General features: G+C 41.1%; 7 protein-coding genes and 1 pseudogene across 10 annotated transcripts in view; 6 read left to right on the top strand and 2 right to left on the bottom strand.

Annotated features, from left to right (window-relative positions):
- Positions 1–7745: 7745 nt before the first annotated feature.
- On the top strand, positions 7746–18272 carry LOC105043949 (UV-B-induced protein At3g17800, chloroplastic). 4 transcript variants are annotated; one of them, XM_073255543.1, is made up of 4 exons: positions 7746–8066; positions 14537–14627; positions 14724–14817; positions 16828–18272. In XM_073255543.1, the coding sequence occupies exons 1-4, from the start codon at positions 7926–7928 to the stop codon at positions 17618–17620; spliced, it is 1119 nt and encodes a 372-aa protein (XP_073111644.1). In that variant the 5' UTR covers positions 7746–7925; the 3' UTR covers positions 17621–18272. The 4 variants fall into 4 exon arrangements, with proteins under 4 accessions (XP_073111644.1, XP_073111643.1, XP_073111646.1 ...); XM_073255545.1 differs by adding an exon at positions 13660–13725 and having other exon boundaries at positions 7927–8066; positions 14537–14817; XM_073255544.1 differs by adding an exon at positions 13654–13725 and having other exon boundaries at positions 7927–8066; positions 14537–14817.
- A 3832-nt stretch (positions 18273–22104) lies between these two features.
- Positions 22105–25145, top strand: LOC105043948 (probable xyloglucan endotransglucosylase/hydrolase protein 30). The gene is made up of 4 exons (XM_010921677.3): positions 22105–22386; positions 22461–22561; positions 23643–23851; positions 24513–25145. The coding sequence occupies exons 1-4, from the start codon at positions 22203–22205 to the stop codon at positions 25030–25032; spliced, it is 1014 nt and encodes a 337-aa protein (XP_010919979.2). The 5' UTR covers positions 22105–22202; the 3' UTR covers positions 25033–25145.
- Positions 25146–28144: 2999 nt separating this feature from the next.
- Positions 28145–30542, top strand: LOC105043947 (uncharacterized). Its single transcript, XM_010921676.4, has 4 exons — positions 28145–28457; positions 28582–28672; positions 28776–29200; positions 29772–30542. Exons 2-4 carry the CDS (start codon positions 28615–28617, stop codon positions 30318–30320), a joined length of 1032 nt encoding a protein of 343 aa, XP_010919978.2. The 5' UTR covers positions 28145–28457; positions 28582–28614; the 3' UTR covers positions 30321–30542.
- Positions 30543–36169: 5627 nt separating this feature from the next.
- Positions 36170–67667, bottom strand: LOC105044097 (dnaJ homolog subfamily C GRV2). The gene is given in 24 exon segments (XM_073255541.1): positions 36170–36592; positions 38282–38350; positions 39769–39892; positions 44135–44259; positions 45569–45981; positions 45984–46041; positions 46119–46462; positions 49340–49685; positions 49760–50215; positions 52053–52347; positions 52562–52906; positions 53032–53255; positions 54452–54943; positions 55090–55482; positions 55756–55896; positions 56417–56779; positions 59178–61421; positions 61591–61653; positions 61726–61766; positions 61769–61826; positions 62459–62667; positions 66083–66170; positions 66311–66544; positions 66974–67667. Coding segments are annotated over 24 exon segments (7821 nt in total). The 5' UTR covers positions 67457–67667; the 3' UTR covers positions 36170–36379.
- An 11443-nt stretch (positions 67668–79110) lies between these two features.
- LOC105044096 (uncharacterized) lies at positions 79111–82091 on the top strand. The gene is made up of 2 exons (XM_073255081.1): positions 79111–80813; positions 81807–82091. The coding sequence occupies exon 1, from the start codon at positions 79202–79204 to the stop codon at positions 80471–80473; it is 1272 nt and encodes a 423-aa protein (XP_073111182.1). The 5' UTR covers positions 79111–79201; the 3' UTR covers positions 80474–80813; positions 81807–82091.
- An 11042-nt stretch (positions 82092–93133) lies between these two features.
- Positions 93134–95197, bottom strand: LOC105044095 (uncharacterized). The gene is given in 2 exon segments (XM_010921893.3): positions 93134–94619; positions 94622–95197. Coding segments are annotated over 2 exon segments (1461 nt in total). The 5' UTR covers positions 94827–95197; the 3' UTR covers positions 93134–93363.
- Positions 95198–100152: 4955 nt separating this feature from the next.
- LOC105044094 (uncharacterized) lies at positions 100153–102029 on the top strand (annotated as a pseudogene).
- Positions 102030–125544: 23515 nt separating this feature from the next.
- The window catches only part of LOC105043946 (oligopeptide transporter 4), a 5330-nt gene continuing 1624 nt past the window's right edge, over positions 125545–129250 (top strand). The window contains exons 1-3 of the mRNA XM_073255540.1: positions 125545–126151; positions 126256–126353; positions 128081–128644. Coding sequence (XP_073111641.1) covers positions 125630–126151; positions 126256–126353; positions 128081–128644 — 1184 coding nt within the window. The 5' untranslated portion in view covers positions 125545–125629. The remainder of the gene's footprint in view (positions 126152–126255; positions 126354–128080; positions 128645–129250) is intronic.

Raw genomic sequence — 129250 nt, 5'->3', positions numbered from 1 at the left:
GCATATTAATTCCTTCATACATGAATAAATATCTTCTAAAATTTATTGCCTCAATTTTTTTCCTAACCTTTTTCTTATTCTTTTTTTTCTTTTTGTTGTTCAGAAAACAAAATAGAAATGCCACTTCACGGGTTCAAAGCAAGGACCTTCTGAGTGCATGGGTTGAGGTAAAGGACCTTCTAGGTCCCCCTCCAACCATCCAACCAGACATGATCAAATAGATGGAAAAGACATGCCTCATCATATGCCATGGTCATTGGACGATCTAAGTGGGTCCATCAACCATGTAATGTTCGAATGAGATACGAACCCAAAGACAATAGTCAAGCTCATGCAATTAAAATGAAAATTTATATAAAACCTTAGGATATGTTTGGATCACAACTAGAATCAGAATTAAAATATATTGGAATGGAAATAGAAATGGCTGTATCCTATGGTCTGTTTAGTTTGTGACTGAAATCGAAAAAAAAAAAATAAAACAAAATTTAGATACTAAGGAAGTATAGGGATTAGGTTTTAGGAGATTAGAATATTTCAATTCTTTTTCAAAATTAGAATAATAATAAAACTCCTCTTAACCTAATAACTTGAAATGGAATCTGCTCATTCCTATTTCAATTCCAACTCTCTTCAACCAAATATGCCTTAAATTTTAGTATGGCATTCTTGTGTTTATTTGTTCTACTAGAGCAATGGGCTTGCTTTAACTTGATTCGCAGTTTGGTTTCGAATAGAAAATAATAATAAGTGATTCATTTTCTTTTGCGAAGCAAACCATGCCAAAATGAAAATTTGCTCAAATAGATAATCTTTAAACAGTGCAAAATTCTGTTGCAGGATGTAAAATTGCATGTCTTTGGTAAAATTTATGAGAAATCTACATACCTTAGCAAGAAAGTCATGACATCTAGCCTCCAAAATTTAAGGAAGAAGCAAGAATGCATTTTAATTTCTTGACATGTGAGGGGGGTTTTATATCCAAACAAACCTAGAGCAGGACCTTTTTGCTTATCCTATATGACCACCTACCGCTTGTGAGAACAATGCCACACAAATAGCATGCCAGTACCTGTCCCTCAACCACATAGTCCCAGAGGCATCCTATGGTTGCCAAAAAGTGTTCCCTCAAGGTTGGCTGGAATAATGCCCATATTATAACTTGCTAGGCTCCTTAAAGATAAGTCCAGACCCATAGGCTGGCTCAGACATAAAGAGTAGACAATCAATTTAAATGCCTTAGTTGCTAACTTATGCTTCATTGCTTGCCATTAGACCCAATGTCAAGTGGGACCATATATATTGCAAGTGCTTTTAAAATGGATGACCAAGGTCTATAGCCCAGTCTTAACTATTCTTATTCAGGGTAAATCGTGATGGTGATAGCTTAGTTTCAAGGAGCGGAGCTGGCCAGTGTCTGCACGCAAACAGTATAAAGTGCACAAAAAGGGGAGCTCCCGAGAATTAAAGCAATGGTGACACTTGGCAATCTCTTAAATCGGTCGCTGGGTATATATGATTTGAAGTTTCTGTGACGTTACATTTTATTATTGGTTTTAGCTCACGCTACCATGCCCCCACCTGTATCTTTTTATGGACAAAGAGAATGATCTTTTGTATCAACTGTTCTGCAGATCCGGACATCAGCAATAAAGGTCGCATGCAACAAGTGGCTGGACTACGGTGTTTGTTCTCAGCATTCGTTCTCTTTGGTCCTTTCTTCGTCTGTGGATAAAGTAAAATGCCGGCAACTTGAGCACAGGCATCCCAGGGTTTCCCAAGATGGTTCGCTTGTGTACAAAAACATCAAGTGGAAAAAAAAAAAAAAAAATTAAAAAAAAAAAATGTTGTTTAACTTCAAGATTTCCATTTGAATTTGCATCAAACATGATAGCACTTTATTATTTATGAGATACAATTAAAATTAGAATGAATTGGAACGAGAATCTGAGTGGTCATATCCCGACGTGTTTATTTCATGGCTCAAATCGAAATCAAAATGAAATTTAAATTTAATAAAAAAAAATTGAATTTTAAAAGATTGAAATATTTTTATTTTTTTTAAATTAAAATAAAAATAAAATTTTTTCTAATCAAATAACTGAAATGAGAATCATTTATTCTAACTCCGATTCTAAAAACTATTCCTTCTAATTAAATATGACCCTATTCCAATCAGCAGTTGGATGTAAAATTTTATACACACATGCTTGGGAAAAAAATGAATATTGTGATATTGGTGCAATTTGTGTGTGGCCATTGGATGATTAACAGCCTAATTGCAGACTGTGCATAGTTTTTTTTTTGGTACACAGATTGTGCATAGTTCACAAGCAACTTTCATATATCTAGAGCTCAGTCCCATCATTGGATATGCTGTTTTCAATAGAGCCTAACCTAGCTGCTTAGGTTTGGCATGAATGTGATGGCTCATTCCTTGATATGTGTCCTAGATGTCCCTTTAGTTAGCTAGAGGTTCCATTCCCCATTTCCATTGTGGGTGCTCACGTGGCACACTGTAATTGATCCTACCCCATATATGTGATGCTCATCTCCTTTCATGCATTTGCACCAATTCCTAATCATCACATAGGACAAGAAATTAAACAGGAAATGGTGCAGTAATCAGTTGCAATACCCATATATAAATTGGCCATTGGCACGGGCGTGTTAGTTTTGGAAGAAGGCAAAAAGAATCAGGCTTTGTTCCACCCACAAAAGCTACTTGGTCTTTCAGCTTGATACAACATTTTGTCCTTGTATCTAGTCCAATTGAAGACTGCCTAACTCCATAGGAAGCTTCAAGAGTAACTATAATTGTAGATATGGTCTTGGTGGGGGAGACGTCTCATATCATTTCCACCACACATTCCCGTTCATCTGCAGTCCATAGCTCACCTCTTTTCTTCCCGAGGACCACAAGTCCATGCCCCACGTCAACTCACCGAAGGGCTCAGGAGAATCCACTGCAGGGTCAATTAATAAGATTGTCAGCATCTCTATCTCTTAATATCTCGTTGACATGTTCACGTTCTTGTTCTTCCAAAGCTTAAGGGGTCAAAAGACAAGCCTATCAAGACCAAAACATTTTGGGATCAATTTGAGGATTTTGCATAGCGATGTTGGATCAGGTCAAATATTTGTTTCAAATTGACGGTAAAACCATGAAAAAAAGATGCTACCGACATGGCGTTGGAGATATAGAACATATCCTTGTCGTGCCACACACTGTAGCATGGTGACAAGCCGAGATTTTGGACCATGACTTTGGAAAAGGCTGGTTCACCAAGCCAGAGCCAAGAAAGGAGGGAGCCAACTTCCAAACTCCCAAGGGTTTAGTAGCCACATCACACAAAGGTAAAAAGGAGGAAGCCCCACCTTTCACTTTGGTATACAGACTTTGTATGCCCATCCAATCCTCTTCCGGTCTTCTTTTCTCCTCCTGCGTGGAAGATTCTCTATTGGCAGTGGAATTTGGGATCACAGCCACAAGTTCATTGATGGCTATAATTTTTCTTCTCAAGTCTCAACCTTGGTCCTTTGTCTTATACGGTAGAGGTATCTTAATTAGAAGGAGCTCAGTTCATCACGTCACATTGGTAGGGAATTTTCAATATGATGGTTGAAATCATGCGCACCAGGATAAGGAACAAAGTGACAAGTGTGAAATATTATCATTTTTAGTCTGCCATGCTCTTGTAGAATGGAAACTTCCTTGCTCAGCAAAAGTTTGGTGAAAATGATGTGGTAGCTGTTGGATTTACTCCTATTGTCGAAGGGCGTATCATATCGCATTATTGCTCTCCAAAGGAATACTCATTTTACCCTTCTTTTACTTTTCCCTCGTTTGGTGAGGTAGGTCTAGATGGGAGCGGCTTAGCAATCTCCACTTATACAAGGTTTACTTTTATAAGCAAGCTTGTTATGTTGATATTAGTGAATATTGTATGGGTAGGTGAGCTATAAGTACACCATGTTGGCTCATATATGATCACTTTCTACATTTAAATATACATCTCTTTAGTCTTTTAAGGCTAAATATGTTTTTAGATAAGTTAATGCTGTTGCGGATTGGATTGCATTAGTTCTTGCTGCTCATACCGAATCTATATTATGGATGTCTATAATTATTATTTTTTAATTATTAAATATTTTATTTTCTAATTCTTCTGGATGCATCTACTCCAGAGTAGCTTAATGAATTATGGTTTATCCCCAAAAAAAAAAGGAAAAAAAAAGGCCTAACAAAGACAGCTTATTAGTGTTAAGATTTAATTTTATCGGCCCTTAAATAAATTCTCTTACATTTCAATGAGTGGGATGCATTTTGGGGCTACCATGTTCGGTTTCAAAACAGTGCTCTTTTCTGTACTGACACGAAATTATCAAGTAGTTCCGATACTCATCATTGATTTTTTTTTTTTTTCCTTAAAAAATGATAACTTAAATTGGCAATCTTTGATTGCTAGGTAAAAAGATTGCGGCTATTGGGTCAAGCCCAACTTATTTGTGACACGACAAAGATAACCTTGTCTACCCGGTCTTCTTAGAAAAAGTCTTGTATATAGACCAGCAACAAGTCACCACAAGCGTGAATGACCAGACTAGCTTGGCCATTGTTTTCTAACCAAACCAACTCACTTTCAGAGACTAAAGTCTAAATTTCGCAAGAACATGCTGATGATAAGCTTGATTTAGAATATGGAATCACGTCCTTGTACATTACGTCAGAACTGAAGAATTTAAAAGAAGAGACGTTATTTGAATCTGGACCTAAATAAGCAGGGGCAGTGCTTTCCCTGTGGGTTTTGACAGAGTCTTCAAGTCTAGCTAGCTCAAAATGACATGAGCCGGATTGAGTTCAGCTTGGTCATAAAATGAGCTGAGCTTGAGCTAAGCTTGACGTGTGAATGCATGCTTGTCTCATTTACATATTTAATTTCTAATGCAATTCTACATCGTCTGCTGTGGTCCTCTCACTTGCAGTCTTTCTGCACAAAACCGCACCATGTACCCTTCCAGCTGAAGGGTGCAGAAAGATCAGTCAAGTTGCGTCATATTGGAAATGGTCACCGTTTGAAGTGGTTTGGATCGTAGAAACTGGGTCAAGAGCTGTTTGAATTATTAGTCAACTGGTTCAAGTTAGACTGGGCCATAGCGTTGACTGGGTTTAGCAGAGTATATTTTGTCAGATACGGTATGTTTTTGATTGGGTACATTCGGACAGTGTCAAGAATCTCCCGTCCAAACCAGATCCATACAGGGGTAGGATTTTAGGATTCTATCATGGTCTTGGATCAACTTATATTATAGGTAAGACCGGTGCAAATTAAGATATTTAGTGCTTGATTTCATAGAGTGCTGATGGCCAGAGCTCAGCCAAGCTCGTCTTGGGCTCACAAAGCCGGTCCGGTTAGCCATATAAGCAGGCTGACTTCATGTTCATAAAGGCTTCCTTCATGACAGGATCTTGTTTTGCCACATATTTTATTAGGAGTCATGAAACTGATATGAAAAGCACCTGCTCACAAAAGAGAAGGATTTGAAAAATACAATGGTGAAACGGATTAATGGAAAGGAGTATTTGCATCATCCGGCCTTGAGAAACATGAAGATTGTATGCACCACTCTGTCCAACTTTGCTTGTTTCATGTTTTTCGAGGAGCAAATTGGATGATTGATTGTTTGGCAAACATAGCATGTATCGAACAATGTATGAAGTATGGTGAGAGAGCTTTCCTCTAATCCTCGCTCAATTCATTAGTGCATATGTTTCCTTCATACATTTGTAACAAATGCCTTCACCCTCCACCCCCACAAAGGGGGAAAAAGAAAAAAAGGGAAGGATTCGTGTCGCGCATGAATAATGGGCCACTATTTTGCAGGCTGGCCTTTAACAATAGACCGAGGCCCATAAAGGTGGCCAGCGGGCCATTTATATTTGAGGGCTGATTCATGTGGAATGCAACAGAAAGGAAGTCATTTCAAGTTTCAACACTAGCCGTGAAGGTGGAATTGTGGAAATATAAAGTTCTCCATAGGACATTGTGATAGATCTTTTAAGACAGGCTTCCTGCAAATTTTACACGTGTTTATATATTGTACTATATATATTGTACTATGATCAAGCTATTCCGATCATGCAGACTGCATGTGTTTACGCATTGAGAGATATGCATACACATGCATGATGAAAAATTCTTTATACCACATAACTACCACTTTCCAATGCGAATTTAATGCCTATAATTTTATTTTTTTATTTGAAATTTTGAATGATAAAAATATTTCTCTTTCTTTAAAAAGATGATGACATCTTGTGACGATATTATGATATCCTATGGTGAAATTATGACTTTCTGCACAAGATGTCATAATTTTTTAGAAGAAAAAGAATATTTTTATCATTTAAAATTTTAAATAAAGAAATAGAATTATGGACATTAAATATGTATTGGAAAGTGATGATTATGTAGCCCAATTGGATAGGATGATGTATTTTTTCTATATCGCATATGGTGTACAAAGAATGTCCCATGTGTGATATGGATTTGCTGGGGCTGGAATGGGCTAATAAATCAACCCAAGGCCAGACCAAGTCATGTCGGGAGCTCCGAACAGTCCATAAAGACATGGCCCAACCAACTTAACTTGGAAGTTGTGTCAACTGGGCCGTGGGCTGCCAGCCCAATGTCCTTGCACACCAAAGCATTATATCACTATCGTAAAACATGTCCAAACATGACCAAAACATTGTTGGTTAGGAATTCCGATGAAGCTTTTCCTAAATCCTGGCATTGAGGATGTCACAGGTCTCAAATACTTCAAAAGAAGATGTCTTATAAATCATAATATGTTTTATCATTATTTGTAACCCTAACATATTCAGGCTCATCTCTCCCACCAAAGCCACTACTTGTTTGCATCTAGATGTTCGTGTTAGATTGTTTTGGCAAAAAACTCGATTTATTTATGGGTTACATTCTGGAAAAAAAATTTAAGCACTCCTATAAATGGTCCTATCATACTTTCATATATAAGTTCTGCGTTCTTAAAATGCTCCATACCAGCATTGCATTGAAATTTGAGATTTGGGAAGGATTTGGAATGGTTATATATTATTTATATGTTACATTCTGGGTAACAACATTTAAGCACTCCTATAAATGGTCCCATCATACTTCCATATGCGCATTCTGGTCATTGCATTGAAATTTGAGATTTGGAAAGGGTTTGAAATGGTTAAACCCACACACACACACAAAGAGAGGGGTGAGGAGACTCCAATTCTAAATTCAAAGGACATCTGATTTCTACCATAAATTATTATTTTTCATTTCAGATATTATTTATTATATTATTAATTTTTATTTAATATAAGTTATATTTAGATTCATAATCTGATTCAAATAATGATTAATCGAATAGGTTTGGATACCTGACGGATTTACATTTTTTTATTTTTTCGAATGAGTTTGAAATTTTTAGATAAATTTTAAATAATATTTGGACGGATTCACATATGGGTTCGCATAAGGATAAGATTTTTAATAGGGCATAGTCATCCGGAACCCTTGTTGAGAGTAATTAGTATTAAATTGGTAATTTTCCACGCCTGCTTAACCACGGACTCTGGTAAAGGGAGGCGACAGAACACTATCGGAGGTTGTTTTTTTTTTCATAAACTTTTAAATATATTTCTTGACTCCTCGTAAATATAGATAAGGTAAAGTTTTTAAATTTAATTTCAACGAAATAGTTCGCTTTGGAAAAGAAAAGTCTCGAAGAAAAAAATCTGGCTGCTATTCGTTCCCGACAGCTTCTGTTCTTCTTCGCCCCGATTTGGAGAGCTTCTCTTTGGTTTCTATTGCTCTGGTAAAAAGAAAAAAAAAAAAAAAAAGGAAGAATAAGAAGATCGAAAAAAAATGCAGGTTTGGGGCGTCTCGACGGATACTTTAATGGTTCTGCCGTGCTCCTCGTACTCCGTCGCCGGATTCCGGCCGCCTTCTGTGGACTTGAAGCTCTTCCCCTCCTCCTCCGACTCTAGGCCTGGCTTCTCGAACAAGGTATGCCTCGTCTAGAAACCCCTATCTTTCTTCCGCTTTGTGTCTTTAGAGCAAACCTCCTGAAAAAAAAAAAAATGATGGAGATCTTGTCCCGTCGTCCCATCGTCTAAATTTTTAGGGTTTTCCTCGAGGAGCTCTGGAAAGAATCCAGTATTGGTTATTCTTTATAGTTAATTGTATTAGATACTCGATCTTAGCTGTCCAATTGGTTTGGTTTGAAAAGCCCTCGTTTTCTTGGATTTTTCTTGAATTCTGACATTTTTTTTGCTACCAGAGTTGCGGTTTGTGTTGTATTCTTGATATCGACATTCTCTTACACGACGAACTCGGTTCATTTTGGTCCAAATTAATTTATTTTTCTTGGATTTTTTCTAAAAAAGCACGACTTGCAGTGTTTTGGTTTTCTGGGCCTAGAAAGTTGAACTGGAGAATTGTTTAATCTTCATCCGAGCATTATTGTGCTGGAAGACGTGGTTTTGAATTGAAAGACTTTGATTTCATTAGAATATTCTAAGGTAGCCTCTGTTGATGGCTGTTACTGGTTGGGACTAAGTAAATGCAGGGAGTAAACAGACTAGATTTCTCAACAAATTATGCAGGACAATTTAGAGTGATTTACTAGTATTGCCAAGAAGCAGGGTAAGCCAGGAGCGTCCTCGTTGCTACTTAATTGATGGACGCTAATAGAATCTTGTATTGTCACAAACAAAAATGACATATGAGAAACCTGAAAAATCAATAAAACAGAGTACATTAATCAGATATCCTTGTATTGAGAAATCGCTGTTCAATTACAAATTTGTTCAAAAATTACAATTGTCCTCAGCAAGCTCTCATGCTTCGTAATTATTTCATGATTGTCTCATTATGAATATCAGATGCACAAAATTGTTTCTTGAGTGACTGATAGGATGCAGAATAAAGTCACCATTTTTATATAGTTTCTCAGAGTATAAGTGGATCTTCTTTTCTGGTGCCTAGACTAACACGTTCACCTCTTAAAATAACAAGACTTGATATCAGGATACAAACTACAAAGAGCCAAGTATTTCTATAAGAAAGTATAATATTAGGCATTTGATGCCTAGTTGTCTTTTAACCATAAGCATAAACCACCTTAATTTGTAAGAATTTTCAAATTGGTGTTTTCTATGGACCATTAGAAGAAAGACATGGGGAATGAGAGAGAGGAGCTTCTTTTTTCCCTTTTTTGTGAGATTTGGAGGGGCTAATCCCTACCTTCTACTCTATGCCTACCTCCACACCTTTAAGGAATGAGTCCAACCAGCGTCGAAACCTGCCCCCTTGCCTAAATGCAAAGGAGTGATACCTGTTAGATGTATGCCCTAAAAGCCAATCGAACTGACACATTAATTCTTTTAGGATATAATTTCGTACTTGATCTAATTATTTAAGGTAGTTAATTATCATTCATATAGTATATGTATCCATAAATCGTCCAATAAATTAGTAAGATGATGACACATATTTTCAAAAGTTGAGAATTTGAGACATGTGTCATTGGTGGTTAATTATAAACTGCTCCCGATCGTACGATCATTACAGGAATGGTGATCGATCCAGATAGGATGGTGCACGGATCACTTCCTTATGGATAGACGAGTCTCGAGTCTACAGTGTAGGGATACTGGAGCGAGAGTACATGTATTTGTTAAAAAATAAAGGTATCGAGTATGACCAACACGAGAAGTCACGTGGATGTCTACTCACTCGTCAGTGACATTCTCGATACTATAGTAGTTGAATGATTTTTGACCTACGGTGCCTCGACTGTAGGTTCATTCGATCTCATAATCATATGGAGTCTTGAGGTATATGTTGGCTGCAATAGGTTCATTGTAGAAATAGAATATGCACCTACATGGGATCTATCGATTTTAGTAAAAAAACGAGAAGTTCTATACGATTCACGAGATCGAATTCAGAAAGTCTTTGGCCAAAGCAAGTGTGAATACTGAAAAAAAATTTTCATGAGAATTCACAAGTGAGCTCGAGTCGAGCTATTCTTGCATATGACAGACAATGGATTTAACGAGTTTTTATAACCTCCATTTAGTTGGGATTCATGATAAAAGAATCGAATCACACAATAACTACACTTATAGATTCATCACTTTCATTCTATTGGGTTATCACTACATACTGCTAGATGTCACTGATGGATCATGAGATTCGTCGAGCATCATCTTGATGATCGATGACCCTTAATGAGCAGAGTTGGAATTGTTTCAATCCATTGAAAGGAGTTTTAATGATATTTTGATGGAGATCAAAATATATCTCACTACCAGACAGACTACAGAGTCACACACAAAAGAAGTCCTGACTGATTGGGATGTCGAATAGCGATTTTGAATTGCAAAATGATTCAATTATCAATGTGATTGATGATTGGACTAACATGTAAAAGTTACACGAAGGACTTACTAAGAGTTAGTAAGTTATAGGAGGACTTAATTGCAAATGTTACTAATTATTTGATTTGATCAAATATGGGTTGAATTAAATCAGATCTAATCTGATTGGATTTGATTTAATTTGGGTTTCCTAGTCCAAATAGGATTTGAACTTAATTTTTAATTAGGTTTGACTCAATTTAGATTCGAATTGGATTCGAATCGGAGTGGAACTAAGATAGAAAATCAGAGTTCCATTGGACTGGGATTCCCTTCTGTTATCCACCTCTATATGGAACGCCCAATCTATTTTTACCATGGAGAAAAGAGGCGCTAAAAAGGGTTGGAGCATAAGGGAAGGGAGGCGGCACCAAGAGTCCTCTTGGTGGGCTCTTAACCAACCACTAACAAACCCTAGAATTTGGGTATAAAAGGGTGCCTCCTTAGGAGATTACACAGTTGAGTTTGTGGCGTGAAAAAGAAAGGAAAAAAGGAGACGCACAAAGTGTTTGGTGTGAGGTTGTTGGGGCCTCTCCTTTCTTTCTTACAACCAAGAGTTGGTTGTAAGGAAGGCTCTTCTTCATCTCTCTCTTTTGTCCAAGAGTTGGACATGGCCCTTTTTCTCTTTCTCCTCCATAGATGTCCAAAGTTGGACATGTATTTCATCTCCATAGATGTCCAAGAGATGGACATGATTTCTCCTCCATGATTAGTCCAAGAGTCAGACGGAAAAAAAGAAAAGAGATTGGATCTCTTGTTCTTTTTCTTCAGATCTTTTTCTTTTTCTTGAGAAGAGAAAGGAAAAAGAAATTATATTAGATTTGATTTCTTGATCCTCCTATAGATCTCTTTGATTTCTTTGAGAAGAGAATCAAAAGAGATAAAAGATTCGACAATCCAAAGAGCGATCTCTGTAGGAGAGATAGCACTCCGGTGAGATCGGGATCTCCTGATCATATCAGCCTCATATGGATACCTGTAGAGGTCAGACACTTGTGTGGTTTTAAAAAGACCTTAAAGACATCCACAGATCATCGGATCGCAGTTTAAACGGACTATGAAGATATCCACGGATCATCGGATCGCTATGAAGATCTATCCATGTAAAGATAAAAATCATATTTTTATTTTTGCTTGAATCTTAATCTTGTACATATAATGATGCCTGGCTTTATGTTGAGATATGATCTCTATATGCATGCTTGATTAGATTAGATCTAATTAGAGATTTGTTTTAATATCGTTCTGATATAAGATTGCCTTAGCATAAACTGGTACGTTATGTTGCATGGTTGTCCTAAAATGATGTTGAAAAACTTTTAAATTCCTTTCCACTGCGTATTGAAAAAAATTTTGGAATCTCTACATGCATAACGAATCGCCATACGATGGTGTTTCCTAACAATACCATCACCGCAAGTGGTTAAGGATTAAAGATATTAATGTGATCGTGGTCGTTTATTGACTTGTGGTAATCACCTTTGGTGACCATATATGTGAGCTTGTGTGTATGCGCACGCGTGCGCATGTGTGTGCTAGAGAAAGTGAGAGAAGTGGGGTTGGGAGTAGCATTGTAGTTGAGAAAGAAAGATTGTGGGTGATGATTAGAGAGAGATTGTGGGTCATGGGATATTCTTCAATAATAGAGAGAGTTGGAAAGGATGGGTTCCATGGATCATAAAAAATCCCATATCAGAAATGAGAAGACTGTGCTCAGATTATTTCAAGATCCAAAATCAATAGAGCATTTCTCCTTTTTTGTCTTCTATATTCAAGAGGCCAAGAAAAAAATGCTTTGGTATAGGTTGTCTAATCTGGTGGGAATGGGGCCTTGTGGGTCTGGATTGTGCAATGGACTTAGGTGGCTATACATGCCTTCTACTAGTCTAGGGGCATGTGTTCCTTTGGGCTTCTTTAGCTATGCCCTTGCTAAGAAGTCATGGCTAGACTTTAATTGGGAGTGCTTGCATCTGGAAATGTTTGAATTACAAATGCAATGCAGGTTTCTTAGGTTTTTGTTGCTCAGCTTACCCCCTTTCATGGCATGTATTTATTAATTGTATTTAGATGTTAATTCCAACATTCTTGGAATTATCCAAGTATATAGCCATGTACTGTTAGCTCAATCTATGTGCAAATGCATGTCAACAATCTGACGGTTCCTTGTTTTCACATCAGAGTTGCTAGGTTGTCTTGACAATGAAATCATAGTTTGCATTGATGAGATGTCCCCTTTGCTCTCGGCAAGCATGCCACTACTAAGTTGTTTCAGTTGGTCAGGCTTCTTTTGCTTTTATTATCCTTGAAAGTATCCTTCCTTTTGGTGATAACAAATTAAATTTCCTCTACAATTTTGAGATCTATCTTGTTTGTTTTTTCCCCTCTCCTTGCTTGCCTCTAAGAAAACTCCTTACAGAGTCTCATGCAAGGATTTGAGTCCTGTTGGAATGGACAGCACCATTGGTGCTCTACTGTTTTGATGTGAAACTGGAATGCAGGACCATTGCGAGACAATATGAGACAATGGCTCTCTATTGAATTGGGATGTCTCAGTTGTCTCGATTATCCCGAACTTGCGACATGGGGATAGTCAGGATGGAGCGGACCAAGGCAAACCAGGATGATTTTTCTTTTTCTTTTCCTTTTTTTTTTTTGTTTTGTTGTTGTGGGGTTGGGGGGGGGGGGGGGGGTTAAATGCTTATCTCTGTCCATCCTGACTATACCATTCTGTCACCATATGTACTGTCCCAAGAGCAAACCAAGATAGAGTCCAGTGCCGAGATTTAAACCCTTGTCTCGTGCAAGCTTCTTCATGACTGCGATAAGTTATATACCTTCTTGCCAAGTCCTCTCCTTTTAGACGACATCTAAATGACACAATGCTTCGAACTTGAGCAGCTCACTAATTTCAGTAGCATGTATTGAATGTCTTGCACACGCTGCCCATCTCTTTAAATCGTTATAACAGTTTCTGCTATCATATCTGTTACCTCTTGCCTCTTTTTTTCCTACATAACACATTAAGAACATATCTGTTTTCCTGCAAAGTACGACATTTCTGGGCATAGTAATTTAAACAAACATTGAACTTACAGTCAGGGAATTTATTGATGATGGTGGCAGTTATTTCTTCATCTTCTAACATCTGATTTTATCTTCTGTCTCATAAGCCACAGAGCTGATGCCAATTGAAGGACATAAGTGGTCTTCAGATAAGAAGTAGCACGGCTTTGTCATGACTTGTGAGTAATAATGTCTCAAAAGTCACGTGCAAGAATGATGTCTGATCTTTGACTCTTTAGAAAACTTAATTTCATCTTCCTTTGCATTTGTAAGTGACTGTTCTTCACATTTTTCTGATCCTTAAAGCATATTGTGATGCTGCATTGTCCAGTGGAGATAAATGCTCCTTCTTGTGATTATTTTGTTTGTGAATTCTTAGCTTGAGTTCTTTGTTGACATGAAATTTTAGATATATGCACCCTCATAGTTCAAAATTTGAGAAATATAGCCTTAAGGTAGATTTCTCAGTACTTGCTTGTTGGATCCTTATTTTGATGTTAAATCATCAACTTAAATTTTTTTGGTAGTTGGTGCAATTATAAATGAATTTTCAGGATACATAGAACATTCCTTAGTTTCCCTCTTTGTGCTGCACAAGTTTCAAAATTCTTTTAAAGACATGTATATAAGCGGACAGGTTCGCAACTTTCGTTCACTTGTAAAAGTTTCTTCCTACTAGCTGGCAAAAGAATCGAGAGGATGATTGCTTGGGATAAATATCTACTAACTTTTGATAGCAGGCAATGCTATATTTTTTTTCCTAGTTGACTTGATTGCAAATGCAAGGTATTCTGTTTGTCATCTTCCTTGTTTATGTGTTTTCTGCTACTTTTTTGTTTTTCTTCATCTATCTTTTTTATAAAGAACTTGATTTATAAATTTGTCTACCAATAGTCTCTTTCCCCTTTCATTTTGATTACTGATGGTTTACCATGCAAAAACAAAAGAAAAGGTTCTCTATTTCTCACCTCATATTGTTATATTTTTCAGTGCTACTCTTCTATTGGATGGCCCAATATTGGATTTCAGTTGGAGAAATACAGAGCAAGAAGATTAAAAGTGAAAGCATTGGAGAATTCTGGTGAGAACCAGATACCAATAGCTCCTCTTCAATTTGAATCTCCAATAGGTCAGCTTCTGTCACAAATTATGCAAACACATCCACATCTACTTCCAGCAGCCATTGATCAGCAGCTTGAGAGACTTCAATCGGACAGAGATGCTGAAAAGGAGGAAACTCCACCTGCTACTCAAGATCTTCTCCTTTACAGGTTACTCTCTAAATTTTGGCATCACTTTATTTTTCCATTTTTGAGAATTAGGATTGGATAAAGCAAATACGCTATTCTCACATTGAATACATGAAAAGCAATCCCAATTTTATAGAAGTGAATTGATGATGGATTCTCATGTATAAGGAGATTTTGATTGTAGTTTAGCAATCGAAGCAGAGTTTATTTTACTTAATTTGCTGTGGTCCTACTCAGTGAATGCACATTCTCAAGCATTGCTTTTAACTTGGAGATGAGTTTTCATATCCTTATTTAGATGTACTTTCACTTATTAATTTTATAGCATGTTTGTTTTTCTCTTTGGTGAACAAGAAAGATAAACTTGTTTTCAAGCATAATTCCTGGCATGCGCAACACAATTTGTTTTTCTTGCCAGTGTCCTAATAAACTTTTTCGCTGTTAAGTAAGAATGATGAAGGCTAATTACCATGGCTATTTAACTGTATCTAGATTAGCTAGATTCATATCATTAAACTACCTTAAATATCAGATGCTTGTTAACTATTTATTAATAATTCAGATGCTTACTGCCTATCGGTCAGTTGAATGCTCATATAGAACACGTGTGACATTTGACCATCCACATGTTAATGCATTGAGTTATTAAATGAACAGAACTCTTGAAACCCATTAATAGCTCAACATGCAAATTAATCATAGTGACATGAACATTCTGAATCTTGCTCTGATTTTAAACGTCCTCATTGATGTTTTCAGGTCCCTCTCAAATAAATCATTGTCAATTTCTACCTTATCACTTTCAAAAGCAATTAGTTCAATTAAATTTGTCTTGTATAATGATGCTTATTTCTTAGTTATTTGTTAAATATTTAGTGCAGTTGCTATATAAGCATTACTGTGGAATGTCATCATAGCTATGTAATTTTAGCTCCATTGGTAATACCACTTTGTTTTACCAAAGAACCATTTCCGTGCTTCATAGCCAAATCCGATTCTTCACTCCCTCTGTTGCTTCATGGCACAGAGATATAATAAAGAAGGAAAAGAAAAAAGGAACACAGAGGAGGTGATTTAGGGCTTGCCCCTGTGGCCACACCCCTTTGATTGGTGACAAGAGGTTCTGAGTTCATGTCTTGTGTGGTGTCTTCCCAGATATTTCAGCTTTGGGGTAATTATACTGCAGGTAGGTTACCCTCCCTTTGTGGAAAAAATTACAAATAGGAGAAAGTGGAAAAAAGAAAATATGGAAAAGAGAGAGAGGCACATAGGGTGAAGGACTTAAGCCAGGTTCAGCTCTTTTATTCAAAAAGTGGAGGCTGAGTGATCAAAATACTGATCTAGTAGTTTATGATGTTGTTAATAATTATGAATTTTGGGCCTAAAATTTTCTTGAATACAACCCAAATGTGGAGATATTGCCCATATAACTGACAACTTGAGAATGCAAACTGCAAGTTATCTTAATCACATATTTTAAACTCTGGATTTTTTCCCTCCCTTTGCTTAGATAGTATTCTCTTTCTGTGATGGACAACGCATAGTGTACTTAGATGTGCTTAAAGTGGCTGTCAAGCATTGTAGCATGTCAAGTATTCGTTACCGACTTCCTGGAGATGCTGACAGAACTCTTTGAAAACATGGTAAAAGCATTTACAAAATAAAAGCTATAGGCCTTTTGTTAGTTTTTTAATATGAATTAGAAATATCATTCAATTTTAGTTTATATTGTTTTATTCCACGGTCGCACTAATATTTAATATATTAATATTAATATACTGTTATTGTATATAGATTGGATATATTATTGTCCATCATCATGAGATAGCACTCTCTGGGCACGTGAGAGTGTCAGTCGATGATGGACAATAATAAACCAAATCTATATGCCATAATATTGTATTAATATTAATCTATTAAATATTACTGCTATCTTGTATAATGATTTTGCAGAGTTTTTATTCCCTTAAACATAAATTTTCATGGTCGTTGCTGACATTGCACTGGCCAAATCTACTTGTTAATCTATAGGAGAATTGCAGAAGTGAAAGCTAAGGAGAGGCAGAAGGCATTGGAGGAGATTATCTACTGTTTGATTGTGCAGAAATTCATGGACAATGATATTTCAATGATTCCTGCAATATCACCATCTTCGGATCCTAACAGTGAGGTGCACTATTGGCCCAACCAAGAACACAAGCTAGAAGCAATTCATTCCCCCGATGCTTTGGAGATGATCCAAAGCCATCTCACTCTTATTCTTGGAGAGAGGGCAGTTGGTCCTCTGAATGCTATTGTCCAAATTAGCAAGCTGAAGCTGGGTAAGCTTTATGCTGCTTCCATCATGTACGGCTACTTCCTCAAAAGAGTGGATCAGAGGTTCCAACTTGAGAGAACTATGAAAACCCTTCCCACAGACACTAGGCAACAAAGAGTATTTGATGATTTGAAACCTAACCCGCTCTGGGACCTGGAATCCATGGTGCAAATTTCATCAGATGATGATGGTTCTGATGGTGAAGATTCCAAATCTTATAGACTAAGATCGTATGTTATGTACTTGGATGCAGAGGCACTGCAAAGGTATGCAACTATAAGATCCAAGGAATCTATTTCATTGATTGAAAAACAGACACAGGCTTTATTTGGAAGGCCAGACATAAGGATTGCCGAAGATGGATCACTTGATACTTCGAATGATGAATTGGTGGGCATAACATTCTCTGGCCTGACAATGTTGGTTTTGGAGGCAGTCGCTTTTGGATCATTTCTATGGGAGGCTGAGAGCTATGTTGAATCCAAGTATCACTTTGTTACAAACTGAATGGACATTATTGATGTTCTTAATTCTCATCGGTATATATTTGATCACATTCTGGACAAGTTATCTTCAGCCAAGTCCTGGAAATCAATGTAGCCTAAAAAAGCAAGTCTTAATGGGATGGAGAGAATGCCATTATTTATGGTGGCATCCGGATACCAACTCAATGCAATCTTCTGTCTTCTCTTCATCTCTCAAACTGTCCAATGCAAGTCCTCTGAATTGAGATCTTTTCACAAGCCAGCATTTGCAGTGAGCATGCTAGTAAAGACAGCTGTTGGTCATGCTATAAAATTTTGATTTTGTTAAACTAAAGGAGTTTAGGTCAGCAAAGAGGGAAGAATATGATGGAGCAAATCATGATGGGCATCTTGACAATTTTGAATACTGCAGTGTACAGAAGATTATGTAATAATGGAATTTTATACTTTAATGATCTTATGCATACTCTTGTAACTATTTTGTTTGTCTGTACATCATATTAAGGTTAAACTTGGTTACCGTGTGCTTGCTGTGTTTCTTAGTATGGTCAACAGATTGAAGTGGGTGTAGTTTATAAAACAGTCGAAGAAATATGTTACCAGATGCTATTTCTTGTGAAGCTGGAACATGTTCATTCGGTTATCCACAATGCATGGATTCCTTCTTGTTTCCACTCCTTGTTTTCTTATTCATTTCTTGAGGTGGCAGCCATGTTGGGGAGTAAGAGTATGTAACTTGCAACCTTTTTTTTTTTCTCCTCTTCTAAATTGCGAAGGCAATCATTCTTGATAATTTTTTAGGTGGTGAGGACACAAAATGATTTGTTTATCCGCAAAATAAGATATTATATACATTTCCTAGTACTGTTACTTGTGGGGAGCTGAGACAGATACATTTCAGTTCCCAAACTGGAAGCTTTGTTTCAATTAGCTTCCCTGCATCACGTTTGTTGGGCTTGGAGCAGTGGATACTTTCTCTTCGATTGTCTGTTTTAGTTTTGTTTGAAATTATGGTTCACGAATGTCAGGCTAAAATAGAGTGCTAAAACCAGTAAGATCCACAGACGCTACCCTGGGTTTCATGTGGTTTTGTGTTAGTCACACCCTGATCTGGCCGGGCTTAAACAAGAATTTTGGTTCATAGATCATGATTTGTGTCCAAAATTTGATATCCAGTATGTTCCAGTTGAACCAGTTTGCCACTTGGTTGCATTATGTGACTTAAATCATCCAAAACCATATTATAAAGCAAAATTCCAACAAGTCACCATTGCCACTGTTACTAACGTCTGATCATGCATATAACATGACATTAATTAAATATATATTCATTTTTTTTTTTGGGGGGTGACAAATATAATAACTTTAGCTTAGAGGGAGAGTTCTCTCTTTGTTTAAGAGAGATTAGGTAGGTGCAGAAATTAAAAGTGACAAATTTATAACCTCTAAAACGAATTCTTAAAAGATCTCGACATCACAATTATCCATCCCTCTTCTTATCAATGAAACGCACATGTACAGTGCTCGACCAATTTGAGTCCAACTTGGCGATCCAATCAAACCATCCAGTCAATGAACCTAACAGATGCGGTCCAAGTCTTCCATCCATGAACCAACCATTTGCAGTAAAACCAGGGCCCATTCTTAATTTATTTAGAAAACAACAGGAAGAACAGGTCAAGGTTCCCGTGAGCCCACAGGAAGGTGGGTTTGAAGAAAGAAAGCAACACCCCCCTCCCATTTGACCACTTGGTACAGCTCGATGCTCTTTACGTTCTCTCCAGGGCTTCTCCACCGTGCCCAGCTTAAGGGCCCACCGGACCCTTCCTACCCGCCTTATTCTCACCCTCGCATGTGGACAGCTGTCGAGTTGCCAAGCCACTCACGGCTCCAGCGAAGACAAGGTGCTCGCGTTCGCGTCCTATCCAGAATAGAATCGAACCAAAGCCTATCTCGTGGTCGTTGGGACGTCCGTGCCCTGGGTTGGGCGGCCCGGCCACCATGGCCCCACCTGGAGAGCTCCAATCAGTGCGAGACACGTATCCATATCATTAGGTTACATCGTCGGGTTCGTTCGGGAGTCGGGGTCGACGCGTCCCACCAGGCGTCTGGAGAACAAGTGGCACATGGAAGGTGGCGAGCCGCATCAGCAGGTGGATGCTGGTGGGACCCTATTGGTGGGTCCAAAGATGCTGGTACATCCACATAGTTATAAAATGGAAAATTTAGTGAAAAAGAAAACTTTGTTTGCTTCCCGGTGGATTCTATCAAAAAATTCGATGCTGATAATGAGTTCTTTTATACGTGTACAGCTTCCTGAGAAAAAAAGGAAAAATTCTAATCCAATTGTTGAGTTGGTAAAGTAATTAGATGTCACTTTTTTCTTGGATGAAATAAAACCAAACTCAGGCAAACAAAATATTTAACAATGGAATACATAGAAATATTTTAAAATTCTATAATATTGATCCCATGCGACTGACTGGATGTCAGTCTTTGGCGATCTTAATTTAATATCACCTTGCCCTCTCATTTTTGCTCCAGTTCTATCCAACTACATAATTATAAAGAAAAAAATATTAATCAATCTACATATTAGATTTTATTGAAGAATCTAACTATTCGGAAGGACGTGATAACGACAGAGAGTGGGTCAAGAGGCGGCGAATTCTGTTCAAGGGATTGGTTTGATTGGGGTGGGTGGTTGGCTTTCGGCTAATAATAATAATATTCAATGAATATATAAATTATTGATGTTTTTAATATAACGACGTAGACGAGTGCAGAAATTTTGTCCATTATTTTAGAAATATCCACCGTTGTTAGGGCCCACCGAAACGCCTCCTCGTCAAGAAACCAAGATGTCGTCAGTGACACGAAACGATTCTATGAGGAGAGGAAAAAAAAAAAAAATCCAAACCGGGAATCCGTGACGGCTGTTTTGACGACATCTTTGACAGCACGTCAGACATTCCTTGTGAGATTCGTCACATATCAGCCATCAGATGGACCTTGGCATAAACAAATAATGAGATGAGAACCATTGATCGGATGTTCCCTAGGTACAACATTTGTTCCCTAGTTGGAATCATTCAATATTTTGGTAAAATTACAAAGAGACCCTGCAATTAGAAGTTATTAACTAATAGTTGGTTCCAGAAGCTGGATGCCATCGCGTGTCCTTTGAATTCAACCTCTTTACGTTGTTGAAGGGGAGGTGAACGGTGGCGTATCCCCACACGCTTTGGGGTTCCCCAAGATGGAGGCCAGTTGAATACATCCAACCGAAGATCTGTACCCAATGATGCTTGGAGTCCTCGACTGTGCTGGTGTATGATCGTTACACTGTAATTGAGGTTGCTACCTTTTTCTTATTTTAAATAATGTATGATAAGAGATCTTATTGTTATTAACATTAAATTTTATAGTCTTTTATGACAATTTTTCTTTCCTAATATGAATGCCCACAGTTGTTACTTTCTAATTTTAATTATTGCAAATCTAAATAAATCTTGACCATCTCGATAGTATTTTTCAAACAAGGATAAATATGATGGATAAAAATATAAGAAGATAATTATCAACTAAAATAACTTAATAATAATCAATAGAATTAAAATGAGCCACATAATTCCAAATCTAAATATAGTCTTAACTAGAATAAATATTGATCACCTTTAGTACTCTAATTAAATAAGAAATAAATACAAGATATTATTGGCTTATCGTTTGGGATGAGAGATTGAGAAATAAGAAATTTTTTTGAGAGTAAAATTAGAAAAGTAATCATCAATTTAAATAATATAATAATCAATAAAATAACTGTGAGCCGCCCATTATTAACATTTTCTCATATGCAATATGATAAGAAATTTTGCGAGAAAGATTATTCATCGTAAAAATTAAGAAAAACCTAAATGGTTGGTGGGAAATAGAAATATATAAAAAAATAATTTCCATAATAATAAAGTGGTGGAAGGTAGGTTTCATGTCTTAATCGAAATCTAATTATTATCCCACTGATGCGAATAAGATCATAAAACGATAAATAAACGGAAAATCCAGCGTGGCATTCGCGTGCCGCCGTTGGCGGCGGACGCGGTCTCGGAAATAAACCTCCCCGCTTCCACTGTTATTAGTACCCCTCAAAATGACCACAATACCCTCTTTAGGGATCCCGCGCGATGGTTCGAATCCCATCGACCGGTCATAGACCGATAGGGGCAAATTAGTCAAAAAAATTGTCAAAGCTGGACACCAGGCAAGTCCGCGTCATTTTTTCAAGCACGTAACGAGGAGACTTCCACCGAAATTCTCCAAAAAGCCCTCCAACTTCCCCATTTTTCTTAAAAAAAAATCTATTGATCCAACGGTCAAAATGGACGCATGGTTGTATCTAGGTGGCAATTTCGTTAATTTCTGGAAAGAATCCATCTCTCCCAGAAGGGTGGTAGCCAGATAAGGCGGTCCAGCTTCTACTCTGCGATCACAAAATATTGCATCCCAAATACCTTATAAAACCGTGAGACGCGAGTCGAAGAGCGATCAAATAGAACGAAATTAAAAGAGGAAAAAAAAAGAAAAGGAAAGGAAAGATAACGGCGATGGCGATTTCAAGGTTCTTGACGGCGCTGGTCTTCTTTCTTGGCGCGACGACGGTGACGGTATCCGGCTTCAACGTGACGACGCGCGCCTTCGACGAGGGGTATTCCCACCTGTTCGGGGAGGGCAACCTCGTCCGTTCCCCTGACGGCAGGACCGTCCGCCTTGTCCTCAACCGTTATTCCGGTAACTATTCTTCTTCTTTCTCCTCCTCCTCCTCTCCGTTGCCGTTTAATTTACGTCTCCGTTACTGGGATTAGGTGCGGGTTTTATATCGTCCGACCTGTATTACCACGGCTTCTTTAGCGCCTCGATCAAGCTGCCGTCAGATTACACAGCGGGAATCGTCGTCGCCTTCTACGTGAGTAACGCCGTCCGTTTATCCCTTCTTGTTTCATTTTATTCGTCTGTTTGTAAGTTCGCCGGAATAAGTTTTCCAGCGGCCGTCGTCAATGTAAAATGACCGAAATGCCCCTCTCTTTAGACATGAACTCGGTATGGTCTCTCTTTTATTATTATTATTATTATTATTATTATTATTATTATTATTATTATTATTATTATTATATATATATATTTTTTTTTTACAAATTCGCTCTTAAAATATTTTTGGTCTAGAGGTAAAGTCGGCGTTTCACACAAGTTTCCCGTCTCATCGTCTAAATCGAAATTAGAAGTGTTAAGGTTATCTTGATCATGTGGCATGCAGAGGTTTGCAGGGTTTTGATATCTTCAAACCCTCTCTCTATTACTCAAATGCTCATGGTCTATCTAGGGGTTGTCTAGAAACTGGATGGCATGCAGGTGGAATTATCTGTCTTCAATCATAGGCATGTAGTTAAGTTGAATTCTGCTCCATAAAAAATATTCAATAACACGGTCATGTTGTGAAGTTTGTGATGTTGGTTGACATAATTTACACCCATCTTTTCTGAACGTTCCCGAGCGTACTAACTGGGGCTTGAACCTTTCCAAAAGGCAGCAGTTAGAAATATTATTCCTGTCATTATTATAAGTTATTGTCTTGTACCTTGCCCAAACCCATGTGTTCGCATAGTAGCCCCATCCAGCTTTACAATGCGAATCGGTAGAACCAGCAAGCAATATATGTGGCTGGAAGAATCCATTTGCAACTTTAAAAACAACACTTTGTCTGTCCACTTGATAATAGAGAGAGTATATTACTTAAAGAATTAGTTCATCAACTTTTAGCATATATAGAGAAGCGAAACTAGACAAGCACATGAAGTAATAGTAGTGCACGTAAAGGAAGTAACAGTTTATAGAACTTTCGGGTACTATGAAGTGATTGGTTCGAAAATCCACATGGCTTTGCTAATGCAGTACTAGTTTATTGATTCGCGTCAATGCTTAAAATATTGGTTAAGTGATTGATGATTTTGATTAATGGGATGTTTTTCTGTGCTTTGGAGCTGATGCAGACATCTAATGGGGATATTTTTCCAAAGACACACGACGAGCTGGACTTTGAGTTTTTAGGAAGCGTTAGAGGCGAGAGGTGGAGAATCCAAACCAATGTCTATGGCAATGGCAGCACCAACCGAGGCCGAGAGGAACGCTACATTCTCCCCTTTGACCCCACCAAGGACGCCCACCGCTACTCCATCCTTTGGACCGCCACCCACATCATGTATGTCTTTGATCCCACCCTTCTATGATGCATGTCCTAGAATTCTTGTTGCTACAATAACTGGGAACGTTTACTTTTGGCAAGGCTATTTTTCATCATTTGAGCGTGAGTCTTTATGCATGGTTTGTGATTGTAGTGCGAGTTGCAGTCAATTGCAACCCCCATTCCCTTCTTCTGCATTGCTCATCTCCATTATGCTGCTGCTTAAACGTGCTAAGTTACTGCTTATCTTTTATTAGGGCACTATTAGGACCACTATATCATTCATCCTTTTGAGCTAATTATGATGAACTTTTTTTTTTTTTTTTGAGAATAATCATCCTGATGAACTTTATTCTTTGGAAATGGTCAAAGAGTTCTTCTTCTTCTTTAACCAAAAAACGACCGAAGACTCAGGCTACAATGTTGTTTTAATTGTTGCATTACAGTGTCCTGAGTACGAATTAAATATATAGTGACAATGAAACACCCATGTATGTTTGTCAAGCAATAGTATTTTGATCTTTCTTGACCAGATGCTCTCATGCAAAATTTACGTTGACTAACATTGAAACGTAGTTGCATAATAAATTATCCTTTCTCCATTCTTGATTGTTTTATAAATCAGAAGGATCTATATAGAATCATTAACGATGGCTAATTTGATTTTGGCATTGTGTAGCTTCTACATTGACAACACACCTATAAGAGAGGTTGCCCGCAGCGACGCCATGGGTGGCGATTTCCCATCCAAGCCCATGTCCCTCTATGCCACCATATGGGACGGCTCTACATGGGCCACCTCCGGTGGCAAGTACAAAGTCAAGTACAAATACGCCCCCTTCATAGCAGAATTCTCCGACCTGGTCCTCCATGGCTGCCGCGTCGATCCCATCCAACAAGTGCCGTCCACCGAGCATTGCATGGAGGCCAACGATGAGCTCATGGCCGCCGATTTCGCCATCATGACACCGCGAAAGCGTGCGGCCATGCGCCGGTTTCGTGAGCGTTACATGACCTATTCAGTCTGCTACGACACACTTCGGTATTCCGACACCTTACCGGACTGCAACATCATCCCCTCGGAGCAGGGGAGGTTTTCGGAATCCGGCCACACCAAGTCCCCACCCCGCAGACGCCGGTCCAGGCGCCAGAACCGGATGCCAAGTGCTGCTGACACCATGAGTCAGCCAATTGTCTAAATTTAGCATTGGTTGTATTGTTAGGTGGTCAATGGAACACTAGTTTCGTTCCTTTTTCCTCCTATGATTCTCTCTGTCATCCGAATAAGATCCAGATAGGAAGTGGTGGATTCTTTTTGTTGTTTTGGTTTGTCTGGTAACCCTAGTATAGGTTTTACCATTTGTTGATTTGTTTCCATTTTTTGTAGGTTTTTTTTTTTTTTTTTTCACGTTCAGTCCATTTAAGGGTAGATGTGGCCTTAGATATTTGTCAAGTGGACTTGTAATTATAAATTTAAAAAAGGGTTAAGTCACGTACTTTATAGTTCATTCATCTGTACAGAATGTGGTGAATGGTTTTAAGGGATTCGTGAGTTGCCATTAATTTGTTAGGTGATTTGCTGTCTTTTAGCTGGATAGTAGTTTTGGAGCTCGATGGGCAGGAAAGAAATATTAAATGCATGGTGGTTTTGTATCTACTTCAGCAAATGTGAAGAGTAAAGGAGGTGCTTATTTAGGTCCAATAGCTTGCACCACTTTTGGTTCGAAGGCCGATAAGGCATTGACGAGCGTCTGTAACCAATAGAAGGCCAGTAATGGCTTGCTCAACAATTTTGACATGGGGCGGTTTGCATTTAACTTGGACGGACAACCCTCGAAGCTAGCTTAAACCTTACCCCATCTCATTAAAAGCAAAATTTTTAGTTGGATCAGATCCACCGTTAAGCCGATGGACCAGTGCGACCGTGAACCAACATTGCACAAATGCATGTGTTCATCCATTAATGCATGTTGGTTCATGGTTGGATTGATCCACCATGGTGAATCTAGTCCAATCAATAATTTTCACATTAAAAGTTAGGCAAAGGCACATGATGTAGGCTATTGATGTTATTCTCACATTGTTAAAGGAGAGATAAGATATGGACATGAGTGTCCCTTAATTTAAAGGGTCAGATGATAGGGTGGAAGCTGCGGGCTGGGGTTTGGCTAATCATTTACATGGAGGGGGAGTTTGGTTGGGAGTTGAAAGTTGAGCTGCTGCCAACTAATTAAATGGGGAACACTAATTGGGATCCGTATGCAATATCTTTAATAATTATTCCAAAGAGGAGGTATCAAACGTTTTGCAAAGGTTGATGGGAGTGAAAGGTTCGTGGTTTGGCGGCTGGTTGTGGACGGTCTTTATTATGACCAGTGCATTTCAACGTTTGGTTTCAGCCATAAATGCTTGACATTTCATCGGTTTGCACTCTAGATTTTTAGGATCTTAAGAAATTCAAGGGTGGATTATGGTTTTTATAAATTGAGACATCCACCAATCTTTGTGGTTCAGCTGAACTAAGACTATGAAATCATGATTTGTAGTCTTATTGAGAGAAATTATTGATTAGAATAGTTCTACTGTATATACCTTGCACCATCTAATAACAAACCAGTATATCATCTAAAAAAATAAAAAGATGCATTGTTATCCATGCTTGATTCAAAATTTTAAATAAAAAAATTTATTTTTATTATTTTAAATGAAAAAAAGATTATTTTTTTGGATGATATGTTAGTTTGTTATTGGATGATAAGATACATATGGTAAAACTGTTTTAACCAATAATTTTTTCTTGTTAAGATATTTAATTTGATATTATTAATTAAAAAATTTATTTAATAAAGTAAAAAGTCGACTAAAAAATATTGACTGATGTATTGGTATCATTTAACATCTCGAAATTATTGTATTGTATTGGCCAATAATGAGAGCTTAGACTTTATACATATATCGTATTAGATCAATGCTTGGTGCTAAAATGAGTTGAGATGAAAACTTAGAGAAAGTTCACCTTGAGTTTTTTAATCTTATTTGTAATGCAGCTAAGATCGCATTATGATCTCGGCGGGAGCCATAGTGGTGGAACAAACTTTAATAAGCCTTGCGTACATAAACAAATATATACATGCATATATATATATACATGTACATATAGCATATACGTGTACATACATACATATGTATGTATGTATGTATATACATGTATATGTGTATGTATTCATATACATACATACATACATAATAGGTGCAATTGAGCATCTGATCCATTTTTCACTTATTGATTCAAGAGATTCATGTAACTCACTAGAACCAAATTGACTACTTTGAATAGATCTAGATGAAATTTGGGAGTAAGATTCCCCACATCCAGAACTTAATAGAGTAGTGAAACTTCAAGAAATCATAACTTGTAATGCAAGAACAATTTGGTGATGCAACTGAAAAAAAAAATTAACATTGGAGACAATATCTAGCTTCTACTCAAATTTTTAAAAAAAATTGAGATATTTTTATTATTTTTATAATTTATATTTTCTTTTAATTAGGAGATAAATCTAATGTGATCTAAGAAGAATTTTACTAGCATAAAAAAGAAAATTTATATCATCTTTTAAATAGAAGAGGAATCCGGCAAATAAAAAGAGAGGACCTTTATACAATAGTAGAAAACTTGCATCTCCTTCTTTTTTAGATAGAAGAAGAATTCAATTAAAATAAAGATATCACCGGTCTAATAGAAGGCTTATACTATGATTAAAAAATAATAATAATAGAAGAAGAGAAAGAGCATAGATTCCACATTCTACCACTAGAATCCCAATAGAGGGAATAAAAGCAAAAATTATAGACTTTATTTTCAATCCATAGTAGATACTATAACTTGTGAATCATGAAAACTAATAAAATTTAGGGGTTTATAGTGTTGCTTTCAAAAATTTTATTATTTATTATTTTATTTGAAAGATTCGTATTTAGTAGACCGAAGGAATTCCCCCATTCTTCCTTTTGGATCACATTCACTTTGGACCTCTAGTATCCATGGAGGCACTTGCAATAAAAATAATTTTTTTCTTAATAAATGGCTCTCATTATTTTATAAAATTCTTGTTACGATAAATTACATGCTATAGAGTGTGATATGATTTAGGTCTTATCCTAGAATCTGATCTGATTCACCAAACGTGTTAGCACCCTAACCAATAGGTTTAAACTTTAACAATCACAAACCGGTCCGACCCATACCGCGTCAGGTTCAGAGCACTTTCACAGCCCAACCCATCAAGAAGGGCTAAAAGGAAACCTCCGCGTGCATCCCCCCTCAACGGCTAGTTTTTAGTAAGAAAATCCTTCCCCAATCCGAATATTGGGAAAAGCCACATCCAGATACGCGTCCTCCGCCTCCAACGGTCATATTACCGTTAGGGGACCCCAATTCAAATCTTTTAAAATCCCCCGCACCTTTTCTTCCCACCCCTCACCTATTCCTTCTTCGTTCCTTCCTCCTCCTCTATCTCCCTCCCCCCCCGATCTCCATCAGGCCCGAAGTCTCCTTCCCTTCTAAAGCCCCCGATCACCGGCGAGACTCCGGCCAAACTCTTCAGAATTCCTGCGCTTTCTGGTGAGGAATAATCCATTATATCGCTCGTTTGCTTAGCTCTTTTGCTCCAATATCCTCTTTTCTCTCCAAGAAACTGAAATATTCTGCTTTTCTGATGCCTTTTGTCTTCTTTTGCATCAAATAGTTTTGTTTTTCAGGTTCCCTCTTTCTCCCGGCAATGGAAACCCCATCATCCACGAGAAGGATCACAAGATCTCAGGCCTCTGCTGCCTCTCGTAAGCAAAATTCTTTTATTGTAGGAGAGACCGGTCTCATTATCTCATCCTTCTGTTATATGACTGACTGGATTCTTGTTGGTTCCGTCTCTTCTAAATGCAGAGAAGAAAAAGGAAGAAGATGCCCTTTCAAGATCAAGAAACGGTGAGCGTCCGGCGCTGCTTGATATCACGAACGATTCTCCTATCGTAGGACTTGCAACGGGAAGCCTGGTCGAGAAGACTCCTTCGTCTTCGGCGGTCAAGAACCGCGTTCGAGCCAAACGGACTCCTGGATCAGGCGAGGCGTTGCTCAGGGGCCAGGTGAAGACGCTCCTGCAGAAGGTGGAGGAAGAAGCTGTGCTTGTCAATAAGCTTCCTTCGGGGCATTCGACATTCCTCTTAGGCCTTCCGAATTCACCAGCGCTGCTTCTTGCTCCCACGCCAGCCAACACACCTTACATCCCTAACATGTCAGCGTTGGAAGAAGGTGCTCTGATCGATGCTAAGATGCCTTGTGTTACTGAAGATATTACAAATCCTCAGCAGGTCTGAATGACGTTTTCTTTTTCTTTTTCCCTTCCCGCCTCTGTTTTCATAATTTTCCTGTCCCGTCCAAGCTTCCCTGGGGCATTTCTTTTCTTATTTATTTGTTATTTTGAAGATTACTGTTCTGAGAATGATTGTATTGCTTTCCTTCATGTTTCATTTTTTATTAAGTACATGACTTGGTTTTCAGTAATTCAAGCCCTCTCCTTTAGTTGCTTCCCTTTGTGCCTAGATGGGTAACTCAAATCCTAACAAAATTCTAGATGATTGTTATTTTCCAAATTTTCCTTGAACTTTATTCTTCCAGTGTCTCGTTTCAGATACTCGTGGATGTTCTTTCTCTGTTATGCTCTCAAACTAATCGCTTATGTCTATCGTTCATCTTCATCAGATCTTAAATATGCTTTAAAATTTACTCAGGTTGTTGCACATCTCAAACCAATTGCAACTATTGTTTATCATTTCATCCATATCAAATTTTATCTAGGCTTTAATGTTCCTTCAATATATATTTTTGGGTGAACCCTTTCATCATATTACTCGACTGTTTATATGTTTTTAAATTTCTCAGGCTGCTGCATCTCTGAAACAAGACAAATCTCTCCATGCTCAAGAATGTCTGATAAACCGAGCACTGCTATTTGATGACTCTCCTGGGAAATCAGAAATGTCTTCTGATGCCTCAACAATCTCTTCATCTCTGACTTACCAAGGGAGTGAAAGCGGCTACGTAGAGAAATCCCCTGAAGATGACAACTCCTCTATCTGGTCCCTTCAAGTCAATGCAAGTATCCAAGAGGATGATGAAGATGTTGCTGAAGATGTAGAAGAATTCTATCATGAGGAAGCTGAAGATGAAGTGGACGAAGAAGAAGATGAGCTTTTGAACGATTTGTGTGCAGGTCTGAGCAAGATGTCAGTACAGGATAAGGTGGGATTGCCCGAGTTCACCGGGAAGCGCACGCGTTTCATCTACAACAGCGATGACGAGATTGTAGGTGAAGAGGTAGTTGCTCATGAGAAGAAGGCTGTTTCACCAAGCGCGTTGGTATTGAAGGGACTGCCCGCACCTGAGGGGAAGCACCTGCGCTTCCCAGAGGAAGAAGAAGATGAAGTTTGAAAGAGACCCATGGCGGCTGCTGCTGGAAATTGATATCTTGGAGTTGTTAGTGTGGTCGTCTTTCCCTGACACCATTTGACTACCTATCTTTTTGTTTTATTGCTTACTGTTTCATATTCCAATTTCATTTTTATTTTTAGTATTCATTTTTCATCAAAAACTGGTGCGAAACAAATGCAATTCATCTGTTCTAATAAAGGAGCATTTTGACTTGACGGTTCATATTTTGGTTTGGAAACATATTTCTCTGTCTACCAGTAGATATGCACGATTTTTGATAGGAAGAAAAGAAAGCTTAAGACAACATGAAGCCACGTTGAATGACGGTGACAGTTGCATAACATGACTTCACAAGAGATGTGATCCTTACTGATCTTTGCGTTGCAGTTTTCTTGATCAGTAGTCTCAGGTAGTAATGTATGTTATTTCAGTAGTCACAGATAGTAATGTATGTTATTTCAGTAGTCAAAGGTAGTAATGTATGTGTTACTGTTCAAATCGGTTGAGGCCAGAAGATAGATGCTTGAGATCAAAAATCAGATATCTGGTCCTAGTGCAGGAATACTGGTGCTGCAGAGAGGGATACGGGTGCTGGAGAGACCTGCAAAATAAATCAGTCTTTAATCGGAGGTTATGGCTCCGACGAGGACCGTCCGATGCTCAAGTCAGAAAAGCAGAGAACAAAAGAGCAACAACTGGTTCTCTAAGAGGATTCGATTTGACTTATCTGCATCCTCGGAGATCTGGTTGTTTATATAGAAAGATATCGGACAGCTGATTGTATAACTGTGTGATCGTGCGATCCTGAGATTGTCGAATCGTTGAAATTGCCATAGTGGATGAGATAATTCAGCCCTTGATGGCTCCTGCAAGATCAAGGGAGACTGTTACACCGTATTTTTATCTGTTTAAGAAGGACAACTGTCGACAGCTGTCACACACAATGAAGGAATAAGTCGGATGAGGCAGCTTATACACAGATCAGATTTCGCAGACACCTCAGCTCAGCAAGGAGACTGGCTCCTCAGCTCGTATGATAATTAGCGGTTGTGTTGACGATCCGAGAGCTTGAAATGTCTTGTGATGCAATGTCGATCCGAGATGCTCACGGTATCCTCCGTAACACTACCCCCTACTCCCGAGTCTGAGAATCAGATGAAGGGAGTACTCCAAAAGTATCTCAAATCCGGTGTCGGGTATTCTCGCCTTCACACCTATCTTCCACATTTAAGGCTCATGATGTCAACTTGATACGGTCGATGCGGACGGACATAACTGATGGGACCACTCAGATGATGGTTCTCTCGAGGCTTTAATTGTTTTGTAGTGGCTTTTCATTTTCTTCCTTCTTTAAATTCGCACTTTTGAAGAATGGATATCCACAGATTTTCTTGTGTTGATTTTTTGTCACTTCCTTAGGGCAGGATGGATCAACAGTGCGTGAAGAAGCTAGAGTGGATTCTGACTCGAAGGAGATAGGTTGTGGTTTCAGTTGTTGAAGCAGAGCCTACGGTCAGAGAAGAAGATCATGCCGCTCCTACCATCGAGCCCATGTCCCCATCATCGGAAGCTGTGGTGCAGAATTCGTCAAAGAAAATTTCGATCGATGGGGCGCCTTTGGAGACTACATCGAATATTAGCGTCGTGGGACGCATCAAAGAGGATCTGACTGAGATATCGCGGATGGAGAAGACGATTGACAATCCTGAGAAGGATCTGATGATGGTGATGGAAGCTGGGAGATCTCTAGATACAACGATTACTGCTTGGCGCCTTCCTACAGCCACTTCTCCTACGGGTCCTTCAGATCCGACGCTTCATATTTCATCTGTAGGATAGAAACTCCAATCCACGATTGAGTGCTCGAGAAATCTCCTACCGCTAGTCGAGAGGCTGTTCCTCGATGATCAAAGGGGGGAGAAGTGATTTGTCGATGTTTTAAGGTCTCTTGTACATGTAGGCCGATATTTGGTGAGTTTTGTGAGTTTTAATCTCGATGTTCCAGTAATGGAAAAGGAAGACATCGAATTGCTAAAATACCGAACAGAGTAGCTAGAGAGGAACAATGCCGAGCTGGTCAAGAAACTCAATTTTACTGAGGCTCTCCAAAAGGCCCAGGAGTCAATCTTCCGTCGGGACAAAGAACTGGAGCAGCCAAAAGAAAGATGGCCTTCGAGCGACTGAAATCCAAGGATGATGAGAAGATTGAAGGTCTCGAGGAGCGTATTAGAAGTCTCAAGAAACAAAAGTCTGAGATTGAGAGAGACTATCGTCAGGCTTGTGATGACTTGGAGCGTCTGAGGAGGGCACCTGAAGGGAGAAGAGGCTCTCCTCGTCTTAAAACTCACCCTTGAAGAAGCCCCAATGGGGTCCATCCAAGAGGGCCAGGACTTCCAAGGGAACGAGCTGTAGAGAGAGGGTTCCTCGAGGAGATGGGTATTCTACTTCCAAAGGAGTTCGACCTCTCCAAAACTGCTCTCGAGAATCCAAGAGGCTGGATCAGAGGTGGAGCACCTGAAGAAAAAACTGGAAGAGAAAAAGAAAAATCACAAGCTTTTCTAAGATAAATTTATAGATTAGAAGATTTTACTTAAACATGCTGAAAACAGGAGAAAGCAGTTGGAGAAAGAAGGAGCTAAAGTTATAGCCCAAGCTTGCAGAGTAGTATTCTTCGTGGGCTTTGAGAGGTGCAAGTCCATTACCCAACTGCATCTTTTTCCTGACTTCATTCAGCAGCTTCGAACTGATTGTCTGGACGAAAAATTGAAGGTGGTGTTGTTTGATAACTTATCAAGGTTCATGATGACATCTTACTTTTCAGATGAGACGGACAAGACCGATGTAGCTGTCCAGGTCGAAGGCATCGTCTACGTCGAGGAATACTATCTTACAGATGACTGTCCTGGCAATCCCCTTGAGAATGATTTATGCTCTCCTCTTCTTTAGTTGTTTGTTTTTTTTTTGTGTGATCCGAGGTTCCAGATCTTGTAATAAAATCTTCACAGGAACAAACGTAATCCTCCTCTATTGATAAATATGAATCATATTTTTTTTAAAATATATCAAAAAATTTAATTGGTGCTTTTAGCAAGGCACGAGCCGAGTTGAAGGTAGGGTTAAAATTCGAACCGACACGAGTTGTGATAAGAATTGCAAGAGATTATAATTCCATTATGATCTAGGGCGAATTTTCATACCTGTCAAAGGTTGGAATTCGAATTGCCTCTATGTGGGAATAGCTGCGCATATCTGTATGCACCCCTTCGAAAGTGGCATAAAGTGCGATTCACTTGCTACTGGCATTAATTATCATATCGATGGCAGCAATCATGTCCATTCACAGTCTCCATGCGTCGCACGTACGCTAGTCCTCCAATGTGTCATCACCTATAATTAATGCGCAGACGGAGTGCGACTTTTGGTGGTCCCATTCAGTCTGAGATTATTCAAAATCCTCAAACAGGAGAGACATGGACCTTACAGAGCTGCAGTTACCTTCTCCTTCCATTGCGAATTCCTCTCTTCTCCATCTTTTTGCAGCTTTCCTGCACGAAAAAGAGAAATTTGACCACCACGGAGCCTAACTTTGCACCGCTGAGCTTTCAGTCAGAAATGACAAAGCAAGACATAATTATGCTGCATGAGTAGTACCAAATACCTCCTACGTTTCAGCTTGAAGTTTCAGGACCAAATGATCGAGTTTACCATCCGCCTCTGAGACGTATGGGCTTCTATGAGGAGTTCTTCCAGACTGGCTGAGGCTTCCTCTCCACTCTTTTTTGTGGCGCTCCTCCAATACCTCGAAATATCGCCATGCACAATGGTCCCGAATGCATGGCGGCATATTTGCGGATTCACCGCAATATGTGTGCTGGCTGGGGTCGTACCGAATGTCACATTCTTCTGCTTTCTCTTCAGCCTCAAGCGCATCCTGACTCGCATGGGTAGTAGTATGTGACTCCGTAGAGAAAAAAAGTCGATTTTCGCTTGATGTTTTTGGGTATGCCATCCACTTTGCATGGCTGGAAGCCAAGGTTTTCTTGTCTTGCAAACGTCAGGCGAAGACTGAAACTTTACTGCCTGAAGCGAACCCCAAGAGTCTTCGTTAAAGGAACCTTCAATGAACAAGACTCTAGAGCAGGAGATAGTAGTTCTGTGGGATTTCAAGATTCCAGAGTTGGAGTTGCTGTCGGCTCGGACATTGTTTAATATTGTATCAGCCAAGTTGCTCCTCAAGGTTTGTGAGTAAGCTATTCTGGTTTTAATTCTTCTGACTTTGTTCGTCTTACAATTGGATCCCCATGATGGTTGCAGAACTAGAAGCCGGAAAGATGTCCGTCTTGGAGTCATGAATGCGAATGTATACCCTTCCTCTATCTGTTATTACTCAAATCGATCGAGGTCAGAAGACAAACTCTTGAGGTCGAAAATAAGATGTTGGTCCTAGTGCAGGGATGCCAGTGCTGGAGAGACCTGCAAAATAAGTCCCAAACTGGAGGTTGTGGCTCCGACGAAGATCCTTAGACACTCAAGTCAGAAAAGCAGAGAACAAAGGAGCAGCAATTGGTTCTCTGAGAGGGATTCGATTTGACTTACTTGGATCCTCAGGGCTCTGATTGTTTATATAGAAGGATATCGGATAGCTAATTGCATAGCTGTATGATCGTACGATTTCAAGATTGTCGGACCGTTGAAATTGTCACAGTGGAGACTGTTACGCGTATTTTTATCTGTTCAGATAGACAGCTGTCGCACACAATAAAGAGATAAATCGAGTGAGCAGCTTATACACAGATCAGACTTCACAAATGCCTCAACTCAACAAAGAGACTGACTCCTCAACTCATACGAAAATCAACAATCATATTGACGATCCGAGAGTCTGAAATATCTTGCAATGCAATACCGATATGAAATGCTCACGATATCCTCCATGACAGTATGTTATTTCAATTTGCCATTTTTCTTTTGAATGTGAGGTGAGTTCACAGGTGGTAATCTCCTGTTTCAGAATCCGGTAGCCATTTCTCTAACACGACTGTAATTCCTAGGCCGCTAACCGACGAGATGACATGTAACAATTGGGAGGCTTCTAACTACAACAGAATCTGCTTGCCGTGTTTATATGATCGCACATCTTTCAGTCAGACCGATGACTTGATACGGTTGGAATGTTTGGTTGATTAATATAATTTGAGAAGTAATTTTATAATTTCAAATAATACAAGCACGTCATATGGTACCACCGTTGCTGGTTCCAAGCCTGAATAAGAAAGATGAAGGGTTGGAGTGACTTCCATGGACGTGTCAAGCCATGACAAGTTTAATAAAGTTGAACCAAGCTGGGATAAGACTCGATGATTAGTTTAATAAAAGACCCATCAGAAACCAAAAAGACGTGGTAGACTTCCAAGTTTCAGCGGTTCAGGGGAGCTGTTTATCTGCTTCCATCAAAAAGACGTCCATACAAGTTCTAAGGTATGGTCAATAGACCAAGGCATCTATATCATTTTTACCAATCTCCTGCTGATAAATGAGATTATATTCTCCAACTCTAAATCCGGCAAGCTTCTTTTTCCAAGTTGGACACGAGTATGCATTCAATGTACCTACTAACAGGATCTACAGACCTCTTCATCATAACTACCAAAATACTAAACCAAATCATACATCAGAGCGGAAGGGAATTGTCTGTGGAAATGCCCGTTCTGCTTAACAATTAATGGTTTTTTGGAACTTCAAGGTTCAAGCAATGTAACAACCAATCAGTACGTCTACAAATTGGCTTTCCCTGGGATAATCTTATGCGGAAAACAAAAGAATCAAACATTTAAACAGAAACTCGATGATTACAAAAACGCACTCATTCAAAAACCCTCACTTATTTTGCAAGATATGAACAGATATCATACAAAAGCTTGAACAAGTTCAGGCTTTACAAGTAAATGAATGGACCTCAGTTTCACAAAAATCTGTACATTATGTACGGTATGACAAAGCAACTATATGGTGTATGATGTTGATTGGTTTTGGTAGTATCAGAAATAGCATGGATCCCTCTATGTCGGCCCATGGTTCCGCTTTCCATTAGGATTTGTACCAGAAACATTAGAAGGGAGCCTCACCAGAGCAGGCTGTGATGGTGGAGCAGTAAGAGCATATGTGAGTCTTGATGATGAGCTTTCAATGAGTCCAGCAACCCCAGCAGCAGCAGATTGAGCATTTGAAGGAAGAAAAAGGTCATGCTTCTGATCTTTATAAGCACTCCATACCTATCAAAGATGACAAACATTTTTTCAGCAATGCAATTGCACAATAAGCATGACAATTTCTGTTTTTAATAACAAAGACATGCTTTCCCTAGAGCGGGTTGGAAGCATAGAACAACTCTCGAGATGACTTTGAGGAGCAAGCTGCACTGTCTCACTGGCTGTTAACATTAACCATTCAGTAGATTATGCCAACTTGCCAATTTTTGTAGCTTACAAAAGTTGGCGAGCTGGAAAGTTAACCCATGCAGAAACAAAGGTTTAGAGTCTGCTAGCATGCCCGATTAAGATTTTCCTTGGTTAAACCCATCAGACAATGGAAACTGGAAGGATGAGTAGAGGGTGGGAAAGATCAGATTAGTTCGAGTGGGAAGCCTAGCAGACAAACCATAATTTTAGGATAACAAATTCAAGCTATGTCCTACTCCAATAGAAACATGGATTTACAGTTTCGTTGGGGCTTATTTGGATATTCCTTCAGGATTAGGCTGAAAATTCTGCAAGAACTGGGTCTGGCCCATCTAGCATATATCTTCTAAACTATGTGCATAGATTACATCTAGTATTATATAATATGAGGCTTGGCCCAGCTCACATCAATGGACGACTTTCAGTCCATTCCTGTAAGATAGAAAAAAGATCTGGTAAGGTCATTTTATCCTATGGGATTCAGGCCAGCCTACTCTGAAAAAATTATTACGGATACTGTGAATATGGGTCTGGACTGGCCTATGTTCTAATGAATCCTATTGGATTGCACAGGATTATCCAAACAGGCCCTTAATCAGGAAAAATTCCTTTTCCCCACTGATAAGATCTTCTGGGCACCACCACCCAAGTAAAGAACATTCCCTGGATAACCTCTAAAGGAATCTAAACAGGCCCAGATTGTCATAGTTCATGTGCATACTCTATTTTACCATCAGAAAGTTAAATGACATAATACACATTAAACATGAATATTAAACATTTCACCTAAAAAATAATTTTCACTGTTGGAGAATCTTTGGTTCTCTCAGATATTGATTTTATTTGGAATAATATTCTTCATACATGCACCCATTAAACTTGGCCTTTAATGCATTGACTAATATTTTTGCCTCCTTGAAACCACCCACCATGGACCAACTTGGTTCCCCCCATACTTGTAACTCAGCAAAAAGAGTGATCAGACACAAATAAAGCACACTAAGGAGCCCTATCCCAAATTCAGAAATTGAATTCAAATTAAAACAAATAATTCCAAAGAGGAAATATTTGCAAATAAGACATTCAATTGACTGGATACGTTAGAGAGAACATTACATTATCAAAAGGTTAAAGAGACAAATTTAAGAGTATCAATATGAATTCTGTTGCATTATGGCCTTATAAGGAAGTACTATGAATTACAACCTTGAATTCTTAGCAATCTAAAAGAGTTTGCATCAACACATACTCAACTAATCGAAACTACTGCTCTTTTCTTTGCAAAACTGGAGGAACCTATTCTGTCACTGCCTGTTGTACAGGACTATAATTTTTTTTTAAAAAAAACCTACTTGAACGCTTTCAGAATTAAGAGAATCAAAATATTCATTAGAAAGATATGAAAATCCTCCTCAGCAAAGGAAGTAGGCAGCTTGGCATAAATGCAATTATAAAAATCCACTAAAAAAATTAAATTTAGTGGAAATAAATTGACAAACTTACATCAGAAGAATTCAATATGTCGCGAACTTTAGCACAATGGGCACCTTCGGTTGCAAATGCATGCAACACCTGGATCAAAATAATAAAAATTGTACCTTATTGAAGAATTAATTATCATATCACATGTAATATCTCACAAATAATAAAAGACATTTAATCATGCAAGATTCAGATGTATCCGCACAAGAAAGACTCAAATGATGCAGAAGAAGGCAAAGCATCATCCAGAAAGATACATGCACCCAAAAAAGGTGTTCTGCTTCAATATCTCATACGTATGTCCCAAATTTACAAGAAAGAAATGCAATTTATAAACACCCATCACCCAAAGTCGTTTTTAGATTAGTAGTTCTACGATTACTCTGTAATAGATAAAAAAGAAATAATTCCACGAAACCAAATTTAGACTCTGAAACAGATGAATATAAACAGGCAATAGTGCTCATGCTACTAAATCAAGTATTCACCCTACATATGAATACAGACAAGAAGAAATGTTGACCTTCTCTTCAGTAGTTTCAGACAACCTTTTGTCGACAACTTCCTGACAAGTTGGGATGTCTTTTTTTTTTTCCAAAGCTGGTGAAATGCTGAACTTAAGTAGATCTCTGTCACGCTTTCAACTTCTCTGCTACTTCAGATATCTTATATTAAATAAGCACTGAACTTACTGTTGAATTAGAGAAATCCAAGAAATCTGTATTTTGATTATTCTTAGCTTCCATTCGTGAATAAAAATTGGAATAGTCTTGCATAATTTTGACTTATTTACAGGACATATTATTCAACTTTCTGCACATGATACCCTACCATGGTGCATATATTCAGCCATTATCACAGAAAATAATCTAGAAGTTTTTGAACCAGCACAAGAAGTTGTCCATTAAAATCTCTGATAATAAAACATGATCCAGCATTATGTCTATTAATCAGAGTTTACTAACAAATATGGTCACCGAACTTTTTCCATACTCTTGGTAATACAGCACCACCCTTCCAGCTCACGTGAGACTATCATACTTCAATCTCTGCTATTCTCCACATGAATCTGAACTTCCATTCATTGTTAAGGATTAAAATATTTATCGCTAGGGAGCTTGCATGTTTTATACCCCATCTTCTTGTGAATATATCTCAAGGACCATGGCATTGCTCGAAATTCCTATCAAATATATTAATAAGTCTGCCCTCTTCTATCATTTTTCGTCTCAACTTTACCTGTGATTCATGTCTAAACTTTCATTGGTTGTCATCATCCACTCATTTTAAACATACTTCGTATAAGTGCATATGTCCTTTCAATTCTACACGTCTGCAAATATGATCAAAGAAACTTAAACTTCAAAGAACCAATTTCAGACATAACTGGTTTAGACAAAGGATACAACTTCACTTGCTTGAGATCTAATAACACTTGAAAGCTTCTTTAGAGAAAAGGGTTTTTTTTTTTTTTTTTGGGGGGGGGGGTGGGGGAAGAAAACCCTTACCTCTACTGCAAGCACGCGCCCGATTGAAGCTTCAGACTCATTCCACTTCATTTGTGTGCAAAGTCCATACCTTCCTCCAGCCCTCCAATCAAGAAGGCCAAGAAGTATTTCAACCAGACCAACCCTATAAAGTTCATGTTTGTCATTCATGGGGAAAAGGATCAACATGGCATGTAAGTCAGGTTTTTAAGATAACTATTAAGCAAAAAGGTATGAATTTGTACTTTCCTACTGAAAGTTTTTGACAGAAATATGCACGACTGCATAAAAGATTAAATATGAAAAAAGTCGATCAATAAGTTTTTATATGTGATAAGGATTCATCCACTGGAGGAATTAGTAGTCCCTAAAAGAACGTTGACTTAGATATCAAGACAGTCATGTTGCTGGGTGAGGTAACAAGACATTGCCTAAGCAGGTTGTACAAATCTCCAGGTCAATAAAAGTACATTACGCATCACCGTTAAGACATGCTGAAATTCCCAAAGATGGGCTAATACTGCTAAAAGTGATGGAGAGACAGCTGCAAGTAAATACTAACTTCTTATGTTTAACTTTCATACAGACTGGATGTGGATCTTGTGACCAATAATCACAGAAATAAAGCACAACCGTATTTGATCATATGCATACATACATACATATAATCTAATAATTTGGTTATTTTCAACTATTGTAGCTAACTTTTTAATACAATGACAGCTCAAAATATATACAATGAAGAAGATGAAACTCCTTAGATAAGTTTTAGAATGTCAAATTTGGCAAATACCTTCAATTAATTATCAAATAAAGTGTCATAAAAATTACAAATTATTTCTCACGTTCACGTATTGTCACAACTTAGAACCAGAAATTCCTGAAGCATCCTTAGTTTTGGTGGCTCTTTTGAATTTCCATGTATATGGCAACAAGGAACAAGGTTTTAAATAAAGCATATTTTTGAAGATCACATAGCGAGACCATATGGGTGCTCTTACTGAAGCGAGACTTGCCAATTGTAAGGATTGCCCTCCTTAAAAGGCACAAAAAAGAAAAAAAATGTCATAACTACAACCTCAGTGACATATGCATGGAATGCATCATAGGAAGTGGGAGGCAATCACATATGGAGCAAGGATAAACAGAAAGAAATGTAGCACTATGAAACTCTGAAGATAATAAATAAGCAATATGAAATTAACTAGGCAACATTCAATGAAAAAACTATTCAAATATTTTCTTCGATAACATTCTTTAGTAACACATTCAATTTGCTCCTTGCGGCCTCATTTTGGAAGAAAATGGTATAAGTTCTCATTTTTCTCTTGTTCATCTAGTAAATTTAAATGTTCTGAACTGTACAACAGTTTCAATCTTTTAAACCTGCAGTTTTGTTTCTTAGTTCCATCCATTCAACTTATAAGCTGCATCAATAGATACTAAAGTGCTGAATCATGCACATTTGCAATAATACCAAAACAGGGCCTGTTATTTAGAGCTACTCAGGTCTGGGTTAATGGATTGAAAAATAGGAAAGGTTTAAGACAACTAGGATGGCAGCCATTAAGGATCTGCAAAGCCTAAAGTTACAAAGGATTAGCCTTTGATAAGATTACTTGCTTAAAATTTGTTGCTATTTTAATGCTTTTCACTTTAGCAAACTTATACATTTAATTGATCTCTATATTGCAAGTATAATTTATCAGCTCACACTTCACACCAATCTAGCATTCCTTTAATAAAAAAAACTCCTTTGACTTAAAGAAAAGGCACAAAGAAGAAAAAAAATGTCATAACTACAACCTCAGTGACATACGCATGGAATGCATCATAGGAAGTGGGAGGCAATCACATATGGAGCAAGGATAAACAGAAAGAAACGTAGCACTATGAAACTCTGAAGATAATAAATAAGCAATGCAAATTAACTAGGCAACATTCAATGAAAAAACTATTCAAATATTTTCTTCGATAACATTCTTTAGTAACACATTCAATTTGCTCCTTGTGGCCTCATTTTGGAAGAAAATGGTATAAGTTCTCATTTTTCTCTTGTTCATCTAGTAAATTTAAATGTTCTGAACTGTACAACAGTTTCAATCTTTTAAACCTGCAATTTTATTTCTTAGTTCCACCCATTCAACTTACAAGCTGCATCAATAGATACTAAAGTGCTAAGTCATGCACATTTGCAATAATACCAAAACAGGGCCTGTTATTTAGAGCTACTCAGGTCTGGGTTAATGGATTGAAAAATAGGAAAGGTTTAAGACAACTAGGATGGCAGCTATAAGGATCTGCAAAGCCTAAAGTTACAATGGATTAGCCTTTGATAAGATTATTTGCTTAAAATTTGTTGCTATTTTAATGCTTTTCACTTTAGCAAACTTATACATTTAATTGATCTCTATATTGCAAGTATAATTTATCAGCTCACACTTCACACCAATCTAGCATTCCTTTAATAAAAAAAACTCCTTTGACTTAAAGAAAAGGCACAAAGAAGAAAAAAAATGTCATAACTACAACCTCAGTGACATACGCATGGAATGCATCATAGGAAGTGGGAGGCAATCACATATGGAGCAAGGATAAACAGAAAGAAACGTAGCACTATGAAACTCTGAAGATAATAAATAAGCAATGCAAAATTAACTAGGCAACATTCAATGAAAAAACTATTCAAATATTTTCTTCGATAACATTCTTTAGTAACACATTCAATTTGCTCCTTGTGGCCTCATTTTGGAAGAAAATGGTATAAGTTCTCATTTTTCTCTTGTTCATCTAGTAAATTTAAATGTTCTGAACTGTACAACAGTTTCAATCTTTTAAACCTGCAATTTTATTTCTTAGTTCCACCCATTCAACTTACAAGCTGCATCAATAGATACTAAAGTGCTAAGTCATGCACATTTGCAATAATACCAAAACAGGGCCTGTTATTTAGAGCTACTCAGGTCTGGGTTAATGGATTGAAAAATAGGAAAGGTTTAAGACAACTAGGATGGCAGCTATAAGGATCTGCAAAGCCTAAAGTTACAATGGATTAGCCTTTGATAAGATTATTTGCTTAAAATTTGTTGCTATTTTAATGCTTTTCACTTTAGCAAACTTATACATTTAATTGATCTCTATATTGCAAGTATAATTTATCAGCTCACACTTCACACCAATCTAGCATTCCTTTAATAAAAAAAACTCCTTTGACTTAAAGAAAAGGCACAAAGAAGAAAAAAAATGTCATAACTACAACCTCAGTGACATACGCATGGAATGCATCATAGGAAGTGGGAGGCAATCACATATGGAGCAAGGATAAACAGAAAGAAACGTAGCACTATGAAACTCTGAAGATAATAAATAAGCAATGCAAAATTAACTAGGCAACATTCAATGAAAAAACTATTCAAATATTTTCTTCGATAACATTCTTTAGTAACACATTCAATTTGCTCCTTGTGGCCTCATTTTGGAAGAAAATGGTATAAGTTCTCATTTTTCTCTTGTTCATCTAGTAAATTTAAATGTTCTGAACTGTACAACAGTTTCAATCTTTTAAACCTGCAATTTTATTTCTTAGTTCCACCCATTCAACTTACAAGCTGCATCAATAGATACTAAAGTGCTAAGTCATGCACATTTGCAATAATACCAAAACAGGGCCTGTTATTTAGAGCTACTCAGGTCTGGGTTAATGGATTGAAAAATAGGAAAGGTTTAAGACAACTAGGATGGCAGCTATAAGGATCTGCAAAGCCTAAAGTTACAATGGATTAGCCTTTGATAAGATTATTTGCTTAAAATTTGTTGCTATTTTAATGCTTTTCACTTTAGCAAACTTATACATTTAATTGATCTCTATATTGCAAGTATAATTTATCAGCTCACACTTCACACCAATCTAATCATTCCTTTAATAAAAAAACTCCTTTGACTTAAAGTGGGGAGGAGGATAAGACAAGTAGATCCTAACTATGGTTATGTGTCTGAAAGAAATAACAAATTTATCCTTCAAAAAGGTCATTTTATAGAAAAAAATTCAAGCATTTTATTGATTTTTGTTAATTCAGTGAATCTTAGCCACTTTTTTGTGGAGTTTCATCATTAAAATATTTGTAAAGGATCAATGAACCATATGAGCCATCTTAGGATGCATTATAGCTGAAATGACAAGGTTGTCCGATTGAAAAATTAACCTATGAAAATTATTGGATCATTGAATCAAAGATCACATTGATCGAAAGACAAATTACATTCAGATTTACAAAAGAAAATCATTTTTTCAAAAAGAATGTACAAGATAGCATTTCTTAAATTATTGAATATTTACATGATGCAAAATAAAGCAAATACTAATGATTAAAACTTGTTTGCAACTCACTTCAATCCTTGTGCAACAAGTGCATCTCTAGCACGATTCCCAGCAACAACAACACGTTTTAGCGTCTCCAAGGCTAGTATACTGCCACCTTGCCATCCAATTGCTTTCATGAGCAAAGGCACAACCTGGAATAAGATCAGAAAGAACAGCCACATGACGTAACTGACAAAAGGAATGTGCTTTTATGCAGTTTTGTTTAAATGAGCAAATATGTGATGCATGAAAACCTTTTCCCACTCTCTACTTAAAAAGATTAAAACCAATCTTTAAAATAGGAGGAAAAAAAATTAAACCTGGCAGAGATAGTGCCCCTTCAACATAAAATACAGGATAGATTTAATTACGAATCTAAAGGATATTCAATGAGAAAAAAGAAGAAAAATACATTTGCATTTCACATTGCAATCTCAATAAAATAGAAATTATCCTTCTTTCCTTTCTTGCATGCATCCTATGAGTGACCATGCACGTTTAAAATATCTTGCAATGACTTTGATAATATTATCACAAAAAGAAAAGAACTCAAAACTGCAGATATATTTAAAGTAAGCAATTAGTAAAGAAAGGGAGGGAAGCATACAGAAAATGGGCAAACAGTCACTTATCAGATGATTAAGAGACCATACGTTCTAATGAATGGATCTACAGAGTCTTAGTGATAATATAAGTACCTACAGTAAATAGTCAACTTCAACAAAGCTGCCATAGTAGATGGAAGATGGAAATGAGAATAATAATAGTTGCAAAATGCAATATCGCTACTTCTAGTTGCCTAATAATAGTCTCTTGATAAAGCTTGTTATGCAGCTCTCCTACAAAAGGATACGTCTCCTATATGGAAGGATAATGTGTTTGGGCACCAAGAAAGTCACCGAGCACTAAGTTTTGATTTAAGAACACAATGTAGCAGTAGCATCATGTATAACATTAACCAGACCAAGGAGGTGCTTGTTTCAGATTGCCGGTACCATTAACCAATTTAAGGATTCCAATGGAACATCAAGCAGAGGATAAGATGTAATCATCACTTAGAAGATGTATTATACACCTACATCAAGCCTTTTAATTAATTTCTAAGAGATAAAGAGGTACAAGATCAGATTTCAAGGTTTGATAGTAAAGAAAAATAAAGGCATTTTGTCATTTTCTCTTCTTAGAGCTTCGACACACATGGAACAACTGCACATCATATATAATAAAGCTTTATCTGAACAGATGAGTACAAAACTTTCAGCCACAAAATTTTTTAGCTCAATCTTCAACGCTACATTCTCAGGCAAATAGCAGTTAAACAGAACCTTGTTTTCCATGTTCATGGCATGGTCTATACAGAATCTCCAAATCAGAAAACCAAGTAATCATAGATTTAATCAACAGAAAGAATTCAAAGTATTGCCCAACTGGAAAAACATCTATATTGACATCTTTCAATACCTGAGGAGTCCCTACACTTGTAGTTGCCATAGCTTCTGCACAAGTTGTACTAGATGCCAATTGGTGTAGAACTCGCAAACAACTAAGACGCACACGTTCCTGTGGGGTCTGCCCACTGGGCTCTGATTGTCCATCCTCAATTTCTTTAAACTCATTAGAATGGAGCCCGTTTCCACTTTTCACCTCTCCAGATGCCATTGTTTCTCGTCTTCCTTCATAGGCCATAGCAGCAACAAGTTTTGGAACATACCCAAGATAACCAACATGGTCTGCTAGTGCAGGATGTACCCGTAGCAAGGACACAAGTGCAGCAGACAGCAGCAATGGAAGCTCAGAATCAGCAGCTTCAGTGTCATAATGTGTAGCAGCAATAGATGTAACATACTGATCCAGAAGTCCTTCCAAAAATCTTTAGGATTTCTCAGTGGAAACTTAGGGTCCTTTAGGAAAAGCCTCACATAAATTCCCCCAACCTGCACAGACATACAACTTAGAATATTCTACAAACAACCCAAAAATTCAATAAATGTGGTAAGATGACCAAACAAACCTGTGGTTCATCTCTCATAGCATGTTGGCCAGATGCCTGTTCAGGTATATCCCAATCAACAACACGTCCTTTCATCTGTTCCTGGTAGAGGTCTGATGCCATTGTTGACAATTGTGCAGAGAGAGAAGCTGCCATTGCAGGCGTCCAAACAAGTTCTGGTGTTTCTGTTGTCTGTTCAAGAGATGAAACCACCGTTTCACCCGGCCCATCCCTGATAGCTGCTACCAAACCATCTGGTAGAAACCTTGCTAACGTAATAGCCACTCTAGGGCCATGCATTGGTTGTCCCACAAGCTTGCCCAACAAGGATGCAGCTGCCGCTCTTTGTTGCAATGGGATTTCTTCTGCAAAGTAGAACTTTAATCAGCAAGACATCCAATTATAACAGCTTTCAGAAGATATTTTATACAGTTAACATGCAATATAAATAAAAAGAACATTGCAACTGGAAAGTAAGAAAAATAAATAACGATATTCCAGAATGCAGAAATATCATATCTACAGATGAAATTTGTTTCTGAGAATAAATTCAACAATGAGTTGCAAACTGCATTACCTTTCGAAAACAACCATCTTGTAAGGGGAAAAAAAGATGAATATTTAATAACCTAAATTGAGAAAAGATGGATATCCCTAGGGAGGGAAGGGGGGAGAGAGAGAGGAGATAAGCTATGCCCTGGTAATTCGAGAAGCCTATGATAAATACATAATCTCAACTTTGATAAGAATTAAGTACTATCTCAAAACCACAACACAATACCCCCATTTTCTTAAGAAAAATGATAAACCATACTTTGTTAAAAGAGAGTATGTTCATTAATTATGCCCTAGATTTTATGGGAGTTCTTGGACTGGCTCATTATGTAATCACATTTAATTGAGTAGTATGTTAGGACAGAAAAAAGGACTTGGAAAATGTTTACAACGATGTGATCAAGTGGCTCATAGCTTACATCTCATGCATTTAATTTTCAATAAATCCTACAAGATGACTTGTCAAGTGTGATTAAGGGTGTATCAATGGGAAAGGCCTCCAGGGTAATGGTGAATGAGAAGCTCAAAGATGCAAGCATTCAGACTGTTAAATTTATCGCACATATCTTGTTCATGACTGTCATAATGGCCTGAACACCAAGTCCAGCATCAACACAAGTCAACATATTAAGAGATGGAGAACGATAAGGTTCTTTTTTTTCCTTTCTTGACCTGGGTAGGGTAAACCTCGGTACAAGACCCATAGGCCGAATGGTAACCAAGATACATAGGCCAGCATTAAACAAAGTACAAGGCATGAGGCCCACAAACAAAACCATCTAAAATTGAAACATGTCACTAGTTGAAAGTTTTGAATTTTTTTTTTTCTTTTCCTTCTCTCTTTGGAAGAGGGGGAGAGGGTCTGGTTGGGTTAGGTTGACAAATATGGCCAGGCAGGTGGATGCAAAGCAAAAGAATGTTCCTTTCAGCTTCTCTATAAGAAATATTTGATAAAGAAACTGGGCAAACCAATAGAGGCTGAAAGAAATTGGAATACAGAAAATAAGAATTACCATTCTATGGAGAGTTTTCAGTCAACCTGACACACATTTAATCTGTTTCCAAGCAGAGTGCAACCCTGATTTTCAATTTTAGTCAATGTACACATCCCAAGCAGAAACGAGTTGGACACTTTCAATGCAAGACTGCCATATGTGTAAAACCCTTTTTTAAACAAAATCACACCTCATCACTTTTACTCAATGAGGTTCTTGAGACTAAAATAAAAACAACAAGCAGAAAAATGCTTTGTAGCTAAAAGACAGATAGTTGGAGCATGTGAAAAAAATCATAATTTATGGATGTTTGATAGAGATTAGTAACTCTGCGAATTTGGCAATTTGTAAAATTTTCAAAGACATCAGAATAAGATTTTAAACCCATGGGATGGAGGTGTCCCAGTTTCTCCATAGAATAGGATACCCTACTATCCTACCTCGGAGGCTATCCGGTCAAGCATCCCGATAAGTACCCTCTATCTCTCTCCCCTTCTTCCTTTATTTCTTTCTTTGTTTGCTTGTTTCATTTACTTGTTTCTTTCATTTCTTTCTTCTTTCCTTCATATCTTTCTTCACTTTTTCTTCTTCTTTCTTTCCCTTATTTTCTTTCTTTTTTTCCTTCTCCCTTTATTTCCTTTTCTTCTTCTTTCCTTCTTTCTTTTGTCCCCTCTTTTTTTTTTTTGCTTAGCTTTTTCTTCTTACTTCCTACCCCTCTCTTTCTTTTTCTTCTTCTATTCTTCCTTTCTTTTATTCCTCTTCTTCTTCTTCAAACAACCACGATGCCCCTTGTCTGCCAGGACTTAAAATCTTGCATTAGAACATCAATTTCTACAAAAGCATAATTAATTTTTCCAAAAACTATGCAAAAAAATGAACATGGTTTTGCAATAAAAGCATGTGCACCTATAACTCAAAGATCTTAATACATGAAAACAATGAACCATTTGTACATGCTAAAAAACAAAGGATATACTTGAAGATAACTAGAAATAAAAATCAGTTAATTCACCCTTACATGTATAAACTTCTATTTTCACCAATTTTCTGTTCGTTAATGAGAGATCTTCTATATAAGCAAGTCTCTATATCTTACATTTTTGCACTATTGCAAAATTTTAAGTCTCAAAAAACAAAGAATTTCCACTACAATATATTTGCTAACCTTGAGCCACCATCGCTTACCAATGAATAGGAAGTGAAGAGAGAGATCAAAAAAAGAACATAGTGAGATGTGTATTATAGTGGGGCATTTGTCGTTAGAGCTGATCACGGGCTAGGTTTGGTCATAAAAATATAAAATTTTCAAATAGGCCTGGCCGGAAGCCCGACTGAATGAATATTATTTACATGTCGCTTTGCATGTAAATCTGACTGAAGGTGACCAAGTCGATGAAAACCTACAAATAGTAAAATTAAGCCTTGCAGATGCAACAGAAGCATGCATTATGCTGAATTATTAACTCATGAAGGTTGCATTTATATGAGAAGAATATTTTTGTTTGTGGCACCTTGCTCTCTAATTCAACAGATAAATGGGAAGGCTATTGTTAATTCTTAAACTTCTTTTATTAATTTAGTTTTCCTTTAAACCTCATCTTATTCACACCTGCTAGGACAATTTACTGTTTTGTGTTATTCGAAAAGAGAGAAAAATGGAAAAGCTTCATGAGCATAGAAATGAGGATTTACCTTGCAATGGCAAAATAAGCTCAAGAATGTATACAACTCCACCATGCTTGGCCGCAGCCCAAGCAAGCTCAGGGGTGCCTGCCAAGGCATAAAGGACAGCAAGAGCCCCTTCCCTGAAAGCTGGATTCTTGTGAAGCAACTGCAATAGAAGGATGAGGTTGGCCCTTTCTGCAACCATGGCCTCCAAGCAAGGAGCATATTTTGTTAAGAGTGAAAGAACACTAAGACAAATTTGAGGAATGTTGCTTTCTGCTGGGATGGGTACAGTAAGGCATTCAAAAAGGGGTACAAGCTGTTCTTTAGCAGAGAACACAGAAGCCAGACTGGGATTGCTTGTCAATAGATTCTGAAGCAAAAATGGAGTCAATATACAAGACATCATACTATAAACATAAAAACTTCAAAAAGTTACTAACATACCTGAAGAGATGTCAACCCAGTTTGCAGGTTTTTAACCACTTCAGATTCTTCTGTTTTTGTTTCTTCTCTACTAGTGATATCTAATGAATCATCAACTTTATCACCATTATTTGACCCATTGACTAAACCATTTTCAATTTCGGAGGACTCCACAAATGTACCATCATTATCAGCCCCATAAATAGTTTCCACACTTGCAGTACCCAAATTATGCACCAGCTCTGCTATAAATTTAAGAAGAGCAACACAAAATGCCTCTGGTTCACTTATCTCATAGTCGGGTTGATTATTGTAAACCCTCAAGTACACATTACCAACATGTAGCTCTTTAGATAATGCTTCATAAGCAAATGAATGTGATTCTGTCAAATCATATGAACCATCAGGGCCTTGGCTGGCATGCTGCTGGTCCACAAATTTGAGCAATTCTGCTCGGGTGGAAGAATTCCAAATAATCTGCACCCCAGAAGCAATGAAAAGCATGAAAAAATTGTAATGATCAAGGAGTTGAATTTGGTCATGGAACACAAAAATAAAGTATTAGCCCAAAAAGAAAACAAGAGCCATACTAAAACTGATAGTGAAAAGCCAAAGATGCAGAATATGCATGTCCTGTTTGATGCTTGGGCTTCTACTACCCTCTGAATTTGCGTATGCATGGCGCAAGTTATAAGAGTTTATACATGTTTGAGCAAATGATTGCCAATAAAAATCAATGATAGCCATCACAAAATGAAAATCTACACTCAATCACGATCTACAATGTCTAATTGGGTGCAAATAAAAAATTCTTGTATTTTTGTGGTTTTTACCCTACATCAGTGGAGAAATTGGGCAATTTTAGTGGTACGATTCCATGTTTTGATATAGTCCAGAAGCATCCAAATCAGCTGAAGTTTGATATGTAAATGTTTTAAAACATTTAGATGAAGATGTACAGTTTGGATTTTCAAATTAGGTATCTTTGTTCACTAACCATTTGTACATACTTGATGCATACTTAGAAGACCTCGAAAAAAAAAATGCTGTCTTAGGTACCAGGCATTTTAGACATGGTGGATTACAATAATCATATATAACCATGCCAAGATGGGTGCCAATATTTATTAGAGCAATGAAAGGGAGCTAATTCACTGGGAAAGCTACACAATTATTAGTTGCTTCAATAATAACACTATAAAGTGTAAATTGAATGTCTACTAAATGTCTTTTCTCATGATGAGGAAAATTGCTCTATCAATTGATTGTCTCTTCTCCTAAGGAGGAATATTGCAAATTGTCCTTTATCAGGTTTCAAGGGAGATATATGAAACTTAGCATGATGCAGTGTAGGCAAATTAGGCATCCCTACCTTTTAATTTCCTCAATTAGATGCTTGTGCAATAGATTATCTTAATGGTGTTATTGTTTGATCACTACAGCAGTTTTCATCATGATGAGTGGATATAGTTGATCTCCTTGATACTTTGTAGAACATGCATCACCTAGAGAATGTCTAATGCTTGGACGTGGAGAAGGATAATTAGAAGCAATCCTATAATTGAGCCAAGTAGTTGAAATCCCAGATTTTTCTTTCCATGCAATTTTGGGGCAATCTAAGAGCTACCCAATGTAGTTACCAAAAAAAGAGCAACCCAACAAACACTCTGATAATTACAAGCATGAAGAAGTGAAAATGGACCACCAACTTCTATAATGCACTCATTCTACTGCCGTCCGGAACTTTTTGGTATACCTATAGTGTTCAGCCAATCCTATACTGAATTTGAATCTAGCCCTTGCTCCATCATGCAAATTTTGGCTTGCATGAGACTAGCTTTTGAAGCATGATGTTGTAATGAATCTTGGTTACATCAAAGAAAGAGACTGAGTATGATGTTATTAGATGTCAGAATTTTACTGTCTACAAAGCTTACTCTCTGGACATTTCTGTGCAAACTAGGAACTGTAATGATTCTTTTTCTCTTTCCCAACAAATTTGGTCTAGTATTGCACTTTCTTCTCTCTGTATTCTTTGTATATTTCACCTTGCCATTTTTTTCACCCTCTAAGATCTCATTTCTTGCTCATATACAAGAAATGCAGTGAGCATTATTTCTCAGTTATTGCACACCCATGCAACAGCATATCTCATGCATTGAGGAGATACCCAGCCAGCAGGCATCATCAGAAGCATTTTGATTATTGACAATAACAATGCCACAAACAATTCTAGGAAGCACAACTGCCAATATTAGTTCTAAAAAAGGAAAATCATAAAGCTTGTTTTGGAAAAGAAAAAGAAAAAATTTACCTCTGGGGACTCCAAATTTGCATTTAAATTTGTCAAAAGATCCTTAGGCACCTGACTTTTAAGCATATTAGCTAGCTTTGGAGTAAGCAACGCTCTGAGTGCACTGGCAGCTGAATGGTTGTAAGGTGTTGAAAATCCATCATCACAAAGACCGCATACCCTTGATAGAGCCCGAGTTGAATGCACAGCATGCATATTTTTAGCAATCTGCACACTAGCACCAACACCATGCGCCTCATTCACATCATTCTCCTCAGCTGTAGAATCATACTGAAGCAATAGAGGTAATAGGTACCTGGAAAAAGAATAAGTAAAAATTTCAGCTATAGACTCAAAATTAGTTACTTCATAGTTCATACTGTTTTCTTTTTCAGATTTCTTTTTCTTCTCCCATTAATCTTCAATCAAATGTTTATCATGCATATAATCTTTGCATTTAATACTCACGAATCCAATTTATGTGCAAATCTAGAAGAAAACACAAGCAAAATATTGAATAAAAGAAATACCACAACAAGCCAGCCCCAAGTAAAGCATCCTGTAGCTCAGATGATACAGAAACATGAGCTGCAGTTTGGAGCGCAGCATCAACAGCTGCTGGAGCAAGCTCTAATTCAGTACAGTGCACAATATCCTCAATAAGGCCCCCAAATTTGAGAATTTCAGCCCTTGCTGTGTCAAACTGACTTAAGACTGAAAATGTAAGCATCACATTTGTAACAATGATGGCAGCAGGTTCATTTGCAGGTGTTGTAGGTTGAACCACACACATGCAACGGGAGAGAAGGGTTGCCAAGAGAGGTATCCCACCATCCCTGATAAGTTCTTCACCATTCAATGAAGATGATGCACACCTGAGAGAGGATGAGAAACATATTACAGTCTAAAAGTGCATCCTCCATTCTCATACTAGAAGAAAACAAATCTAAAGAAAAAACAAAAAAAAAAAATCAGGAAGAATTAAAAGTGAACTAATTACGTCAGCCAAACTAATTCTGAAGCTGCAATGAGTAGTGGGGCCCTATCAGATGAAAGGAAATTGTTATCATCGTTGTCTACGGTAACAGCATTAAGCAACATAGGATAGCCAGCATATTTGAAAGGTTCCAGGACGTCTCCATGTCGCCTGTACAAGATACACTGTCCCTTCAATAGAAGCAATAGCCTCCAAACCTGTGGACCTTGCAATCCTTGCATGCTTGCCTGCAAAAGAGTAATATGGTTACAAAACCAACAACTTTTTACTACGACAGAAAAAACAATTAACTGTAGCAGATTGATAGTAAATATATTGCCCTTGTGATATTACTTATTTCTAGCATAAACTTTTCTTCTTGGTATCAATTTATAACTAGCAATTGCACATTAGTATAAGCAAATGTATACTCAAAAGAATGTTTTTTTTTTTCCCTTTATACGTGTGCTATGCACGTATTCATGGATCTGTTTTATACAGGTATCAGAGACTCATATAATGAATTCACAATATTAACAAGAACAATGTAAAATTTCTCCAACCATGTGTGTTCAGTTTTCAAGATCAAAATGAACTTTCCCAGGAAAAATATGCAAATTACATCCACTACCTACCTGCAGTCAGAATACTATTTAGGTTTTTATATGTTCCATTGAGTTATTTAAAGCCCATGCACGTGGGTCAATAGTTAAGATGCAGAAGATTGATTAACTACTCATGAAAGCTACTGGCAATAATGATAAGACCCTAGGTAATGTTTTGGACGAGAATGAAGACAATAATAGGAGGATGGAAGAGATCAGAACATGAATTGCCAGAAATCAGCATCCTTTATGAATAAAGAATTAAAGATGATACAATGCTACAAGTATGGTTAAAAAGCATCAGGAGAGCTTTAGTGACCTGCATAGTGCCATTCCTTATCATTGACACATGTGAACTTTAACTGCAGTCAAGTCCATATTAGACTGCCCAGACTCCAACGTTTTGCATGACTTCAGTGCATCTTTCACTAATATGCACCACCAATTCTTAACAGAATCATAGTCTGATCATCACGGATTCAAATACCAAAGCTTACAGGAATTTTTTGTCATAAAGGTAGAAATCATTTCCAGGGCACATTACATATATTGACATCAATAGGGGGCACTAAAGTATTACAATATAATATGAATTGTGACAATGATAATATGCAAGAGAACAACTACAAGCCAAATGTCATGAATTTTATCATACAGTCCATCAGCAACAGAGCATATACCAGAAAAAGCTTGCATTATTCATGTACTTCCACCAGTTTTTTCAAGGGTTAAAGTCCAATTTTGTTTAAAAAACATGGCTATGAACTTATGACAGCATATCTGATGCCTCAGTTAGATAATATAATATTAGAACAAAGACTACAGCAGCTACAGAATACCTGCAATCGCTCATAAGCCTTCTGAACAGCAACAAACTTCTCCCTGCCTTCAGGATTTTTGTCAGGATGATATCTTATTGCCAGTTTCCTGTATTGGCGTTTAAGTTTTTCTTCATCAATGTTTTCAATCTTCTTGGATGTGCTACATTCATCCGTCTCTGAAGGTTGCCTGTTACCAGTATTCTCACCCATTACAATGTCATCCAAAGAGATCTCCAATATCTTGCAAGCTTCTTCCTCAGAAAGATCCATTGGCCGTCGAGTTAATTCTTCACGCCACATTGACAACAATGACTGCAAAAACTCTACATGCTCAACAATGGGCCAATTGGGAAACCTTATCTCATCACATAAATTTTGGAGGTAGTAACGATGACACCACATTTCATCTTTTAACTCTGGATAAGTTACTGGAGGCATTGGAGCATATTCATACAAGGAATGGCAGTGCTGTGATAACTTCTGTGGGAAATCACCCAGATGCTGCAAAATCTGACAGAAATAGAATAGCAACATATGATATGTCCAGGGTGCATGATAACTATAAACATAGATTCAAAGTAAACAAACAATGAAAAATGATGTCAAGGAAAAAGAAAGAAATAAATTTGAAGATGCAATGGCTTAAGATGAGAAACCTGACGAATCAGATGTTCTGCTCGCATCTTATGTGTCCAGATTATTTCTGGGGTATCAGAATCAGATACCATTGCTGCAGCAAATGCAACAGGTCCACTACGCTCCAACACGTACAACAAGGATTCTGGAAGAAGTCCACCCAGTACACTACGCTTTGCCAAGGGTAATGATGAAGACACTGCTGCCTCTTCACCACCATGAAATGCTTGATGTACATGTGTCACAGAGAAGAGTTGTGCAATTGAAAGAAGATTAGATCCAGGATACGCTAGAGCAAAGTAAAAGGCACCCGTGCTGTATAGTCGAACCATTGCCTTGGGATTTCTAGTCACAATTGCCTTCAGCAGAGCTGCAGCACTCTCAACGATACTCGGTTCCCCAGTAAGCAAAGCCTGATTTTTTTTTTTTTTAGTAAATAAAAAATAGATATAGGTATCAGACCTGTCTAAGTTTTAGAAGCTTCCCAAATTCATTTTTCTTTAGTAATAACATACAGCATGTGCTTCTACCAAAAAAGAACATGCAGAAAATGAAGTTATTTTACCAGTATTCCAAGTTTTCTCATTATCATGGGTTCATTTCAATTAAAAAAAAACTGCTCACTATAATAGAACCAGGGTCATATGTCCAATATATAATAATCATACCAGGAGCTCAGAAACTACCTGAGCAACATGCGGAAGGCATCGTGGGCTTGACAGGATTCGTTTAACCCTGGGTGTTGGAGTGACAACCTCTCCAGCATCATCAAGATCAGAATGTGCAGACACCATGCTATGTAATATAGACAATGCAGCCTCTCCCACCTAAAATCAGGATATTTAATTGCACCAACACAAGCATTAAGGCATGATAAAATCGGTAGAAGTTGTACAGAGAGATTATTGTATTTATATCACACAACAATCAAGTTAACTTAGTATACAATAGAACATACACATAATTAGATATTGAGTGCTAAAGTAAGTATAAATACATTAGCCAACTCGTATCACATGAATAAAATAATGCATGGTGCAAGTGACATAACAAACAGCAGCACAAGCTGATGAACTCAAAACATATGCACATAAACTAGACTTTACATGTGAGTGAAATAGTAGAAATAACAACAGAAACAGTAACTCATTTGTATTATATTATGCAATTATAGTGCTATAGAGCATTGGCATCTCAAAGTGTATAAAGAAACAATATAATCATTTCATCATGAACAAAGCAACCAAAATTACTGTTGCCAATACTGTTAGACATTAATTAATCCATAAATTTCTATACATTTCAACAAGATTCAGTTGCCAGTTGTTAAATGTAGCATCAAGATACCTGAATTGGAGTTAGAACAGGAATTCGAACTGCCAGTGCCCAGCGCAGTTCACGGATATCCCGCAATCGTTTCCAGTCAGACATGCCAGAAGCCCAACATCTTGTTGTCCAATCAATGGTTTTCTTTGACCAAAACCTTCTAATTGCATCTTTCTCTAGTGGGCCAACTTTTGAACCATCCTTGTCAATGAACATCCATTCCTTTAGAGGCTCCATAAAAGCAGTAGCTGCTATCAGATTAGATTGCAGAGGTATGGAAGTCCTCTCAGAAGCCTCATGAGCTACAGCTAAGAGATCAACAGCTAAAACACACCCACCGACCAAAACACAAGCTTCAACATTTGAAAGATCTTTCATCAAGACCTGCAAAATAGGAATATAAGAACTGAACATTCATTACTAGAATAAGGGATAAACAAACTTAGCAAAAATACAGAGTCTCAAATTTAGGAGCAAAAGAACAAGTTTTTCACAGCGTAAAAGTTTAACACTCCCATGATCTCGTTAAAACACAAAACAAGGGAATAAGAACTTCACAATGCTAATAGAAACAAATCTAATAACAACGGAAGTGCAGAAGCCAAAAAGCATGATAAATGATAACTGTGATAGAGTTTCCCGAAAACAAGCAGTCCCTTCCCACCTGCTCTCATTTAAGTGATCCGGAAGATCATTAGCAATCCCAAAGCATGGAAAATGTTTTTGCCATGCCTGTCTATTAACACTTCATAGGTACATGTTAGCCTCTAAGATATCAATTATGAAGATCAATTTATAAAAAGAATCAACGAGAAAGGATCTTGGATCAATAAATCATCTCTTCAAATGTGTCATCTTCAAGGTTTTAGATCCCCTGAGATGGGCTGTCCTAGTTTTCCTATGAGATGGGACGCGCCGCCATCCGACACTTAGGATAGGGGATGTTCCAAGATATCTCGATCGGGATGCTGGGACATTGGCGAGACAGTTCTGTCCCGACAAATGGGATGGTATCCATCCCGATATCCTAAGGACATCCCGCTAGGATCTGAATCCTCGGTCATCTTATTCTTTTCTTTGCAATTTATCACCATAAGTAATCATAAGTCACCAAAAACTCTTTCCTATTTCATCTTTTAGACTTTAAAGATATCCCAAACTTCAAAAGGAAACATAGTCCTACACAAGATATAAATAAGTTAACTCAACTTCAGACTTTTCCATATAAGCAACACCACAGAGAGGTTTAGGAGTTGCACATTCAGTCAACAATTACGTACTTGCAAAGTCCATCTTATTTCACTAAGAGGATAAAAACTGATGAAATGTTATTCTGACTTCCTATTCAAGCATAAAATTTCATCCTCAGAATTACTTTGATGAGACTTCATCTTATCATCAGCAACCAATGTTTCAGCCAATCTGATCAAGAAACTCTAACAATTGATGACTACGGATTCTAGTAAAAGAAAAAAAATCTTCAATAAAATCCACCTGAATTCATGGGGATCACTGGGCTGCTTACCTACACATTAGACAATCATGTTAGATGCTCCTAATATATAGTTGTACTGTTTCTTGCGAATAGCTACATATTAGCCTTGCATGTACAATGTTTATAATTTGGTCCTCTGACTGGCACACATATGTCTGTTTCTTTCATGCATCAAAGAGTTGCATCTATAAACTGCCTTAGGGTGATTCCATTCCTTCCATGTTTCATGGACCGGAGAGGCATACAGTTGCCTCAAGGAGTTATTCGATCTCTCTTTACAACCATCATCACACTGAATCCCAGAGAATTCTAATAGATCTAGCAACCCACTTAAATAATTAAAGATAAATCTATTCTTCTTTCCCAAGACTAGCAGAATGCACAAGAACCACAAGATCAGCTTTGATTAGTCATCAAGAGCAGCCACGATAATGAATGCATTACAAAAAAATAAAATAGATAAAATAAAACAACCTGATCTAGATGACATTACATGCTTACAGAATGAAAAATAACTTTCTGCCATAATCATCACCTTTAATTGCCACCAATACCATCATTAAACAAAAAGGAAAAAGAAAAAAACTTTTAATTATCAGGTATGCAAACTAGAAAGGGGGTCATGCTCACCAGCCACCCAGGCAACAATAATCCAACACTGCTTGCACATGCAACCATACAAAAGTATTGGAAAAACATCCCTTCACATTTTACTCCAAAACCTAGACTTTGGTCCCTTTAACCAATTATAGGAGCTCGTTTTCACAGATGCTTGATTTGCACATATCTGAACACCAGATTGTAAAAATCATCCCTTTAGACTCCCATTCTATATCCAAGGATTCAGGTTTTTATTCACTGTTAACAACATCACGACATTTTAATTTCTCAATCCCAAGAACCTTTTAAAGCAAAGGTTTCCGGACTAAATTAGCTCAATGTTTTCATCCACAAGGTTGGCATGTTAGAGATGCTTGTTTTAACTTGCTTGTTTTAACTTGATGTGGAATATTACATTCTCATGACATTTGTCTTCTTGCAAGCAGAACATGCTTATCTATCCATATATGTGATCCTGTCCTAGCATGCTCCTATATGAGCTTCCGAGAATGCAATACCTTCAACTGGTGTTGGTTATTAGTATTATCCTCTAACATAACTTACTCTAGCCTACCAAATTAATGCTTTTGGAATTGTTTAAACATCTTCACATTACAAAGGCAAGCAAAGGATGCATCAGGAAAGTATCTACATACTCCCCATAAATTCTAGGGTTAACAGAGCTACCTTTAAAAGAAGAAGTAGGCGGTGCCTTAATGCTCGATCATTTGTTCGGTCCAACAGAACTGTAATATGAGCAGTACCATCAAAAGGGCCAACAGTCTTATAATGCTGTTCATACACAATAGTCATTGCCCTTGCACAAAGTTCTCTTACCAAAGAGCCACCACCTCCACCAAAGCCATCCAATCTTCCCATATCACACCAGTCATCAGATGAACCCAGTTCATCAGGAACAGCACCATCTACAGTAAGCCCTGTGTCTGCATCACACAAGAAACGATGATATAATGCCCTAAAAAATGCAACTGGGTCTCGTAGCGGAAAATCCTGTGCCCGGCCACTGCTCCCACTGTCAAGCAGCAAACGAAGATAATACTGCCCCACACAAACTTCTTTCGATAAGCTGGGGTAGCTCACTGAAAATTCAGCATAGTTCCAAGATATTTGGGGTGCATTATCATGTCCACTCTTAACTTCAACCATTGCACCTCCCGGAACAATGTCCTCTGTTCGTTCCTTTTCAACATCTAGATTATGAACTTCTGCTTGTAAAGCCTCCCTCAGCTCTTGCCTGGTACGTTCATTCCATATTAAATCAGCTCTGTTGTGATCCAGTCCAAATGCTCGCCAAAACTCATACCAATTACACAGTAATCTTCCAGATCCCACAGGAGTGTTTTCTACAAAAACCTGAGCAGGGGCGGGCAGGTCAGAATTCAAGGAACCAACAACACTAGCTTCAGTGTCAACTGAATATGAAGCATTTGAATCCAATATGTGTGATACACTAGTTTGGTGGACATCATCAGCAACAACAGCCCCTGGGCCAACGTTAAGTGGAACAACATGGGATGATTCAGCAGTCTGATTTACAGCTGGGAGATAAGAGGCAGATACTGGAAACTGCTCAATATTTGACTCTTGGGCAGATTTTTTATAGTTTTCTGGTCCTGCTGAAGCACCCACACCTATCTGCTTTGATAAATCACCATCTTCAACATTATTGGACGGAGATATTCCATGTTCTTGAGATGTTATGCCTCTTCCAAAGCGACCTCTTCTCTGCTTCAGCATGTGCCTATGCCTCCTAGTGAGAGGCGCTTCCTCATTTTGAGAATCTTCAAAACTTCCATCAGAACGTGTATGCAAATAAGCAACAAGCCCAGGAGGTAGAACTCTTGACAGCAAATCAAGGGCAGGTTGATAAGAATCAGCCCAAAGAGCTACAAGCTGCCGACTAACGTCACGGCGCTCACCAGCAAGAAGGAAAAAAGCATGCAGCAAGTGCCTCAAGAGAGCACCATCTCTCAAAGCAGCATCTCGCATGGATTCTGCTGCAATTGCATCCTCCTCTGCAATAGTACGCATTATGACGGCTACTGTCTCTCTTACACTTCCAGCAGGGTGTCCAAACAATGCAAACAACCGACGCCGCAAACCAGCAACTTCACGTAGTAATTCAACAAATATAGTATGTTGAGTCGTTTCACCATGAGGTTCACAAAGCATAGCTTCAAGAACTTCTACGACTGACATTGACAATAATGGAGACACAGATGTGGGTTTCAATCTGTTGACAAGGATAGTAACATAATTCTGATGCGCAAAAAGTACAGATTTGGTATGCATGTAAGTTGCATGCTGCTCTCCCTTCGAGTCCATCAATATATTAGCATCACCAGGACCACCACCAATGAGCATAGCAACAAGTCCTGCTGCCTCAGCTGCTACTCCCTCTGACCCATTCCTAAGTAAACCCATAATTCTCCCAACAGCAGCAGGAAATGACATCACATGTGATGCCGCATTTCTTGATGCAAGTAACCTACGTAGACATGCAATGAACCCCATAATCGTTGCCGCTGCTTTTGGTGATGGAGGTGGAGGGGGTGGAGCTTCTGGAGGAAGGTTCGGTGTTGCCGGAAGCATTGTAATTAAAGCCATCAGGACTACCTCAGGCACTTCAATATTAGGAGGTACTCCAGTATAGGGTATACATGCATTAAATTCCCTTATTCTACGCCATAACTTTGCTCTTGAACCAGGGACCGAACCGCCTTCAGCTACAGCATCTTTGGCAGCAGCAGCTAGATGTTTTAGATGCATTGTTGCAGTTTCCACATCAGCAACTGAACGCTGCTGACTAAGAGGAAATTGCTGCGACTGAAGATAGGCCCTTGAACAAGGAGGATCTATGCGGTGACCAGGCATGGTCAACCTTGGAAGCACAGGAACAGGACATTGGCCCTGTTAGGATTGAAATAAAGGAGCATGTAAAACATAACATAAATGATCCAGTTCCATAGAGTGAAAACAAAAAATAGCTAGAGAAAGAAAAATAAATAGAATAGAAAAATGCTGCACAAATGGTATGATACATGTACTTACTGCATGGATGAGAGACAAATGAACCTACCTCAGTTTGCAAAACATCTCGAACTGCTGCAAGCAAGTTATCACGGGACGTACTTGCATACACCTGGGATTGCAGTCACAAACATATTTAGAAAGTTCCCTGCATGATGGGCATTATGAGGTAGCAGATACTTACATGAATAGGACATCCATCATTGAATTCAACTGCAAACATTGTGGCTCTTCCGCAAACCGAACAAGAGAACTTACTGCAGATAACGGTCGAACAATAACAGCCTGGATGGCCCAACAGAAATTTCAGTCAGTGTGAGTGATAAGAATCATTATAAGTAAAAGAAAAACTACAGCAACGGTGTAATGAATAGCCTTCGGGGACAAGAAAATCATGCTGTACAATAAAGCTGCCTACATGATAGCATTTAAGTTATTAACAATAAGAGCACAGTGCCCTGAGTGATCAAGATCTCCTTAGTTACCAAAAGAAGATTACTACATACTCAAATTTTTAAAAAGTTAACCCATTAATCCACACTAACGAGGGCTTTAAGCAAGCTAATTTGTATTTGAAGCACATTCAAATAGCAAGATTTAAATCATTAACAGTTTCCTAGTAGAATCTGGAGAAAATAAGCTGATGCTCCAAATACAAAAGTTACATAGTCAATTGTTCTAAATTAAATTGACAAATAAAATATAGGAAACAAAATATATCATTAACAATGTTATAAGAGCATAAAAGCATGGAAGCCAAACATAATAGCCTGGGCATATGTATCACTACATCTCTGTCTGCGCCCCCCCCCCCCCCCCTCTTCCTTCTCTCTCTGTGCATGTGTGTGTCTGTAACTACCTCCATGCCTCAAGCAGCTATACCAATTTAAACTTAAAGCAGCAAAACCTGGGGGTACCTCATAGTTATCAGGCCGCCTTTCAACAAGTGAAACCTTTGTAAGAATAAGTTGGCGCGATACAGAATCACCTTGCTCTCCAAGTCCTCCCTTGGGTCCAATTCCCAAACTTAAGCTCTCAACATTAGCAGTTCCATTAGCAGCAGAACGTAACCTTGTCACAGACCATCCTCCATATGGGGTTTCATCTGCTCCAACTGCCTCCTTGGCTGCAAAATACAATGAACTATTGAAGAAATTAAACTACGAATATCATGGTTACCAGTACTTAAGAAAGCAAGGAATCAGAGTGTTATAATTTAATAGCATCATAAGAAGTCACTATAGTTGTATAAACAATAATGGCATTGCATTTCTTAGGAAAAAATTGTCATTCATAGGTCATTCCCCTACTAGTTATTTATGATTTCTAGAAAAAAAATACAAAATCCAGTATTAAAAAGAATCAAACTCAAGGCTATTTTCAGGAAAAAGTGTCTGCTTCAATAAAAAATATACAAGTTATTCATTTTTTCAGATCATGGGAACTTACATAGAAGAAGTTTAAGTCTACAGTGATGGAAAATTCCCAACTGTCTGAATATCCGAACTCATTAGTTTACCCCCATCTGCCTGAATAATTGGCCTCAACTCAAGAGGAAGAACTGATAATAAGCACAAAACCATCCATTGTAGTTCTACATTTGTTCGAATAAAATATTTAGCTAATTCCATGCGTCTAACCAAAAAATCCTTTCTTTTTCTTCTAATTTTTCTATCTTCCTATTCATTTCCAGTGGACCCCTCATCTTCAAATTCCTTCCATTCTACTGAATTAGATAAGATCAACCAAAAAACCAAACAGATTGATGCAAACAATAATAGCAGTTAAATATCATTTTCATTATTTAAACACCATTGATCTACCAAATATGAAGTCTAGTCTTGGATGAAGAGCTGAATAAGTTGTCTGCTTTGCAGATTAAGATGTCCTATTAATTTCAGGTTTTATGATTTTCTTTACACACAGAAACTAGGTATAAATTACAAATCTAAAAAAGGAAGGCCCAAAAATAGCAAAAACGAAGATACAGAAACAGATTGGGAAGGGATAACATGTAGGCTGGCACAACTTTAGTTAACAACACCCAACCAACAAATTATGACACACTCATGTCAATCATTTTTAATGAGCCTAACAGATTTATTGTGTCAATGCACAAAAACCTTGTACTCTACTAATCCACAAATTTCATTTTAGTATTTGATTGAAAGAAGCAATGCAGGAACTGAGGTACCAGGTATGCTATGATATCAACTTGTATTGAGAGTTGTCAAAGAATGAGAGAAGCAGTTTGGGCTATGACAACTTCAATTTTATAAAGGATGACTAAATGAACATGCCAAGGCTGATAGTCTCGTGCCCACATAACAAACTGAGAAGTGGAGCACCAATGACTATTTTGTTTGATTGATGGACTGTGATCAAACTTGAAACCTACAATTTGAATTAATGTTTGATACCTGCATCTAGTACAGTAATACTTATCTTGAGAACATGTGCTGGCTGCTAAGGAGCCATTATTAGTACTATCAAAATGGGCTGGCCCGGCCCGGCCTGACCCACAAGGGCCTAAAATTTGATGGGCCAAGCTGGGCTAGGCCCAGCCAAAAAATGAGACACAATATAGCTGGCCCAGCCCAGCCCTTTAAGGACTGTGGGCCAGATCGGACCAGCCCATGGACCTTGAACCTCAAACGATTGAAGAGTGAAGAGTGAAAAAAAGAGAAGTAGAGAGCCCGAGAAGGGGAGAGCCTCAAGCGATCGAGCCTGAAGAGTGAAGAAAGATCGAGAGAGCCTGAGGGATGCTGGAGGTGGCATGGATCTGGCTCAAGAGTGGAGAGACCGAAAGAGCCTAAGGAGGAGCCGCGGCTGGATTTGATTCGGAGGTGGCGGCACCTCAAGCGGTCGATCCTGGAGAGTGAAGAGAACTGAGAGAGCTCGAGGGGAGATAGCACGGATCTAACTCGAAGAGTGGAGAGACCGAAGAGCTCAGGAGGAAAAGGAGCTGCGGTCGAATTTGACTAAGAGGTGGTGGCACCGACGACGAGGAGGAGGGGGTTCGTCCGGAGGTTGGATGGAGGGGCATCCGTCGGCGGAAGGGAGGAGGGGCCCGAGGAGGAGGGGATCGCCTGGAGGTTAGATGAAGGAGCGTCCGTCACAGAAGGAGAAGGGGGCCGGCGTATCTTGATTCGTGATCGGACTCAAAGGCCGGAGGCGGCGGCACTGGCGATGAGGAGGAGGGGGATCTGTAAAGCTGGGAGGCAAAAGGGAGAGGAACCGCAGAGGTGGTCATCCTGCTGGTCTACAGCAGTGGCCGCAATGTGGGGCAACAGGGCTCAGGAGTCAGGGATTAAAAAACAAATAAGATTTTTTTTTTAAGTTTTCATGGCCCATCTGGACTAGCCCGACCCAACCCATATTGGCCCTTGGGCTAATGTGGGGCGAGCCAAACAGGCCCAGTTGTTATTTGAGCTATTCATATGGCAGCCCAGCCCATCCCATTTACAGGATTGGACCGGGCCGGTCCTGTGGGCCAAACCCATTTTGACAGCCCTAGCCATTATCCCAGTGAAAGAACTGAGAAATTTCATCTCAATGCAAGTAATTTAATTATAAATATATGATAATTTCATGCAAAGGTTCATATATGAATATACGTTACAAAGAAATTAAAAAGGAGCGGAGGATACTAAACTTTCTAGGAAAAATCATGTCTCTGGCACATCTAGCAATAGTCAGTAATAACATATCAATTACTAAGTGATACGGGATAGAAATGTGCTTTACAAGTTTTGAGATCCTTAGTTCTACAATTCTGCTTCATACATGTACTGCTCTGTTTTGCTTTACAATACATATCATTCAACTTTTTAAAAAAATAATTGAAAATATTTTTTTCGTTTTTAATACATGATACCACTACCTTACACCCAAAGGCCATGCCTGTTTCCAACCTCATGATGGCAGCTAACTCAGTGCTAGATGGGTGATAGATGGATTACAGCATGAAAAGCACCTAGAACTTATGTGTATTGCAATATTATCTCAAAATGATTTTAGTCCTGGTCATGATTCTCTCTCTCTCTCCTCTCCTCCTCTCTCCTCTGTGTGTGTGTGTGGTGTGTGTGTAGGTGGTGGTGTGAAACACTTGATTATCCAACAAGTAACACAATTTTGACAAACAAAACAACTGCATCATCCAGCAATAAATATGCTTCTTTCATAACCTAGAAACCTGTTTGACACATTGAATAAATTGTTTTTCAGCTGAAGTAAAAATTGTATTTACACTAAGGAACGTAATTGATATACCAGCAACTGATGGGAATAAGGCTGGTCAGCAAAATGTGGTGACAGAAGAGGAGTACAAGGGACATGACTCCACTGACTCATCATAAGAACACTTATAGGTGCATCCCAATGCATATAGAATATATAAATAACCAACAGAAAATATTTGGTTGATGCAGATCAAACTGAAAAGATCATATGCCAAAAAGATTATAACATAAGTATTCATATCAATACAGTTTCTAAAATAGAATGTAGAAGCATGTTTCAGGCTTCTTCCACAAACATACCCCTTTTTTTAATAAAATCTGTTACTGTCATCGACTGAGAATTGTCGACCGATAATAACAAGCCAGCAGTAGATTTTGCAGTTTTAGTCTGCACGAAACAGATACAACATGATGGTTATATAACACAAAAAGGAAAAAGCAAAACACTTTCTGGAGCCATCAACAAGCTAAATCAGATAAATAGAAAGCGATACTTTTTGTAAAGCACTGAGAAGGCTCCAACCGTACCAAAGTGGATATAATTGCAGTGTTAGATGATCCAGAGGCAGCTTTAAAGGCTTTACTTTTTCTTCCATATAATGGACAAAGAACAAATCCTCCAGGTTCACTACTTCTCTTTCCATATATGTCTGCCAAAAGTATGATGGCAGGAGAATCCATGTCTCTGAAATCCAAGCACCACCGTGGATCTCCAGATTGTCCTTCAAAAAGCTCAACACCAATAGCTGTAACTTTTAACTTCTGCACAAGGTGGTTTAAAATCATTCTAACAGTCAACAACTCAGAGTCCACTGATCAAGGAAATTGTTTGACAAAGAGCGTCATCTAACACCAAAGAAAATTTGAATGCTTGTTAGTTATTTCTTCTACTTAGATGTCATGAAGGAGAGAATTATAAAATATTGTGGTCCTAGAGAACAGCTTGTTATTGAAGGTATTGCAATGGAGATTAAAGGAGTGCGGATGGTTCCAATTCGCTCATTTTAACCAAAAGAATCTCGACCGAATCTATCAAAACCAAGGAAGTAGTTTCACAAAAACCATGATCGCAAAGGAAACACTCAACCCAGGCTAGTGACGATATTCAGAAAATCAAGTAAAACAACAAATTCACAGCATATAGCAGGAGAGGGAAAATTCGAAGAAGGGAGCAGAAGGCGAGTAACTCACAAAAGAAGCCCACTCCGAGGTCCTCCGCTTGAGGTGAAGAACCGGGAATTCCATGACCGGCCCCAGCTTCCCCCACCTCAGCCGGTGCAGCTCCGTCAGGATGCTCACCCGGAACCTCGACGAGAACTTGATCGCCTTAAACTTCCCCCGCCCATCGGTCCGCACGCTCACCGTGAACTCCTGCGAGCCGACATCGTCCCCCCTCCCCAGCACCGGCGCCGCGCCCTCGAAATCATTCGACACATCGTACGAATTCGTCACGGCAAGGGTGGAAGGATCGAGGGTGATGATCGCGGAGCTGGAGATGCACAGGATCCGTTTGTACCTCCCCCGCCACGAGTGTTTGACCACCATGTACCGGGCGAGGTATTCGGGCTCCTCGGCGACGGCGGGGGGCGGCGGGGCGGCGGGCGACGTGGGTTCCGCCGGCGGGGGGTGGTGGTCGGCGGAGGCAGAGGCGGCGTGCCGGCTGACGAAATCCATCGAGGAGAGGTGCTCTAGGTAGCGGGTCCGGCGGGCATTAGGGTTCCAGAAGGAGAAGAGCCCTAAGCCCCAGTTCGCCGCGAACGGGCTGTGGCCGCGGGACTGATTCGCCCCCAGCGCTTCCGATCTCGCGAGAATTCGCACGGATTCCTCTGAGCTCCTCCTCTCCCCGAGATCAAACACCTAGGGTTTCAATTGATCGCCCCTTTTGCTGCGCGCTCTCCACTTCTCTCTCTCGTCTGGATCAAGACTAGTTTCCTGGAAGCGAGAAAGGGCTTCATTTTTCACCCCTTCCTCTCTTCTTTTTTTTTTATTATTTCATCAGAGTTCGGGGGATTGTCGGGGCCGGGAGGTCGGCAAGTGAGTGCGCGGCCTTTCCAGCGCCCTGTTAGGGGCTTTTTAGGGTGGAAGAGGCCGTCCAATGATGGATGGACGGCTCAGATCTGGTGGAGAGCGGTTTCGCCGGGCCGGTGACCGTCGCAGGGCGGGCCCCCCGTGGACTCTCGGCACACGATTGGAGAGGGAGAATGGGGTAGATTAAATTGGTGTTTCTATGGTAATTCTGTTTGTTGAACAGGGGTGGGTTGTGTTCCCTAGGGGCGTAATCGAATAGTCTTATATACCTGTATAATGGGAGCATGTTGTGTATTGCTAAATTCTTCATGTAGAAGTGTTGATACATTACCGGACAGCATGAACAGAGTTTTATCGAGTAGCAATCACTGGTTTAGGTGAGAAAAACCATGATTTGCAAAACTAGATCGGGAAAAAAACCATGATATATTACACTTTTTTTTTTTTGGTGAAGTTATACATACATGTAAAAAAGATACATACATGACGAAAATACATGTCCATCTTAAACATTTCTATTCAATGTTGCCAAAAGAAAATCCTTTATCTTCTGAATTTTGGGATAAAGCACAGACTTTGATCCCTAATACATGTTACCCGGCAACAAAGACTTCCCATTAGTGATTATTTATTTTCCTGGATCAAGGATTCCTCTATGGAATGGGTATATGCTAAAAGTTTTATGATTTATAAGGAAATACTTGAATTGAATTCAGAAAACTATGTTTCTTATAATTATTGTGTGGAGAGAGAGAGAGAGAGAGAGAGATTGAAATCACAAGCATGACAAGGTATTATAGATCTAATGGCATTATATACTGAGGGTAAAATTAAAAAAAAAGGAAAAGATTTTGCATCTCTTGGAAATTTGTTTTGATAACATTAGCCTTTAAATTTGGAGGAAAAAAATAAACTTTCAAGATAAAGGATAGAGGATGTGGAATTACTCGCGATTAATTTGTTTTGTATATAGTAAAAACACCACATATGTGGTTTTAAGATAGATGGATCAAATTTAAATTTTACCCATGGATGGACTAACTAATCTATTTTTAAGTATAATTGGTTTTTAACCTGGGATCATATTAAGTTGGTTTTGTCCAACATACCTAATTAGGATTTCCAATTAGAGTCCTGTGAAATTTATAATTGAGTAAACAAATGGACAAAATTGGAATGGCTGAATTAGTGGTAAATACCACATTGATATATATTCAAAGAGATAGAGTTCAAGAATAAATGCATACATACATTATGAATGGTTGATTCCAATACAATTAGAACCCTATGTTGTCATTATTCCAAATAAATACTCACAATCAAGATATAAAGCCACTTTAAATTATATTTTTAGGAGATAGAAGTAATCATTTATGGGCATGATGTACTCACAAACCATATCCATCCCTTTTATTCAATATTAAATTTAAAAGGTCCAATAATTTTCTTATGTTAAAATAATATCTAAAACAAGGGGGAAAAAAGTGATATTATTATATTAAAACAATATCATAAAAAAGGAAAGAAATTGTTGATTTCTCTACTCCTAACAATCTTTGAATGATAAAGCTCCTAAGAAGGAAGGCATGCTAATAGTTGGAGGTGATGATTGTAGTTGTTTTGCTTTATATAGTAGGTCATTGCAGTCTTTGTTGGTAATGAAGATTAAAATGAAAAATTAAGAAAGCTAAAACACTATATACATAATGTCTATCCTCTTAAAATTTGGAGTTTTAGAAATATAGTTTAAACCTAGTGATAGGAAGATGATGATTTAGGAAAAAAAATACCTATCAGCAGCATGCTTCGAAAATCTAGACTCTACGTAATAAATGTGAAATAGATAATGAAAAAAGATAGTAATTTAGTGAAAAAATCATTGAGCTTATTCACTTGGTGCAGAAAGAAGTTGCCATGGAGTTATTTTCCTCTTAGATATAAGCTGCCACCCTAATTAAGATAAGATTATAATGACAATTAAAGTATGTACTAAAATCTTTTTTCTTTGATAGTTGTCTAAATTTATTGTATTACATCATTACAGTTACCTCATACAACCGGCTATCCAATAATCATTACAATGAAGATAAGGTTGTTATTAACATTAAGCTTTTGAATGGTTCTTCCAAAATCAGCCTCAAGATTTTGACCATATAATTCTAAAAAATAGATTTTTTTATTTAGACAATGGCAATTAAATAATCAATAAAAATACTAAAATTATATTATTTAGTATTACTATTCAAAAATAGTAATTTATTTAAATTGATAAGAAATTGATATTTGAGATTATTATTTTAATTGGTTTGGAATTTATATTTACTTTATAATTGACGATTACGATGAGCAAATAGCTAAATAACTTAGGTATCGTGATAACAATGATCGATATGCTACCGTAATATGTGGTTTTGATTTCAAGATCTACTAGGTCTTCATGTATGTGTGGGTGAAGTTTGTCCGATTATACTATGATCAACATATCCCCCTCTTAGTATTGACAAGCTTTCAAATCAATGCAAACAAGGCAACCATTCTCCAACCTCCAAAATTCAAATAATGCTATTGGAATGATTTAAAAAAACTAATTTTTATTCCATATTCTTTATATTTCTAGCTACCTAACCAAGTTGCCATGCCTATTTGAACTTTGGATGGCCAGAGACATCTTGCACTGAAAATGAATTCCTAAGGTTCAACAGTCAAGATGTAATTATACATGAAAATATTAAAACAACAAACATTGAATGATGATTCTTTTTATATGAATCTCTCCCAAATAGAAGAAGAATTGTTAGAAATATAAATACTAGAACTATGCAAATAAAATCTACTATTTTTCTCGTTTCTTAAAGCACTCAAGATGCAACCTTTAACAAATATTCTGCCCATATTATAGCGCACATTTGATCATTTGACAATTAGAATCACATGCTTGCTAAAAACAAAAATTATATGGCCTGTTGTTTTGAATGACTACGCATGCTGAATATGCTTGCAGTATGATTATGTGTTTGCTCATGACACTGAATTATGTGCAATTGTTCATCTTATGCAATGAAAGTACAATACCTCTAAATATCCTACCAGAGCAAAAGGAGATATGCTTTTGATTTTTTTTTTTTTTTTTTTTTGAAAAATAATATGGATAACTCATTTTAGATATATGTTCTCTCTCTCTCTCATACACACACACACACAAAAGAACACCTTGTTTCAGAAATCCTAATTGCTGACTACAAACACTATGCTATTGCAAAAGTTAATATTAGGCCATTTTCAATAAGAAACGCTTGACATTTTGAGGAATGTGGAGTTTTTATAATTTGTTTCATTGAAGAATGACATGAAAGGCATTTCGGGCAACTTCTAAAATCTCGTTCATCACAATAATTTTTTGTCATGATTAATTAAGTCAACCAGCTTTATCTTATCTGGTTAATATCTACATTTGGAAGAGAAAAGAGGACATCGTTTGAACCTTGGCAGCGACCAAAGACCAATTAACCCACCGCTCCCCACCTGGAGGAGTTCCTGGATTTGTCCATTGGTGATTCATCTCCAAAATACCTTGACAACCAAATTTTTTTTTTTTCAAAATCGTGAAAACTTCAGCTCAAGTCTTGCCCGGGTCGGGGTTGTCATCTTTCGCGCGAATCCGCCGTTGGATCGCCCACTGATCACTTTACACTCTGTGCAGTTGCTTTGAGATCTATGCGATGGGCAATCTAACGGTCGAATCTCGCGAAGGAAGACGAATCTTTTTTTCGCGCGAAAGACACAACCACGGGCCCGGACGAGATTCGAACAATCCTGCCCGTTCCCTTTGTTGACCCCGGGTAGACCGTGGTCAACCGATCACTAGGCCTGCAATCAAGAAAGAAAAAACTAAAAAAGAACGAACCGTTTTTGGTGTTCTCCGCTCACCCTCCCCCTTCAGCCTTCTGCGAGAAACCCCGCTACCGCTCAAAGGATATCTTAAAATCCCAACGAGATGTTTAACGGTCGATTTTTCAGTCTCTTATACCCTCTTCGTCCCCAACCCCGAACCAAAGCCGAGAGAGTCGAGGCAGCGGCCGAGACGAAGAGGAGAACGAGAAGAGAGAGAGGCCGAAGGAGAGATGGAGCGAGGAGGAGGACGCGGACTGGGGGATGGCCTTCCATCATGGAAAGGAAAGCAAAAGCGGAGCTCCATGAATCCGAAGACAGAGAGGTAGACGTCGGCTTCTTCTTCAATATTTCAAGAACTGTTCCAGAACTCAACCTCTGTTTCTTTTTCTTTTTCTTTTTTTTGGTTCTATACGTTTGTCTTAATCTTTCTTTGTTTTTCTTTATCTTCTTGGTTTCTTTCACTGCATCAGACCAGCGGCGTCGTCGCCGGAACCCTTTGTTCGTGCCTTCGGAGAGTCTATTGGAATCGGAGATGGAGCACCGGAATACTATCCGTGGGCAGCACCGAGCTCGGATTTTTCTTTTGAACGGCCGGGTGAATCCTTTTCTCCCTTCTCCTTTTTAGTTCTTTCCCACCAATTGTGCTTCTAGCCACATCGTAATTACTAAAGAATTCGATTTATTATTAGAAACCTTTTTGTTTGGTTGAAATTTGAATAGGGTCTCTCCTCTCTCTCTATAATATATATATATGCTTCCAACTATGTCATTAATACAAAAGAATTCTGTATCTGACGTGAAAATAAGAATAAGCGTTTCATTTAATATGCTTCTATCGATGCCTCTTTTATCAAGGAAATTAGGAGACAATGCGAGAAAAGGGAAGAAAAGTTTCATTTGGTTGAATCTTGAATAAGAAAGATTTCTCCTACTCTCTCTGTCGATATGCTTGTTTCCACATTGTAGTTACAAAAGTGTTAGGGAAACAATGCAAGAAACGAGAATAAACATGGTGTTTGGTCGAATTCTAACTGTGTGTATGAATCAGAAAAACATGGTCTTCATAATAGTTGGAAAAAGGGTCTAGAATGACCTACAGAATCTAATCACCCAAATTTTTAAGCTGGGTGCAAGAAGCCGCATCATAGTCGCAAGAAAAAAGAAACAAGTGAGTCGAAAAGCGGAACTTCGAAAAAAATTTGATTACTAGTTGTATTTCAGGTTAAAAATTGTGTGATTTGGGACTTTTTTTCCCTTAATTGTTGAAAATATCACGTATGTATTCGTAATATGTAAAGGGAACCTCCTTTACAAGTGTTTAATACGTGCAAATCGAATTATTAGAAAGCTAACCATACGATGGCACAAACTTGGGAGATCTTTCCGTGGTGAGGTGTAAACTTGTGAAATTGGAAAGAAAAACTGATGAATGGTGATGTTATTAGAGCCAAAGGAGCAATTATTTTTTCTTCCTCACTCAAGTGGAAACATGTCAACAATCAGGGTTTTTTCTTCAAACAATCATTTGTTACAGCAAGTCTAATCCTTAAAAGAAAGACTACAATTTTTCATTCCTGTTGAGTTTCTGAAATTAAAGCTTGCTTACCCTGCTTAGATATGCTGCTTAATGCCAATTTTGGCAAAATGAGCACAAAGCAGTATAACGTATCTGCTTTTGATGTTATCAGCTGAGAAGGTGTCCAATTGTTAGATTACATTTTGATTTTCTGTGATATTGGTCGAAGGTCTTATAATTGCAGATAAGTGCTTAGTGTCACCAATATGTGTATGACATTTGATCTTCTATCATCACCATTTTAGGTATGATACTTGGATCTTTTATGAGAATTTCTGCACTTAGGACTGAGGAGAAGTGCCATATATGATCAGCAAAGTTAAGTGAAAGAAATAAATAAAATAATACCTTTTTACATATGCTTTTCATGAGGCCCATGCACATATGTATTTAGTCCCACATCGATTATTCATTGGAAAGATTTTGGGTACTTATATAGGACCAAGGAATCAAATAATACATTTTGACCAGCCTTTTTGAATGAGGTCTTGAGTTGTTACAAGTGATATCAGAGCCGATCTAGCTTGTAGCCTATATGGATTAGGGGATATTGTAGTATGAGTTCATTAGGCTGACCACGGGCCGATAATGGTGTTAATGAATGGATGATGGATTTGGACTCTTAGCCTGGCAAGGATACCAGAGCTTAAACGGAGGAAGTATGTGAGGGTCTATGCATGCATGTATTTAGTCCCACATCGACTATTCATTGAAAGATCTTAGATAATTATATACAGATAAGGAATTCAAATAATACCTTCTGGCTAGTCTTTTTAGATGAGGTACTGGGTCGTAGATATTCAGAATTAATTGTGCAACTCTTTTCTAAAAAATTAAAAGAGCAAGCAGTTTTATAGTATATTAATCCATTGAAGATGAAAGAGTAATTACAGAGAAACAAATTTATTGAGTGGGATGAAGAAGGCGAGTGGTTGACCAAATACTTATGCAATAGAAATTTATCCTAGAAGAAAAACTCAAGGTAGAGAGGAAAATCAAAGGAAACCAAATGACAAATCCGTAGGAAACCTTGGAGAGAGAGAGAGATACAATATTTAGGGAGGCACCGGTGTTAAAAACTATAAAAGCGGCATGCTTTCTTTTTTTTTTTTTTATAATTTTTTTCCAAAAAAATTGGCATCAGCTGATGATATGTAGTATTAGGTGCAATATAAGAATATATTCACCAGCTCATAGAAAATGATGGAATTGAATGACTTGAAATCTTTAGTGCTAATATATTTTTCGTTAAAAGTTAAACTACATTTTTGTTTCTTACCATTAATATCTCTTTCATATTCTCCCTTTCTAAACAATAATAAGTAATTATACAAAGTTAGTTGCATGAAGTCATATATCTCTTATGAAATACACTTACAAATTACATGAACATCCTAAATTGATTATTTCTGTCTTTTCCTGTTATCAAATTTTGGCCTATGATTTTAATCATTAGTAACTTTAAGATAACCAGGTTTTGGTGAACTAGCTAGCGACATTGATGATATCTCTTGTGATACCAAATCTACATATGCCTCTCCTTTGCCTAATATACTGACTGCATTCTTTGCGAGATACATAACACTAGTTGCTCTGAAGGATGCTACATTGAGTCCACTGATTGAACACAAACCAAGTAGCCTCTTTCTTGCTTTAGTTGTTGTCTCATAGCCATTGTAATGTGTACTTTTAACTACTGGGTCCTTCAACTAAGATTAACCTATATCATGTATATATCTTCTCTGCAACACATGCAGAGCTGGAATCTTCATGTTATATCTAATGTATGATGCATCCTCTTTTCATGCAAATGGCAGTGGCAGCTATCCTTCATGCAATAAAGTATCTACTTGTTTTTTAGTGACTCTTAAAAGAATTTACTGTAAAATGGCTACAAGCAGATAGCATGTGAATTATGCAAGCTATGTAAATCATCAGAATTGTTCATGTGAACTTTAAACATGCAAGTTCTTCTCCCTTAAAGATCATTGGACACAACTGACTGCTCCAAGGACAGTTGAAGTTTTGAGTCAGTGTAGTTTCCATCTCCAAATTTGATTTCAATGTTCCTATTCTTTGCTCATGACTACAGACTTTTTTCATATCGGTGGCTAGACTTCTGTTAGCATTGTTAGATCTTTCATGTCAAACTTTGGCTCAATATTGACTTCAAAATTTTCTTCTTCTGTGCCTTTCATGTCATAGTTCTGTTTGCTACTAACATGCCAATTTAACAAAAATGATAGCAAAGCAATATAACATTCATTGATCATGTGGCTATAAAATCTGCTGATTGTACTTGCTCTAACTGCAACATTTCCAACTAATGTAACCATGGGAGTACTTTTATGCATCCTTGGTGTGTATGGTAAGCCAAATATTGATTTCTTAAGTTCATTTACCAACCATTGTTTTCCTAACCATTTGTCTATCCAGGACTATTTGTTTTCTCCGATTGACCATGAAAGACTGAAACTTTTCACATCACAATGTTAAAACTAACAAAGATAATTAAGAGTAAGCTTACAAAACCATGCTTTGTCACCATTTGAGATTTGATCAAAATGTACTTCTTGCACATTTCCTGTGCACTTTTTGATCCCTAACTTTCTCTCCCCTTTTATATATAAAGCTGGTGCCCCTTTTAACATATGTAGCTGAACTAAATTCTGAGGTTGCCTTTCTTTATCTAGCACCAAGCTACCCATCCTTGTTTAAGAAATTATATTTTCATTATCAAAAAAAAAGAAAGAAAGATATTAGAGATAATTGGTAGACATCTTCTAACCAATATTAAGCTTTCAACTTTGCATGTGTCTCGTTAATTATAAGAATCTTATTCTTCATGATTCTGCTCTCTCTAGGAACAGTAAATATTCCTACAAGGTTCACATAGCCAACTTAATAACACATGATCATTCTTGGTTAGTTCCTGATATTGTTGGGCTGCAGAGTTGTGTGTACCTCCCATTCTTTGCAAAACAATATAAGAAGCATGTATGCAGATTGGCATATGCTATAAGGACATTATAGCATGTTTCTACATTTTAGTTCTAAGCTTTATAACCAAAATTAATTGCTCAAGTATTTACTTTATATTCCTTATAGATCCAATCAGCATATAACTTACCAAAAAACATATGACCACTTCTTGACTACATAAACATTATTATGAACATTTCTTAGCTGCTTTGAGCCATTGCTGTTATGTAAAGAGGCTTTCACTGTCTCTGCACCCATTTGCACTTCTTGCAACTGAGTCTTATTACTATTTTGGTAAGATACTCTGGCATATTAATAAAACTAACTTGTGACATCACCATGAAGCTGATTACGCCCTCAGCAAGTGTCCTTGACAGCTAGAGTTTTAACTGGCATTTTGATTACCAAATGTTTAAATGTTTGACTGTCACTACCATAAAAGCATTATCTGTTGTACAGAGGGCCACAAAGGAATACACAATATACACCAGTGACCTAAATCTTTCCTTGCAACTGAGACCAAAAGCAACTGTTAATCTCATAGATTGACCAATTGATGGATTTAAGCCGTGCTCTTGAGGTCTGTTTGAGACTTGTAATCTCACATTTGAGTGGTCATGTTTACTGGTGTTGGATCTGAGCCAGGTGGTGAATGAAATGAGCATGGGATGAATAACTGGTGGCTTAACCACTGATCTTGATGCTTCCATAGTCATGGATCTGCATTTGGTCTACCTCTATCAAAGAATGGATAGCTTTAATTCCTCCTAACAGTCATCTGCTTTTGAATTTCCTGATGGCTAGACAATAATAACGAGTCATGTTGGTTTCTATTTTATATTTCCAACAGTAGGATGAAGATTGCTTATTAAATTACCATAAAGCTTCTGAAGCTCTTGTTTCCATTGCCGCTAGTTGCCTTAGGCATTTCAGTTCTGATTTTGTTGACCTTGGTTCAGAGCTTTCTTCACCTTTTGTATATTGAGAACCTTGTAAACATTTGTTATTACATCAAGGATGAAACATTGGATTTCTCTGCTTCAATTGGTGATAGCTGCTCACCTTGATGCTGGTTCAAACTACTTGAAGGAGCTCAAAGGAACTTGCTTGGGTTGAGTGGAAGAAGGGGGAACTGGGGTTTCTGGTGGATAGACGAAGAACATAAGGAAGCTAATTTTAAAAGAAAAAAGTTACACACTCTCTCTCTTTCACACACATTCCAACTCCACCTTAGCTTTTATAGTGTTTTCTAGAACTGATGTACATGAAAACTTGCTTTAGTTTTAGAGATTAGTTATATTGGAAGTCAAATTCTTTGCAGGTTGGATGGAGATGAGGGACAGTGATCCTGAAGCAACACACAGGGCAGATCTGAAAAGGAGCGAAGAGGCCCTACAGCGAATGAAAAGTAAAGTGATCGCCGCTGAATATGCGAGGTTGCTTCTGCAGGAACATGGGCAGCAGAGTTCAGAACGTACATTGGGCGGGTCATGCTCGCAGCCTAATCAACAGCAGCACTCTACGTTCCAACCATACTTGCAACCTGGCGAGCAGCAGCAGTCTGCAGACTTGACTGATGAGCTTGACCGGACTCTGGTAAGCAGTTTCACTTGGAAAGCTTGATTCTTTTTTTGTCTTTCATGTCATTTGAGATTACAACACAACAGCTGAGTGATTTTTTGAGTTTCATATTTGAGTTGCTAAAGCATTTTTTTTAGATAAAATATAAGCATAGATTGCTAAAGCATGTGGCAATAAATGCAGCTTCATTATGTGTTCTACCTTAACCCTGTCAATGCATGCATCCACCGAACTACATGTTTATTGTAAACTTGCCATACCTCCTTTATTTTCCTAAGCACTTGTAGGTTCATGAATTATGAGACGTTCTTTTCTACCAATTGGCCATGAAGCAATGCTGTGTCTCGCATTAAATTATTGAAGTCAACAGCCATAAATATATAAGAGTAACCTTCCAAAAGCTGCCTCTACAACTCTCAGAGGCTTGATCAAATTATCAAAATATACTTCTTGCTTCGCAACCATTCGAACCATGCACTTGTTCTGTGTTGATATCTCCCTTTTCTAAGCAACCTCTTGCTCCTCTTACCATATGTAGCTGAACCATGTATGCAAATTAGTTCTTATAGAGACTTCATCTTCTTTCTTATAGCTCCATCCTAGCTTTCATCATGTTGTTGGAATAATTTGCATCACCAAGAGGCTCATGAGTTAGTATGTTGACAGCCAGAGTTTATAGATGATCTTTCAATTTGCCGAACAGCCAGTCTCTTCTGTCATTTTCATTACCTTATATATCTTTAAACAGCACTATGCCACTATCTGTTAGTGCAAGGTTATGACTTTTTTTTTTTTTTTTGAGAGAGAGAGAGAGATAGAATTTTGTTTTCTTAATGTTAAAAGGCACACTACAACACCTATATATATATATATATATATAAGTGTAAGTGTGTGTGTGTGTGTCATAAGGTTGAGAGAGAGAGAGAGAGAACTTTGTTTTCTTAATGTTAAAAGGCACGCTACAACACCTAGAAATTATTAGTCACCCAAATTTTAATTGCATACTCAGACTCAAAGCAACCAATAAAGTCATAGATAGATCTTGAAGAATAGTAGCAAGCCAATTTCACATACATTGCAAGTAAAGACAGGATATAAGTGTTAAAGACATCAAGCCATGCTCTCAAGGCCAGCTAAAGACCTTTAATTGGACATTTGGGTGGTTGTAGATTAAAGTTTTCAGAAATTGAACCAAGTTGAAGTTGTTGACGGAACAACTTGTTACTGACTAATTTTTCACATAAAGTATGGTTTCAGATCCTCCATAATTGTCTGTCTCTTGTAACTTTGCCAACAAATATAGATGGAAACTCGATCTACTTTGAAGGGAACCTAATGGGAAATTGAATTCTTCTGCAGAAATGATACAGATGGAAAATTTCAATTCTGAAGCAACACATGAGGTTGACATGAACACTGACGAGGTGGTGCTGCATATGGAAACCGAAGTGATCGATGCATCTGGGCAGCAGCACTCTGGAGACTCGTCACCTGGGCCAAGCGCACCGCATGGTGAGCCTCAGCAGTCAACGCCCAGTTCATCCCAACCGGGCTCATCGTCTGGAGAGTGCTCGACGCCTGATCCCAGCTCAAAATCTGGTGAATGTCCGCACTCGGCATCCAAGGCTGATGAGCTGCCGGGCTCGGCATCGTCTGTTCAGCAGCAGCACTCGGTGCGCTCGGAACCTGGGCCAAGTTCGCAGACTGGTCAGCAGCAGCACTCGGTGCACTCGGAACCTGGGCCAAGTTCACAGACGGGTCAGCAGCAGCACTCGGTGCACTCGGAACCTGGGCCAAGTTCGCTGTGTGCTCAGCAGCAGCCCTTGCCTCACTCGTCCTCAGCTGGTGAGCAGCAGCATTTGGACCCAGCAGCTGCGGGAGGTTCATTGCCCACCGAGGAGCAAAACCCAGGCTTATCCTGGTATTGTTCGAGTTTTGGGCCCACTGGGCGGCCTGGCAAGTGGCAATTGGATGACTGTTTCGGATGGCAGCCTGTGCCTTTTCCAATGGACTTGTTGCCTGCATGGCTCTTACAGCAATTGCAGCAGCAGAGCTCGAGCTCACAGCTTAATGATCGGCGGCATCCGGTGGCGCCCAGCTCACAGCTTAGTGATCGGCGGCACCCCGTGACGTCCAGCTCACAGCCTCGTGATCACCAGGTCCCACCATTGAGCTCAAAGCCTGGTGATCGGCAGCGGCACCCAGTAGCGTCTAGCTCACAGCATGATGATCAGCGGCGGCACCCAGTGGCGCATAGCTCACCGCCTGGTGATCACCCGCTCCCACCATCGAGCTCACGGCCTAGCGCTGGTCGCCCACCACCTTGTGTCCGACCTCTACACTGGGATCATCTGACACTGGATTACAAGCCTCGACGTAGATCAGACTCAAAGCCCGGTTATCAGCAAAACACGGTGGGAAGTAACGAGCAGCAGCCTGAATCGAGCTCACAGCCTGATGATGACCAGCATCCTGCAATCGCCCCACAGCCTGATCAGCAGCGGCAAGACGAGGCACCCCCCACATCAATTTCTGTGCCAGACTCTGAGGCTGGTCAGGACTCGGTGTGCCATCCGCATGTGCCAGACTCGCAGCTTGATCAACTCGAAGGAGGTCACGAGGATCGAGCATGAGCTTCTTTTTTTTTTTTTGGTGCATCCAACAGAAGGATTGTCAGTAGATATATGACAACAGCCGGTGACAAAAGAACCCGTACGATAGATAGAAGAGGATAGAAGTTAATTAAAGACCACAATGGTAGTCGAGCCTGAGCTTCTTTGCTGAGCTGCTTGAGAGCTGGTTGCTGAGCCATTCCATCTCTAAAACAATTCTTCTAATTTAGATCATTCATCTAGGCTACCTTTTGTAGCTGCCCTCTCTGGTATCAGCACTCTGTGGCCGGCCATTTGGCATGCCTTTGCCCGAAAGAAGTACCTGTAAGGTGTAAAGCATCTATCTCTGCCTCTCTCCACAGTGAGTGAATAAAGCTTTGGATCTCCAAATCATTCTTTTCGCTGATTTATCCGGTCCCTGCGATGTCAGATTTCTGTGGCAATTTGGCATGTCTTATTTTTTCTCGTCTGAATCCTTCTTAACTTTTTCATTTGGTTTGGTACGCGGAACAACATATGTGATCCTTCCATGAAGCAATGCTTTTTAGCGCAATGACGTGAGATCTGGATATGTACAGTGAGGACTGAGAAATCCATGTATATTGTTAAGGTTGCGAACATAGCGATGAGAAACTCATGCTCCAATATGGATTCTAATAAAACTCACCCTTTTATACCCAAGAAGCAGCTCACACTTTCCTACCAAAATAGAAGCCTACCTTTTCTTAGATCCATGCGGTAGGTATGGTTATCATCATTATTGGAAAGTTAAAACTATTTCACCGCGGAATAAGGTTTTATATTGTCTACAAAAAAGTGTCCAATCCTTTTACCACCCTTCTCACATTTTGAATCTCTTTTAATTCATGGCATATGGATCGTTTGAACTTTTGGGATCATGAAGCAAGGGTTTTGGAGAATAAAAACCTAGATTACGAGGTCTTTTATGTCAACAATTAATTCATCAGCAAAATTCAATAACGCGGACATCCCCAATTATTCCACTGTTCCAAATGAGTCTTTGACATTTCTAATATTTCAATTTTTTTTTTGGTTTTTAGCTGAACTAATATTCCAACTTCATGATTTTTTACAAATTCATTGAAATGTTTTACAAAGCTACTAAAAAGTCTAGTACATTCAACTCATTGAAAAAAATTGATGTTTGATTAATTATAATACAACAAAGTCAAGCTGTTACAATGAATAACTGGGTTCCTTCTTGTGGTACATAAACGATCCTTCCCCTTGATGCATTATATAGTATTTTAAGCTGATTTCTTGCTTTTTCTAGCAGCTGTTTCCTTTATGTCAAGGTTTAGATTGACGAGATAATTTTCTTATTTTCCCATAGAACATAATCAGAATGCGAGTTCATAGTGTTGGGGGATACCCACCGACCGACCGACCGACTATCGGAGGGCCCGACCTCGGGGCCCCGACCGACCGACCGACTGTCGGAGGGCCCGACCGGCTGGCGGCCCGACCGACTAACCGACGGCCCGACGAACGACTCTGACTGGCCGATCGTAAGTCGGGCGGCAGGCCAACGGACGCCATCAGCGGCTAACCACGGCCATTCCACGGTCTATTCCCGACCGACTGAACCCAGAGGTCCGGTAGCCGACCCACATGAAGCTCGCCGACTGACGGAGGAGTCCGACGCCACTCTGTTGGCCGCCGACCTTGGGTCGGCCGACTCCACCAACCGCCGTACGGCCGCCAGACGTTGTCAGCTCTGACACGGACATGCAGCACGGTTACCTAGGGGCATTGTCCCGCCGAGAGCCGGGTCAACCCTGGTGATTAGACGGCTACACGGCGACATGATGTTTTCACGGCGGCTCTGACAGCCTACAGTGAGTTGACAGTTCCTCACTTGTCCGCGCCATTGATGATGGCGCCATACCGTGCTCCACTATATATACCGGGGAAGGCAACAGTGCAAGGGATCGATCCGCCCGTCTCTTCCACATACGCAGGCTCGCTTCTCTCTCTCTCTCCCTCTCAGAGCTCTCTGTCTGCATTTCACTGTTGCCCAGTCACCTCTCTGACTTGACCGTCGGAGGGTCTCCGCCGGAGCCGCCTCCGGTCAGTGCGGACTTCCTTTTGCAGGTGCACGCTTCCCGGCGATCGGGCGACGAGGCGATTGGCCGCAATAGATTGGCGCGCCAGGAAGGGGTAAACATGACAAAGACAAGAGCTCAACGATCGAGAATCACTGGGTCGGCAAGGCGTTCTTCCCGCCGGGAAGAGGCCTCTCCACCACCACCGGCGGCGGAGCCTAGCTCTCCGCGCCCTGCAGTGACTACGGAGGCGCAGATCGCGGCCATTGTACGGCAGATGACCGTACTGACCGACGCAGTCAAAAGCCTCCAGCAACAACCGGCGGCCCGACCTATGCCTTCCAGGAGCAGCCGCCGTCGGTCGCGCCGACCCCTGCCGCCTCCAGGCGAGCACTCCCAACAGCGCTCCTACGGGGAGGAGGAGGGTCGACCTCGGCGCGACGACCGACGGTCCCAGCGGCCCTCTCCTTCCCCGTTGGAACGGGCGAGGAAGGAAAAGCGGCCGCGCACACCGTCGGCTTCTCCTTCAGAGTCTTCCGGAGGCTCCACCCCTGGGGTCTCCCAGCATCGACGAGCGGACGACTACGAGCGGCGGTTCGAGGAGATCGACCGCCGACTCGCCCAACTGCAGATGGACGGCCAGAAGTCTTCGAACGACGTCGACTTCCAGACCGCCCAACCTCTCTCCCGACTGGTCCTCGACGAGCCGATTCCTAGTCGGTTCAAGATGCCGCACGTGGAGCCCTACGACGGCTCCACCGACCCAGTCGACCACCTCGAGAGCTACAAAGCTCTCATGACGATTCAAGGGGCAACCGACGCTCTTTTCTGCATCGGCTTCCCCGCGACGCTCCGCAAGGCTGCCAGGGCTTGGTACTCCGGTCTTCGATCGGGCAGCATCCATTCCTTTGCGCAGCTCGAGCACTCGTTCGTGGCCCATTTCAGCACCAGCCGAAAGCCGCCGCGAACGTCGGATAGCCTTTTCTCCCTCAAGCAGGGGGAAAACGAGACGCTCCGACACTTCGTGGTGCGATTCAACGCGGCCACGCTCGAGGTCCGGGACCTCAACGAAGACATGGCGGTCTCAGCCATGAAGAGGGGCCTGAGGTCGTCCCGATTTACTTATTCTCTGGACAAGACCCTCCCCCGAACATACGCCGAGCTACTGGAGCGCGCATACAAGTACATGCGCGCGGACGAAGGAGCGTCCGACCGACGCCTGGTCGAGCCCAGGGGTCCGAAGGAGAAGCGAAGAAAAGGTCGGGAGCCCGCCGAACCAAGCAGGCCCCCGGCCGGTAGTCGGCTTTCTCCACCCCGACAGATCCAAAAATCACCCCGCCGACAGACTCCGAGGTGGTGCGTCCCAGGTATGACTCCTATACTCCTCTCTCCGCTCCCCGTGCGCAGATCTTGATGGAGATCGAAGGGAAGGATACCTGCGACGGCCTCCGCCTCTGAAGGCAAAGGGCCTCGACCATCGGAAGTACTGCCGGTTCCATCGGAGCCACGGCCACGACACGGAGCGATGCATCCAGTTGAAGGATGAGATCGAAAATCTCATCCGCCGGGGGTATCTCGGCAAGTTTCGAAAGGGTCCGCCGACCCGACCGACTGCCGATCGACGTCCCCAGCCGACTGAAGAAGCACCGACTAACCAGCCGACGGCCGGGGTCATCAACATGATTTCCAAGCGGCTGGGATCGGGGACGTCTACAGGGGGGGAGCCGACGAAAAAGCCACGACCGAACGACGTAATCACCTTCGCGGAAGACGACGTTCGGGGCATCCAGACTCCCCACGACGACGCTGTTGTTGTGTCGGCGACAATAGCCAATTATGATGTAAAACGAATTTTTGTTGATAATGGAAGTTCGACAAATGTTTTGTTTTACTCGACCTTCTCCCGAATGCGACTACCGACGGATCGACTTAGTAGGGTCTCCACGCCCTTGATCGGCTTCGCCGGAGACGCCGTCACGACAGAAGGAGAAGTCACCCTGCCCGTGACGGTCGGTACCGAACCACGGCAAAGCACGGTCTCCCTCATTTTCGCGGTCGTCCAAATTCCTTCGGCCTACAACGCCATACTCGGGCGACCCGGACTGAACGCCCTCAGGGCGATCGTCTCGACGTACCATCTCCTTGTTCGATTCCCGACCAAAAATGGAGTCGGGGAGATGCGCGGAGATCAACAGCTCGCCCGACGATGCTTTCAAATCTCCGCCCAAAGCGACGAGACAAAGGATCCCCTGACAATTGACAAACTGGATCAACGGGAGGAGGAAGAGCGGGGTTCGCCGGCCGAGCAGCTCGAGGCGATCCCGATAGGAGAAAATCCCGATAGAAAAGTTTGGATCGGGTCTCAATTGCCCGACACCGAGCGACATCGACTGGCAGAATTGCTGACGGCCAATGCCGACGTATTCGCATGGTCGGCAGCAGATATGTCGGGCATCCCTCCGGAAACAATGACTCACCGACTCAACATCGACCCGACGATGAAACCGGTGAGGCAGAAGAAAAGGTCCTTCGCCCCAGAAAGGCAGAAGGCCATCGACGAGGAAGTGGACAAGCTGCTCGAGGCGGGCTTCATTCGGGAATCCACGTACCCCGATTGGCTCGCCAATGTCGTCATGGTCAAGAAAGCCAACGGGAAGTGGAGGATCTGCATCGACTACACCGACCTCAACCGAGCGTGCCCGAAGGATAGCTTTCCGCTCCCGAAGATCGACCAGCTGGTGGATGCGACGTCCGGATTTCGACTGCTCAGCTTCATGGACGCCTTCGCCGGGTACAATCAGATCCGGATGGCGCCTGAAGACGAGGAGCACACCGCGTTCGTGACCCCCAAGGGCCTCTACTGTTATCGGGTGATGCCCTTCGGATTGAAGAATGCCGGCGCCACCTACCAGCGACTCGTCAACAAGGTCTTCAAAGACCAGATCGGGCGTAACATGGAGGTGTACGTGGACGACATGCTGGTAAAGAGCACGCAGATCCCGGACCATGTTCAGGACCTCGAGGAGACCTTCCGCACCCTTCGACGACACCGAATGAAGCTCAATCCGACCAAATGCGCCTTCGGGGTGACCTCGGGGAAGTTCCTCGGATTCCTCGTTTCTCAGAGAGGGATCGAGGCCAACCCTGAGAAGATAAAGGCGATCCTCGACATGCGTCATCCGAACACCAAGAAGGAGGTCCAACAACTGAACGGGAGAATCGTCGCTCTTAGCCGATTCATTTCCCGATCAGCTGAAAGGTGCCTCCCGTTCTTCAAAACCCTGCGCCAGGCAAACGGTTTCTCTTGGTCGGATGAATGCGAACAGGCCTTTGAAGACCTGAAGAGGTACTTGGCTTCCCCGCCGCTGCTCGTAAAGCCGCAGCTCGGGGAGACCTTGTATCTCTACTTGGCCACATCTCCTGAGGCGATCAGTTCGGTGCTCGTTCGGGAAAACGAGTGCCGAACCCATCAGCCCATCTACTACATCAGCAAATGCTCCACGGTGCCGAAGCCAGATACTCGGAGACGGAAAAGATGGTCTTTGCCCTGACCGTCTCCGCGCAACGGCTCCGACCATACTTCCAGGCCCACGCCATCGTGGTACTCACCAACCAGCCCCTGAGGGCCGTACTGCGCCGACCCGACACATCCGGACGACTCGCTAAGTGGGCGATGAAGCTTAGCGAGTTCGACATTCAGTACCGACCAAGGCCTGCCTTGAAGGCTCAGGTCTTGGCCGACTTCATCGCCGAATGCCCGACAACCGACAAGAGGTCGGGAGCTGAAGGCCCGGGACGAGATTCGGTCTCTGAGCGGGACCCGATCTCCACCTGGGTACTTCACATCGATGGAGCCTCCAACGCTCAGGGAAGCGGGGCCGGGCTCCTGCTCACGAACTCGGATGGCGTAGTCACCGAATACGCCCTCCGGTTCGACTTCAAGGCCTCCAACAATCAAGCCGAATACGAGGCGCTCCTCGCGGGCTTGAGGATGGCGAAGGAATTGGGCGTCGACAGCCTCCGGGCATTCTCCGACTCTCAGCTGATCGTGGGGCAGGTCAAGGGCGACTTCGAGGCGCGAGATCCGACCATGATCAAGTATCTTCAGAAGGTAAAGGATCTCGTGGCCCGCCTCGAGTATTTCGGATCTCCCACATCCCCAGGACGGAGAACGCCCGTGCCGATGCTCTCTCCAGATTGGCAACGTCGGCCTATGATTCTTTGGGTCGGACGTTTGTCGAAAACCTCCAACGCCGAGCATTGATCGGGTCGAAGAAGTGCAGCAGCTAACGTCCGAACCAAGTTGGATGGACCCGATCGTCCGGTACTTGTCCGACGGAACCAGTCCCAAAGATCCCGCGGAGGCCAAGCGACTCCGATGGTCGGCGTCACAATATGTGATCATGGACGGCCGACTCTATAAGAGGTCGTTCTCCCTCCCTCTGCTCAGGTGCTTGGGACCGACCGACGCCGACTACGCTCTCCGAGAGGTTCACGAGGAATTTGTGGGAATCACTTGGGGGGCAAGTCCTTAGCCTTCAAGGTCTTACGACAGGGCTACTACTGGCCGACCATGAGGAAGGATGCGGCAGAGTTGGTCCGAAGGTGCGAGCCATGCCAGAAGTATGCCAATATTCAGCACCAACCGGCCAGCCAAATCGCTCCCATTGTCGCTCCATGGCCCTTCGCTCAGTGGGGAGTCGATATTCTCGGCCCTTTCCCACCAGCGTCGGGCCAAAGGAAGTTCATCGTTGTCGCCATCGACTACTTCACGAAGTGGGTCGAGACCGAGCCCTTGGCGCAGATCACCGAGCGGAAGATGGAGGACTTCGTCCAAAAGTCCATCATCTTCAGGTTCGGATTGCCGCACACCATCATCACCGACAACGGACGGCAATTCGACAACCAGGACTTCAAGGACTTCTGCGCCAGGTTCCACATCCGTCATCGACTAACTTCAGTCGGGCACCCACAGTCCAATGGTGAGGTTGACGTGACGAACCGAACCTTGCTCCATGGACTCAAGACCCACTGAACGAAGCCAAGGGCCTCTGGGTCGACGAGCTGGGCTCCGTCCTATGGGCTTACCGAACGACCCCCCGTGTCCCGACCGGAGAGTCGCCGTTCAGTTTGGCCTACGGGACAGAAGCCATGATCCCGCTCGAGGTTGGCCTGCCATCTTCAAGGGTCGAGCAGTACCGCGAGCCGGACAACTCCGAAAGCCGGAGAGCCGACCTAGATCTTCTCCCCGAACTGCGAGATGAGGCTCAAATTCGAATGGCCTCCTACCGACAGAGGGTCGCCCGGTACTACAACGCCAAGGTCAGACCAAAGCTCTTTAAACCTGGCGACCTAGTCTTGAGGAAGGCGGAGGTGTCAAAGCCCTTGGACCAAGGGAAGTTGGCTCCCAACTGGGAAGGACCCTACAAGGTTGCTGACACCTTCGGGCCGAGGGCCTACCGACTGGAGACCCTTGAGGGGAAACCCATTCCCCGGACTTGGAACGCCACAACTTGAAGCTGTATTACCAGTAAATTCTGTAATCCAATCGTTGGAATACAAGTTTGGTTTGAAAAATCAGAGTTCTAACCCTTCGACTACTGATCGACGCTCAGCCCCGACGCATCGACGCGGACCTGGCACCGACGACACATCGGCCCCTTACACGGACCGATGCATCTACGATGGCGGGAGTTTATACTCTCTACGGTCGAATTTTCGGGCATATCCATCGGCCGACTGATCGATCGGGCCCCGACCGAAGAAAGGCTAAAAGCCCACGTGGCTGTTGCCGCGGCGTTCCGACCAGGCTACGACCGGTCGAGGGATATTCGGCTTACCACCGTCTATCATATGACGCGACCTTAGTCGCACCCACTGCTCGCCGACCGACCTTCGGTCGGCTGAACGACACTCGGTTTGCCACCGTCTGTCGAAGGACATGAGAACCCGACGCAAGAGCTTGGGGATCCGACTTACTACCGCTCCCCCGACACTGCGCCGGTCGATGTTCGACTGAACGCATCTACGGAAGTCCGACTTAACAGATGCGCCCGAATAGCGACTACAATTATTGAAAACCGACCTAAAGTCGGGATACGAGCTACTTCGGAACTGTGCAAGCCGGTTAGGTCTTACCGACTTATCCGAGTTGGCGACTTCTCTAAGTTGGTGACTTGGGTTCGGCATTACAGCGATAAGAAACGTTACAAACAAGAAGGAAAAGAGACAATTTCATTCATTGATTAAAAGAGATTACAAAGTCGGGCCGAAGCCGATTACATGTATTTTCAAGAAAAAATAAAAGGAAGACAGTCGGCTGGACCGATCATTCGTCCTGGATAATCTCTTCGACCGACGGGGGATCGGGAAGGATCGGCGTCTCGACCATAAGCGGCGATGGGTCGGCGGCAGAAGGATGTCCTTCAGTCGGCAAGGGACCTCCGGTCGGCTCCTGCTCCGGAACGGCTTCATCCGTTGGGATGATGCCTCCCGACAGATGGTCGGCCTCCTCTTCGGTTCCCTCCTCTTCGGCGAGTAGCGGCGCGACTCGGCTGACGTCCACCTCCGGGTACAAGGTATGGACGGCATCCCGACCGTCCTCAAAACCGACCCTGTAGGAGGCGAAGCCCGACTTGAGCATCTCCTCCTTGTACTGGTCGGAGGCCCGGAAGTCTTCGACCGCGCGGTCGGCCGACTCCCTCGCCGACCGTACTTCATCCTCAGTATGGGCCAGCTCCTCCCTCGCCAACTCCGCCTCGGCCCTGGCAATTTCGGCGTCGATTTGGGCGATGGACAAGTCCTCTTCGGTTTCCGCGAGCTTCTCCAGGCTGACCCGAAGTTGCTCGCGTTCCCCTTGGAGTTCGGAGGTGGCACTGTCCCGTTCGCGTCGAAGACGACGCACGACCCGACCTTTGTGCTTGGCCTCCTTCTTGGCCGACTTTAGTTCGGCCATAAGCCGGGAGACCTCGTCCGTCAACTTGGCCTCCCGGTCGACCGACTCCTGCAGTTGGTCGACCAGCCTCCCTCTCTCGGCCTCGGCCGCTGCCGACCTTTCCTTGAAGGCTGCCCGAACGTCGCCGAACCTTCGGTATCCGGCCTCCAACTCGGACATGGTGAAGATCAACTGCCGACGGAAAAAAGATTTGTCAGAATTATGTGGCAGGCGAAAATTCTTCTAAGGAGAAAGGTGACGCGAAGCTTACCTCCACCATCGACGGGTAGAACCGCGACAGCATCTCGGTCACCTGCCGAGATCGCAGCGACTGAACGTCGGTAGGGAGGAGGATCCCCTGGCACAACCTCCTCGCAAGGTTGTGGTCGGCCAAGGCCGATGCACCCTCGGGGTAGTATGCGCTGGGGGGCATTGATCTCTCCTCCTCCGAGGGCTCCATCGGGGCTTTCCCCAGATCAGCTGCCCCGACCGACGGGGCTGGCAGCGATGGGACGCTGGAGTTCGACCCGGCGCCCCCCGTTGCGCCGGCGGACGCCTCCGGACGATGTTCGGCTTCCCGAACGACGTCCGGCTCCGCCCGCGGCGGCGAAACCGCCGACACTCCTTCGGCCACTTCCTCGGCCGGCCTCTCCTCGACTCGCCTCTCCTCCACTCGGACAGTCGGAGCCGCGAGGGCTATGATTGGCTCCGACCCCTCGGTCGCCGACGCTTCCATGGTCGGCGGGACTGGGGCTGATCTCTTGGAAGGGCGCGAAGGGCCAGCCCCCGACGCTGGCCTCTTCCTCGCGGCGGCAAACTGACGAATTTCAGCGTCGGTCGGCCTCATCCTCGGCGGTGTCCCTGCAAAACCGACCAATGTTAAAGGCCGGACCAGAACTACCCTAAAGCCGAAAAAAAGAAAAGCTGGGGAATCGGGCGATACCTATTCGGGGGACCAGACTCAGGCCGGCATCATAGAGAGCTTGCTCGGTAACAAGCTCCCTCTGCTTCGGGACCAACATGTCTTTGAGTCGGTGGAAGTCCTCCCGGTCGTCCACGTCGACCCGACTGTTGTCGTTGGCCTCAGTTCGGGGTACACCCCAGCGAGAAGGAAAGCCCCAAGAGGAGGAAGAGGAAACGAAGAAAAACTGGTTCTTCCATCCATGAATGGACGATGGAAGACCGGTTATGAAGGCAAGACCCTTCCGGGGGTTGAAGAGCCACCACCCTCGGGCCTTAGGGTGGGGTCGGAGCACGAAGAAGGCCCGGAAGAGGGAAACGCGGGGGTTGGTCGGCAAGAGCTGACACAACAGCGCGAAAGAAATGATTAGCCGGACAGAGTTCGGCGCCAGTTGCGCCGGACAGAGTCCGTAGTAATCAAGCAGATTCCGGACGAACTCCGGAATCGAAAGTCGAAGACCCGCACGAAGGTCCTCAACATACAGCCCCAGGTCGCCGGGCGGAGGGTTGTTGACCCGACCGCCGGCCCCTGGAGCATAGAGCCGAAACTGCTCCGGGATGCGATAGTGCTCCCGAAGCTGATCGACGTTCGGCCCCGAAAGCGAGGAGGCCTCATCTTCCGGAGCCGATCGGGTGTCGTCGGTCGGGTTCCCCGACCGAGCTCCCTGAGTCGGTTTCCTGGTCATTGTGCAGGAACCGAAAGAAGGGAAAGAAGAGAAGAAAGCAAGAAGGGGAAGGAGGACCACGAACCCGATGGACCCTCCGGAAGTAGAGAAGAACTCTGCCCGCGACGATCGAGAAATCGCCCGGACAGAGTTTCCCCAGCAAATGGCAAATGTGGGTCAGGGTCCGGGAGGTCCTATATATATAGGGCCGACCGACGGCCGAGATGCTTCCGCGCCGACCAAGGTCCCCCAGATGCGCGACGCGTGGCGCCCGCCGGTTGGCTAAGGATTCGGCGCGCTTCGCCCCGGGACGCCCGCACCGCCCACATTAAATGCCGGAGCGGGCGCCGGCCAACCACCTTGACACGCGGCGCGCGGGGGTTGGCTCCGCAGTCGGCCGCCCGCGCCGGTCCGCGTTCTCGATGGGACGCCTCACCCGCGATCGGCGCCGAATATCCGATCGACTGACGCCGTATCGTCCGGCACCCGATCTTCTGACACCGACGTGACGACTGACGACGACAAGACGCGGCGTCCGGCACCGGACGCCGGCGCGACTTCTGGCATCGACTAGACGTTCGGATCACTCGGGATTCGTGGGGTGTCAGACAACGGATCAGCCGGCGGTACGGTCGGATCTGCACATGCGACAAATCCACTCCCAGTCGCCCGGCCTTACTACCCGAATGAAGGCATCGGCCAGCTCTCCACCCGACTTAGGAGTGGAGGGGGGCAACTGTTGGGGGATACCCACCGACCGACCGACCGACTATCGGAGGGCCCGACCTCGGGGCCCCGACCGACCGACCGACTGTCGGAGGGCCCGACCGGCTGGCGGCCCGACCGACTAACCGACGGCCCGACGAACGACTCTGACTGGCCGATCGTAAGTCGGGCGGCAGGCCAACGGACGCCATCAGCGGCTAACCACGGCCATTCCACGGTCTATTCCCGACCGACTGAACCCAGAGGTCCGGTAGCCGACCCACATGAAGCTCGCCGACTGACGGAGGAGTCCGACGCCACTCTGTTGGCCGTCGACCTTGGGTCGGCCGACTCCACCAACCGCCGTACGGCCGCCAGACGTTGTCAGCTCTGACACGGACATGCGGCACGGTTACCTAGGGGCATTGTCCCGCCGAGAGCCGGGTCAACCCTGGTGATTAGACGGCTACACGGCGACATGATGTTTTCACGGCGGCTCTGACAGCCTACAGTGAGTTGACAGTTCCTCACTTGTCCGCGCCATTGATGATGGCGCCATACCGTGCTCCACTATATATACCGGGGAAGGCAACAGTGCAAGGGATCGATCCGCCCGTCTCTTCCACATACGCAGGCTCGCTTCTCTCTCTCTCTCCCTCTCAGAGCTCTCTGTCTGCATTTCACTGTTGCCCAGTCACCTCTCTGACTTGACCGTCGGAGGGTCCCCGCCGGAGCCGCCTCCGGTCAGTGCGGACTTCCTTTTGCAGGTGCACGCTTCCCGGCGATCGAGCGACGAGGCGATTGGCCGCAACACATAGTATTTGAACAAGTTCGTGGTTTTCCTTCTGAGTGAATCAGGTAAGTAAAAGAAAGCCCTTCTTCTCTAATTGAATCTTGGTATGTATCATTAATTTATTAAGCATTGTCTCCTTGATTTCTTTCTTCTGCCCGCTCTGAACCCGCTACCCATCAATCCCTCACTGGTCACGCAAAACCACTACAATATGATTACGCCCAACCCCGCCCTCGCCCCCCTCACCCACGCTGGAAGCAGGGCCGTTTCTTAAAACCTCCCCGCCCTGCCCCCAATCGTGCATGGACCACCATCACCCCCGTTCTAGAAGAGGCCCGAAGGTCCCGCTTACGACGTCATCTGGTATTCCAAAGAATGGCTACTTCTGCCTTCCTTGAGAAAGATGTCACCCACGTTCGTTTGTGACGACATTTCAAGGCCTTCCATTTTAAAAGACCTCACCATGTTGCAGTAATCATATTACAAAGATAATCAGAACAAGTCAAAGGTAATCACACAAAGTACGAGAACAAGTAACAAACTAAAATTTACCACAAATTTTATCAACAAACAACTTTTTACCTTCATAAAACGGGTTTGTGCATTACATAAATTACCACAAGATGAACCCAGAGTACTAAAAAAACAAAACAAAACTAGTTAGGAGCATAGGACCCACACCATCTGGAAGCTACACTCCGCAACTTTCAAAACTTCGGGAGCAAAAAAACAAACATCTGTGATACAAAAGAAGGCCATATTAGCAGGTATGGATGCGGTCGGACAAATCACTCCATCATGCTACCAGCATCATCATTTTCCTCCTCTTCATCACTCAGATCAAGATCGCCAAGCAGCTCCTCCAAAGGCACGGAAGGAACATCATCCCCGCCAGCCGTCGATGCCATCTCCGACGGCCGATAATCTTTGTTGCGGTGCAACGGGATATCAAGCCTCAGCTCAGGTTTCTCCTCCACGTCCCTTGAGAACTTCTTCTCGTCAGCTCTGCCCTTGGAGATGTAAGGCTTTCCACTTCTGCTGCGGCGCTTCTCCTCGTAGCTCTTCTTCAGCAGAACCACATCTGGCAGGTCAATCTCGAGATCGTTGCTATCGGCCCCATGGAGGTCGTAACCTAGGGCATAATCGCCGGGATTCAAGAGGTGGCCGAGATGGGTTCGGACGGTAAAGGTGTTGTCGTTCTTTCCGAAATCGGACACCCGGGCGACCTGGGCATAGGCCAGGGACCCCCTGACGGTGACCTCCGTCACCTCGATGTCGAGCACGATGTACTCGACGAGCTGGCGGCTGAAGAGCAGGGCCTTGAAGGAGGCCCGCCAGTACTGGCTGGCATCGAGAGAGGCGGATTGGAGGGTGAAGGGATCGAGGAGGGAAATGGAGTTGGAGATCTTGGTGCAGACGACGAGGCGGCCGAGGTTGGGGGCGACGCCGGGAGGGAGACAGATGAGGTCCTCGCGGCAGATGGGGCAGATCTCGACGGAGAAGGTGTGTTTGTAAGTGTAGATGTTGGTCTTGGGGTCCTGGGAGACGAGCTGCTTGTCGTAGCGGGATCGGATGGGAACGACGCCGGAGATGAAATCGACGAACTTGGCGGCGTGGGAGCGGCTGCCGAAGAAGAAGTCGAGGCCACGGTCGTTCTCGGCCGTATGGAGGGCGCGGGCGGCGGCGCCGTGGTGGAGGATGAGCTGCTGGAGGAAGAAGAAGGTGCGGCGGTGGGCGACGTGCTGGCGGAGCTGGACGGCGGCGGGCCACTGGTCGGGTTCGGGGTGGGCGCGGGAGCAGGGGGGGCAGAGCTGGTGGTGGACGGTGAGGTCGACGAGGTGGGACTGCTCGAGGATGGCGCCGCGGAGGACCTCGCGGCGGACGCGGAGCCTGAGGCGGAGGCGCTTGGAGTGGGGGTCGGTCCAGACGAACTCGGCGTGGACGAGGCGGACGAGACGGGTGAGGAGCTTGCTGAGGCGGCGGAGGCAGAAGGCGAGGAGCTCCTTCGACTCGGGGTCGGCGGGGACCCAGGTGCGGGGGGGTGGAGGTATCTGCGGCACTCAGGGCAGTGGACGACGGTGGCGCGGCGGGGGAGGCCCTCGGTGATGTCGACATGGGAGCGAAGGCAGCGCACGCACATGTTGGCCGGGTTGGGGGCCATCTCCGCGCCGCAGATGCAGCACAGCACCGTCCCCACCGTCTGCGCCGGCATGAACATCCCCAACGCCTCCAGCTCCATGGACGACGACATTGTCTTCTCTCCTCGTCTCCTCCTAGAGTTAGGGTTGGGTTTTGGGTTTGGGCAAAGCTTGAAGGTCTCGATGGAGGGAGCGGGAGGACAAGGCTTATAAACTGTTAGAAGGGACAAGGCTTATACGAATACCATTCAACTTTCTCTCCTCGTCTCCTCCTAGAGTTAGGGTTGGGGTTTGGGTTTGGGTTTGGGCAAGGGTTGGAGAGGGAGCGGGAGGACTAGGCTTATCAGGGCTTATAAACTGTTGAGAGGGGACAGGGCTTATACGAATACCATTCAACTTAGTATTCCTATCTATAGGATGCCATAAACGAGATATCAGGGCTTATAAACTGTTAAGAGGGGACAGGGCTTATACGAATACCATTCAACTTAGTATTCCTATCAGGACTTTGAAGCCCTATTTCAAATGATGATACATAAAAATCTAACTTTCATACTATTGGTCTAATCAGGACTTTGCTATTGCCACTTATCTTTCTAACCTGTTTTGCCAATATGTAGCTGAAATCCTGTGACATTCATGTGGTCGAATTTGATGAGTTCTTAAACATATCTCCATGCACAAAGAAATGGTACAATACTGATGCAGCTCGACTTTCGTTAGCTCAAGTTTGATGAAGTCTTTTGTATTCCAAGTGCACGATCTGCCCATCGTCCAATGACTTGGACTGTACATCCATGACTTGACCGTTACAGTATTTACTGGTAAAATATAATTTAAAATTTATTTAGTTTGTAAATTTTTTTAAAATAATTTTTTTAAAAATAATTTTTTAAAAATAATTTTTAAATAAATTTTAACATGTTTGATTGGTCACAGAAAAGTGAGTTATTACAGAGTAGTTTATATTTGGTTGGTACTCATTTTTTTGAAAAAATTATATAAAATACCTATTATATTTAATATATATAAGATATATTTTTTTTTGCTATAAATTTATATAATATAATATTATATTATATTAATAAATATAATATTAATATATATTAATAAAATATTAATAATATTTGAATATAATAAATTTATTAATATAGTATAAATATAATATTATATTAATATTAATAAAAATATTATATTAATATAAATAATCAAATAATATTAAATATAATAAATATTATAATATTAATATTATATTTATATAAATATTAAGATAATATTAATATAATATTATATCACTATTCAGTATTTTATCCTAATCATTCATTGATATTTTGTAAAAATCTTAGTCATAAATCTAAAAGGATATTTTGTGAAAGAAAAAAATAGCATCATTTTTCATCCATAAGAAGTGCCAAAATCACCTCCTCCCCCATAAATTTTATCTTTCATAAAATATGGATAGTGACTTCCATAGAAAGAGCTTTTTTCACTCTCTCTCTCTTCTTAAAACTCCAACCAAACAAAAGGCCCTCTCTCCACTTCTTAGAAATTCTCTTCCCCCTCCACTTTTGTCAACCAAACGAGTCCTTACTGTTTCAACAATGGACTAAATTGTTACATTCATATTTTAGATTTTTTAGTACTTAGGTTGATTTGGTGCATCATAGGCAATCTTAAAAGATAATCTGGATTACCTGTAGGATAGATTGCATCATTAAATTATTAGTAATGTTGATTACTGTATTTGATACATGAGGTAATGTTGTAGTAAAATTATTGAAAATCTTGATCGACATATTTGTATGATCATCAGATTATTGATAATATAATATCAAATTTTAAAATATTTTAAATTAAATTTATTAAAAATTTATATATTAAAAATCCATCATGTCTTTCATTATTACTGTAGGGACAACCGGACCTACTCTCCTCGATTCACGTCGGTCTCCCATTATGTGTTGGTATCTGATAATGAACTATCAAAATCAAATCGCTGAATGAGTTTTTTTCAACTACAATATCTATAAGGCTCATCGTCCGACTCTCTATCGCATCATAGACACGAGCATTCGACTATCAGTCGATACATCGGCAACAATTGGTAATTCTTAATCGCTTTTCTGGTGATTTCAAGTCAACCATAATGACTCGATCGACATAAACGATGATCAATCGAATATCAGAGTTATAAACCGATGGTCAGTCAGTATATTACAAGTATTGACATATAGTCGTTACACCCACATCACCGATACACAGTCAATATATCAAAAATCGCTAAAGCAAAGAGTGTGTAATGGCTACTTACCATGATTTTGGTGGGCATGAACTGTCCATCCATGATCACATAATGCCAAATAAGTGGGATCCTACGTGCCTAACTATCACAGACAGTTACATCCAGATTGCCTATATAAAAGGAAGGAAGGGAACAGCCAGGATAAGATACTTTTAGACCAATATTCTATAAAATCTACTTTCAACTATTTGTTCATCACTCTCCGCTGACTTAAGCATCGAAGATCTCTGTTGAACATAATTTCAATCAGTGTGGACTTGTTTGCAAGTTGCTCGTCGTCGGACTCAGACGCACTTGGAGATTGGCCGCAACAGTTCTCCTTTCTCTTCTCTCTCTCTCTCTTGTGGGATTTTTCATAATTGCACCCAAGCCGCCCTCAGCCCCACCACCCCTCCCCCTCGCCACCACCTTCCTCCCCTTGCCTTCACCCCCCTGCCACCCTTTGCCTCTCCTCTAGTCCCACCACCTTCGGCCTCCGACCCAACTTCGCAGATGACCTCACCGAGACCTTCCACATCGCGAGATCCACTTTGCCTTCGGTGCCATCTCCCACCCTCGCCTCCTCGAGTGCTCCCTCGCTCCCGCCCCTCCTAGCCAGATGTCTTCTGCCCCGACGGTGATGGCCGACATGGTGGAGTCATTGCGTGATCCAACTTCGGCTCGATCGGCGCAAGGGTGCTTCTAGCGCTGCTGCTGGCAGAGGTGAATCACAGGTGACAGTGGAGGCCAGGGTGGCAACGGTGATGATGGAGGTGGTAGTAGCATCTGGCCATCGGGGGCGACGACGGAGCGGGTGCTGCGATGCTGGAGTTGTTGTGCACAGTGGAAGGGGGAGGGGAGGTGCGAGGGCAAGCTGCTAGCTCTAATGGGGTGGCGGAGAGGATGGGGGAAGGGGGTGGGAGTCACAATCGGGATGCTGATGGCGATCTATGGTGGCAAGTGTGCGTCAAAGCGCAGAGGAGGTGGCACGGGCGTGGTGGCTGCGTGCTCGTTCCATACAAGAAAGAGAGGTTTAGTTTATATTTTTGATAAGGACATTTCGTCTAAATATTTCATTATTAGATTACTAAACATTTGATAATCTGGATAGCCACCCTTTCCTTAAATCTGGATTATCTTCTGAGGGTAACTGGATTGCTTAGGCAATCAGATTACTATCCAAAAAATATATCAAACATAGTAGTCCGATAAATTTTTTTAAATTGCCCCAGATTGCGGCTATCAAATGCAATTCAGAAGGATCCTCCATTAACTTTTGCCTTACAAAATCCATAGAATCTATTTTTACCAAAAACAAAAAAATCCGTAGAATCTGCCATTATCTCATTATATCTTTTGTTTTCTCATCGTCCCAAAATAATGAGGAAGCAAAACCAAAACGTGAAAGATGGAAGCGTAATGTTTGTTCCTCAGCAAACTGAAGCATTATAAATATTGTTTGTCTTCTCATCATCCCAAAATAATGAGGAAGAGAAACCGAAACATCATATAGAAATCTTTGCCTTTTTTATGCGCCGACGCCTTGGATTTTCTTTTCTTATATGTCAGTGTGAATTAAAGACCGTGATATACTCATTCTTCTAAGATTCAAGTGATGTCTTAAATATGGCTTGGTTAATTGAAACCTGCCATGTGCTTGTATTTATACGGTCGATGTGCTTTTTACTATCACGTAGGGCTCTTACAAGCTTATGACATACAACTTCTTGTTGTATGGCATAAAGTTTCTCTGAGTTGTTGTGCAGATTCTTTACATGTTTCTATATCCTCGTCAGGGCCTTTTTTATTATAAAATGTTATCTGAGCTGTTATTATACTTGCATTCTTTTGGCGTATATTGTGGTTTATACATGACTTGATTAGAATTGTCAATATACTTGTATGGGTTCATTCTATGTCATGTTTTGATGAATTTTTATGTTGCACTCTTTTGTTTTTGTGGCACATGTTGCTGGACTACGGTACAGGATTGTCATAGGCAAGTTATCTACTCGTTTACTTGTTATATGGACCATGTCGAGGCTATATTTGGCTTAGTAAAAATTATACAAGTTCTTTATACACTTGCATTTATGGCACTCGCTGCTGAACTATTCATGTACTTACTTTCTTCTAGCACATGAAATGGTGTATGTATGGCTTCTAAAATTGTTAATTTATTTGCAACTGTTTGGCATGTGTCATGACTTTGATGAATTATATGGAGTTGGAATTCGCTTTGATACGGTAGATCGTACACTCCTAGATAGTTGCCATGCCATCCATCTCGGAGATGGAAAGCTACTGCTCATTTGCACATATTGTGTTAGGCACCAAATTTGATAGTTCAAGTCCTATGATGAGGGATTGACTGCCCATGTTTTAACAATTATACCAAATGATCTTGGAGATGGCTATTGCCATTTTTGACAATTGTGCCGAATATGACTCATCTTTTTTTTTTTTTTTTTTGGTAGAAGATGGAGCAAAGCTTATATAGCTGAAATATAGATTGGAGTTTACAACAGAACTATATAACAGTAGGCAAACTATCGCAGCAAACAATAGAGATTACCCATCCAGCAATCAGAATACCTCCCCGAATATGACTCATCTTTGAGATGGATGGCAGTTCGATTTCTAACTTATCGAGTTCATAATTCTTTTGGCAATTATACCAACTGATCCGGGATCAACCACCCACCCATTGTGTAACCCATTGTATCTGGATCAGGCAAGATTAGGTCCAAGCTAGACTTGCTTTTGACAAATTTGACAGGAGAGGAAAAAATAAAATAGAGAAAGCACTTCATCTTTCTGCAGGCCTACAGTTCACCATTTATCAGAGATTAAAATCAAAAAGATTTAGGTTAACCGCAATCTAATCAAACGCCAGTTCTCCCGGCAGAATTCGAGAAATTGCAGAACCGAAAGTAATCGCGGAAATATGAAAGGACGATTTTTAATTGCACTGTAATCAATCAAATATTTTTGGGGAACCAAGTCAAATCTTCGATTAAATCCGAGTCGTGCTACTTGCTTCGGCTTCCGAACCATTCCGGGAAATGAACCGTCACAGATCTGAAAGAACCAAAAACTGGAGAAGAATTTAAACCCCCAACCCAACCCAAGTTTGAGCTCCTATCAAGCAAGGCGTCCTGCAATGGCTAGCGAGAAAAAGATGACCGTGAAGCTGCTAGTGGACAAGGAGAAGAGCCGGGTGGTATTTGCCGAATCCGACAAGGACTTCGTGGATATTTTATTCAGCTTCCTCACCCTTCCCTTGGGCACCGTCACCCGAGTCCTCCGCAAGCAATCATTTCTGGGATGCCTCGATGGCTTATACGAGACCGTGGAGAATCTCGACGCCCAGTACCTGCAGACCGAGGCGTGCAAGACAATGCTGCTGCAACCGATCGGTGCAGCAGCACTGCGTTGCGAGAATTTGGTGCTGAGCGTGGACGACACAAAGCCACGAGAATTCTATACGTGCTCCTCATTCGACTGCTGCAACAGAACTACGCGTTACTATAGCTCCGTCCGAAGGCTCGGTGCACTTGCGGAAAAACTATGCACCATGTTGGAGAACGGATGAAAACCGGTACAACCAGTGAAGATGGTGTTTTTGTAAAGGGGGGAATGAGATTTATAATCTGTGACGACTTGCAAGTAATGCCGGCTTCTGTGGCTGTTTTCATCTCTCTGATTGATAAGCTAGGGATACATGATACAACCATGCTTGATGAAAGGAATCTTGATCTTGGTGTTGAAGAGGTAATGTAGGTGTTTGTACATCATACTTGGCCTTCCTGCTTCCTGGTTCATGATCATTTTCCTTTTTCCTTTTCTTCTTATTCGATACTTTACTATCTTAGTCTTCTTCTATCATGGATCTTCTTCTTCTTGTTCTTCTTCTTTTTGATGATATGGTGTTTACGATTGGGTTTCAGGTCAAGACTTTGCTTAGTAAGTCGTTGATCTCCAAGACGCCCTTAACTGACCTGTATTTCGACAAGTTGAATGAAGCAACAGATCAGGAAGCAGATGACGAAGACTTGTTAGTTCAACCAAAAGATGAAAGAAACGCTGTTGCGGAGTCTACAAAAGAAATAAAGGTGAAGCTGCTACTAGAAGGCACCCACAACAAGGTGGTGTACCTTGAGGTAGAGGAAGACTTCGTGGACCTTCTATTCAGCTTCCTCACCTTCCCACTTGCGTCTGTGGTCAAGCTCCTCCATGGGCATTCATCCATTGGATCTGTTGATAATTTGTACAAGAGTGCTGAAGATCTTGGCAAGTTAGGCAACAAATACATCAAGTCAGAGGATTGCAATAAGATATTATTGTCTCCCAAGCTGGCTCCCTTCTTTGGTTGCAGCCAGAATATGCTTAAAATTGATGAGCAGCTATCTGAACGCTATCACGGCTATATGGAAGTAAATCCGAAGTTTCCTGTTGGACGGACAGACACAGGTGGAGGGTATGCAAAAGGACCAGGGAAGTTCTTGGTGATGGACGGGTTGCGTGTGGCTCCAGTCTCTCTTCTTTCCGCTGTCCAAGACCTCAATGAGAAGAAGGTCCCCATTAACAGTCTCGTGGAGAGGGAGATTGAGTTTGGCGAGGCCCAGGTAAAGACTGAAACTCTACATGTATGAAATATTTAGTTTTCGATGTTTTAAGTCATGACACCAGTAAACTTAATGCCATATATACATGCAATCACATAGGTTGTATCAATTTTGTGCATTTCCTTTCTTTGGATGCAGGCTTTGAATTTGTTGAAAACTGCATTACTTTCTCCTAATGCACTAAGTGCCGTCTTCTCTCCTAATAAAGTGCGGAAGAGACGAACTTATCGGGGTTGACATGCAGCAAGGTTACAAGCATATGCTATCTTGATATTTATCAGGTTTTTTGTCGTTAATTTTCTATTTGTCCGCCAGCGGAATGTGCTGTGGATTGTTATCGACTCATATGGGAGGTGTTGTTAATATCTGATCAAAAGAAACTGTGAACGGCAACTTGGATTCATGGGATTTTGGAGTATATAATAGCAGTCGTATATGACTTGTTAATTTTAAGCCTCAAGTTTTGTATGCTTGTTTTGAGTGCTTTTGACTATAGGTGACACTCGCAACAAAGATCCATGCATATAGATTTGGATTCCAAATTCAGTGTTGAGATGGCTAGCTCAAGTTTTACATCTAAAATAACTAAATAATTAACAAAATGGAAAAAAAGTTGAGCTTTCCTACTTGTTATTCTGAGCATATTTTTCCTCCATTTATTTACCATATTCTGTTATAGTCGCCATGGCCTCTATGCTAGTTATCTATAATTGGTTTGCTAGTGCCTGCTGGAGAGGAGATGGGGGCCAACTTGGTCATCCAATGATTTCACCCATCATTATGTTTGGCTTTTATTGTCATCTTTCTTTGTTGAACTTCTGTTCTTTTACTTAAGCATTTTGCATTTTTTTTTTCCTTTCTCACTTAGTTATGTTTATAGATAGGCTAATTGATGCACATCTTAGCTAGCAAATTTTGATGCAGATTATCGGAGTCCTCACATCTTGTTTTTGCTTGCTTGCCATCCCTTCTTTTAGATATGTTTAGATTGTACTTTTCATATAAAAAAATAATTCATTTTTTTTTTGTGACGTGTACCATTGGATCATGCAAGATATGCTATTAAATCTATGCAGACAAATGATAGATAAAGTTTGGAATGCTTTGAGAAATGCGGGAGGCATAAGCCCATGGTTAATGGTGCAAAAAAATTCAATTATTCTTCCATGCAAAAATACAACCTGAATTTTTTTTTGGATAGGACGAAACATGAATTGAGATAGGATACATAATAGATAAAAAAAAAAATCCATCCATCCAAACTGAAACTTTATTAGAGAAGATAAAAATTCAGATATAAATTCAATCATTTTATTAAATAGATAATCCCATCCGATCCCCAATAGATCGAATCAAGTTAAACAGATGAAATGGTTAAAATATTACTACTTCTGTCTGGGATTCGCAAGCATCATCATGGGGCTCTACTTAAATAACGTTATCCTAATGATAGGCACCAAATATAGGCCCAAACTTCCTCATGAGTTTGTGGGAATTGGGATGAAATCACATTTTTAAGCCAACCTTGCTCTAGCTATAGGCAAACCAAGATTGCATGCCAATATGAATACCTAGCAGGGATGGCCGATTTAACGGAACTTGAGCGGTAGATGGGAAACACAAAATCAGAATCTCTCTCTCTCTTCCGGAACCCTTACACAAGGGTGCCAATGGGCTGAATCAAGCTGGATGGGGCCCAACTGTCGATCTGGCCCATGCACACAATGATAGGCTGCAATTGCCCATCTCTTAACCCACTTAAAGTGCCACAAGTCACGTTGCCGAGTTAACATCCTAAATTTTCCATTGAACATCACACTTGGAACTCAGGCAACCTCAAGAATTTATATGAATTTTTTGGAATTTTCCTAAAGAACACAATCTTGTGTCCTTCCATCGCAAATTTTGGCTTTCTTTTCAATTAAACCGATTACATTGACCCCTTGTTAGCTTTTCTGCAAGCAGGTCCTTCTCGGGTAATTTAGATGGGTATAGCCTCATCGTCGCTAGAACGAGGGGGACGAATAAATGTTCATAATCATGTGCATAAAGGCTCCTTCATGCGGTCTTGCATGAATTGAATACGAGCTCATGCTTAGAGGGGTTATCCTAGTAGTGGGAGCGTTCAACGTGTAGATCTGGTCGTCCTTTTAAACCTATATATATATATATATATATATATATATATATATATATATATGTTTATCATGTAAATGTTGTGAACATTGATGTGGCCCAGAAATCGGTATGCGCTAAATCCAATTTAATACCGTGGTACCATATGCACTGTCCACTATTTCCACCTTATTTATAAGCATAAAACCTTCGAAACACTAGAATATTTTGGGTAATCATGCAGCATTCTCTGGCCTTCTTCCAAGTGGAGGTATCTAAAAAAAAATTAAAATTTTTACGTGGCTTGCTTTGCAGAAAAGATGCACACAAATCAGATTTTGATTAAAAAAATATAATATAAAAATTTATATGAATGTATATTTAATTTTACATTAATTATTTATTGAAAAGATTTTGAATATTTATATACAATCAAAGAATTCAAATAATATCCACGGACTAGCTTTTTGGATGAAGTCTTGAATTGTTACAGATGGAGAAGAGGAGTCAACTGTAACTTATTCAATATTTTTTTGAATCTATTTCTTATCTTTTTATTATATGGCTCTTCATCAAAAGTTTGTAGTTTGCCGTGAAATCATACCTTAATATTTGGGGATGGCCATCCACATTGGTGACTTGTGGACTGCTTAGGAGGTGGAAAAATTAAAAAGGGAATTAAGAAGAGCATGAAATCAACTTGCAATGTTGATTTGCTGGCACATCTGATTAGAGAGAAACTCCGGTATCTTTCTCCAAAAGAAATCTTCCATTAATTCAGTGATTTATAAAGCCCTTATGATCATTTTTTTTCCGAGGGGAATTTACGCCAAGAAAAGGCCTTACATAACCACCAAGCACTGTTTCAGTTAGTCCTATACCACCAAATCATGACTCCTAGTTCGTTTTGTATCCCGTGTTATCAGTTTGCTCACCTATATATCCTTCCTTTTAACTGTAATTAACTTCCGCTCTTTTTAAAAGCTGGGGGGAAGCACTTCGCTTCCTCCATTTCCCTTCAAAAAAAAAAAAAAAAAAAAAAATCAGACATTCAACCCGTAATTTATATTTAGTTTGTTCATAATTTCCTTCCAGTTGTTCTTATCATCTGTATTATTTTGGGACATCAAAAGCATACTTTTCAAAATGCTGATTTTTTTTTTTTAAACCACCTCGGCACTTCACTTTGTACACCGCTTAAGTTGCGCACAACAGAACATGATGAAACTGCTCCTAGATGTGGAAATGGCTTTGAATGTTCTTTGGGTTTATATTAGTGCTGCCTTTACAAGTCTAGCGTTTAACATATGATACATTATCTTGTTTCGCATGTCCAAGGAAACATCTCTTGTGCACGAAACAGGTGCCTCGTGGCTTCATTCTTCCTACATCTTAATTGCCTTGGCATTGTGCATGTTGATTGGCTAACAAAATGTTCTTGTCGCTTCCGCCTTTACCCATCCACTTTTGTTTGATCTCGTGGTTTTTTGAAGTGTTTTGCTTGATTTTGTCAGAAGCCAAAGTTTGTTTTGTTTAGACACTGAAGACCTATTTGGCCGAGCTTTTGAAAAGTAAAATATTATTTATTTTTTTAAAAATAAAATAAAATATTTGATCAAATTTATTTTAAAAAATAATCTATTTCTGAGTGGTAGCAGAAGCAGTTTTTCTACTATAAAAAAAAATAGAAAATTGAAATTTCTCTTTGAAAATAGAAATAGAAGTAGAAGCAGAAGTAAAAAATTAATTTTTTTAACATAAAAATATTCTTACTCAAAATCATTATTTACTATAACTATTTTTATTTATTTGTATTTAATCCTCTCATTATTTACCATAAATACATATTTTTTTTCATAATTTGACAGTTAAAAATATATTTTTTAAAAATTTATCAAATATAAATTATTTTTCAAATACTGATAAAAGCACCTATAAAATGATTTTATCTAATATAAATTATTTTTTTTATAAATTTTTTTAATTTTTATTTGAAAAAAAATAATTTTAAGATAAATTAATTTTTATGGCTTGACCAAATATAGGGATGGCAATGGGTAGGGTTTGGGTCAGATAATATACTACCCATCCCCAAACCCGAACTTAATACCCTATACCCAAACCCTACCCGATACCCAATCGGGTAAGAAAAGAGATACCCATCCCCATACCCAACGGGTTCGGGGATACCCGTGGGTAATCTATTTTTCCATACCCAATCCATACCCGCTCCATACCCAATCCATACCCGTCCATTCTATATCAAAAAAAAAAATAAAATAATTTTATGCATATTATCAATCAAAAATAGAATTATCAATTATATATATATACATACATACATACGCACATACACACTTCTAACACACACACACATACATACATGCATACATATATGCATGCATACATATACATACATATATATATATAATTATATATATATATAGAGAGAGAGAGAAAGAGAGAGTGATCATATATATGTATGTGTGTATATGTGTGTGTGTATATATATGTATGTATGTATGTATATATATATATATATATATATATATATATATACATATACATATTCGAATATATATATATATATATATTTGGATATGGATTCGGGTATTATCCATACCCATAGGTTCGGATCGGATTCGGGTAGAAAATAACACTACCCATACCCTACCTATACCCGTATTATAGTTTTCGGATTTTATCCAAACCCAGTCAAACCCTATTTTTCGGGTTTGACTGGGTTCGGATAGGATGTATACCCATCAGATCGGATTAATTTTGTCATTCCTAACCAAATAAACCCTTAGTCATGCTTTTGTGGTGCAGGGCTTTGAGTTTGTTAAAAGCTGTTTTGACCTCACCAAATCCAGTTTCTATATTTTTTCCACCAAACAGAAGAAAAGGCACCAAGCTCGCATCCCCAGTTGTATCACTTTAGCAACTAAAGTCTCCTTATCTTTTGTTTTGCTTCGTCAAACGGACTACTTTGTTGCATTCATGACAGTCTATTTTGTCACTTTATATTGTTACTATATTTACTAATACCAATTACTGTATTACTATTAAAAAAAAATCCCATACTAACAATAAAGTTGCTGCATTACTATCAAAAAAAAAAAAAAAAAATCTCCTTATCTTTTTCTCCCAGCTTTAACTATTTCTCCGGTTAAAAAAAAAAATTAAATTTGAGCTCATTCACTTGTATTTATCTTTTAAGCTTTTATTTAATAACCCACCACCCTCCCCACTTTTACAGGGGACGTACCGCTCTCCTCGCCGACTTTTGCGGGAGCGATATGGTGGCTGAACCATGGGCGTGGTTTGATGATGGATGGGTCGCACGACACGTGCGCACTGACCGAAATTAAGGGTCAAGCCGTTCCTTCCCGACCATACACAGGACACTTACATTTACATGTTATAATCTCTAAAGAATCCAAGATATATGGACCAAAAAATAAAAATAGAAAAAATCTAAGGGGTTAAAAAATATTTGGAAGAGAGCTACTTCATAATGTGTAGTTTTCTGTTTTGTGATCCTTAGATGATGATGATCATGACCATGTCATGATCATGTTGATTTTTTTTATTTGATTTTAGATTTATATATTTTCTTTTTGAGTTTAGAATTGAGGTAAAGAGGATACTAATTCTACAGTATTGCATAATTGCTACGGTCTTATGGTCACATTTAATGTGAAACTCAAAAGAAAAAAAAATTTCTATTTGCAGCTAAAGTTTTTTTTATTGCCGGCTTACAATATGGTATAAAGGAATTGGGTTCAAAATTAAAATAAAAAAGATACTATATATATATATATTAGATAATAGATACAAGTATCCTTGAGATTCTCAAGGATCCACATCCAAATCTCTATAAAAAAATATTTGGGAGAGAGCTGCTTCACATTGTGACCCTCAAATGATGATGATGATGATCATGTTATTATTATGGTCAATTTTGTTCATTTGATTTAGATTTGGATGTGGATCTAATATATGTTTTTCATTTGATTTTAAAATTAAGATAGAAAGGATACTAGTTCTACAATATTGCATAATTGCAACCGGTCTTGTGATCACATTGAATGTGAAACTCCAAAAGAAAACAAAAAATCTATGTGCTGCTGAAGTTTTCTTATTGCTGGCTTACAATGTGGTATAAAGGAAATGAGTCCAACATTAATATAAAAGAGATACTAATTCTATATATACTATATAATAGATACAATTATCCTTGTAATTGCAAGCGGAAACTCACAAAAGAAAAGAAAAGAAAAAAAAAAAATCTTATCTGCTACTAAAGTTTTCTTATTGTTGGCTTACAATGTGGTACAAGAGAATCGGTATTCTGGAGTGCCAACAACATCAAAAGTTCCAACAATCCTCTTTTACCAAATGTTCACCCAACAACACGTGGGAATATTTTGATAAAATAACAGGTCCATAACCATCGGATAAAAGAACTGATCCATAATCACTAAATATTTATCTAGATAGCAGCATCCTTACCATTTTAGACAGGTGATGGGATTTGGTTTTGCAAGATGTTGGCTCTCACTTCAACTTTGAGCTTTGATTCCATGAGTCTCAAGTTGGTGTACGACTGGGTATGGGCTGCGGCCCAGAGCCTCAGGTGAGGCTGGTTGCTTGTGTCAATATGGAAGATGTACTTTTGCCTTTGAATCTTTAGATCCCCTGACGGCATCATGGGACTCTACGTAAATAACCTTAACCAAATGATGGGCACCAAACATAGGCCCGAACATTATTTAAAAATTTCAGTATTTCTTAATCCTAGCAGGTTGATTTCTAATGATTATCTGTAGGATTCCGGCCCTAATGCTTTTACACTAGTTTATGTCACCCTGAACGTGGCACCTCCAGTCTGTGTGCAAAGGAGAATGACCATTGAGATAATTGCAGGATCTTTTTCGTACACTGCATCTTAATTTGGATCTGTTAATGGATCAGTCATCTCCTTTTATTCAATATCAATGGCCTACTGTCTATCGGCAAGAATTAGTACCACATTATTTAAGGACAGAAATAAAGGAATGTAAATGATTCTTTTAATACAAATAGAGCTACATTTTCAAATGTATTGGGACTCCGTAATTGTCGGTTGACTGACGATAGTGTCATTCTTGTCCAGATCCCATTTGATTGGGATAGGCTCAAAAATTTCTTCTTTTTTTCTCTGATAAATGAGAATTTCTAAATTTTCAAAGCAGCTACGAAGTCGAAGGTTGATTCTAACTTTTGCATATGGTCACCGTCGAGATCCTCAACCGATGTGAGATGAAAGAATAAAATATTCAAATTGTCTCTTCCGCATAGAAGAGGGGTTGAATTTCTTTCACAATCTCAACAATTGAATCGTGCTTTATATATTTTTCAAAATATAACAGATATTTTTTATCCATCCATGACATAAATTATGAAATTCATATCATACCTTAAAATATATATATATATATAATATAATTTAATAATTGATGTCATAAAAAAATATCAATAATTTTCTTCGTATGATAGATACAATCCAAATCCAAAAATAAGATAAAGAACAACAAGGCTATCTCTCTCTTCTTTTCCCAAAAAGTCATTTGATTCTTGAGTCCTAATCAAAGATGTTGGGATATACCGACCGATCCCTTTTACGCCGACTCACCCTCGAGCTTGTCCGATCGATGCCCGACTCTATCGACCGCACCGACCGACGACTGCCGACAGTAGCTACCGACATTATCCGAGATGACCCATTCTGTTCCCGACTAGCCGAACGGCGAAGCCCAGATTACCGACTCACTGTCGGACGGAGGTGGCAGCCGACGTCCGACTCCCGCAATGCGCCAGACCAGCCGACGGTATCCCCGGATCTTCACCCGACGTCCCGCAGCCGAATACCGACGTATGGTCGGTCAGCTCCCCCAAACGCCGTACGACTGCTATGGACTGCTGTCCTGACAAGCACATGCGACGTGATCATTCTGGGGGCATCGTCCTGCCAAGGACATAGGTCAGCCCCAGTGATTTGACAGCCCACGGCGATTTGTCAGTCCGCGGTGACTCTGATAGCCTCCGACGATTTGACAACTCTCCGGTTGTCTGCGCCATTAATGGCGGGACCATGCCGCGCTCTACTATAAAACGGGGAAGGCAACAGTGTTGGAGGAAGGTTTTTCTAAGCTCCTGGGCTCTCTTTCTCTCTCTCTCTCTCCCTAGCTCTCTCCCGCTGAGCCTCTGATTGTTTTCTACTGTTGCCTAGTCTCCTCTTTGATTTGACCGTTGGAGGGTCCCTGTCGGAGGCATCTCCGGTCAGTATGGACTTCTCTTGCAGGTGCTCGTTCTCAACGACCAGACGACGAGGGGATTGGCTGCAACAGGTTTGGTGCGCCAGGAAGGGGCTGGATCACGACCTCCATAGAGCTTCAAAAATTCTTTCGAGATGACAAGAACCAGGGCTCAGCGATCGAGAGCTACCGGATCGGCGAGACACTCTTCCCACCGGGAAGAGGTCTCTCCTCCACCCTCCATGGCGGAACCCAGCTCTCCGCATCCTGTGGTGACCACAGAGGCGTAGATCGCGGTGATCGTGCGGCAGATGACTGTGCTGACGGATGCAGTCAAGAGCCTTCAACAACAACCAACCCGATTGCCGCACTCGTCGGTGGAGCAACCAGCGGTGCACCCGATGCCGTCCAGGAGCAGCCGCCGACGCCCGCATCGATCTCCGTCTCCTCCTCAGGAGCAGCCGTCTCAGCACTCCCACCGAAAAGGAGAGAGGCAGCCATGACGTGACACCCATCGGTCTCAGCGACCCTTTCCTTCCCAGTTGGAGCGAGCAAGGAAGGAGAAGCGACCGCGGACACCATCCGCTTTCCTCTCAGATTCATCGGGAGACTCGACCCATGGGATCTCCCAACACCGACGGATCGATGACTACAAACGTAGGTTCGAAGAAATCGACCGTCGTCTTGCCCAGCCCCAGGTGGACGGACAGAAGTCTTCGAACGATGTCGACTTCCAGACCACCCAACCTCTCTCCCGACTCATCCTCGACGAGCCGATTTCTAGTCGGTTCAAGATGCCTCATGTGGAGCCTTACGACGGCTCCACCGACCCAGTTGACCATCTGGAGAGCTACAAGGCTCTCATGATGATCCAAAGGGCAACCGATGCCCTCCTCTGCATCGGCTTCCCCGCCACACTTCGCAAAGCTGCCAGGGCCTGATACTCCGACCTCCGCTCAGGAAGTATCCACTCCTTCGGGCAGCTCGAGCATTCTTTCGCGGCTCATTTTTTGCACCAGCCGGAAGCCATCACGAACCTCGGACAGTCTTTTCTCCCTCAAGCAGGGAGAAAATGAGATGCTCCGACATTTCATAACGCGATTCAACGCGGCCACGCTTGAGGTTTGAGATTTCAATAAAGACATGGCTATCTCAGCCATGAAGAGGGGGCTGAGAGGGTTCCGATTTACATACTCCTTGGACAAGACCTTCCCCCGGACATATGCTGAACTGCTGGAGCGCGCGTACAAATACATGCGCGCAGACGAAGGAGCTTTCGACCTATGCCTGATCGAGACCAAGGGTCCGAAGGAGAAGCGAAGGAAAGGTCGGGCTCCCATCGAGCCTAGCGGGCCCCCGACCGACAAACAGGTCTCACCCCAGCGACAGAGCCCGAGATTGCCCCGGCGGCAGAGTCCGAGGCCGATGCGTCACAGGTATGACTCCTATACTCCTCTCTCTGCTCTTCGTGCGCAGATTTTGATGGAGATCGAAGGAGAGGAATATCTGCGGCGGCCTCCACCTTTGAAGGCAAAGGGCCTCGATCGGTGAAAATACTGTCGATTTCATCGGGGCCACGATCACAACACCGAACAGTGCATCCAACTCAAGGATGAAATCGAGGCCCTCATACGTCGAGGGTATCTCAAAAAATTTTAAAAGAATCTGCCGACTCGACCCGTCCTCGACCGACGACCCCAACCGACTGAAGAGGCAGTGAACAACCAGTCCACGGTCGGGGTCATCAACATGATCTCAAAATGACTGGATCGGGGGACGACTGTTGGAGGGGAGTCAACGAAGAAGCTGCACCAAGATGATGTAATTACTTTTACAGATGAAGATGCTTGGAGAATCCAAACTCCCCATGGCGACGCTATTGTTGTCTCGGCAACAATAGCAAATTATGATGTAAGAAGGATCCTTGTTGATAATGGAAGTTCGACTAATATTTTGTTCTACTCGACCTTCTCCCAAATGCGACTGTCGGTGATCGGCTCGAGAGAGTCTCTGCACCCCTAGCAGGTTTCGTTGGAGATGCTGTCATGGTGGAAGGAGAAATTACTCTTCCCGTGACAGCTAGAATCGAACCACGACAAAGCACCGTCCACCTAACCTTTGCGATCGTCCAAGTACCTTTGGTCTACAACACTATACTTGGAAGACTCGGACTAAATGCCCTCAGAGCGATAGTCTCGACGTACCATCTGCTGGTTCGATTTTCGATCAAAAATGGAGTCGGAGAGATGCACGAAGATTAACAGCTTGCTCAACGATACTTCCAAATCTCTGCTCGAAGCAATGAATCGAAGGACTCCCTGACGGTAGACAAGTTGGACCAACGGGGAGAGGAAGAACGGGGCGAACCGACCGAACAGTTGGTTTCCATCCCAATAGCGGAGAATCCCGAACGAGTGGTCTGGGTCGGATCCCAATTATCCGACCCTGAGCAATGGCAGTTAATAGAGCTGTTAAAGGCCAATGCTGACATATTCGCTTGGTCGGCAGCGGATATGTCTGGCATTCCCTCGGAGATGATGACTCACCGACTCAACATTGACCCTGGAATGAGGTCGGTGAGGCAAAAGAAGCGGTCTTTTGCTCCCGAAAGACAGAAGGCCATCGACGAGAAAGTGGACAAGCTACTCGAGGTGGACTTCATCAGAGAAATCACGTACCCCGACTGGCTCGCCAATGTTGTCATGGTGAAAAAAGCCAACGGGAGGTGGAGGATCTGCATCGACTATACCGACTTGAATCGTACCTGTTCGAAGGACAACTTTCCACTTTCAAAAATCGATCAGCTGGTAGACGCGACGTCCGGCCATCGACTGCTCAGCTTCATGGATACCTTTGTCGGATACAATCAGATCCGTATGGCTCCCAAAGATGAGGAGCATACAGCCTTCGTGATCGCTAAGGACCTTTACTGCTACAGAGTAATGCCCTTCGGACTGAAAAATATCGGAGCCACCTACCAGTGACTCGTCAATAAGGTCTTCAAAGATCAAATCGGGCGCAACATGGAGGTATACGTAGATGACATGCTGGTGAAGAGCGCGCAGACTTCAGATCATGTCCAAGATCTTGAAGAAACTTTTTGTACTCTTCAACAACATCGGATGAGACTGAATTCAACTAAGTACACCTTCGGGGTGACTTCGGAGAAGTTTCTCGGGTTCCTCATTTCTCAATGAGAAATTGAGGTCAATCCCGAGAAGATAAAGATGATCATCGACATACGGCATCCGGACATCAAAAAAGAGGTACAGTAGCTTAACGAAAGGATCATCGCGCTCAGCCGATTCATCTCTCGATCGGTTGAGAGATGCCTTCCGTTCTTCAAAATCCTGAGGCAGGCGAAGGACTTCTCTTGGCCGGATGAGTGCCGGTAGGCCTTCGAGGATCTGAAGAGATATCTGGCCTCCCCACCGCTGCTTGTAAAGCTAGAAGTCGGAGAAACATTGTACCTCTACTTGGCAACCTCCCCAGAGGCGGTTAGCTCGGTGCTCGTCTGGGAGAACGAGAGCCGAATTCACCAGCCCATATACTACACCAGCAAAGTGCTCCACGAAGCTAAAGCTCGGTATTCAAAGGCAGAGAAAATGATATTCGCCTTGATCGTGTCTGCACAGTGACTCTGTCCGTATTTTCAAGCGCACGCTATCGTGGTCCTCACCGACCAGCCCTTGAGGGTGATCTTGCATCGCCCCGACACATCATGACGACTGGCGAAATGGACGGTGAAACTGAGTGAGTTCAACATTCAGTACCGACCGCGACCTGCCTTGAAAGTCCAGGTTTTGGCTGACTTTATTGTGGAGTACCCGACAACCGACCAAGAATCGAAAGGCGGGAGCTCCAAAGAGGCTGCAACCTCTGAATGTGACCCCGGGTCTACCTGGGTATTGCACATCGACGGAGCTTCCAATGCTCGAGGGAGCGGGGCCGGGTTCGTGCTCACCAACTCGGAGGGAGTGGTTATCGAGTACGCTCTCTGATTCGACTTCAAAGCCTCCAATAATCAAACTGAGTATGAAGCGCTCCTCGCTGGCTTGAGAGTAGTGAAGGAGCTTGGGATCGACAGCCTCAGAGTCTTCTCCAACTCCCAACTGATCGTGGGACAAGTCAAAGGCGAATTCGAGGTGCGGGATCTGACCATGGCAAAATATTTCCAAAAGGTGAGAGATCTTGTGGCACACCTCAAGTATTTCGAGATCTCCCATATTCTCAGGTTGGAGAATGCTCGGACCGACGCACTCTCCAGGCTTGCGACATCAGCCTACGACACTTTGGGCCGGACACTTATGGAGAGTCTCGGGCAATCGAGCATCGACAGGGCCGAGGAGGTACTGCAACTGACGATCGAACTGAGCTGGATGGATCCGATCGTTCAGTATCTGACCGACGGAACCAGCCCTAAAGACTCTGCAGAAGCCAAACGACTCCGATGGGCGGCCTTCCAATATGTAATGATGGACCGCCGACTCTACAAAAGGTCGTTCTCCCTTCCCTTGCTGAGGTGCCTGGGATCGACTGACGCGGACTACGCGCTCAGAGAGGTACATGAAGGGATCTGCGAAAATCACTTGGAGGGCAAATCTTTGGCCTACAAGGTCCTGCGACAGGGTTACTACTGGCCCACCATAAAAAAGGATGCGACTGAGTTGGTTCGGAGGTGTGAGCCGTGTCAGAGGTACGCTAACATACAACACCGACCCGCCAATCAAATCACTTCCATTATCGCCCCGTGGCCCTTCACCCAATGGAAAATCGACATACTCGGTCCTTTCCCTCCGACGTCTGGCCAAAGGAAGTTCATAGTCGTCGCAATCGACTACTTCACTAAGTGGGTGGAAGCCGAACCTCTGGCATAAATCACCGAGCGAAAGATGAAAGACTTCGTCCAGAAGTCCATCATCTTCAGGTTCGGACTACCGCACACTATTATCACTGACAATAGACGATAATTTGACAACCGAGACTTTCGGGAGTTCTGTGCGAGATTTCATATCGCGCACAGACTGACCTCGATCGGACATCCACAGTCCAACGGCGAGGTCGAAGTAACCAACCGAACCATTCTGCATGGACTGAAGACCCGACTGAATAAAGCCAAAGGCCTCTGGGTTAAAGAATTGAATTCCGTCCTGTGGGCGTACCGAACGACACCCCGTATCCCGATCGAAGAATCTCCTTTCAGCTTGGTCTATGGGACGGAGGCGATGATCCCACTCAAAATCGGGCTTCCATCGACTAGAGTTGAGCAGCACTGCGAGCCGGGTAACTCCGAGTGTCGGAGAGCCGACTTGGACCTCATACCCGAACTCCGACACAAGGCTCAACTCCGCATGGCTTTCTACTGATAAAGAGTGGCCCGATACTATAATGCTAAGGTTAAGCCGAAGTTTTTCAGATCCGGAGACCTGGTCTTAAGGAAGGCGGAAGTTTCGAAGCCTCTGGATCAAGGAAAATTATCTCCGAACTGGGAAGGACCCTACAAGATAGCGGACACTTACAGGCCGGGAGCCTACCGACTGGAGACTCTAGAAGGAATGGTCATTTCTCGGATTTGGAATGCCGACAACCTAAGATTGTACTACCAGTGAACCCTGTGTGCCCTTGTTCGGAATACAAACTCAGTCTCAAAACTCTAGAGTCTAGAATCTCGGCTCTCTAATTGTGCGTCGGCGCTCGCCAGTAGTACGAACCCCGATGCCCCGACTTGGGCCCAATATTTCGTTGGAAATCTGCGGCCCGATCGCCGACGACGCATCGGACTCTTACGAGAATCGATATATCTACGTTGGTGGAAGGCCAGCGATGGCGATGAAACCCCTCTAAGTTGAAGCCACGCTCCTTCCACGATCAACTCTCGAGCTAGACGACTGGCTAACTTGCCGACTTGGCTTCGGCCAAGAAAGGCAAAATGCCAACGCGACCAACGTCGCGTTCGCGACATGCCGACCAGGTCACATCCGATCGAAGGATATTCGACTTACCACCGTTTATCACATGATGCGACGTATACGCCCGATAAAGAATCGGGCAACAGATGACCGACTTATCATCGTTATCTTAACCGAATGCATCGGATACTATTCGACTATCAGACTCTACAGATGATCGGGTCGAAGAGCTACGCCCGAAGGTCGATCGACACCCGACTCGGCAAACACACCTGACTTAGGTCTGGGCAATGGACGCTCGACTTAGACTCTCGGGTCGTACGACAGTCAGGACGCCGATCTAAAATCGGAGCTCGCTTTGCCTTTACCATGGCGCGCGCTACCGACTATCCCGGCTAACTATCCGGGACCTTACCGAACGAACTAACAAGGTACATCGGGCCTACGACCTATACGCTCGGGGGCGTTTCGGCGAAACATACATTTCAAGATATATTTCAGGATGCATAAAGGAAAAAAGTTGAAAAGTCCTCAATTTCATTCAAATATGAACTGAATTTACATAATTGGACTGAAGCCCGATTACAAGTACACTAAGTAAGAGCAAAAACAAAAGATGCTCCGACTACTCGTCGGAGTCAACTTTTTCAACCGAGAGAAGTTCGGGGGCGATCGACGTGGCTGCTCGGGTCGGAGTAGCATCGGGATTCAGAGCCGCCTCACCTTCGGTAACCTGATCCAGAATGGCTTCCTCCACGGCAGTATGATCTCCCGACGTCGGGTCGGCCACCTCTCCTGTGACTTGGCCCTCCGACCCTGGGGGAACGACGCTGTTGAGGTCAAGCTCCAGATACAAACCCTGGACTGCATCCCGGGCGTCCTCGTACCCCACTCGGTACGAGGCGAAATCACTCTCCAGGAGCTCCTCCCGATATTCGTTGGAGTCGCAGAAGTCCTCCATGGCCCGACTAATTGCCTCTTTCGCCGACTCTGCCTCCGCCCTCGCTATGTCTGCGTCAGCTTGAGCAGTGGACAAATTCTTCTCAACCTTGGCGAGATTCCCCAGACTCACCCGGAGTTGCTCGCGCTCGGCTTTGAGCTCACCGACGCAACCATCCCGCTCACACCGCAGCCGGCGAGCGGTACGGGACTTTCATTTGACTTCATCGCGAGCCAACTGTAGTTCGGCCCTCGAGGCAGTCAGGGCATCGGTAAGGTGGGAAATCTCCTCCTCAAGCCGGGTCTCACGGTCGACCGACTGCTTCAGCTGCTCGATCATTGTCGCCTTCTCGACCTCGGCGGCCTCAGCCCTATTCTTCCAGGCCGCCCGGAGATCGTTGAACCTCCGATACCCGACCTCCAGCTCGGACATATTGTAGATCAGCTGTAAATAACAGACCGATTGTCAGAAGACCGAACTGATAGAAAACAATGATGAAAATGAAAGGTGAAGAAGAGGAGCTCACCTGGATCATGGTCGGGTAGAAGGAAGCAAAAAATGCAAGGAGACAAAAGTCTCGAAGAAAGCTTCTCGAGGAGGGAGACAGGCATAACTACCTGAAACTTGGAACTGAAGGACCACTCGACCAGAGTCTCGACAACAGAACTATGAAAAGTGAAGTTTTGGATACAGGTGACCCTATATATATAGTACCCCTCGACGGTCGGGATGAGAGCACGCCCAACGAGGGTCTCCCGGATTTTGACACGTGGCAGCATCTGGGCCTTTCTTTGGTTCGACGATTCGACGCACCTACCCCAGATCAAGCCACGTCGCCTCCATCTGCCTGAACGGGTTCGGCCCAATGGTCCCCTGGCACGTGGCGAAAAATTCACGTCTCAGGATTCACTAACCGACGGCGGTTTGCATTCCCGAGGAGACGGCGGAAACGACGGTTCCTGTTCCCAATGGGATGTCTGACACCAATGGGACGTCTGATGTCGGACCGTTCATCGGTACGGTCGCCAGAGTCAGAGTATGATGTGACAGATATCCACTCCTTTCGCCCGAACCATCGCCCACGCGGAAACGCTGGCCAGCACGACATCCGACTCAGGAGTGGGGGGAGGGGCAACTGTTGGGATATACCGACCGATCCTTTTTACGCCGACTCACCCTCGGGCTTGTTCGACCGACATCCGACTCTACCGACTGCACCGACCAACGACTGCCGACAGTAGCTGCCGACATTATCCGAGATAGCCCATTCTGTTCCTGACTAGCCGAACAGCGGAGTCCAGATTACCGACTCACTGTCGGACGGGGGTGGCAGCCGACGTCCGACTCCCGCAATGCGCCAGACCAGCCGACGGTGTCTCCGGGTCTTCACCCGACGTCCCGCAGCCGAATACCGACGTATGATCGTCAGCTCCCCCAAACACCGTACGACTGCTATGGGCTGTTGTCCTGACAAGGATATGCGATGTGACCGCTCTGGGGGCATCGTCCTGCCAAGGACATAGGTCAGCCCCAGTGATTTGACAGCCCACGGCGACTTGTCAGTACGCGGTAACTCTGATAGCCTCCGACGATTTGACAACTCTCCGGTTGTCTGTGCCATTAATGGCGGGATCACGTCGTGCTCTACTATAAAATGGGGAAGGCAACAGTGTTGGGGGAAGGTTTTTTTAAGCTCCTGGGCTCTCTTTTTCTCTCTCTCCTTAGCTCTCTCCTGCTGAGCTCCTGATTCTTTTCTACTGTTGCCTAGCCTCTTCTATGATTTGATCGTCGGAGGGTCTTCGTCGAAGGCATCTCCGATCAGTATGGATTTCTCTTGCAGGTGCTCGTTCTCGATGATCAGAAGATGAGGAGATTAGCTGCAGCAAAAGAATTATCCGTTATCAATACAAAAGAGACTTTGTGCCTTTCTAGAGCCTCAGGTGAGGCCGGTTGCTTGTGTCAATATGGAAGATGTACTTTTGCCTTTGAATCTTTAGATCCCCTGACGGCATCATGGGACTCTACGTAAATAACCTTAACCAAATGATGAGCACCAAACATAGGAGCGAACATTATTTAAAAATTTCAGTATTTCTTAATCCTAGCAGGTTGATTTCTAATGATTATCTGTGGGATTCCGGCCCTAATGCTTTTACACTAGTTTATGTCACCCTGAACGTGGCACCTCCAGTCTGTGTGCAAAGGAGAAAGACCATTGAGATAATTGCAGGATCTTTTTCGTACACTGCATCTTAATTTGGATCTTTTAATGGATCAGTCATCTCCTTTTATTCAATATCAATGGCCTATTGTCTATCGGCAAGAATTAGTACCACATTATTTAAGGACAGAAATAAAGGAATGTAAATGATTCTTTTAATACAAATAGAGCTACATTTTCAAATGTATTGGGACTCCGTAATTGTCGGTTGATTGACGATAGTGTCATTCTGGTCCAGATCCCATTTGATTGGGATAGGCTCAAAAATTTCTTCTTTTTTTCTCTGATAAATGAGAATTTCTAAATTTTCAAAGCAGCTACGAAGCCGAAGGTTGATTCCAACTTTTGCATACGGTCACCATCAAAATCCTCAACCGGTGTGAGATGAAAGAATAAAATATTTAAATTGTATCTTCCGCATGGAAGAGGAGTTAAACTTCTTTAGTAATCTCAACCATTGGACCGTATTTTATATATTTTTTAAAATATAACAGATATTTTTTATCCATCCATGACATAAATTATGAAATTCATATCGTACCTTAAAATATATATATATATATATATATATATATATATATATATATATATATATAATATGATTTAATGATTGACGTCATAAAAAAATATCAATCATTTTCTTCGTATGATAGATACAATCCAAATCCAAAAATAAGATAAAGAACAACAAGGCTATCTCTCTTCTTTTCCCAAAAAGTCATTTGATTTTTGAGTCCTAATCAAAGGATTATCCCTTATCAATACAAAAGAGACTTTGTGCCTTTCTAGATGCTTGACATGTCTACCAGAAGATGAACAAAATTGTGGACTGAATTGCCTCTAACACAGCGGAGTACTTGGAAGGAGCTTTGTGGACCGACTTATCTCTTGTTTCATCGATTTGATAATATTTTATTTTTAAATTTTTTTGGATATATTCATGTCCTATGGATATGACTATTCTACCTTTTAAAAAAAAAAAAATTCCTGCAATTATACCATTTGTGAGCCAATGGTAGTTCGTGGTATCCTAGCGTTTGCTTTTGCCGGTTTTTATTTTTTTCCGATTATCCACATCGAAAATAAACGGCGTACTTACCCCAAAGCCAGAGAGGAAAAAGAATCAGGAAGCCGGTAAAGATTTTTTTTTAAAAGAATATAAAGGAGCATCTTCAATACACACTAAGTAAAATACTTGTTACAGATGCCACCAGCAAGCTTAATACAACATCAACAGAAAGAGTCAGCAAAAGATGATGACCAGATTTACAACATAACAACTGGACTTCCAAAAGGAGAGACATAATATAATATAAAGCATGAAACGAAAAATAATAGAGCTGGTGTTGGACGTGGGAGGACTGGCATTTGAATAGATAGTCAGAGCAGCTGATGATAGAAATGTAGAGATCCTTGAGATGCTAAATGTATTTGGCAATATAAATTTGAAAATAGATGCGTGTTTTTCTATAGCAGTAATGAACTCGCAAGATTTGAACATTCATGCTAACCATTCATACTGCCTGAATTGGATCAATTCCATGATTACGAAAGTGGCACAGGAATTGGCACATAACAGCAATAGTACCATGATGCGATAAAGTAGACAGCTGATAAAGATATTTGATCCGTCGTTCCTCAACCCTATGCAGAAGAGCCACTCTTTTTTTTTTTTTTTTTTTGTCAACCAAGAGGTAAGAAGTATTTGGAAGAGAGCTACTTCACGATGTCACAATGTGCAGTTTATGGTTTTATGAACCTCTAATAATGACGATTTTGGATTTGGGATTTCATAATATTTTTCATTTGGGTTTAGAATTAAGACGAAAAAGATACTTGTTCTACATATTACATAAATTGCTATGGCTTTGTGATCACAGTTAATATGAAAACACAAAAAGGGAAATCCTACCTGCTACAAGTACAAGAATTTTCTTATTGATGGCTCAAGAGGAGGTTTTGGGAATTGGCTTCAGAAGTGAGCTAAAAGGATACTAATTCTATATATTACATAATAGATACAATTATGATGGAGATTCCATAATTACAAATGTAAACTCGGAAAGGAAAAAAAAATTCCTACATTCCTACCTGCTAGTAAAGTTTTCTTGTTGTTGACTTACAATGTGGTATGAGAGAGTTGGTACATTGGAGTGCCACCAACACGGGAATTTCCAACATTCATCTCTTTTAGCATATTCACCCAACAATACATGAGAATATATTGATAAAATAACTTACAACCATTGGCATTTGGTTTTGCGAGATGTTGGCTCTCACTTACAGCCTTGACCTTTGATTCCACCCGTCTCAATTTGCTATTTTTCTCAGGGGCATAGCCTCACACAAGGTGGAGTGAGTACGAGATGAGATCTTCACTAAAAAAATTATTTGGTTGGTATCGATATTAAAGATATGCTTTTGCCTTCGCTAAGGTGCTCGGATGTCTTAACCTGAAGCAATTCCATTTTTTCCTTTTTTTTTTTTTTTTTTTTCAGAAAAGAAAAACCCAAAATAAACAATTCGACTTTGAATCCTTAGATCCACAAAAAGCATCATGGGACTCTACGAAAATAACCTTAACAAAATGATAGGTCGTACCAAAAATAGACCTGGGCATTATTTAAAAATCCCACTATCTTTTAATCCTAGCAGGTTGATTTCTATTGATATCTCTACGATCCCATCCTTCTGCACTAATTTATATCATCCAGGGAATCCCTCCTTACGTGGGCCCAGTTCTTTGGAATTTACCATTTCAGATTCCAAACGACACCTCCAATCCGTGTGCAAAGGAGAATGACCATGGAAATAATTGCAGGATCCTTTTTGTCCGCTGCATCTTAATTTGGATCTTTAAGTGGGTCATTCATCTCCTGTGTCAATATCACTAACCTATCGGTTATTAAGAACAGAAAAAGGAATATAAATAATTCTTTTAATACAAATAGAAAATTAGACATTCAAATATACTATAACCACATCGTTGTTGGCCGACCGACGATTGTCTCATTCTTGTGCAGATGATCGGAATAGGTTAACAAGTTCGGAATATTCAAAACACTCTCGAAATCGAAAGTGATGTCTTCCTAGCAGAAATTTTGGAATTATGCTTAGACTTTTACACTAGTCCCCGAAGAATGAAGACGAGGACCCAAGCCTCCATCACGTTTTTTTTTTTGGTAGAAGCCTCCATCGCTTTCTTTAACAAGCAAACCAACAACAAGTGGGTGTAGATCTTAACAGAGGGAGGAATACTGAATCAAATAATTTGTTACCGGAATACTTGATCTTGGATATTTTGTTAATTTGATGAAATGATAGCCATTCATCGAAAAGTCAAGCAGCCATAAGTTTCTAGTTTTCCGGGTTGGAATTTTTTTCGTCAGTCGAGTATTGGACGTCGGATGAGCTTCAACAAGGTATGGAGATCTTTGTCTTATCTTCACGTCGCTCTTTGGAAGGGGAGTGAAAATAATTTTTCCAACTATCTCAACCTAAAAGTCATACAAGCGCATGCAAGTCCCATATTCCTCTAAATTTCTCGATGTGGAAGCCTAGGATATATGGTAAGCCACATGGGTCGTTTCTATGTATGAAATGAATGAAACAAGGAGATCCCAATTTGGGATTGGGGAAGGCGTGAAACGTCTAATTAGTAAGTAGATGGATCGATCCAATGGACCATTCCAATAGTAACTCAAGACATCATCACCCTGTGTATTTAAATAATGCAAGATCAAGTGAGGGGTGCCCATTTTTGAATTTGGATTGGTCCATTGAATGATTTCTCGTGTGAAATGGTCTACAGCTTTCCAAAGACTCTCTCTTGCTTCCCCTGATTTAGATGGGCCACGTGATGATGGCTGGTGTACAAATTGGGCTTCTAGATTAGAAATTTCAAAGATTCTAAAATTTTTGAAGACCATTAATTATGTTGTAAGTTTTATATGCCGGTTGGACTCTCGCCCGTCAATAACAATTCGCATGATTAGAATTCAAATGTTATGGGCAAGATCTATTTGTTGCTTTGATAAGAACGGGTAAGATAATTTAAATTTATTTTTTAATTCATTGATTCTTTTGCAAGCTTAGGATACACTACACATATCTCAAAATATTTTGAATTCCATTATTTATCTATCTATGTAGATCTCAAAATAATGAATGGATGATCAAATGGTGGATTCGTGAGAGCGAAAAGGTGAATCCTCCCCTGAGCCGGTGTCATTAATATGGTTGGCTAAGAATAGCCATTAATTTATGCACAATTTTTATTTTAATGGCACCAATTCCCAAATGCCATGCAAGGCTATGAAATATAGTAGGGAATAGATTAGTCATTTCAAAAGTATCTTTCCCTCTTTTCTCACCCCACTACATAGATTCACTTCTTGAGATAAGTTTATTAATTTAAAAGAAAAATCCTACCAAACAAGCTAGGGGTCACACCTACATGGAAAAGTTTGGATGTGCACCACAAATTAATTCTAGCCTAGCCTACCACTTATCACTTAAATTCCATTAATCAGCACTTAGCATGCATCTAATAAGATTGTGGCTGGTAGCACTTACATTTACTTCATTAGATATGTTGAGAAAATTTTGTTTTATAAATTGGCTGTAAATATTGAGAATGTGCAATTACTATTGATGTGCGCATCTCATTCTTACATTTTGAGAACTAGACTCCAATTTCCCATGACACGAACAATGTTTATATTAATTAGAATTTAAAACGTCTTTATGACGCAAACTTCTTGTCTGGTGCAACGACTTCACCTTGTTTGATAGGTTTTTGGTCATCGATAAACCAATCATGCAAATGAAATGCTAGACTAACTGTCTTGGACAAGAGTGTCATTTTATATTCGTGTGTGCACGTAACGTTGTCTGTCTTTCAACCCGAGGGACCACGAAGATGTTCTATTGAATATTCTTTCCTAGAGGAAATGGGTTGCACCATTAAAGTATCTTTCTCGATAGGACCTATATAACCATATCATTGGAAACATTTAAAGGGATGTATGCTAAGAAATATCTGAAGGCATCTTACATTATTATTAAGGACTTCTTTACGCTAATTAGGTGGCTATCAAGTAAACCTACTACAGAAACTAGTACCCATCACCTGGTACAAGAGTGCTGGGAAATGGGTTCTCTACTTTCGTACAAGGTAATGCATGCAAAACATCTATACTAATGTATAAACAACAAAAATTTCAGCCCATGACGAATACGATCGAGTGCCAAAATTGGCAAACATCAAATACCATACATATTGTCTTATTATATATTGCAACTCTGGACACTTCAATCGGTCAATCTAAAACAAAAAGGCCATGTTGGGATCAAAATTGCATAGGGGGTCTTCAGAATGACAAAAACGGCCTTTTCTATCGGATGATGAGAAACCAATTTGTCCATCTTAAAGATGGATAAAAGTATCCATCCATTTTATAGATAAATGCTGTACATGTGAAACTAGCTTAGCAGACTTATTCTTTTTAGAAGAGCATGAGAACATAGATAAACCAGTCATAAGAAAGTTGACAAATATTCTCATGATAATTATCCTCCAAAGAAAGGGCCTTTAGAGTGAATTATATGATGATTTCATTTGATTCACACAAGTTTGCAATTTGTTTGTGATTTGAAAAAAAAAAAAAAGGATAACTATCATTTATGCAAGTGCGTGTCGGCTCATAATTAGAATTAGAATCGAAATAGAATGAAATGAAAATCCGCCCATACTCTTGGATGCATTTGTAATGTGAAAGGAGAATAAGAAATTTTTGGAAACAAAAGGTACGTTTGGAAACTCAATTTAATGAGAGATATTTTTGAAAAATTAATTTTTTAATATATATCTAATGGGCTATGATCTGGAATGTATCAAAATAATTCAAATTAAGTATACACTGGTTAAAAATATCTGTGTTACCATATACACGGAGCAAAAATAAGCACAGATTCATCGGATGTTCTAAGCCTAAAATACTGTCTACATTCAGAATACAGGAACGGGATGGTGCCGTTGCATCCTCCAATCTATCCTCTCCCTTGGTTTTGAAATAGCTAGGAAAAGAAAGCCATCTGTAACATCTCCCATCCAAACATAGCAATAATTCCAGGTCATATACAACTAAGCAGTTCTTCCAAAAACAAGAATGGAACGGCAGCACAGCCTCTCAACGAAAATAGCGCGATGCGAGAGGGGCACGATCGTAAAATCAAACCACTCCCCGCGAGATTCCCGGTTCGGTTCGCCCGAGAGAATGATTCCCTTCATCCGAGAGGTCAACCGTTTGGATCGCGCAATATTCGCTTCGAGAGCTGTGCAGACAGATGGGAGCCGGGATCCAACGGTTGATCAACACGAACTCGAGATTCTCCACTCCATTGCTCCTCGTGCAACTATAAATAACCACCTCCCTCCTAAGTCCTAGGGCGCCACAAATTCCTCCCAAATCCGGGGGAGAGAGATTAAAAAAACGGCGAAGAAGAACGAAGGCGGACGTCGATGCAGTCGATGGACGTGGAGAAGATCCCCGCCGGCGGCGTGGAGAAGATCCCCGGCCGCGGCGTGGAGGATGAGGAGGACTCGCCGATCGAGCAGGTGCGGCTGACGGTGTTGACGACGGACGACCCGACGCTCCCGGTGTGGACGTTCCGGATGTGGTTCATCGGGATCCTGGCGTGCTCGCTGATGTCGTTCTTGAACCAGTTCTTCTCCTACCGGACGGAGCCGCTCATCATCGGCCAGATCACGATCCAGGTGGCGTCGCTGCCGGTGGGGCGTTTCATGGCGAGGGTGCTGCCAGAGACGAAGTTCCGGCTGCCGGGATTCGGGGATCGGGAGTTCAGTCTGAACCCGGGGCCCTTCAACATGAAGGAGCACGTGCTGATCTCGATCTTTGCGAACGCCGGCTGCGCGTTCGGCAACGGGTCGGCGTACGCCGTCATGATCGTGGATATCATCAGGGCCTTCTATAAGAGGAGCGTCTCCTTCATCGCCAGCTGGATTCTCATCATCACCACTCAGGTTATCTTCTTCGGTCCATCGTCTTCGTTTTATTTATTTATTTATTTATTTATTTTAAATTTGATCAGACGCTAACGTGTTAGGATACGGATGAAATGGTGCAGGTGTTAGGGTACGGGTGGGCAGGCCTGATGAGGAAGTACGTGGTGGAGCCGGCGCACATGTGGTGGCCGGGCACCCTCGTACAAGTCTCTCTCTTCCGGTACGTTGATTATATATATATATATATATATATATATATATATATTAGGATATAATTTTCGTATATTTGCTTACTATCTATCTGATTGCTTCAAAGTAGGATTGACGATCCAAAAAAGAGCTATCGACGAATTCTGATATGATCTAACTTCAATAATTTAATATTATTATATTTGATAAATTATGATTTAATGATTAAAAATTTTTGACTATCCGTAAATAATATTTTTATCTCAAATTTCAATATCTCGTCAAGAAGTAGGATAATTTAAAATCGAACGTGACTTAAAATTTTTATCACATAAAATTATTATGATACAATCACATCATCTCTTTTTACATCATTTTTATTTTTAGGATAATCATCTCATACCAAATACCTCATAAGCTTATGCTCTTTCGGGGTTAATACAATATTTTTTTAACTTATAACATATGTTATTAATATAATGGCCCTCATTCTTACATATAATTGTAGTGGCCCTTTAGATGGTTCGGTCGTGATTTTTCTCATATATAATACTAATGACAAATCTAATATTTTTAAGATTTCAGGGACTCTTTATTTATTTTTTTTATTAAAAAGTTAATTACAGGATGAGAAAGCATAACTATTACAAGGAGGTTTCAATTTTGTACAGTGTAGTTTTATTTATCTAATTATAAGAATATTTTCTGTAATGATATGATATCTAATGGAAACAATAGTTACTGCATAAATTTTTAAAAATGAAAAAAAGAATAATTTAGCTGCTATGTTGGGTTGCAACGGGCCATGCACTATACTATAGTTGTGGGGCACTAAAAATAGAAAGGTATGCAATGTTTCATATCAAAATAAATATGATTTTTTTTTTTTTCAAAACTCTATTAAATAGTTATTACATATATAGACGGGTCGATGGAATGGTCATTAATTGACAAAGGTGCAGAGAGACACCATCTTGTCGACCCCTCGATGTACCCGCTTTCCCTTAAGTCTCGTCTTACTTTATACGTCGGCTCGTCGGCTTCCGTTCACGAGTTGTCTTTTTTGGTACAAGTTCGCGAGTTGTCTTGGTGCGCATGGCGGACGGCTCATTTGAAACGGAGAATACTGGGACCCAGCTTACGGACCCAGGCTGCCACAAGGCCATTATTATGTACATCAAGCGGTTCCTATTTGATTAAATAAATCCTTACGGTCTAAAATAATAACGTTATGTTTTGTTTCACATTTAATGTTTTATTTATCTATCTTGCTTATAATATTAATGACATTAAATTAATGTGCGGCATAGTCAAATGATTTTCAAATCAGGCGATGCTGCACATAATACTAAATAAGTCATGAAATGAGATGCTGTAAGCCAACTTGCTTGACATATACAACCAAAAAAGCTAAATACAGTACCGAGTAAAAATTAATAATTTTCATATTTCCCCTAATTGCGAATATACTTTTTAAAGATTATTGCCCTTCATATTACACTATAAGTTTTTCCCAGATCAATAATTTGCTTGTCAGTAAATTTATCATTATATGATAAGAATGCATCTTATTATATATAGTCATGTTAGCTGATAGGTGGAAAACAGAACCTGTGTTCCTCATATTTATGTATTGTTCCAAGCTATTTGAAACCGATGTTCACTTTTGGCAGCAGAGAAATTTATTCTTTCAACTCATTTAATAATAAAACATATTATGTAATATTCATAAAAAAAAATACAATTTTAAATGTTCAGGGCGCTGCATGAGAAGGAAGATCGCCGCACGTCAAAAGCCAAGTTTTTCGTCATCGCACTCGGCTGCAGCTTCGCATGGTATGCGGTTCCAGGGTATTTGTTTCCGACCCTCACGAGCATGTCATGGATCTGCTGGGTGTTCTCCAAGTCTGTCACGGCCCAGCAGCTTGGGTCCGGCCTGAGGGGACTGGGCATCGGCGCCTTCACCCTCGACTGGTCGGCGGTTTCCTCTTTCCTGTTCAGCCCACTGGTTTCCCCCTTCTTTGCCATTGTCAACGTATTTGTCGGCTATGTCATCATCGTCTACATAGTGACCCCGGTGTGTTATTGGGGTCTGGACTTGTACCACGCCAAGAGATTCCCCCTCTTCTCCTCACATTTATTCACCTCAGCCGGTCAACCTTATGATGTCACTGCCATTGTGAATAACCGGTTTGAAATTGACATGGAGGCGTATGAGAAGCAGGGGAGGATCAATCTAAGTGTTTTCTTTGCCGTGTCTTATGGTCTTGGATTTGCTACCATTGCTGCTACAGTTACACACGTGGCCTTTTTCTATGGAAGGTACGTCTGCTGTTTATTTGTGTGTTAGAATGGTTCTTGCATCGCTCACCTTTTAATTGCTCCGTGGAAGCAAACATCCTTTGCGTGCTTGAGAGTTCCAAAGCTCTATCATGTAAACACATAATTGTTAATGCTTTGGTTATAGTTCAGAGAACGAAGGAAAAGAAAAAAAAATATTAGTTAGAAGAAAAAAAAATAAGTATATCTTTTTTTTCTCTGGATTAAAAATTTAAAGAAGAAAAAATTTTTTTTTTTTTGAAAGTAAAAAAGAAAAAAAAATATTACAATTTTTTTTATTATTATACCCTTAAAAGGAAAAGATCTTATTTTTTAATTCTTTCCATCTTCTTTTTATTTTCATCGATTTTTTCCATCCATAGGAGTTTCAATTGGATGGGAGACTTAAATAGAATACTTGAAATAAGTTTTAGGACTGACATATAATATTAATTTTATTTTTTATCATTAAAAAAATAAGATGAAAATTATAAAAGATTCGCTAACTCTTAATTTCTTTCTCTTCAATTTCGTTCGATTTGGAGGGAAAAAAAATAAATTTAAAAAAATTTGTATTCCTTTCGTTCCTCTCATTGCCTTTTCATTTCT

Source organism: Elaeis guineensis, chromosome 4 (genome assembly GCF_000442705.2).
Source record: "Elaeis guineensis isolate ETL-2024a chromosome 4, EG11, whole genome shotgun sequence".
Lineage (NCBI taxonomy): Eukaryota > Viridiplantae > Streptophyta > Magnoliopsida > Arecales > Arecaceae > Elaeis > Elaeis guineensis.
This window is presented reverse-complemented; position numbering and strand designations above follow the sequence as displayed.

Excerpts from the sequence above, each read along its gene's own strand:
- LOC105043949 (XM_073255542.1), top strand. The coding sequence starts at position 7,926 with ATGCAGGTTTGGGGCGTCTCGACGGATACTTTAATGGTTCTGCCGTGC. Across the intron at positions 8,067-14,536 it reads GGCCTGGCTTCTCGAACAAG|TGCTACTCTTCTATTGGATG; the intron begins GTATGCCTCGTC and ends TATATTTTTCAG. Across the intron at positions 14,818-16,827 it reads CAAGATCTTCTCCTTTACAG|GAGAATTGCAGAAGTGAAAG; the intron begins GTTACTCTCTAA and ends GTTAATCTATAG.
- LOC105043948 (XM_010921677.3), top strand. The coding sequence starts at position 22,203 with ATGGCGATTTCAAGGTTCTTGACGGCGCTGGTCTTCTTTCTTGGCGCG. Across the intron at positions 22,387-22,460 it reads TGTCCTCAACCGTTATTCCG|GTGCGGGTTTTATATCGTCC; the intron begins GTAACTATTCTT and ends TACTGGGATTAG. Across the intron at positions 23,852-24,512 it reads TGGACCGCCACCCACATCAT|CTTCTACATTGACAACACAC; the intron begins GTATGTCTTTGA and ends GGCATTGTGTAG.
- LOC105043947 (XM_010921676.4), top strand. The coding sequence starts at position 28,615 with ATGGAAACCCCATCATCCACGAGAAGGATCACAAGATCTCAGGCCTCT. Across the intron at positions 28,673-28,775 it reads TCAGGCCTCTGCTGCCTCTC|AGAAGAAAAAGGAAGAAGAT; the intron begins GTAAGCAAAATT and ends TTCTAAATGCAG. Across the intron at positions 29,201-29,771 it reads ATATTACAAATCCTCAGCAG|GCTGCTGCATCTCTGAAACA; the intron begins GTCTGAATGACG and ends TAAATTTCTCAG.
- LOC105044096 (XM_073255081.1), top strand. The coding sequence starts at position 79,202 with ATGATACAGATGGAAAATTTCAATTCTGAAGCAACACATGAGGTTGAC.